General features: G+C 45.3%; 1 protein-coding gene and 1 pseudogene across 3 annotated transcripts; both read right to left on the bottom strand.

Annotated features, from left to right (window-relative positions):
• Positions 1-9956: 9956 nt before the first annotated feature.
• LOC138284895 (uncharacterized) lies at positions 9957-74748 on the bottom strand. Of its 3 annotated transcripts, none has more exons than XM_069224147.1 (4): positions 74296-74748; positions 43295-43473; positions 41816-41964; positions 9957-12315 (listed from the first exon to the last, which is right to left on the bottom strand). In XM_069224147.1, the coding sequence occupies exons 2-4, from the start codon at positions 43456-43458 to the stop codon at positions 10238-10240; spliced, it is 2391 nt and encodes a 796-aa protein (XP_069080248.1). In that variant the 5' UTR covers positions 43459-43473; positions 74296-74748; the 3' UTR covers positions 9957-10237. The 3 variants fall into 3 exon arrangements, with proteins under 3 accessions (XP_069080248.1, XP_069080247.1, XP_069080249.1); XM_069224146.1 differs by having other exon boundaries at positions 43295-43476; XM_069224148.1 differs by lacking the exons at positions 41816-41964; positions 43295-43473; positions 74296-74748 and adding an exon at positions 27273-27407.
• Positions 74749-88591: 13843 nt separating this feature from the next.
• LOC138285931 (required for excision 1-B domain-containing protein pseudogene) lies at positions 88592-89142 on the bottom strand (annotated as a pseudogene).
• Between the last annotated feature and the right edge of the window lie 21105 nt (positions 89143-110247).

The raw sequence follows: 110247 nt of genomic DNA on the forward strand, positions 1-110247 counted from the left end.
TTGTGGTGTTGGTTCTGGAGTCGGTGCGGGAGTCGTCGGGACCTTGAAGTCACACGCGCTGCAGATCGAACTCCGGGCTGATGAAGTCAGGAGCGCTGGCGTGGATGGCGTCAGGGCTGCGGTGCGAAGTGGGACGATGCGACGTGCGGTGCCCACAGGCAGCGGCTCGTGACGGTGTCCAGAGGCGTCGGTGAGACCAGGGCTGCAGTGTGAAGCAGGGCGGAGTGACGTGCGGTGTCACCAGGTCATGGTGCAGGCAGCGACGTTGTTGTTGCTGAAGTGCTGTCATCGGGAGGCCCAAGTCAGCGGTGCGGGACGAGACAGTGCTTCGTGACCCTCACAAGGGGTGTCCACAGGCCAGGGTGCAGGCAGGGATGCCTGGTGACAACACTGGAGTCGATGGTGCTGGTGTCAGTGTACCGGGGCTGTGGTGTGGGACGGGATGGCGCTTCATGTACCTCACGAGCGGGGTCCACTCGCCACGGTATAGGGAGCGGTGCCGGTGTCAGCAGGAGCTGCGTCGTCAGGGATGCCCAGGCTGTGGTGTGAGCAGGTCATGCCAGAGTGCGGGGCTCACAGGTAGCTGTGCGAGCAGCGGCTTGGAGAAGTCATCTGATGACTGCGTCGTGGAGACCAGGGTACCAGTGCAAAGCGAGGCAGTGCAGCTCCGTGTGGCATTGGAAGGTCACGGTGCAGGCCAGTGGCGTCGTTGACAGCCTCACAGTGAGGAAACTGAGGTCTTTGATATCCCTGAGACTTCCAACAGGAGGCAAGCTCTACTCCAAACCCTTGGAGAACTTTCTCAATCAGGACACACAGCAAATTTCACCTTTGCACTCTTTCCAGGCAGAAGCAGCAACTGCAGGCCAGTCCAGCAAAGCAACACAGCAAAGGGACAGTACTCCTCCTTCAGTTCTTTAGCTCTTCTCCTGGGCAAAGGTTCCTCTTGGTTCCAGAAAGATTCTAAAAGTCCAGGGTTTTGGGTCTTCTTTTTATACCCAGTTCTGCCTTTGAAGTTGGCAAACTTCAAAGCAAAGTCTCAAGTGTTTGCAAGATCCTTCCTTGTCCAGGCCAGGCCCCAGATGCACACCAGGGGGTCGGAGACTGCATTGTGTGAGGGCAGGCACAGTCCTTTCAGGTGTGAACGACAACTCCTCCCTCCTCTCTAGCTCAGATGGCTCATCAGGATATGCAGGCTACACCCCCACCTCCTTTTGTGTCACTGTCTAGAGAGGTGCAAAACAGCCCAACTGTCAAACTGACCCAGACAGACAATCCACAAACAGGCAGTCACAGAATGGTATCAGCAAGAAAATGCCTACTTTCTAAAAGTGGTATTTTCAAACAGACAATTCAAAAACCAACTTCACTAAAATTCGTATTTTTAAATTGTGAGTTCAGAGACCCTAAACTCCATATTTTTATCTGCTCTCAAACGGAACCTTCCCTTTAAGGATATTCAAAGGCAGCCCCCATGTTAACCTATGAGAGAGATTGGCCTTGCAACGGTGAAAACAGAGTTTGGCAGTACTTCACTGTTAGGACATATAAAATGCAATAGTATATGTCCTACCTTAAACATACACTGCACCCTGCCCATGGGGCTATCTAGGGCCTACCTTAGGGGTGCCTTACATGAAGTAAAAGGGAAGGCTTAGGCCTGGCAAGTGGGTACACTTGCCAAGTCGAATTGGCAGTTTAAAACTGCACACACAGACACTGCAGTGGCAGATCTGAGCCATGGTTACAGGGCTACTAATGTGGGTGGCACAACCAGTGCTGCAGGCCCACTCGTGGTATTTGATTTACAGGCCCTGGGCACCTCTAGTGCACTTTACTAGGGAGTTATTAGTAAATCAAATATGCCAATCATGGATAAACCAATCCACAATACAATTTATATGGGGAGCACTTGCACTTTAGCAGTGGTAAAGTGCGCAGAGACAATAAACTAGCAAAAACAGACCTGAAAAAATGGGAGGAAGCGGGCGACAAGTTTGGGGATAACCCTGAAAAAAGGGCCATTTCCAACATTACACAATACTCCACTCTGAATCTCTACTTCATTAAGCTGTACCCCACTCTGACACTCTACTCCACTCCACTTTACAAAACTCTATTCCACTCTGTACAGCTCCATGCCACTTTACTCCACTCTATTCAACAGCACGCTTCTCCACTTCACTATTCCACTCTACGCCACTCACCTCCATGCCACTGTACTACATTACTCCACCCTTAGCTGCTCTACTCTACAACACTCCACTCTATGCCACTCCCCACGACAAACTATTCCGCTCTACGCTACTCTACTCCATAACTGTTTACTCCACTCTATTCAACATCCCTCTACACCACTCCACTCTATGCCACTCCACAACTCAACACTCTAGTCCACTCAGCTCTACGACAATATTCCACTATATGTCCTTCAACTCTGAAACTCAAAACTCCCTCTACGACACTCCACAACACTATACGTCACAACTCCCTGCACCTCTGTATAACACTCCACTCCCCTTCATAACACTAAGCTTCAGCCATGCTGAATAGCAGTCACACTGGTGTACAACATGGCTAAAACATATTGGCAAAGCAAATAGTTCTAGCGTAGGAGACATCTACTGGCTTTGCCAATGCTTGTTAACTTTACAAGAGATAAACAAGCTTCCTAATTTATACTGAGATTTACACTTTTAGTGCTGCAGCGTATTCCTTCCACGTAAATAAATGCTGGGTCACTCATAGGCATTTCTACATAGCTTATTCTAACAGTATGCAGGGCAGAGCAAAGAACATGTTGCATAGCTACTATTCAATCCTACTCCTTTTTTCCCCATGAGGTCAATTAAAAGTAGGCTACAATTTGGTTGGGTAATTTTTCCCCCATCCAAGGATTACTGCATGGTTAGGAGTTGGGCACAGAGGGTCATCTTATGTATGGAGGTGTTACTGGACAAGTGGAAATACCATACCTAACTCCCCCAGTAATTCTTGATTTCTCCCAGGAGGTTTAACTAAGGAGTCTTTCTCCTTTATGTAGGATATATCTCTAGTAAACAGCACAGATTCACGGATTTACAGTGGACACCTTTGAAAGGCTAAAAGAAGCATTCCTTATGTGATCGCATATGACCTAGGAGGATGAAGGTGTCCTTTCTTTGATTAGGCCAGTAGAACCTAAGCCAGATCCTGAGCCCTTTACTATTCCTGACGACTGGACAGATGATGGTTTGTCCCAACCGTAGGTCTTGGAAGCGCACTTCTGACCCCTAACGTACCAAGCGTGATTGTCAGGGCCAGCTTGACCCATCGGGTGTTCTGGACCTGCTGCATTTTTTCCATACAGTCTTCACAATGTACCCCAGCAGACAAAGTGGTGCAGTATGTGACTGGGCAGCTACAAAAACCACAAAAGAGATAAGAAACCACCTAAGAGTGGAACGCCCAAGGCTTACTTTGAAGGGTAAGGTGGCAGTCACCCCAGAAATAGACAGAAGAATGGCTACTTTCCTCAGCAAGTTTATCAAGGACCACCAGAAGGGGATAGCCAGATTCTGGCACACTTGTCAATTTAAACTGCTTAGCATCACAAGTCCCCTCACAAAGATTTTATTAATGGCAGAGAAGGCCAGAGAGTCAGGATATCTTATACACCAGGATATCTTGTTTGATGGGCCTAAAGGGAAATTAGTTTCCTAGGAAATTAGAACCGTACGAGTTCCACTGACATGCCGATCCTTATTAATCAAAGTGGATCCAAAACTAAGAGACTTGGCCTCTTCGGAGGGGGATTCTGTCATCTAAGGAGATCTCAAGACAAGGCCCAGGCATCAATTACGAAAATATTTGGGCTGAAGAGTTTTGGAGCAGCCTGGATGGGAGGAGGATGCTTGTCCGGTTCTTTGACAATCAAGGTCTTCTTCATGGCCAGGGATACTGGAGGGATCAAAGACAGAAGTACAACAAATTTGGTTGCTTCTTTCCCTCGCAAAGGTCCAATCTGGAGCCGAAGTTCCAGAGGCTTATTCAGAGACTCCAGCAACAACTCCTCAGGAGGTCTCTCTAGTAAGTCTAATAACCCCTTCTTAGGCACGGATCTGGGGGAGAAAAGTAGAATTGTTCTGTAACATATATATCCAGCTGGATATACAGCGATGCCTAGATCCTCCAAACAGTCAGGGGTTTTCAGATTGAATTCTACAAATTTGCCAAGAAATGGCAGAAACTGATGTTGTTCACTATTTCAGTCAGCAATACAGATCTTGCAGATCAGAATATAAGTACACTGCTCTCAAAGGCAGTTATTTCCCCACGCAACTATATCAAGGGGATGATTTCTAAGCAATATCTTCTTGTACAGAAAAAAGATGAAAGCCATTGCCTGGTAATAAACCTCCAGGAGATCAATAAGTGGTAAGTCTACTGCCACTTCAATAAGGAGGGGATCTATATTCCCAGAGATGTTTTCAGGCTCAAGGATTGGACAGTAAGGGTGAAGGACGCATATCTGACAATCCTGATGTTTCCATCCCATCACAGGTTCCCACACTTTGCCTGGTGACAAGTTTCTGAATTTACAGGTCCACCCCTCTGCCTGTTGTCAGCCTAGTGCCTCACCAAGTTGGTACGTCCAGTTGTGGAGTTCCGCAGAGCAAGGAGACTGTGTCTCATACTATATCTCAATGATTTTCTTATCATGGATGACTCGACAGACAGGCCCAAATAACATCTTTCGCTCTTGTTATCTTTACTACAAGATGTAGAGTTTCATATCAACAAGAACACATGGGATTTGAAGCCCCTTCAGCAAACCGACTTCTGCTCCATAATTAACTCGAATGAAGGGGTACCAAAGCTACCAAACAAGATGATGGCCAATATCAGAAGGCAACTCTCTCTGACAACTGGCTGCCTGGTGGCTTCGTCGCAGTCAAATGCTGAATGAGAGACAAAGTGAACTGTTGTGTTCTACTGAAGAAAGCTGCTCAAGGGGGGTGCTATATCAAACACCCAGGAGGCTCAAAGTTGACTGTGCCTGCGGAATTAGCTAAAGCTTTTTGGCATGTCTGTCTTCAGAATTAGATTGTGGTCACTAACACAGTATCTGTCAGGGACACAGAACACAGCCAGATATTTGCAGGCCCAGCATTTTCAGGTTTCCAGAGGACAGAATTAGTTGCTTGTGATAGCACTGAAAAAAGATTGCATAGAATACCATTAGCGAGGAACCATTTCACCTAAACTGTTTAATGGAAATGTTTAGAATGAATGAAATTTACCATTTCATAGAAACCAATTCATAGAATGCCTTTTAGTTCAAAATTGCCTTTTGCATGCTTATTTTTTAAGGTGTAAATACAATGGTGGCAGGTCTTTCTTCTAGATTTGCCTGAGGTATTTGTTTCAATGCTTTACTTCAGGGAGGCATTATTTCAGATTTACATCTTTTACACTTTAAACAAATTATTTTGGAAGCATTTAATTCCCTAACCCTTCACCACCCCTAAACACCATTCATCAATGACCCCTCACAACACTTTAACATCAATCCCCTACCTTCTAAAAAACCCTCAATGCACCTAAACGACACCGATCTCTGAACCATAAAATCCCTTTCTACCCATATACTCCACCTAGCCCTGAACAGTAAAACCACTCTCAACCCCTACACTCCACCCATTCTTGACCCCTTAAAACCGCTCACCACATCCTAACTCCACCCAGCCCTAACAAACACCCTAATCCCCCCTTAAGCACCATCCTCGACCCTAACTCCATTCATCCATGATCCCTAGAAAAAACCCTCACCACTCAAATTTCTACATATCCGAGTCCTAAAAACCCCTCTCTACATGTAAACTCCATCCATCACTGAATCCTTTAAAACCCTCATCACTCAAAACTCTACCCAGCCCTGAATCCTGAAAACCTTTCACCACTCCTATCCTATACCTGTCACTGAACCCTAAAAAACCCTCAAAACCCTTACAATCTACCCAAACCTGAACCTTAAAAAAATACTTCACCACACTAAGGTTCATGTACTTGTGAACCCTAAAAAAACTCACCTCCCTAAAACTCCTATTCCTTACACCTAAAAAAACCCTCACACCCCTAAACTCAACCCATCCCTGAACTCTAAAACCCCTTACTGTGCATGAACTCCACCCATTCCAGACTCCCAAAACCAACATTACCCTTCCCTCAATCCAAAAACCTCTCACTATTTCTAAACTTAATGTAATTTTGGATTTTGTCTTAAAACTGTCTTTCCTTTAAATGTTTCAGTTAATTTATTTGTAGTTCCTTAAAGTCATCTTTCCTTAAATTTGGTATTTCATCATTTGTTTTCCACCAATGCGTTTTTTCTCCAATTTGTTTTTTTTCAGTTTTGGTTTTTCCATTAATTCACACACATCAGATAGAAATTGCTACCAGAAGTCTTCCAAACCATAGTGAAAAGATGGGGCCCATGTAACACGGATCTGTTTGCAACGAGACTGGATCACCAACTTCCACTGTATTTTAATTGGAGTCCAAAGGCAGCAGAGCCAGATGCCTTCTTTACCGATTAGGGATCAGAGGTCAACTATGCATTTCCTCAATTCACCATGATCACCAGGTTGGAGCCTAAAATGAAAATCAGGTTCCATTACCGCGATCTGGATATCACAAGTGTGGATTCCAGTTCTCAAGAAACTTTCTTGGATTTTATGATCCGTCTCCCCCTCCTTTGAAATATTCTCACAGTCAACAAGGGCATCATCATCCACTCATGGAAGAGGGCTAACTGAGGCTCATGGCAAGGTGGATTACCTTCAACGATGGGCAATACCAGGACTTTCTAGAGAGGCTCAAGCTCTCACTAACCGAGCATGGTCAAAGAGCACCCTTAAAGACACAGATCGGCCTGGTCAAGATTGTCCTCTTGGTGTGTGAAATGGATGCTCGAACCAGTGAGGGACAAACCTGTCCATGTACTAAACTTTCTATCAGAAATTGCTGGTAATTGCATGGTAAATTCTCTCAGATCAGCCAAATCAGCTCATCATCTTTTGGTGGATGTTGTACTGGTGGGGGCATCCTCTTGTATCTAAACGTTTAAGGGGAGTTAGACTCTCAACTCCATTTGTGCCAAAGTATTCTGGAACGTGAGATGTCAATAGGGTCTTGAATGTGTTCCTTTCTTGGAAATAAAACCAGTTCTTTTCAAGGAAGGAGCTATTGGATATTTTGGCCAGGCTCCCATACTTTGTGTGTGGCAAAAGGGTCTCGGACATCAGAGTACTGGACCTAAAACTATGTGTAGCACAATTTCTTAAAGACATAACTAGTGAGTTTCGATTACCAGGGCTCTCCTAACTGCCCGGAGAAAGCTTCATTCTGCTGTCTCCTCTCCTAACATCGGATGGTGGCAGGAATAGATGTGTCCAGTTTTGGGGCTCTCGCAACCAGAGGAACTCATCTGGAGGATACTATGAAAGCAGTTGAATGTTCCTAAACTTTTATATACTTTTACTTCACACCAATGGAAAATATGACATGACTGATTATGAGTAAGCTTTGCACTACTAGCATAATCTGAGCTTCTGGTCCAGACAGAGAATAAAACAATTCTTAGCTACTATGAATTCAAGTTTCAATTCCATTAAAGACACAGAGGCCAGGCTTATACCACCCTGGATTGTCAATAGTCTGAATGGACACTGCAATTAGCCACCCAGTAATTAAAAGGGAGTATCTACTTTAAAGAAGGAATTTAATCATGTGTTTCTTGATTTTATTTAATGAATTTAGGTCTACTGAAATGCGGACATCATGTTATTTTGCAGAATTACCTTTATAGACTGGGTTATCAGATTATCTAGAGTTTATTTCTCTTGGGATTAGAACAGAAACCGAAATAGTGGTTGAATTCATGAGGACCAGGTATCATTGAAGAAAGAAAGCAGTGGAGATTTGATTGCAGCATTGTGTTATGACTTTGTTAAAATATGATTCAACAGTGTGTAGTACTACATTTTCCCCAAAGGTTCTTGGGATGAGTAATGTGTTAAGGGTATTACTGTGAAGCGCAGCTGCTGGAATAAAAGCAGTCAAATTCATAATCATCACCTGGGAGTCAAAAATGCAAAATGTAATGGGAAAAAGACAACAGAAGTTTGTGAGGTCTTTTATATGGGTCAGGAAGAGTAGGTGCTTACCTGGCAGTATCTGTGTTGGATACCAATGATTACCATTGGAGTTTCAGGGCTTAGGACTATTTCACTTAATTGTGATAACATAATTGATATTTTTCGTGAACTTGTCTCTCAAATATAACGCGCTCCAGGCTTTCTCGAAAAGGTGGTAAAAGTTTTGTGACTCAAATACATTCCGATTGGTAATCAATCGTTATTAGCTCAAAATGTGGCTCAGTTATATCTTTTAAGATGGCCTAATTTAGATGGATAGGATATAGAATGAAATCCCCAAAATACTCTACAGTACTCACAGTCTACAAGCTTTGCAAAGTTTCACGTGATCTGTTTATGGAAAGTTGGCTACCTTATGAGGAACCCCTACTATGTACTTGTTTGTTGTATCATCGGCTTGAATTATCATAGACTAGCAACACTTCCCATCCCCTTGCATAAACATGGACATGAGCACAACCTAACAAAATGGTTTATTACCCTCTTCATACCTATTCATCACAATTGAAATCCCAGTCTACAACATGTACATGTTAGTGCCCATTCAATGTTACATAAACACACACAAATTTTGATCTGTTTCTATGGACACCTGAATACTCCATTTATCTACACGTACCAAGCAGCCCCAGACCCACCCCGCACAAACATGGACACAAACTCCTATCCCTCTCCACTACACTCAGTCTACCCCCCAAACTTATCTAAACCATTACAAACCTACCCATTCTATCAACAGCTCTGACACCTTGCCTGTATACTCCAACTCACAACTACATTTCCTACCTACAAACCCAATCCCACTTAATTTATGCAAGTACACACAGATATGCAAGTCCTGAAGCATCTGCTGTCGATTCTTGCATTTTACAGCCTGCAACAAACAATCTCAAAGTTACCACAAGGCTACGTGTCCTCACACCAGAGGATTTTTCAACATCTACGATTTGTGTATTTCACAATTAAACGTACTGCTATGTAATACACTTGTTAAGGTGGTTTGGTAGAGTTACTCTAAGAATCTGCACTACATATAAGGTGGAATAACATAGTGAGCGATTACATTTCAGTAACATATTGTGGGCCCGGCTGTGCAGCTTTCTCTAGCTGACAACTGACTATATCAGAACAGAGGATATTTCACCATCTGCGAGAAATTCTAAGACTTCATAGTTTTCTGAAGGCTTAAGAGGTTGTCTCAATTTCCACAGCGATGTACAAAGAAAAAACCCTGCTTGCCTGCAACTGTAAAATACATTTTGGAGTCCTTGAGGGATTTTCCCACAACAGACCACAGGATCTTGGCTTTAAGCAATTTTAGTACATTGCCATGAAATATCGTATTTAATAAAAAATACATTTCAAAGATATATATTTTTTAACAAACCTCAGGTAGAAGCTACACATTTCAGAAATTACTTTAAGGTGTTTATATATACACGAATATAAATATTTTATTAAAGTACATTATAATCTAAGTTGTTGTCAGGTGGTGGCATTCAGGTGTCAGTTAAGGACCCTCAGAACAAGAATAGTAATCAGCAATAATAAATGTTAAGGGTAAATTTAAAGATCAATTAAAAAAATACATTGACTGTGTCTCTGAGCCTCATATCATCGCCTGCATTATTCTGGGTGCTATAGTGTAACAACTGTGCAACTTCAAGACGCTTTAGACCTTTTCCTTACAGTTGCCTCAATGAGGAAAAGTTTCCTAATTTCAAACAAAGCAAAAACACAACGCAAACACACAAAACATTCTGATAGACAAGGGTTGGATTGTTTATTAACTTGTTTTTATATATTTGTATATTCAGCTATGCATATGACACTTGATGTTAGGCTCAATTCTAATGTCTGGCTCAGGCTTTTTATTTATTTATTTTTTTAAGAAGCAAGCTAAAGGCGAATTAGGACTTTTAGGAAGGGGTTAATAGGACTATTGAGGTCTCTACAATCAAATGTGTATCTAAATCAAGCAAGCATCTGATGAATTATCACTTGACTCCATTAATGGTTTCAATAGGCCTAATGATAGGTTAAACTATCAAAGTTTCACACTCTTGCTCCTCTTTGAGGTATTGGATATCAGACAAACCCCTATCCTGGTTATGGATGGACTCTGCTGCAGAATGCTCCAGCTTCTTCCCTTCGTGTGTGATGCTGTATCGGCTAGGTTCGCTACGTGGCCTGTGTGTTTGGAATATCAGCATAGACATTGAGGTCTTATCGTCACATGTAACCGAATGGGACTTAGTTTTATTGTTCATTATACTTGAGAACACACGTTCCTCGTCAGCATTACTGTGTGGTAAAGTAAAGAGAAGTCTTGCAATTTTAGAAAGTAGAAAAAACTTGCTCCTGTGTGTGCTTCGAAAGATGAAATCCCGCTCAAGATGAAACCAGATAACATCTATTCTATACACAGCATCATCCCCACTAGCGCAGTTCACCTGAATGGCAGCATCTTCCCAGGTTTTTGCAGGAACATCTGCAAATTCAATAACTTGGTAAGTGACAAACTCTTGTTCAAGGCAGGCCAGATCTTTTTTGGTGAATTTTAGATAGGTGTTAAATCGCTCCACCATAAAGAGCACACTTTCAAAACCATATTTATGTTTTTCAAAAAAGTTGAAGACTCTAGCATGTTTGAGCACCTCGTCATGAACTGGGAGAACTTCCAATGCAAACTTTACTGCTGCCTGGTGAAAAGAACGAACAGCTTCAAAGAAATTAGATTGTGTTTGTGGCTCAATAATCTCCATTTCAAGCATGTTCTTCAGCTTTCCACGTACACCGATGCCTACATAGAGACTAGAATCTGTGATCTGGCTGTCACAGGAGCTCAGATCTGGAAGGCTGGCTTCTGGGTTTTTCATGAATGAGTGAACAACCTGACTCACATAAGCTCTACTTAATAGCAAAGCCAGAAGATCCACAATGGCATCATACAGCAGATGGATGACTGGGTCTTCTCTCTGCAGCAGGAGGTTGAAATTCACAAATGCTGGTAAAGACGATTGAAGAAACAGACAATAGATCTCAGTCATAGGGTTCTTAAAGCAGCAAACCAGCCTTTTTAGTCTGCTCCCGCTAGCTCCAGCAATATCAGGTGTGGACAAAAAATAAGAACGGAGCGAGTCAAAGTGAAGAATCAGTTGATCCAAACAGGTAAGCATTCCAAGCCAACGGACAGAAATTTCCTTCAGTACCTGACGATAATCTGAGTCTGCAAACTTACAAAATGGATCACATAAGTCTGTCATTTTTGATGCATATTCAAACCAGAAGTATAAATCAACAAGTAGATCGTCTGCATCAAAATCTTTTAAGAAGCTACAGAAAGCAGATGAAGCTTGCAAGGCACAGTTGTCTGCCACTTGACATGGGCATGCCATGAAATATATGTTTTCATTATAATTGTGTGCAATAGTTTTTATAGGGCTTAGGTTCCCCATATTAACAGAGGTGTTATCAAGCCCAAACCCAACACAATTTTCCAAAGGAATGGAATGTTTATACACAGCATTGCAAACAGCTGCAAATAGTCCTTCGGCTGTGTCAAACTTCCTTATGCACATGTCCAAAAATTTGCAGCATATTCTGCCCTGCCTAGAGTCAAAAATCCGTACAGTTAAGGGACATGCTTTTTGTTCAGGGTCTTTATAACTGCTACCATCAATACAAAGGCTGAACACAGATGACCTCATGTCATCTGTTAAATTAGATAACAACTCTGGTACAATTGCTTCGTTCAATATGCTGGCTGCTCGTGTCCGGTCACAAGTGAAGGACTGGGCAAACTTAGAATCAGGAAAACTTTGCCATATAAGACGGACCAAGCGATCAGCTGTAGCAAAAGGGATTGCGTGCTCCGCAAAAAACTTAGTGAAATTCCATTCAGCTTGTCTCACAAGCCACTCTTCAGTTGACTCTTGCTCTGCTAAAGCCCCAGCAATTGCCTTGTTCCTTAACTTCTTCTCCTCCAAAGCCCTGTGAGCTTTACCTGAAACATGGCGTTTCACATCAAATATACCTTGATGAGAGCAGGATACATTCTTTTCACAAATCAAACAACGGAAGAAGCTGGAGTCATTCTTAACGGGCACAATGACACCTAGAAAATAAAAAGAATTTACAAAATTAGGAACTTGTTTGCATTTGGCAAGCTGTAATCAAAGTGGCAGCAGTTTTTAATAATTATGGGATTGTTGTTTCAGATCTCTACTTTCATATCAAATATATAAAAGCACTCAGTAACATTAGAAAAGTGTTGGCAATACCAATTGGTCTGGTTTAAAACAATGGCACTGATTAGTATAGGCACCCAGTGCTATCACACATGCATGCACTGTCACTCATCCTTGCACCATCCATTCATTTACCAATTCATTTGTTCATTCACCCACTTACACAACCACAATAAGACGGCCACACAAACTGAACAAGCATATGAAAATTAAAGCAAGGATGAAAGTAGAAGGAAAAAAAAGCAAGCATTGGCAAAGCCAATAGGTTTCACCAAAGCGGGAGCTATTGGCTTTGTTTATGTCTTCTAGCCATGTTGTACAGCAGCGTAGAGAGGAGTAGAGTGGCGTGGAACACAGTAGAGTTGAGTGGGGTAGACTAGAGTGGCATTGAGCAGCAAGGCATTGTGTGGAGTGGGTAGGGGTAACTGTGTGGAGTGGCAGAGTTCAGTGGACTGGCACAGCATTCTATTCTGCACCTCTCTATGCCCCTGCACTTTATGCCATTCTATTCTACACCACTCTACTCTTTGCCCCTGCACTCTACTCCACTCTATGCACCACTCTACTCTGCCAATGCACACTGCGTTACATGCATACAGTGCAGTGGCAGAGAAGAATGGTACAGAGTAGAGTGGTGCAGCAAGCAGTGGCATAGAGTAGAGTTGCGCAGACTACAATGGGGTAGAGTGACGTAAAGTGCAGTGGTGCAAAGTGCTGTAGAGTGCAGCGGTATAGAGTGCCGCAGCGTAGAACAGAGTGGTGCAGTGGCAGAGTAGAGTGGTGCTTAGAGTGATGTAGAGTGCAAGGGCATTGAGTAGAGTGGTGCAGAGTGGCATAAAGTGCAGTGGCACAGAGGGGTGCAGAACAGAGTGGCACAGAGGGGTGCAGAACAGAGTGGCACAGAGGGGTGCAAAGAAGAGCAGAGTGGCGTAGAGTAGAATGGTGCTGGGTAGAGTGCAGTGGCGTGGAATCTGCAGAATAGAGTGACAAAAAGCACAGTGGCCTAGAGTAGAAAGGTTCAGAGTACAGTGCAGTGGCATACAGTATCAGAGTGTAGTGGCGCAAAATACAGTGGTGCAGAATGGCATATAGTAGAGTGTAGTGGGGAAGAGTACAGTAATACAGAGTGCTGTGGCGAAGAGTGGTGTAAAGGGCATAGGTGAAGAGTGGTGCAGAGTAGAGTGATGCAGAGAAGAGCAGAGTGGCACACAGTACAAAGACGTGAAGTGGTGCAGAGTAGAGTGCAGTGTTCGTCACGTCCAAAATAGATTTTAAGATGCGCTTTGTGCTTTAAAAAAAAAAAGAAAACGAGCAATGCAAAATGATAAAACAGCATTCTTCAAAATTTCTGCCAAATGAAAATTACACAAATTTCGCACACACCTTAAAAAAGCCAGTTCAAGGCCAAGAGCTGGAAAACAGTTATGTGCTCCCTATCCTGAGATTACTAAATAAATAAATTATGTACCGTTATGGGAAAAAAACACAACATTTCCACATCCAATATTTTTTCTGGGGGCCATTCAGAAACAAAGTTCACCTCTTAAAACAAGGGGGGGAGGGAGGGCCACTTACTGCCTTCAGACCTGCGTCCCTCAAACACCCCAATTTGTTTCATGTCTGGCTTCTCTTATCCACATCTTTTATTACAATAATTTTATGCAAACCACCCGCTCACGATTTTCCTCCTTAAAACATATAGTGGCTGTTACCAATTCCGAGAAAGGCAGCATACACAAAATGTTAATTATTGAAAAAAAATAAAAGAATAAAGAAACCATCATGAGAAAACATCCAACAAAGCAGCCTGTAAGTTTCCCACACCACTTGCTAATGTTCATGCCACAGTAAATCTAACCATTTCTCGGTCCTCAAAAAAAAAAAAAAAAGTAGGGTCGTTGAGTAAAAGATTAATGTCAGCGGTAATACCAGCATTGAAGGGACGTTATGTCTCACATCATGACAACAAGGTATGACATTAAAGAGTGATAAAAGCACCACAAAATTAATACACACAGTTTTAAAATGTTTTTAAAAATACAGCGCTAAATGTTTAGGGAGTACCGTACATAGAAATTTCCCGAGGGCGAACATAAAAAAATCGCATGGAAGAGGGCCAACTCTAAGTCTCATAATCAGCGTGTCCCTAGTGAGAAGTGTGAAAATATTGATTAAACAAGTAAAGCTGATAGGTGCAGCTTGCATTTGAAATCCCCACTAAAAACACTGAAAAGCCTGGTAAAGTGAAATATGTATATAGACGTTTGTTATGATGTGTAGACTCGAGCTCGCTCACACACCGAGCTCTCGACGGCTCCTACGTTCTGTTGAAATGGAGCTTCTCCGGCGCTGCAGTTACGCGGAGCCGGCGAGGGAGGCGGTTGAATCTTTTCCTACTACGGAAATAAACACGCATTTACATTAAAGATTGGTGTGAAAATGATTTCTCCAATCACAACAATTTTGGCGACGAGTTGCCGGCTACTGTGGTAGTGGGGCAAGGTTCAGCACTATCTGACCGCGCGTGTCCTGGCACTTTGCTGAAGATAATGAAATATGGAAGAGATATACTGGCCTTTTAGTTAGCGCACGGCTAAATATACAAGTGAGTGAAGCCTCTTTGCTTCCTTGGTGAAAGGAGACTACAATTAGAGGAATGGCCCTGGTGAAGTACGACTCTTGAAATATAAAGGAAGGATTAACTGGATTGGGAGCATTAGCGGAAAGGCCCTAGTCAGGTACCTTCCTGTGTTTCTCAAGTGAGAATACTGTTGTTTTATTGAATTACAAGTACTTACAGTTTTAATTCCTCATAATCTTACCAGGAGCTGCATTTAGGGATGGATATGCCAACAATGGCACCTTCTCCTCCCTTTTTGTCATTGCCTGGTCAGCCAGCAATGGAATGGGAGGAGTGGCTAGATATTTTTGATAGTTATTTAGAGGCATTGGATGGTCAAAGATTTCGTCCCAGCAGGAAGAAAGCCATTTTATTAAATGCATTAGGCAAAGAGGGCCAACACATATATAAGTATCTTCCAGACTTGCCAGTTCAGGGTGACGAAGTGGATACAGATGCATACACAGACACAAGGAAGAAATTAGATCTAAGATTTGCAAAAACTCAAAACACAAATTCTATACACAACCTCAAAGAGATGGTGAATCTCTCGATGATTTTGTCTCAAGGTTAAGAGAACTGGCAGTCAAGTGTCACTTTGGACAGATCGAAGACGAAATGATTTGTGATCAGTTAATTGTTCAGTGTAAAAGCAGGAAGATGCAAGAGAGGTTGTGGGCAGCAAGGAATCCCACGTTGAAAGACGCCATTGAAATAGCAAAAGTTGTGGAAGAATCTGAATATTGCATGAAAGCAATGGAGAAGAAGGAGGCAAAAGATGAAGTAGCAGCCATAGACAAAAGGCGGGACACTTTTCCTACCAAAGTTAAGAATTGTATCTATAAATCAGTAAAAGAGACGGAGAATAGGAGATGCAACAAATGTTGAAGTCTCATTCACAAGTCAGACGCAAGATTTTGTTTTGCTATAGGAAAGGAGTGTAGGAAGTGTGGCCTGAAAGGACATTTTGCTAGAATGTGCCGTAGTTTAAGCAAAAGGAATGTGGCAACACTCTTGGAAAAGGATGGAGATGACAACTTGTGCGAGACAAGTTTGAGCACAGACAGAGTACTGGCCATAGAAGATAGAGGAATACGTAGACCAAAGGAACAAAGACCCAATGCACAGTTTGTTATTCAAGGGAAATCTGTTGAATTGATGGTTGATTCTGGGTCTTTATATACCATAATACCAAGAAAGCTGTTCACTTCTGAATGACCTCAAGTACATTTGTTACCAAAAGACTTAAGTCCTGGTGGATATCAAGGCAAAAAAAATAGACCTCATTGGATATATGGTGGCTGACATTCAATTTGGAGGAAGAAGTATTAAAGGAAAAGTGTATGTTGCTGAATCAGGTCTGCCAATCTTAGGATGGATTCATCAAAGTGAAAAGTGATTGCCTGTCCCTGGGAGATATTGTGCCACTATCTGAATGTGGTGATGAATTGCCCATTTCTATATTGTTTTTGGAAGATGGGATAGTTGATGGGATTGTGCCCCCTCCCCTATTTTTGAAGACAGTGCATGGCAATTATGTTGTCTGTACGTATCAACACTACACCTTGTGTTGCAATTGTTGAAGGAACAACTTAATTGCTAGGAAGACTGCCTAATAGTTGTATAACCGTTCTTACTGTGTATGCTTGGTTCTCTGTTAATGTAGCAATCATTGTTTGAAAGGCTTGAACTCCATCTGAGCTAGAAAACGCTAGTCCTAATTGTGTGTTGAGAATCGCTCCTAGATAGGGCTGCAACTGGAGAGGGTGAAGATTTGATTTGAGGTAATTGATAGTGAACCCTAGAGAGTGTAGGAGGCAAATTGTGAGTTGGGTGTGGCGTTGACACTGTGTGAATGAATTGGCTTTGATGAGCCAATCGTCTTAAGTAAGGGAAGACATCAATTTGTTGTTTTCGGAGATGAGCTGTGACTACCGCGAGACATTTGGTAAATACTTTGGGAGTGGTTGTGAATGGTAATACCTTGAATTGGTAATGTATTCCTGCAACTAAGAATCTTAGATATTTGTGTGTGCTGCGTGTGCTGGATGAATGGGAATGTGAAAGTAATCGTCCTTTAGGTTTAACGCTGTCATGAAATCGCCTTGTTGTAGTAGGGGAAAAACATCCTGGAGAGTGACCATATGGAAATAATCTGATAGGATGTAGTGGTTTAAGGGTCTAAGATCTAATATTGGTCTGAGAAACCCATCTTTCTTTGGGTATTAGGAAATACAGGGAGTAAACTCCCGTACCCTGGTGTTGTAATGGTACTGGTTCTATAGACCCTTTGAGAAGAAGAGAACATACTTCCTCTTTGATAAGAGTGAGATGATCTTGTGATAGTCTGGAAGTACAAGGGGGTACTTGGAACTGAAGATAAAGTATGGAAGAATACGCGATTGACACAATAACGACGGTGCTAGAAAGACAGAGAGAATACCGTTGTGGACTGCGTCAGGCCGAGTACTCATAGCAATAGTAAAATACGTCCAAACCCGATGGCGGAGAGAAACAATTTAAACAAGGACTTGATGCCCATGCGCAGTATTACCAAGAGGAGTCACCACTCAATCATGTGACTCGAAGAGCTTCTTTGAAGAAAAACAGGTTGTACCACTCCGAACCCAACACAAGATGGCGAGTTTATGCACAGCATATGTATCTACTGCCACACATACCATCAAACTATTCGTTTCTGAGGGGGTTATCTATCACTAGGTTCCAAAGTGCAGGTCATGAAAGGGCTGAAGAAATATGCTGCCATAGTCTGCTGCACAAAATGCAATGCCCAAAATTAGTAGTCGGAAAGCGCAAAAAAAGACACTTAATGATAAGTGCTGGAATAGCATTCTGAAAATTACCGCATATTTGTCATGTGCAAAACCACAGTATTGACTGAAGTCTCCACAGCACCTCCTTACACATTTGTTCTGAGCAGCATTTCAGCAGAGGGGGCAGAGGGTTGGGGTCACATCAAGCTTATTTTCCGTACCCACCAAATAGCCATTCCTAACCAGCACAATGTTTAAGCACTTAGGGCCATATGTACGAAAGCTTTTTCCCATAGACACAGAATGGGTAAAATCCTTTTGTACATCTGGCCCTAAATCCTTTTCACTTATCCCATTAATCACAATCCAACTGTGCGTGATGCGATAGAATCCACACACCGCAAGCAATAGTTAAAGAGTGCCCACCCTGGAACCAACATGCCAGCTCCTAAAAGGTAAAATATATAAGATCTACATACAAATGTTCTTGCTGATCCGCTCTGTGCCTTTAAATTCCGAGAGCTTCAATTACAGTCTGGCACATGTGTAACATTGTTGATGGGGTTGATTTTCTATTCGTTTGGGAAGTTAAGCGAAGGAGAAGGTAAAAGAAAGCACAAACAACAGACAGCAGGAGGCGGGGAACATATAACAGGCAGCTTGGAGAGGGGAGACCATTGGGATGATTAAGGCAATGAAGAGGGGCATATTAAAGGCAACGTGGGTGTGGGTGTGTTACAAAGCACAACTGGAGGGAGCCACAGGGGATGGGTAAATAACAGCCTTCTGAGAGGTCTGCGTTAGTTTAAAAAGCACATGGGGAGGGGGGACTCGCACCCACTACCTGCTGTTAGACTGGCAGCTTTGCTGAGACAGAACCTGAAAAAAAGTAGTAGCAAACTTATGCTTGCCAAAGTGCCAGTCCTGTCTACTGTCATTGCGGTGATGAAATAAAGAAAAAAAAAAAAAAGAAAGGAAAAAATAAATAAAAAAAAAGTACCTTAAGAAGTGTGCCGCCACTACAGCCAGTGAAAAGACACTGAGCACCAGCCAGTGACAGCCAACCGGAAAGGATACTTCGTCCAAGCACCAAAGATCAGCAGCTGAAGCCGGGGAAAGAGAGGAAGTGCAGCCTGATGATGTCAGAAGCGGCTGCTGACCAATGACAAGCAAGAAAAGAAGAGTGACCAGCGAAGACTACTGATGGTAAGTAATGTGTGGCCTGGGGGTAGGCTGCAAGCCTTTTTAAGAATTGTTTTCCTAACAGAAAAGACTTTGCAAGCACAGCGTGCAAGCGCGCATCTTGCAGGCAAAACCAAAAAATATTCTGCTGCTTAAACTTGGCGGCTATATGCTTATGATGCAAAAAATTCATACACTATGCACAATTCTCTTCCAGGATGGTAGTTGATCAAACATTTCACTGGGAGTCAATCCTTGAATGCTAAAAGCATGTAGTGTATCACTGTTGTACTGATCCGAGGTCGCCACCTTACCACGCTAAAACAATGATACACTATAGACAATTTATATGTTACAAGTAAACCTCCCAGTTTTATGGAATTTAATTTTTTGACATTTCTGTCTGTATTTATCCATATTTATTTTAAGCCTGGTGTAAAAAACTGAAGCTGCAATGTTTATATTTCCACATTCATTTAATCAACACAGATTTACTCATAATTGAATGTACAATGCGTTATAACTATTTACAGTACAATAGTCATTTGAAATCATTAGCATTGTAGAATAGCTGAAACCGCTTTATTGCAGCAGTTATTTAGTCATTAAGTTTCTGTTTTATCTTTTAACTCCCCTACCTGTCAGTCTGCAGAGCTATTGACCTAGCACACATGACTGATCGTAGTGGGAATCGCTCAAAAGGCAAACTAGTTTCTGTATTTCTCCATATTTAAAAATAAATACTGATAGGAAAAAAATATTTTCTCTCTATTTATCTGTTAAAATGTAAAATGGAAACCTTTCATTATAAGGCAAAAAATATCAAGTTGCCACATGAAAAGATGTGTCTAAATGGTGATTTATTTTCTGGAGATAATAGGAAAGATGTTGGTTTTAAGATAACAGTTACCTATACTGGGGAGCAGAGCCGGTTGTGGTCACGCAACAAGAGCCCAGAGAGGTAAGGAAAAGCTAGGTGACTACTCCACAGAGCGAGAAGCAGTCAGTATCACTGGTTTTCCACCCCAATGTGAGTTCCAGACTGATACATACCTAAATAATTGGTAGTAATGAGGAGTTACCCGATGATGAAGCATCCCACTGGATGAGGGTAACCAGCCCACTGTATCTTGGGAGGTAACAAAAAGCAACTCTCTCTTGTTCTCATCTCATGATGAGACTGCTTTTCCACATCTTTTCCATGGGCACCCTGATAGGTTTGTTCATACAATGTGCATCTTGGAAGCATGGATCATGTTGTTCCCAATTAAGTTCCTCTATTTCTTCACTTCTTATAGGGCTCACTACAGACATGACCATTCCAAGATGTTTGCACTGTTAAGAAATACTGGCAGCACAGGACAAAACTCACTGTAGATTAAATTAGCAACAAGTAAATCGCCTGGTAGAACTGTATGTAGAAGCTGTAGGATGCACTTGAAAGGAAAAAGCAGAAGGCAAGAAATAAAGGGGATTTTTGAGATGAGTATCTCCCTGCATTGGTATGTAGGCATGTACACCTGTTCTGAGTGCCTGACTGTGCAGCAAGTATCAAACTTGATTACTGGATCTGGGATCACATTAACATAGCAAGTGCTATGAGGCCTAGGTCTCTCCCTAACATGAGTAGGTCCTTGACTTGCCCTGTGACCTCGAGGGACGCACCAAGCATGCCCTGACTGACAGTGGGCTACTGTCCTTGTTGCATGTTTAGCATATAGGGCACTGGTGGCAGTGTACCATGTTTTGCGAGTCCATAGTGTGAGCAAACCTTTTTATCTGTACTACCAGAGTTCCCAGTTCTTAGCGATAACATCCAGAGTATGTGTTATGAGAGTTGATGTGTGTTATCTATGTGGTAAATACACAGTGTGTGAGACAGCCAGATAATGAAGGCCTGCAGGATCCATTTTGGATATCCCCGCAAGGCCTTTGCACAGGATGGGACTGAGGGTTCTTTTCCCAGAAAGAGGAAGTGTAATTCTCACACACTTTCTGAAGGTAGATGGAGGAGACGTAGGCAGTGAAGTAAGTGGAGTGGAAGCAAGGCTCCTTTATGTATTTAATTAATGGGGCCTTTTACCGACCCACTAGCTACTTTTAGTCTTCCTGAACACTACCATATGGTGGCTGGTAGAGGTGAGGAGTGAGACCGCAGACTCTGTTGTGCATGGTGAGGAAACCTTTAGATGATGTCTGCCCTTTAGGTTTTCTCCGATTACTCCTTATGTTTGACCGATGACAGCCAGGTGCAGAAACCTCATATTACTTTATGCATCTGTTGTAGGTGATCCAAATTGGAGACCACTCTACACAAAGGCTGTGGCTGGAAAACAGTCTGGAAAGCACACTTGAACAGCGAACCAACTTAAACAAAGTTTACAGTAACCAACAGTGGATACAGATCTTCTGTCCGGTTTTGGTGTATTAAAGTAGGACCCTCCTACCCATTCGGGGTTCCAGTTCCAAGAGCTTTATGAGGGAAGTGCTCTGCAGAATACTCATTGTAGTGCAATCAGCGCTGATGTCTGCCTGATAGTCTCCCAGAGCTGAGGAGACATCACCTGAAGTCTGAATCTCTTGCTGGAGGAGCTGTATATCTGTACCTAAGTGCTTAGAAGCCTTTCTGAAGTACGCAATCTGCTGGACACCAGCTCCAGCATGCAATAGTCTTTCCAGGCTTGCTCCAACAGGAACAGTGACATGATGACTGAAACTGCTGAGCCCCAGTCAGGGCTGCGATTCTGTCTGAATCGGCCTATGTGTGGGCACAACTACTAAATGTGGCAACAGGCATCCCAGAAGAAATCAGCCTGCACATGGCTGTGACTGCTGGTGAGATCAGCCCATGTGGGGGCTGCAACCACCCACTGTAGAGTAAAAGACCTGGGACTAAACTAACCTAAATCAGTTTAGTATACAATTTTGACCCTGTCGCTGTTTGACCTGTAGTATACTGTTTGACCTGGTCGCTGGGCAATAACCCTATCACAAAAATCAATATAAAGAGGATAGAATAAGCAGTGGGTAATTTTTCACGCACTATCAATGTAGTGAATTTCTTATGTTTAGTGAAATGGTTAAAGTAATAATCTACATTACTACCTTGGTAAGTTATTTCAATGGGATAAATAAGAAAAAGATTTGGCCGTGTTTTAGGGTAGGCAGAACACCTTCAGAGAGTTAAACTACCTCTTGCATTGCAGAAGCACTGCCATTTCGGCCACAAATTGCCATCTTTTCTTCTCAACAAACTATTCTGTGTCTCTACGAGACGCTGGTTCTTTAGTCCATCACCTCCTTGCTCTTTCCCTCCGCTACCTTTTTCATGCCTGCTGGGGTCAAGTGTTTGCCCGCATTGGTGTCCGCTGGTTGAGAAACATGCGCCTCTTTTTGTTTCTGTCGACCTTCGGTCATCAAGTGTTTTGATGCTGAGGTTGTTTTGGTGGATTTAGGGTCTTTTGTTACCTCCTGCCACTTGGCCTTTAAGCATCCATTGTCGCCTTCTTCGCGGTCTCCGCTCTTTCGATGTCGACAATGCTCCCTCCCTCCAAATCTCCTCCTTTTTGTGGCTCGGTTTCTTCAACATTTTCGTCATTACTAAAAAGGCCCAGGTACTTTAGGGATTCTTGTGGTCTTGTGGGTGCCAAATGCTGCACAGGCTTTGCACTCTTCGGCGTTGTGATCCACTGAGAGGCACAAGTTACAGACTTTGTGTGGACCTCTCTGTGCAGATTTGTGGTGGCAGTTGGGCCAGAATTTACAGGGGGTGGAAGAGGGAGGGGGGTTCTCCCTATTCCTTAGCTGCCCCTCTTCTCTGCATTCTCTGGCCATGTGGTACTATACAACGGGATCCCCCATCATGGTTGAGAAGGCTCCACTATGTTCTAGGACCCACGCTTAGTCTCCATTTTACATTTCTGTTTTAGTGTGCCATCTTTTTCTAATGGGGACGTTCTACATATTTTCCACTAACAAGAATGTGCTGCATATGCATTTATTCTTGGTAGGCATTGTCCCCCTTTAGTCTGTACATTTAGTTAGAGGGTCGTACATTCAGAATATGATGTCCTTGTTTTCTTTTTCTGCACTTGTCCGAGACAATCCATTTATTCTCGACAAGCCAAAGAAGTTCTGCATCTCTGTCACAGTGCGATAAGGGCAGTGTTTTATTATATAAACAGCATCCATGCTAGGCTCGGTGACAGGAGCACTTCATGTTGGGATTATCATGGTACCACTGTGACTTGAGATGCAGCCCCACTGAATCTGACCTTTATCCTTTGAAGGTAGATAGCCTGCACAGTTAGACCGGGTTCCTGACACCCAATACCAAGGTATGAGGGGTTAGACTCTCTTAAATAATCTTGCAGAGGGTACTCCCACTATGCCCTCTTAAGTATAGGTGCCAGAGCCAGACAGGAATAAAGTAACATTAGTAGCAATGAACATTGTTGAACTGTGATTATTTTCCACGATTCAAATATGCTAATTACAGTAATATGTCTCAACTGTCTAATAATTGCAGCTCAGGTTTTCTTCACAAGAATACAATTGCAGCTCAGGTTTTGAAAATGCATCTTCGTATCTTTCTTGTGTATATCTTAGGCATGCAAGAATAATAAATGTAAAGGTTAGATCTGTTTCCATTAATTCATTGGTAATCAGAGTGGTCATGTTTGAGGTTACCAATACCATCTATTACCCTGGTGACGTTAGGGGTTTGGGTGTGGTACTGTGAGCTAGCCAAAACTAACCAACATTTACTGATGATATATGTAGATGAAAGGCCCGATTTAGAACTTAGTGGACGGGTTACTCTGTCACAGCTGTAGAAAATACATACCTGTTTTATGCACAGAGGGTTAAACCGTTGTACAATTTAATTTGTCTTGATATTTCCAACCAACACTGGACTACTGAACATACTACTATTCTGGGAACATTACAAACAGACATGCTTGCATCTAAACATTTACATACTCGTGTTAACACTACTAATTTGGTGATCTGCATTATTGAGTGTTCCAGTGGTTACAGGTCATCTATTATGAAAGAGAAACTGTACAGACTGCTTAAAACTCGCATTTATACTTTAGTGCAGAAATGTGTTTTGGATCAACAGAAAAAAATTGACTGCATTTCAAACAGGTGTCCTAAAGGAATTTCTACTGGCTCAGGGAAAACACAAAATGTTGGTGTTTTCCATTCCAGCCTTAGAGGCAGTTACCAAGGCGGCATTCCTAATGCAAAAGTCTTACTTCCAAGATAGATCCAGTGAGCCACTTGCTTAACTGCTACTAATGTAGATTATGTTTTTGACCCTACTCTAATAACACAGGAATTTCTCGAATTGCGAATACCCCATGTCTAAAGAATTGCCTCTAGATTACTATGAATATATAGAATATACTTACGGTATACTTATGGTTCAGCCCAGCTCACGGTTGGTACGAAGGATAAGTACTCAGCACCATGTGTTGCAATAAACAGTATCATGAAAGATGGAGGATTTCAGACACAAAAATCATATGCAGAATTTTTGGGAGATTGTACGGCTCAGCTGGCTGAAATGAAAGATTTGGTTCTGGCACTGCAGAATCCAGAACTTCCTACACTGATAATGTGCGATTCCTGTTACTGTGTCCAGTCCTTTAAGGATAATTTACCTTATTGGCGGATGAATGAATTCAGAGATTCTAAAGGTAATTCTATCAATTATAAGTTGCTTTGGGGAAAGGTGACAGCACTTAAAGATGCTTTGCCACAGGCACGTAATTCACACATTGAGCCATCAACATCTTGGTGCACACGCTGTAGGGAATTTGTTGGCTGATGAAGCTGTCAAAGCGGCTTTCCCGACTGTGTTAGTAGCTGGGATTACTCAGTCACATACGAGAATGGCAGCTCATGTTTTCTTTGTAAAAACAATCATTTCAATAAATGTTTAGACAATGCATTTTCTTGCGTATAGCTGGGGCATGCAAAAATAAACAACAGCGTTAGATCTGTTTCCATGAATTCCTATAGAATCAGAGTAGTCATGTTAGAGGTTACCAATAACATCTATTACCATAGTCAGGATAGGGGTCTGGACGTGGTACTGTGAGTTAGCCAAAACAAACCAACATTTACTGATGACATATGTAGACTAAGGCCCTCATTACGAGTTTGGAGGTCCCACCCTCCATATTATGAGCCACAAATCAGCACGGCGGTCATTGCACGTCGGAAAACCACTGGCGGTGCGAATCGCCACTGTCTAAAAACCACCTCCACCACATTGGACAGTCTGAATACCCCACACCTGACACACACACACACACCTGCTCACTGCACTATACAACACACCCTCACACACCACCACAATCCTTTGCAACCACAACTATTGACAGAGACATCAAGGAGCACACCAACGGAGGACACTGCATGTCGATACCATAGGCATCAACACACTCCCCAAGCATCACATACCACACAACTGCACCAGCAATGCAACAAACATTGCAACTACACACAAACACCAGATACCACCAGCACACACAACCAAACACCCCCACTACACCAACCACCCTACACTACACCTTACACACACAAACCCCCCCCCCCCCAATCCACAACACAACCACCATGTCCCGTCAGAAGCACCCACGTTTGTTATGGAAGATGAAATTGTCAGGGTAGAGCCACAACTGTTTGGAGTCCAGGACCAGCAAACCTCGATAGCCAGGAAAATGGAGTTATGGCAGCGGATTGTTGACAGGGTCAACTCAGTGGGCACCCATCTATGCACAACGGAGGACATCAGGAAGAGGTGGAACGACCTTACGGGGAAGGTGCATTCCATGGCATCACGTCACTAGATTGCCATCAACAAGACAGGCAGTGGACCCCACATCCTCCCTCAGAGTTCACATCGTGGGAGGAGAAGATCTTGGACATCATGCATCCTGAGGGCCTGACTGGCATCATCAGAGAACTCGACTCTGCTAAGTAAACACCACTCCCCAGGCACCAACCACTCCTGTCCAGCATGCGTCCCCACCACCCATCACTCCCTAATCCACCCCATCTCACACATCTGCGCCCCCTCAATTACCCCATGCCCCTCTCCTGCATGCCACCCCACCCGACTGCCACTATCCCCAAGCAGTCCCTCCCTAATGCAAGGATAACAATCACAATGCCAAGCACCACAACTCCCACAATGCATCACTCCCTACACATCAAAAGATCACAGTCCCACTTCACAGTGGAACACCTGCACGTAAAACCATAGCACATGCCACACCAACTGGATGCTTCCACTGCGTTCCAACACATGCCAATGAAAGCAATGCTGTCCATTATCCTCAACCCTCAATGGAAAATGGAAACAATGGCACAATCTGTCAACCGCAAGCAATGTCTGTAGTGCTGCATCTGTCATTGCCATCACTGGGAAGCAAGTCAAGCTACTCCATGCATCACACAATGATACAAGCAAGTACCTCTCCACAGTGTAACTCCCTCCCTTTCCATCCACAGGTCTCGCTGCCACTGCCGCCCGGCAGCAGATGCCAGAGACAGACAGCTCTCCCCGGGATGAAGGCTCAAGTGGATGTTTGGATAATCACAAACTGCCTGGCCCATCTGGGACAACTGGTGAGTCCACCACCACAAGCCCCACCATGGACACATTGGAGTCCCCCACCCATGTGGCTACTACAGCACAGCCAACCCTTCATCCCCAAACCTGTGTCCCAAGGACAGTTCAATCAGCAGTGTACCCCACAGTACAGGAACCAGAGTCAAGGCCACACACCCAAGACGATGAACAGCATGTGTGTACACTGTGCCAGGGGCACAGGCACAAGGGGCCAGGGGCAGTGGGAGGGTACCTGTGACCAAAGGGGTGGGGCACCCACACCAAACGACTGGCCAGCATGCCATCTCCCATGTCCTGGGAGCATACCTCCAATCATAGAACACAATGCGCCAGATCCTCACAACTGTGCAGGAGAACCAGAGGCTGCAGAGGGAATACCATGCAGCAGTGGCAGACCCTCAATGCCACCATGGCCTCCATTGTAGGGGTGTTCAAAGAACAGACCACCATCCTGCGTGAGTCCTCCACCCACCAGTGTGCCCCTTCCACTAGCTACATTCCAATGGAGCCCTCCACTTCTGCAGCAGCTACTGGAATGGAGGCCCTGCCAAAGGACCCAAAGACCACCAGCACCCTTCCCCCTGTAGCTGAGGAACCCACATGCAAGCGAGGACATCCATCCAGACATACTTCAGGACCTGATGCCAAGACCAAGACCACTGCCAGGACATTCTCCCTGGTCTACCACTGAAACACCCTGTTGACTGTCCACTGTCATGTCTCCATTTTCTCATGGCCCCTTGGATACAGGATGATAGTAGAGCAGACATATTCTGGATACATGTGTCAAGCGAGGCAACACCCAAGGCGGGAACCAGAGTTGCACCACACGAATGACCTGAAAATAGACCAAGACAGGTACAAAAATCACAATAGGAGACAATGTTGCCCACTCAACACACATGCAATACAAAGTCGAAATCCCTAGTGTTATTTGGCAGGTGGAATCTCAAACTATACGCACATGTCAGATCCACAGTTCCTAGACATCCATACCCAATGGCCCTTCCCTCACAGCTGACAAAACTCAACTAAAGGCATGTTCTACAGTCAGTACCAGTTAGGTTACACATTTTCCCATTGTGGACTGTGAGACTAAGTGGCACTACTGATGACACCACTATGCGTGGCACTGCAATTAAAAGGCACTGTCATTTGAACATTTGAACAGTAAACCTCCTCTGATGGCCAATATGTTCCCCCCAAACCCACCCAGGGGGAGAGCTCCACTCAACACCTCCACTGATGACAGGCACCAGGAGGAGCTAGGTCACAAGGCAGACAGGAGTACAGGTGACATACAAAACAGTTGAGACAGTTGTTGAACTAACTCTGCTCTAGAGTCAGCTGCATCCTCATCATCTTCCTCCTTATCACTCACTATGTACCCTTCATCAGCCACTGGTCCAGCTGCCACCTCCTCTACATCCAGCAATGGGATGTGACTTCTAAGGGCCAGATTGTGTAGCATGCAGCAGGCAACAACGATTTGGCAGACTTCAAGAGGTTTGTGGAGTAGGGCACGTCTGGAGATGTGTAGAGACCGGAATCTGGCCTCCAGTAGTTCAAAAGTACTCTCGATGACACGCTTAGTTCTGCAGTGGGCCTCATTGAAATGGCTTTCACTATCTGTAGTTGGATATCTCACAGGTGGCAGAGCCAGGGAAGGTTAGGGTAGCCAGAGTCGCCTGTGTGCACAAAGGTTCAATCCATCTCAATACCGCTGGAGACAGGGCAGATTGTCAAGAGAGGTGAGATTACATGGGCACACATACTATTGGATAGATACCGATGAGCCAGACCAGGTCCCTCTGCAGTTGTGCCATCATGTGTGGGACACTGCTGTTCTGCAGAATGAATGAGCCATGCACAGAACCAGGGAACTTGGCTGTACCTGGGAGATGCATTGGTCAGAGAGACACACACCACTTGGACATAAATGGAATAAACGTTTTTTCGGTTCCTGTACATCTGTTCATTTATCTTGGGTGGAACCAAGGCAATGTGGGTGCCATCTGTGGCTCCTATCACGAGGGACACGTGCCAAATTGTAGAAGGCAGCTTTAACAGTGGCCAAATCTGCACACTGGGGGAACCTAATGTAGCAGGGCAGATGTTTGAGCAAAGCACACAGTACATCCTTCAACAAATTACTTAACATCGGCTGTAACATACTTGCTGCCAAGGCCACTGTAATCTGAAATGACCCTGAAGCAAGGAAGTGGAGGACTGACAACACCTGTACTGTAGGAGTGAATGGCATAGGGATGGTGTCAGGCAGGCAACAGATCCAGCTCCAAATGGGTACACAGCTCCATGATGGTCTGATGATTCAGACGATACGTCTGTATGACGTGTCTCTTTCAGGGTAGCAAGGTCGACTAGAGCCCGGTACACAGGGGCATGTTCCATTATCAACATTGCATCGTATCTGGGAACAGGAGAGAGGAGAAATCCAAAGTTGATGTATCCAATGTGTGGACATAGTCATTCTATGCAATAGTCACTATATTTCATCCATGACACACATACAATTCAAATAGTAATCACAGACTATATGTAAAATGGCATCCACCTGTCCAGCATGCACAGGACAAATAGAAGTGACCTCATTCCGCCAGTGTTAGTCATCATGCCGGTAGGCGGTCTCAACCGCTGTGCAACTCCTCATAGGATAACATTGTTGCCTATGGGAGACTGGGGCCAATGGTGATCACTGCTGGCGCTGATGGTCATGTACGCGACGGGCATGACCACCATTTACATTGGCATAGGTCACTTGACTCCTGACACTCGTGCAAGCAAGACCTCCACTGTTTGTGCTGCTGTGTTCTGACTCTGGAAGCCAATATGCCACTTCCTGCAGCGAATGGGGCTCCAGCCTTCACCCAGGAGGAGCTGGAGAAGCTTGTGGACGGGGTGCTACCCCTGTATGAATAGTTGTATAGGGCACCAGAGCAGCTGGTGCTTCTTATGTCACTGTCCTTTCTGATAGTGATGTGTGTGAGGATGAAAGGCGTTGGGACGAGGCAGACGGAGTGAATGCATAGAGATGGGTGAGGAGTCTGTGCGTTAGTGGCATGATGGCACGTGAGTGTGGTCATGAGATATGTCTGATGTGGGATGTCCACTACTGTCTCTATGATGCTACTCTACATGAATTTGTCCTTCTGTCTGTGTCACCCAGGCAGGTCAGCACCCATCAGAAAAAGGGCATTTGGTGTGCCATCACCAAGCAAGTGTGGACCCTGAGGGTCCATAGCCGACGGAGCACCCACTACAGAAAACGGCGGGAGGATCTGAGATGCTAGGCACGTATGACCGGACAGGCCCAGCTGGGGACGTCCTCCCAACGAGGGAGTAGTGCCCGTTGGACTTCGCCCCCCCCCAATGGCCCGCATTTCGGCTGTGGCCTAGCCTGAGGCAGATGGGCGCTTGAGGGCAGCGCAGCAACCACAAGGGGGGAAAGTACACATTCACACCTCGCTAATTTAATGCTTGTATGGCTATAGGTTTACTACTACTGGGAAGATGTATTGTAGGTCATTGGTAGCTGCACATCGACTATGGATATCAGCCTCCCTAGCAGGATTGGTTCATAAGATGTCTGACCGTACCAAGCAGACAGTGACTTATGAGGGCATTTCTCTCCAACTTGGGATTTGTGTGGTCACCCTCAACAAAGTTTAAATGCCCAGCTCCTACTATTAGCATCAGTACACCTGGGGTGTGAGGGCATTGCCATCAATATCAGCCTACCACTGTGTCAGGGGTAATTGGTGAGTCCTCAATCAGCTGCCATGTACCTTATATGAAGGTAGGCACTGTGCTACTCGTCAATGGGTGAGTAGGCATGCTACCTACCCATGCAGGATATTTTTGAGTAAGGGGGTACAGGTTCTGCAGTTGTATGGCCAGCAGGAGCATTGGGAAGACTTCCAGTTCGAGTTTCATGGTGTCTGCGTAAGTGCCTGTGTTCCTGAAGGTGAGTGTCCCCTTTTATGTTTTTTGTTGCCACCAGGCATTTCGTAGAAATCCTGGTGGTGTGTTAACTCGTAATATGGTCAACAGAAATATGCCCCCCGTCGGCTTGGATAGGCTACCGCCGGCCGCTGTGGTCCGTCCGCACTGGCGGTGACTTGGCTGTGTTCCTGTCGAAACACTGCTGTGGTCATAATATGGCTGCCTGTCCCGCCGGCCACCTCCACTGCGTCGGTCCTCGGACCACCGAACTCGTAATGAGGGCCTAAGTCTCTATACTGTGTGACGTTCTTGTTGACATAATACTTAGACATACTAGACTCGTAGGAACAACATAACACCTCCTGGGTCCTTTGATATACCTTCTATTTTTTGCCCTGCAGTTCTTCCAAGGTTCTTCAGAGCTTGTCCAGTGTGCTTCCAGACTCGAAGGAGGAAAAAAGAATCTGAAGATAGCCATGACACACAGGACCTTCCAGGGTGCTGTCCGACGTCACAGAGGGGCTGGACTTAAAACCAAATGGTGGTCGCAAATGCTTACACACAAAAAAAGGGGAAGAGTGGGTGGGGGGAGGATACACCACGATTCCAGACCTAACAACTAGATGACGGATTAGATGCACAACATGTGAATCCAGAAAAAGATTCATGCTGCAAAAACTGTTATGTGCATTTCTACTAGATATATGTCCAGTCCATGTGATGAAAACATATTTATACAACATACTTCGATAAATGAGAAACAATATGTTTAGTGTATGTGTAAATCTGAACAGACATGAAGAAAAAAAGAAGGATGTGCCTGTGTTCGATTGGGGTAAAAAAATGCACGCGAGAACGGAGTTATATGGGTTTCCAGTAGTTGTATGTCAGGTCCTTGTAATTTGTACATATTTATATAAAACATTATGCAATAAACAATACATCTATTTAGTATAGAGTGGTAGGATTTTGTAGAACCACAGGGAGACAATTATCACTGGAAGCATGCTTGAAATCTTCAAGTGACAGTCATCTTTGTGCTATGGCACTGGCCTATTATATTCAGCATAAGCTTTTGTACAAAGTACCCATCAAATATACAATCATAAAATTATAAACATGTATAAAATTAGAATTGATAAAACAATATATAAGCCTTCCCTAGACAGCCTAACTAGAAATCTCAGAAGTGTAAATGTCCTAACCCTGGAGTTTTGTCAAAGAGATAACCAACACTAAAAACCTTTCCTATGATAGTAATCTAGAAGACACTATGCAAGACAATACCCGTTTGAAGTTTTTACAAAGCGTTATAACAATCTACACTTAAAGTGCTAAAGGTTTAAACATTTTTTTCACATTAAATAATGCAGACCTATTGGTTTTGCCATAACTTTTCCCAGTGAACCATTCAGGCCTGTATCGCTGGCATGTCACACAGGCCTACTGTACTGAGCACAAGCGCTGCCCCAAGGAAGTATCACTGCAGTCATAAAATTATAAATATTTACAACATCACTCCTGGCAGAACAACATTCAGCCCCTTTTTAAGTGGCATAAAAGGACTCTCAAATTGAAAATGTACTCCCTGGGATTGTCAAGGCGAGTAACCCACACCAAATAAATGGCCTTCTATGATAATAACTAGGTTTCTATGTAACACAGTACCAGTCTAACTCAGTGTAATGACAATTCACCATTAAAGACTGTTCTTGCGTTAACGTGCTTTAAAAAAATAAAAATAAATAAAAAGCCAGGCCTACTGTCTTTTTCATAATTTTTGATAATATACAGACCAGCTCTATGGCATGCAGATCGGCTCATTATTTTTAAGCTGATCTGCCCCCAGGGGGTTAGAAGCCACGACGACGCCAGGGATGTTGTGTGTTATTTTTTTGTGTGTGCGTGGGGTGGCCCAATAGGCAAGGGTCGTCCCCCCAAAGGGGGGGAAAACACTGATGGGCGGCTCTGCCCCCCTTTGGGGCAGATCAGCCTATTTTTTTAGGCTCAGAATCCTCTAGGCACCAGGGGTTTTGTTGGGGTGTGTATGGAGGCGGTCCCTTGGGCAAGGGTCGCCTCCGTAAGAGGGAATAATGTTTTACACCATTCCTGCCCCCCCTTGGGAGCAGAAGCCACAATGACACCAGGGATGTTTTGCGCTTTTTTGAGTGTGTGTGTGTGTGTCGGGACGGGGCGGGACAGTACTGGTGGCAATTTCTGCCCCCTTAGGGGCAGATCGGCCTAGTTTTTTTCAGGCCCATCTGCCCCCCGAGACCACTAGACATCAGGGAAAATTTCTAAATGTTTGGTGGCGGGGTGTTTGTCAACTGGCAAAATATTTGCCAGTGTGATTTTAACAGTTTATTCCTCTTTTTTGTTCTAGTTCAAAACTTTTGCTTCCTTTGCTGTGGCTTGTTGAGGTTTGCTAGTGGTTGACCTGCGGTTTGCATAGTTGCATGTTGCATGTTTTATGGTAAATAAATTTACCCCAAAGGAGTATTGTTGCCATGCATGAATGACATGTTTGAAGGTGGTGTACTAAATGTAGGATTGTGTGTGAAATTGTGTTGTCTAATTTGCTTTTCTTTTTTTCGTTTTAGTGGGATAACATTGGTGATTGCTATGTCTGTGCAGAGTAGTTGCTGGTGAGTCTAGCCTTTTCAGGCAAGTGAGTGGTATAATTTTTGAGTACATATCTCTTTGTGATAAAGCCACACTTTATTACTTATTTTAGACAGTGCTGGTTCTTGTTGGCGCATTTGTCAAGTTACACTTCTTAGAAAGGATCATGGCTAGCCGCAGAGTGACCGCTCAGAAGGTTGTTGGCATGCTTTCTGACTCATCTTCTGACCATGATTATGAGACGGACTCTGCATCTGAGGCAGAGGAGGAAGAGCGAGATTCTGGCAGTGAGTTTTCTGTCCGAAAGGAGTCTTCGGATGAGGAAGCCACTCAGTGCAGATGAAGAGCCTGTTTTAGAGGAGGACACTGATGTGCCAATGGTGCAGCAGCCGGTGGCTGAAAGGCTTCCAGCTGGAGGACCTGACACCTGGGTTGGCCCTAACATGGAGCAGCCACAGTTGCCTGTCTTTACTAGTCTCCCAGGGGTGTAGAGTAAATACAGAAAACCTTTTGCCTGTCAATTTCTTTGAGATATTTATGGATGATGTATTTTTGGAAGAGATTGTCGAGCAGACTAATTTGTATGCAGAGCAGTATTTGAGGGGCAACGCTGCCAGACTTAGGCCTCAGTCTAGAGCTATCCATTGGATTCCCACACATTTGGAAGAGATGAAAAAGTTCTTAGGTTTGACTTTTTTGATGGGGTTGATAAGAAAGCCATCACTGGCTTCTTATTAGTCTATTACTCCCTTGATGGCAACGGCTATATTTCCTGCAACCATGACTCATAATTGACATTTCTTCGGATGCTGCTTTTTGTTGACAATGCTTTAGCCTTGCCAGAAGATCACCCTGACTGTGACCATCTTTAAAAGACTAGACCTGTCCTTGATCATTTTGTAGATCGGTTTTCAGGGGTCTATGTTCCAGGCAAAGAAATAAGTGTGGACAAGTCTTTGGTCCTGTTCAGGGGTCGTTTGGTTTTTAGGCAGTACATTCCTAGCAAGAGGTATGGAATTAAATTGTGTATGCTGTCTGAAAGTAGTACAGGATATGTTTATAATTTCCGGGTCTACACTGGTGGGGATTCCAGTATTGGCACCCCTGGGTGTCCGCCCACTTTTGGAGTTAGTGAAAAAAATGCGTGGGAACTTAGTAGACAACTGTTTAACAGAAGGTCACCATTTGTATGTAAGTAACTTCTACACTGGAGTTCAGTTGTTCAATGAGTTGTTCAGAGTGGACACTTGGTTGTGGCACAATCCGCTCTAGCCGGAAAGGCTCTCCAAGGGAGCTTGTCTGTAAAAAAAACTTGAGAAGGGACAGTGCAGTGCCTTGCGGAATGAGAGCTGCTAGCTCTGAAATTTTTTGTCAGGAGGTATGTGTACGTGGTAACTACCATCCATGATGAGAGTACTTCACCTGTGGCTGTTTGGGGTCAAGTTGCAGAAGTGTGCAAACCTATGTGCATTTTAGATTACAGTAAGCACAGGGGTGGTGTTGATAGAGTAGATCAGAGGTTGGAACCCTACACTGCTGTTCGTAAGTCTTACGTATGGTATAAAAAGTTGGCTATTTGTTTGTTTAATCTAACAACTTTTAATGCTTTTAGTGTGTTTAGGGATTGTTCCCCCGAGTCAAGGATGACATTTGTTAAATTTCATGAGTCAGTGATAGAGAGCCTTGTTATGGTGGACGATGCAAGAGTTCCTAGAGTAGCAGTTGTGGAGGATGTGGCTAGATTGAAAGATCGCCACTTTCCTGATCCGATTCCTCCCACTCCCAAAAAAGACTTTCCCTCTAAGAAATGTAGAGTCTGTGCCCGAAGAGGTATCCGGAGGGAAAGCCGGATGTACTGCCCGGACTGTCCTTCAAAGCCTGGGCTGCGTGTTACAGGCTGTTTCAGGAGTTAACACACACGGAACAATTACTGGGAACTACCGTGAGCGTAAACTGAAGTTTTTTATTTTCATACGTTCAGTTTCACTGTTGACATTACTGTCGTGAATTCAGTTAGAGCTTTTGTGTTTGTAGTTTTGTACTTATTTACAATTAGTTAGTGGTTTCTTTGTTGTTTAAAAACAAGAAAAAGTGGTGGATGGCATGGAGTGGTGCTTGGCTGGCGGTGTGCATGGGGTGGCGCTTGGCTGGCAGTGTGCATGGGGTGGCGCTTGGTTGGTGGTGTGCATGGGGTGACGCTTGGCTGCCCGGGTGTGTGTGGAGTGGCGCTTGGCTGGCACTGCCAGCCAAACGCCAGTCCGCACACTTCCATCAGCTGGTGTGATTGCTGTATCAGGCATGTGGGCGTATGAAAGTGATGGGCCCTTGAGTGGCGCTGTCTGTCGATGCGAGTGTTGTAATGTGCTGGGCCCGTGGCTGGCAGCATGAATGATCTTGTGCATGTCATGTATGAAAGGTGGGTGAATGGACTGTAAAGCGGTTGGTGCCTTGTCGCGGCTTTATATCTCATGAGCTTTGAGTCATTGGTTCAGTTTTTTGGCCTTTCTGTTATTAACAGTGCATTTCATTTTTGTGAAATCTCTTGTTAATAACATTTTTATCTACTGAACCATCACTCACCCTCGTGCCAAATCCAACCAGTATGTGTGGTAAAAATGACAAAACCTGCTCCGCTGTAATCAAGCATTGCAGCACACCTGTGACACGCGGTGATGATGATGAAGCATGCCCCCAACTTGGTTGGTGGGTGTGGGGTCTTTTTAACATTACCTAAGTGTGTTTCATTTCACAATTTCAGTGTTTGGAACATCACAGAAGTATGTGGACACATCAAAATGATCTATTACAAAACTACCTGTGTCTGGGATGGGGGTGCACCTACATCTTTGGTCCCGGGTGTGGCCTTCATCTAGGTAAACCTACCAAACCCAGACATTTTTTTTTTAAACTAGACACCCCAAGGAGTCCAGGGAGGTGTGGCTTTCGTGGATCCCCCAACATTTTCTTATCCATACTCCTCTGCAAACCTCAAAATTTGCTTAAAAAACATATTTTCCTAATTTTTCTTTGTAGGATGACCGCTCCGGCACACATTTCCTACCACCCAGCGTTCCCCTCAGTCTCTCAAGTAAAATGACACCTCACTTGTGTGGGTCCCTAAGGCAGAGTCAACCTAAAGATGTAGAAAAGAAAAATATGTGCTTATCAACTCGCTGTGATATCCCCTCAATCGTTACAGGTTTTTGGCCTTTTTCTGTTGAAGGCACCTGGGCCACCCACACAAGTGAGGTATCATTTTTATCGGGAGACTTGGGGGAACACTGGGTAGAAGGAAATTTGTGGCTCTTCCAGAACTTTATGTCACTAAAATGTGAGGAAAAGGGTGTTTTGGCCACATTTTAAGGTTTGCAAAGGATTCTGGGTAACAGAACTTGGTGAGAGCCCCACAAGTCACCCCATCTTGGATTCCCCTAGGTCTCTAGTTTTCAGAAATGCACAGGTTTGGTAGGTTTCCCTACGTACCGGCTTAGCTAGAGGCCAAAATCCACAGCTAGGCACTTTGCAATAAACAGCTCTGTTTTCTTTGGGAAAATGTGATGTGTCAACGTTGTGTTTTGGGGCATTTCCTGTCGCGGGAACTAGGTCCACCCACACAAGTGAGGTACCATTTTTGTCAGGCGACTTGGGGGAACGCTGGGTGGAAGGAAATTTGTGGGTCTTCTCAGATTCCAGAACTTTCTGTCACCGAAATGTGAGGAAAAAGTGTTTTGGGCCAAATTTTGAGGTTTGCAAAGGACTCTGGGTAACGGAACCTGGTGTGAGGCCCACAAGTCACCCCATCTTGAATTCCCCTAGGTGTCTAGTTTTTAAAAATGCACAGGTTTGGTAGGTTTCCCTAGATGCTGGCTGAGCTAGATGCCAAAATCCACAGCTAGGCACTTTCCAAAAAACAAATCAGATTTCAATGTAATAACGTGATGTGTTTATGTTGCGTTTCCTGTCGCAGGCATTCCGCCTACCCATTCAGGTGAGGTACCATTTTTATCAGGAGACTTGGGGGAACACAGAATAGCAGAACAAGTGTTATTGCCCCTTGTCTTTCTCTAAAAAAAATTATTTCCAAATGTTAGACAGTGTGTAAAAAAGACATCTATTTGAGAAATGCCCTGTAATTCACATGCTAGTTTGGACACCCCCGAATTCAGAGATGTGCAAATAACCACTGCTTCTTAACACATTATCTTGTGCCCATTTTGAAATACAAAGGTTTCCTTGATACCTAATATTCACTCTTTATATTTCACCAAATGAATTACTGTATACCCAGTATAGAATTAAAACCCATTGTAAGGTTCAGCTCCTTCATTAGCTCTGGGTACCTAGGGAGCTTGATGAAACTACAAGTCCTATATATCCCTGGAACCAGAAGAGTCAAGCAGACGTAACGATATATTGCTTTTGAAAATCTGACATAGCAGGAAAAGTTACAGAGTAACACGTGGGGAGAAATGGCTGTTTTTTTCATCTCAATTTCAATATTTTTTTCTCGTAGCTGTTATTTTCTGTAGGAAAACCTTGTAGGATCTACACAAGTGACCCCTTGCTGTATTCAGATTTTTGTCTACTTTTCAGCTTCTCGGGATCCATCATTTGTTTCATACCCATTTCTGTCACTAACTGGAAGGAGGTTAAAAGCACAAAACATATACAGTAAAAATGGGCTATGTCCCAGTAAAATACCAAAATTGCATTGAAAAATGTGTTTTTCTGATTCAAGTCTGCTTGTTCCTGAAAGCTGGGAAGATGGTGATTTAAGCACCGCAAACCCTTTGTTGATGCCATTTTTGGGAGAAAAAAAAAAACACAAGCCTTCTTCTGCAGCCCTTTTTTACCATTAAAAAAAAACCGCTATATTTTGGCTAATTTCTTGGTCTCCTTCAGGGGAACCCACAAACTCTGGGTACCTCTAGAATCCCTTGGATGTTGGTAAAAAAGGACGCACATTTGGCGTGGGTAGTGTAAGGAAATGCCTCCTTGGCATGGTTGCCCCCTGACTTTTTGCCTTTGCTGATGCTATGTTTACAATTGAAAGTGTGCTGAGGCCTGCTAACCAGGCCCCAGCACCAGTGTTCTTTCCCTAACCTGTACTTTTGTATCCACAATTGGCAGACCCTGGCATCCAGATAAGTCCCTTGTAACTGGTACTTCTAGTACCAAGGGCCCTGATGCCAAGGAAGGTCTCTAAGGGCTGCAGCATGTCTTATGCCACCCTGGAGACCTCTCACTCAGCACAGACACACTGCTTGCCAGCTTGTGTGTGCTAGTGAGGACAAAACGAGTAAGTCGACATGGCACTCCCCTCAGGGTGCCATGCCAGCCTCTCACTGCCTATGCAGTATAGGTAAGACACCCCTCTAGCAGGCCTTACAGCCCTAAGGCAGGGTGCACTATACCATAGGTGAGGGTACCAGTGCATGAGCATGGTACCCCTACAGTGTCTAAACAAAACCTTAGACATTGTAAGTGCAGGGTAGCCATAAGAGTATATGGTCTGGGAGTCTGTCAAACACGAACTCCACAGCACCATAATGGCTACACTGAAAACTGGGAAGTTTGGTATCAAACTTCTCAGCACAATAAATGCACACTGATGCCAGTGTACATTTTATTGCAAAATACACCCCAGAGGGCACCTTAGAGGTGCCCCCTGAAACTTAACCGACTGTCTGTGTAGGCTGACTAGTTCCAGCAGCCTGCCACACCAGAGACATGTTGCTGGCCCCATGGGGAGAGTGCCTTTGTCACTCTGAGGCCAGTAACAAAGCCTGCACTGGGTGGAGATGCTAACACCTCCCCCAGGCAGGAACTGTGACACCTGGCGGTGAGCCTCAAAGGCTCCCCCCTTTGTCACGACCCAGCAGGGCACTCCAGCTTAGTGGAGTTGCCCGCCCCCTCCGGCCACGGCCCCCACTTTTGGCGGCAAGGCTGGAGGGAACAAAGAAAGCCACAAGGAGGAGTCACTGGCCAGTCAGGACAGCCCCTAAGGTGTCCTGAGCTGAGGTGACTCTGACTTTTAGAAATCCTCCATCTTGCAGATGGAGGATTCCCCCAATAGGGTTAGGATTGTGACCCCCTCCCCTTGGGAGGAGGCACAAAGAGGGTGTACCCACCCTCAGGGCTAGTAGCCATTGGCTACTAACCCCCCAGACCTAAACACGCCCTTAAATTTAGTATTTAAGGGCTACCCTGAACCCTAGAAAATTAGATTCCTGCAAACTACAAGAAGAAGGACTGCCTAGCTGAAAACCCCTGCAGAGGAAGACCAGAAGACGACAACTGCCTTGGCTCCAGAAACTCACCGGCCTGTCTCCTGCCTTCCAAAGATCCTGCTCCAGCGACGCCTTCCAAAGGGACCAGCGACCTCGACATCCTCTGAGGACTGCCCCTGCTTCGAAAAGACAAGAAACTCCCGAGGACAGCGGACCTGCTCCAAGAAAGGCTGCAACTTTGTTTCCAGCAGCCTTGAAAGAACCCTGCAAGCTCCCCGCAAGAAGCGTGAGACTTGCAACACTGCACCCGGCGACCCCGACTCGGCTGGTGGAGATCCAACACCTCAGGAGGGACCCCAGGACTACTCTGATACTGTGAGTACCAAAACCTGTCCCCCCTGAGCCCCCACAGCGCCGCCTGCAGAGGGAATCCCGAGGCTTCCCCTGACCGCGACTCTTTGAATCCAAAGTCCCGACGCCTGGGAGAGACCCTGCACCCGCAGCCCCCAGGACCTGAAGGACCGGACTTTCACTGGAGAAGTGACCCCCAGGAGTCCCTCTCCCCTGCCCAAGTGGAGGTTTCCCCGAGGAATCCCCCCCTTGCCTGCCTGCAGCGCTGAAGAGATCCCGAGATCTCTCATAGACTAACATTGCGAACCCGACGCTTGTTTCTACACTGCACCCGGCCGCCCCCGCGCTGCTGAGGGTGAAATTTCTGTGTGGGCTTGTGTCCCCCCCGGTGCCCTACAAAACCCCCCTGGTCTGCCCTCCGAAGACGCGGGTACTTACCTGCAAGCAGACCGGAACCGGGGCACCCCCTTCTCTCCATTCTAGCCTATGTGTTTTGGGCACCACTTTGAACTCTGCACCTGACCGGCCCTGAGCTGCTGGTGTGGTGACTTTGGGGTTGCTCTGAACCCCCAACGGTGGGCTACCTTGGACCAAGAACTGAACCCTGTAAGTGTCTTACTTACCTGGTAAAACTAACAAAAACTTACCTCCCCTAGGAACTGTGAAAATTGCACTGTGTCCACTTTTAAAACAGCTATTTGTCAATAACTTGAAAAGTATACATGCAATTTTTATGATTTAAAGTTCCTAAAGTACTTACCTGCAATACCTTTCGAATGAGATATTACATGTAGAATTTGAACCTGTGGTTCTTAAAATAAACTAAGAAAAGATATTTTTCTATAACAAAACCTATTGGCTGGATTTGTCTCTGAGTGTGTGTACCTCATTTATTGTCTATGTGTATGTACAACAAATGCTTAACACTACTCCTTGGATAAGCCTACTGCTCGACCACACTACCACAAAATAGAGCATTAGTATTATCTATTTTTACCACTATTTTACCTCTAAGGGGAACCCTTGGACTCTGTGCATGCTATTCCTTACTTTGAAATAGCACATACAGAGCCAACTTCCTACAGGTAGCTTATCTGGTTCAAAAAGTTATAAGGGCCTAAGGGTGAAATGCCCCAAATAGCCAAAAAACAGGCCTGACACCTGAGAGGGGAAAAGGCCTGGCAGCGAAGGGGTAAGCTGGCAATCATCAGACACAGACTCATAAGGTTAGAAGTATGTACACAAAATTACAGCCTACTGCACTTTTTGTAAATTTTTCATAGTTAAAAAATGTAACTTATGTCCTCTCACATACAATCTTCTAGTGAACCATTAACACAAGTTTTTCACCATAACCAACTCAGGACATCTGTAGACTCCCTAAACTTTTCAACTACAGAAATAATGTCAAAAAATATCTATTTAAAATGAGTTGGCAAAACAATACACAACCCTTCCTAAAATGGTATGACAAGTATTTTCAAAGTGAAAATGTTCTACACTTTAGAGTTGGTCACTGCGGATAACAAACACCAAAATCACTGCCCACTGTGGTAATCCGCTTGATTCCCTAGAATAAAATACTTCTCAATGAAGCATAACAAAAATGGCTTTTCAGGGGCTTTTCACAATTAATATGTTAGGCTTACTGCCTTTTGTTATAGCGTTGCATAAAAAACGGACCAGGCTTATAACCTTGATCAATGGCGTTTTCACTATAACCAAAGTAGTCCTGCTGTACTGAGCATAAGCTTTCCAGAAGACAAAAAGTGGAATACAAGCACTCTTTTTCAGCAGAAGCAAACAACCTCTGTCCGATGAAAATGTGTACTCTAAGTGATCCAGATTGGACGCTAATAGTAGTGTATCTTGAAGGTCTTTTTCTGTGGATCACATAAATAACCCCTTTAAAGATGGGCAACTACAAGCTATTGTGTTACCAGACAGCAGAGCGTTACACATTGAATCAAGAGTTACCTTTAAATGGACCAGTCTTGATCCAAGCCATGTCAAATTTAGTCTTGTAATATCTTGCTCCGCATTTTTTTGGAAGACAAGGCAACTGTCTCTTCTGTGACGTACTCTCCACGGAACTACAATTGCTTTCATCTGTATCCGAAATTACCCTAGCAAAAAGAAGTTCAAGAGTTGATTGCAGTTAGTTTGTTTGATACTGAAATGTTCAACTACTAAAATTAAAACCTTGATAAATTGCATTTCTTACTATTTTGGCACAGCCTGACAAGGTAATATATGATGAACCTTTCCTCTCGGAACATAATATGCTACATTTCTATAATATCGCTTTATGGTTTTTTTGGGCTAAAAGTGACTGCAGCAAGGTCATTTATGCGTGTTTTTTAAGTTAAGGTTGAGTAAGTTTGAAAAGCACCTTCGAAAAGGTTTTGCTGTGCACACTCCCACTACAAATGGATGAAACAAGGCTGTAAATACAAAGCTGGATATAAAGGAACCCTAAAAGTACCTTCAGAGGTGTCAGAGACAACCCACCACTTAAGCGGTGTACAGGAATTTTACCCTCTATAATCAGACCAATATTCCCCCTATAAAAATGAAGGCAGTACGAGATCCACGGCAGACTGGCCAAGCTTCCACCCTTAGTTACCTGAAGATATATCCCAATCATAAGCTCAAAGACTGATGCACAACTAAAAAGGTGCTTTAGTAATGTTGTCGCCTGACCTTTCTTTTGTGAATTTTGAGTTGCAGCGAAAACAAGGATATAGCTTCCATTTATACCTGTTTATCAATGTTCACATTCCCACAGAATTTAAAATTTTGTTTTTACTTCACAAGAAATTATTTTACTCCCAATATCCAAAAGTAACAAATATCAGGGTTGATACTTTAATCGAGCCTAAAACAGACTGGCACATATGATCTTCAAATGGCTGACAAAATCTACGAAATCACCACTTGTCACATAGAAAATACTACAACATGTGCTTTAAGGGTTGCATACCACAAAAGTGTAGCCAGGTGAACGATCCTATCTAATAAGGAGGAAAGCAGTCAAGCACTTGGACAACAGATAAATAGGTACAGTACAGGAATAGCAAAACCAAAAGAATGCATATCATTAGTGTTGTTTAACTAATACAATTTACAAAAATATGATCTGTCGGAGATAATAATAGAAAATCCACACCTAGTGGATGACATTTTGTTAATGACATTCAGAACATATTTCTGCTAGAAAATATGTTTTTTAACGAGGTTTTGACACACAACCCAAAAAATCATGCACATCACAGCAAGTAGGAATATGCCATTCTGAGAATCAAAGCAACATTTAATTAATATGTATTGCTTCCTATACTTAAAAATGTGTTAACACACGACAGCACATCAATACATACAACACTTTATATTAGCATCAACATGCAAGTAAATTTAAATAAAGCCATAGTCCCGGTAAGGTATGCGATAACTTACCTAGTACAATTGATGGATTCTGGTGGGTATTGTGGCCGATTTTCTTGAGACTGTGATTCTTCCTTTACAGTGAAATAATTTTCAGTTCTCTGTGAACGGTGCAGCTGTTCACCGTCCTGCTTAGTTTCCCACATTTGACAGTCTCTTTCAGTACTGGGCTCCATTCTCACCAGCTCCCTCTGCTAGCACGACAACACCAAAAATGTATTTCAGGCACATTCCTTATAAGGCATAAAGTAGAATTAACAACGGACAGTAAAACATACAAAATCCCTTATCTCTGTTTGGCCTCTAACCTGTGGAGTTCGCGGTCTGAATATACGGGACTCCAAACGTAGGGTGGGATACACAGAAGTAATAGATGGTATGAAATGCGAATTAAAACTAAGTATGCAGCGTTGTGATTACTTTAGTTAATGAGAATGTTGGCTTTATTACTGTCTTCCTGCACTCTAGGTCCCGTGGCAGGGGCGTGGATAAGCATGCGAGGCAGGGTTTGCAATGGAGTCATTTAGTGATCTTAATTAATTACAGATGGCAAACTGTAAGACAGAGCCAGTAACTACATCATCACATGAAAAATATAACAGGCTAGCAGTACTGTTACATAGTACACTAGGGTATTTATTGTATAATTTTCCACGTCATTTTTCACATACTGTTCACTGTGCCACTCGTTGCACTTTTTATGTTTAAAATACACTAAATGTCACAATTTCACCTTTCCCAAATATTATTAGTCATATGATGACTGAGAGTAAGAGAGTTACATTTGACCAAACATTTACATTGCATGGGCCCCTTTTTTAAGGCAAGACTACCAGAAAGCGCAAACAAAACAAGCATTTACAATGCAACGGGTCTCGCGTTTGCTCATGTTAGAGCTGATCGCGTCGTAAACTCCTAACCCGACTTTTCACCTATCGGGCAAAAGTGCATTTGTGTACAAAACCCGAAAAAGTGAAATTACCTATGTAAAGTGCTCGACTTCTGCCAAGCGAGATAGCGCTCGTAAATTAGAGAAGAAGAAGTCCACGAGACCGATGGAAAACAGCGAGCCTCGCATGTTTTCTGTATATGGTCACTGCGCTCGAGGAGGGCTAGCCACTGGAAAAGGCATGACGTATGCTTGCCTTCGACTAATGAAAGCAAGCAGATTTTATTATGCAAGCCCACGAACCAATAAAAAACACTGACGTGAAGTTGACAGGGCTCTGAGCCCTTTTCTAAATACAAAAGCGTCTCGCTGCGATACGCATGCGCGAGCGCATGCAACGCAGGCTCGACCCTAAAAATCTAGAATGGTCCTACCAAGACCTTACAGGAGATTAGAGCCCACTCACTGCTTACCACTGATTGGCTTTGCTGTCACTCTTATTTGCTTTCTTATGTGATGGTTTTTCTTGTCCATCTTGTGTTTGTCTCTGGCCCTGCAGCATAGTATATTCACCATTTTCTTGACTGTCTAACTGTCCTTCCTCTGTCCACTAATAGGGAACTACTTTTTTCTTTTTGGTTAGGCATTCCATCAGAGTGCATATGTTTTCCAGCTCTTTCCTTCTTGCACCCCCCCTTAAAAAAAAAGATACCTGCACTAGGTGTTTGTTCTCTCTTGCTCACTCTCTTGGGGAGTCTTGCTCTTGTACTGGTGTTTTTATCATTTTGAACCAGCTCCCCTGTTTGCTTCTACCCCTGCATCCATATTGCTGTATCCCTTGTGTGCTTCTCCCTTACTCCTGTGTTACTTTCTCCCTCGTGCCCCACCGAGTGCCTAGTGCTTTCCTCGACCCGCTGCCCCTACCCCTCCTGTTCTGCAGCCGGACCTCATATGTTCTTTTTTTTTTTAAAGAGAACATGTGAAAAGTCCCTTCATTCACTGTATGTGTATCTTCTTAGTTCAGCTTGGTGACTCATTTGGAGATCTCTCAAACTTGTATGAGTGATCAGTGTCGTTTGGAGGCTTTCTACCTAGGGTGCTAACCGTGTACAGTACTGGACAGCCTCCAAGGACTGCTGCAGCTTCTGTGTTTACTAGCTATGCCATAATATTTCCAACCACCAGTTTCATTAAGTGCAAATCGATTTTCTGTATATGCCCGTCTGATGCTGCATTATTTAAATTTTAGAAGTAGGTGAGCCACTGAAAGCTCAATCCAGATAACTGGCTCTGGCTCAGCTCGTGGACCTCTTGGACCCTCAAGCTCAAAATAAGCCAAGCTTTCATAAGGCTTCTGCCTGCCACCATGTTTAACCCTGAGGCGTCAGACATTACAGTGGCTAAGTGAGCACAGTACCTCCTTCTGAGCATAGCTGTTGCACTAACAGTGTCACACTGAATTATACAGAAAGTGATGGCTGGCTGTAATCAATTAAAGCATCCCAAACATCACTTTTTTGTATACTTTAGTGCGGCAGGTATGCAAAGACATCAGCCCAGTGCTCATTTTGCTACAGGAACCAAGCTGTACCCAACTGGCAAGCCCCCAACTAGAGTGAACCCACTCTTGGAATATTTGTGATCTGATTTAGAGAGGACCTGGGTTGGCAGTTCGAGCTGGACTGCTCCCGCTGGAGCAGGATTAAAGGTGATTTGCCTATGGATGGGACAAATCTGAGGTGGCACTGTGGGCAAAAAAGGATGGACTGGGATTCTGCCCAGAGTAATTACCAGTTGCTGTGATTAATTCAAGCATCCCACCCATCATTTGTTTGTATTTTATCAGTATAAAATGGCATACTCATATTTTTATTGCACATCTCCATAAAAGTGTCAACTCACGTTGATACACACATGCATACAACATTCATATATAGACTATAGCCACACTTTTACATTTCCTTAAAAAATATATTAATTCAAGTTTTTAGAATTATACAGGTCATGTGGTATATTTTCATGCAGTAGGACATAAGGCTTAAACAGTCAGTCCATAGAAGGCACGCAACATGGATTATCAAGTGACCTAAAAGGAATCAGCTTAGAAAACAATAATGCAACTACAGCATCTTCATGATCCAGCATAGGGAACGGGTAATAATAATAAGAAGAAGAAGGAACAAGTACAGAATACCATTAGATGGTTACATGAATGCAAGGGGGATGCGACTGGGAAAGGAGGTGGGAAGGGCAGCTGGGCAAGAGACCAGGCCCCAGGGACAGGAGGTACTATCCTTAACGCACACAGTCATTTGTCGTCTACTGCTTCAGGGCGCAGGCCGCAACATCACCAGTAGGATTCACACTCAGCTGGAACACCGGAGACAGAGTGTGTGACAGGGTCTGCTGCGCTTGAGCAGTTGTTGCCCCAGACTGGCCATTAATCCCTCCCCCGGGTAAACAGTCTTCCAGGTTTGCATCTCCAACTTCGCCTTAGTCAAGCAATCTAATGATCATACTATTCCAAATCTAGGGATCCCGCTCTGCATTGTTGTCAGTGTGGACTCTCCGGAGTCTACACTCCTCAGCTTTTGCCCATTCACTACACTCTTCTGGTTTAAACAGGAATCCAACACGTCTGCTTTGGTTGTGTAATGATTGGCCAGTTTGACAGAAAAATCTTGACAAATGGGATAGGTTTCTTCTGTGTGTATTTTCGTTTACAAAATTCTTTATTTGCACATTTTGGATTGTGGATTCTCCTTGAATAGTAGCTTTTTTGATTGCTGAATTGTACAGTATTTTGTGTAAAGGGTTATTTGCTTTGAGCCAGGCGTGTTGAAGCTTAGGAATTTGTTGTTTTATTTCTTTTAAATCTGCATTAATCCAAGGGGTGTGTTTTCTTTTGTCATGTTTAGATGTTTTTAGTGGTAGTAAGATATCAAAAGTTTCATGGAGCCATCCACAGAGTTCTTAAGTTGGGTTTACTGCGTCCAGGTCTGTGTTGGAGGTTAAGCTGGGGTGCTAGGTCCTCAAAAATCAGTTTGTTACAAGATCAACATGCAGTAACAAGTAAGGGAAGCTTAACTGGGGTGAGTTGCAGTGCATTATGTTGGATGGCCACCAGGTGGTGGTGTGACCAAGTAACTGGAGTAATCCTTTGGAACGTGACCAGGTCTAAGTTGGTGAAAATAACACCCAAGATATGTCCTGCAATGTGTGTGGGTTTGGCGATGAGCTGATGGAGGTTGAGCATGTCTAAGCCAGTAAGGAACATTCTGGAGTGGGGCAACTTAGGTTTGTTGAACCATATATTCAGGTCATCAAGGATGCATAGGTTTGAATACAGAGTAAAAAGCTTTGAAACTGAATCTATAAAGGAAATGTTCCATTGCTATGTGGTGGTCTGTAAATAACGAAACAGTTACAGGAGAAGGTTGGGTTACAGTTGTATCTGACAAGGAGGGTCTCACAATCTTGTAAGGAAACATTCTCAGCTTTGGCGAGATTTGTTGTTTCCTTAAACAGGGTAGCTATTACGCCACCTCTTTCGCCTATACGATTTTGTTAAAGCAGACACCTTGCCAAGAACAGTAAGAATGGCCTCAACTGTTGCAACACAGTGACAAATGCAGTTGGAAGCGGTTTTACGCTGTGAAATGTCTGACAAATACAATGGAAATAGATTTAACATTCTGAACTGTCTGGTAAATGCAGAAGGAAGTTGTGTTACATTGTGAACTCCAACAAATGCAAGAAAAATAGGTTTTATAACGTGAATTCTGTGCCAAACACCACAGGAAGGGACCTTACATTGTTATCACTAATATACTTTTTTACACAGATGTCTGGCTCTGGAAGGGGGTATGGCTAGAGAGGTCTAGTTATCATTCTATACATTTGTAATTTTATGTTTAGTATTTAGTTGTATGTAATGTAAAGTATCTTTACACCTAAAAATGTAGTAAAGCATGACTATATGACAATGGATTTTATTGTTTTCGAGATAACAGATGAAAGAAGGCAATAATTTCCTAGCATATCTTCCACTAATTGTAAACGTTAACATGCTGTTTGTGTGCTGTTGCTTGTGTTATAGTGCCTTTGTGGACTTCAGTAGCATTAAACACCAATTAAGATATCAGGTCATTAACCGCACCGGTATTATTTGGAAGTATGATGAGCAATATGAGGTAGTAGAACACCTTTAGGAAAGACAATGTTGAACTCACTGTTGAAATTGTTTGAATTTGAAAACACTATTTGTACATTATAATGGGTTTTTATTCATCAGTTAATCTGCGCATAGCCTTCCAAAGTGTTGCATAAAATAGTAACGGTTCTGGAATTGTTTTCGTCATTATCTGTGGCTTCCCTTGCAGCGGTTGGCAAAGTCATGTGTGTCACATTCAAAACTTGCTTACACCAAGAGCATTAAAAGGAAGGAAAGACTGAGGGAGGTCAGAAAACGTCACAAATGCCTTTCAACGCTTTACATATCTACAGGAGGCATTATATGTCACTGTTCAAATACAAACTACAATTCCAGGCCTGGCAGCTCCACAAATGATATAACTGATAAACACATTCATAAATGTCCAGAGAAATATTAGAGTCAAAAATCTAAAGAGTAGCAGCAATCGATTTTGGACTTCTGTAGAGGAATTATGGGAGAAAAAGCATTTCCTTGAATACAGAGTGGAATGCTAAGAGACTAGCTTGTTGCAACATTATCCATATAGTATGGGTCCCAGAGAAGACAAAGGGGCAAGGCTACAAGCCCTAAGGAAAACAGTGGGGGGACGAATTATTATATGCATTTCACACAAAAAGTGAAATGCATATAATAAACATCACTTAAAAGGTGTAGAGCCTATGGACAAAAACAACAAATACACATAATCACAAAGGAGTGTGAAAATAACATTTTTTTGTTCTTACTTTTTACATGTCACACATTTTTTTTCCCCACATCAATTTGTAATTTAGCTCGGAAATGGCTGAAAAGGGATAATACTTTTAAACAGATGTGAAACTTTGAAATTACATTTGTAAACTGGTTTTAGTGACTTGACAAAATTCGCTGGGTGTGTTTTTTAAACATTAAGCTTACTGATATGTGTTTTTTAACATTTGGTGTTCTCAATCAAATAAATTAATCAGTAGATTTGTAGAGGACTTCTTGTCACCTGTGAGGGTATCCAGGCGCTGGAAGGGTCCAGTTGATTAGCTGAATTGCTAGGTCTTCAGGGACTTTCAGAACTCTAGAAGAGATGGGGAGGTCTGGAGGTGAAAGGGTAGCCTGTTCCATGTCTTCCCTGCTAGGTAGGAGAAGGAGCGACCTCTGCATCTGCTACATAGGATGTAGGGGGTGAGGGTTAAAGAAAGGAAAGTGGAGCGAAGGTGTCTGATAAGCTGATGCAAGATCAGAAAGTGGTTCAAGCAGGCCCGCAGTTGTGTAGGACTTTGTATGTGTGGGTCAGGAGCTTGAACTGGCATCTTTTCTCTATAGAGAGCCAGTGAAGTTCCCTAAGGTAGGGGATGATGTGGGTTTGTCTAGTGAGAATCAGGTTTTGTATGGCTACAGTGTTCTGTATGGTCTTTAGTCAGAGAAGGTGAGCTGCGATCCCAAAGTAGAGAGCGTTGATGTAGTCCTGTCAGCTGGAAATGAGGACCTGAGTGATGGTGTCATGAGCTTTGAGACAGTCATTTGAATATCTTATGAAGAATGCGGAGGGTGAAGAAGCAGGAGGAGGAGTTCCTGGGTGGATCGAGTTCATGATGGAGGCAGTGCCCTGTGGGGCGAGCTGGCTCCCTTCGGTAAGTCGGATTTCTGTGGTGGTAGTGGGGACGTTGTGCTGCTTGAAAAAGATAGTGGCCTTGGGCTGGTGTTTGAAGTTTCTTTAGATGTGGACAATCTTGTTGTCGAAGAAGTTTGCAAGGTTGTGGCTGAGTTCCCGTGTTTCTGTGTGAAAGGGTACTGTTTTCTGAAGCCGAGGGTTTGGAGAATTATTTGATGATGTTGAAGAGCTCTTCAATGATGCGTAAGGCTAAGGCCTTTTTATTCAGTTCTCTCAGCTGTCTATGGTAGAGGTTGGGGGCTGTCTTGAAAGCGGTCTTGTCGTTCATGTCCTTCCTGGTGCGCCATCTCCTTTCCAGTCGTTTACAGTGTTATTCAGCCGTTCTGAGGTCTTCAGTGTACCAGCTAGCCAGCTCGGTGGACCTTCCGTAGGTGTTCTTGCCAGTGGGAGCGACGCTGTTGGCGCCTCTGGTGATTCAGTTGTTGAAGTTTCTGACGTTCTGGCCTACGTTGTTGGAGGAGATGGGTGGTGTTGAGGGTGTTGATCCATTTGTCATTTGAGATGCTGTTCCAGCTGCTGTTGGGGGCTTTAGGCAGACTGAGGGCAGGGGTCCGTGACCTGATGATGTTGAAGTGGATGATGGCATGGTCAGTCCAGGTGAGTTCCATGGTGTGGCTGTACCTGTTGCTGGAGGTGAAGACGGGGTCTAGCATGTGGCCTGCGGTGTGCGTGGGCCTTGGACGAGTTGGGTGATGCCAATGTTAGCCATGTTGTTGAGGAGGTTGGTAGTGTTGATATCATTGTGGTCTTCGAGATGGAAGTAAGAGTCGCAGAGGAAAATATAGTTGTTGGAGTCTATGGTAAGAGGGGGATGGGGAGATGAAGTCGGCGATGAAGTTGTAGAAGGTCTGATGTGGTCCTGGAGGACAGTAGGCGAGAGGGTCCCTGATAGTGGTTTTGCTGTCTGTTTAGAGTTGGAAGCTGAGGTGTTCCATGGCTGTGGTGATGTCATTTGTGGTGGTGGATTCCTTAAGTATGATAGCAATCCCTCTGCCAAGCTTGTTGATGCGGTCCCGGTGGGTGATCTTGTATCCTTTGGGAATTGCAGTGGCGATGTCGGGCACAGAAGTACAGGTGTGCCAGGTCTCAGTGACAAAGAGGACATCAGGTGTAAGGGTGGAGATAAGGTCCCAAATCTCAGTGGGGTGTTTGCAGAGTGAGCGTATGTTGAGAAGGACGCGTGAAAGTTGGTGTATTTGTTCAGGTGGTGTTGGTGGCGAGTTCAGGGTTGGGATGGAATGTTGGCTGGTGTGTGTGCTGTGGCAGGTGAAATTGTAGTGGGTGCAGGTGACAGGTCCTACTGTGGAGCATGGTTGGTGTGGTGGCAGTGTTCTTTTGCAGCATGCAGGATCGAGGGTGTAGATCCAGCCTCAAAGCACAAATGTGTTTTGCGTTTGCAGTTCATTGAGCAGCAGGTGGGTTAACGGTGTCTGTTCCTCAGATAAGAGATTAATAATAGCCCCCATTAGGGCCTTTCTTACAAGTCAGGGGAATGAAAGTTCGCAAAACATCCTGAAGCCCAGTTGTAGGAAGTTGGCTCTGTATGTGCTATTTCAAAGTAAGGAATAGCATGCACAGAGTCCAAGGGTTCCCCTTAGAGGTAAAATAGTGGTAAAAATAGATAATACTAATGCTCTATTTTGTGGTAGTGTGGTCGAGCAGTAGGCTTATCCAAGGAGTAGTGTGAAGCATTTGTTGTACATTCACATAGACAATAAATGAGGTACACACACTCAGAGACAAATCCAGCCAATAGGTTTTTGTATAGAAAAATATCTTTTCTTAGTTTATTTTAAGAACCACAGGTTCAAATTCTACATGTAATATCTCATTCGAAAGGTATTGCAGGTAAGTACTTTAGGAACTTCAAATCATCAAAATTGCATGTATACTTTTCAAGTTATTCACAAATAGCTGTTTTAAAAGTGGACACTTAGTGCAATTTTCACAGTTCCTAGGGGAGGTAAGTATTTGTTAGGTTAACCAGGTAAGTAAGACACTTACAGGGCTTAGTTCTTGGTCCAAGGTAGCCCACCGTTGGGGGTTCAGAGCAACCCCAAAGTCACCACACCAGCAGCTCAGGGCCGGTCAGGTGCAGAGTTCAAAGTGGTGCCCAAAACACATAGGCTAGAATGGAGAGAAGGGGGTGCCCCGGTTCCGGTCTGCTTGCAGGTAAGTACCCGCGTCTTCGGAGGGCAGACCAGGGGGGTTTTGTAGGGCACCGGGGGGGGACACAAGCCCACACAGAAATTTCACCCTCAGCGGCGCGGGGGCGGCCGGGTGCAGTGTAGAAACAAGCGTCGGGTTCGCAATGTTAGTCTATGAGAGATCTCGGGATCTCTTCAGCGCTGCAGGCAGGCAAGGGGGGGGTTCCTCGGGGAAACCTCCACTTGGGCAAGGGAGAGGGACTCCTGGGGGTCACTTCTCCAGTGAAAGTCCGGTCCTTCAGGTCCTGGGGGCTGCGGGTGCAGGGTCTCTCCCAGGTGTCGGGACTTTGGATTCAAAGAGTCGCGGTCAGGGGAAGCCTCGGGATTCCCTCTGCAGGCGGCGCTGTGGGGTCTCAGGGGGGACAGGTTTTGGTACTCACAGTATCAGAGTAGTCCTGGGGTCCCTCCTGAGGTGTCGGTTCTCCACCAGCCGAGTCGGGGTCGCCGGGTGCAGTGTTGCAAGTCTCACGCTTCTTGCGGGGAGCTTGCAGGGTTCTTTAAAGCTGCTGGAAACAAAGTTGCAGCTTTTCTTGGAGCAGGTCCGCTGTCCTCGGGAGTTTCTTGTCTTTTCGAAGCAGGGGCAGTCCTCAGAGGATGTCGAGGTCGCTGGTCCCTTTGGAAGGCGTCGCTGGAGCAGGATCTTTGGAAGGCAGGAGACAGGCCGGTGAGTTTCTGGAGCCAAGGCAGTTGTCGTCTTCTGGTCTTCCGCTGCAGGGGTTTTCAGCTGGGCAGTCCTTCTTCTTGTAGTTGCAGGAATCTAATTTTCTAGGGTTCAGGGTAGCCCTTAAATACTAAATTTAAGGGCGTGTTTAGGTCTGGGGGGTTAGTAGCCAATGGCTACTAGCCCTGAGGGTGGGTACACCCTCTTTGTGCCTCCTCCCAAGGGGAGGGGGTCACAATCCTAACCCTATTGGGGGAATCCTCCATCTGCAAGATGGAGGATTTCTAAAAGTTAGAGTCACTTCAGCTCAGGACACCTTAGGGGCTGTCCTGACTGGCCAGTGACTCCTCCTTGTTTTTCTCATTATCTTCTCCGGCCTTGCCGCCAAAAGTGGGGCCTGGCCGGAGGGGGCGGGCAACTCCACTAGCTGGAGTGTCCTGCTGGGTTGGCACAAAGGAGGTGAGCCTTTGAGGCTCACCGCCAGGTGTGACAATTCCTGCCTGGGGGAGGTGTTAGCATCTCCACCCAGTGCAGGCTTTGTTACTGGCCTCAGAGTGACGAAGGCACTCTCCCCATGGGGCCAGCAACATGTCTCGGTTTGTGGCAGGCTGCTAAAACTAGTCAGCCTACACAGATAGTCGGTTAAGTTTCAGGGGGCACCTCTAAGGTGCCCTCTGGGGTGTATTTGGCAATAAAATGTACACTGGCATCAGTGTGCATTTATTGTGCTGAGAAGTTTGATACCAAACTTCCCAGTTTTCAGTGTAGCCATTATGGTGCTGTGGAGTTCGTGTTTGACAAACTCCCAGACCATATACTCTTATGGCTACCCTGCACTTACAACGTCTAAGGTTTTGTTTAGACACTGTAGGGGTACCATGCTCATGCACTGGTACCCTCACCTATGGTATAGTGCACCCTGCCTTAGGGCTGTAAGGCCTGCTAGAGGGGTGTCTTACCTATACTGCATAGGCAGTGAGAGGCTGGCATGGCACCCTGAGGGGAGTGCCATGTCGACTTACTCGTTTTGTCCTCACTAGCACACACAAGCTGGCAAGCAGGGTGTCTGTGCTGAGTGAGAGGTCTCCAGGGTGGCATAAGACATGCTGCAGCCCTTAGAGACCTTCCTTGGCATCAGGGCCCTTGGTACTAGAAGTACCAGTTACAAGGGACTTATCTGGATGCCAGGGTCTGCCAATTGTGGATACAAAAGTACAGGTTAGGGAAAGAACACTGGTGCTGGGGCCTGGTTAGCAGGCCTCAGCACACTTTCAATTGTAAACATAGCATCAGCAAAGGCAAAAAGTCAGGGGGCAACCATGCCAAGGAGGCATTTCCTTACACAACCCCCCCCCCCAAACGAAAGAGGATGAGACTAACCTTTCCCAAGAGAGTCTTCATTTTCTAAGTGGAAGAACCTGGAAAGGCCATCTGCATTGGCATGGGCAGTCCCAGGTCTGTGTTCCACTATAAAGTCCATTCCCTGTAGGGAGATGGACCACCTTAACAGTTTAGGATTTTCACCTTTCATTTGCATCAGCCATTTGAGAGGTCTGTGGTCAGTTTGAACTAGGAAGTGAGTCCCAAAGAGGTATGGTCTCAGCTTCTTCAGGGACCAAACCACAGCAAAGGCCTCCCTCTCAATGGCACTCCAACGCTGCTCCCTGGGGAGTAACCTCCTGCTAATGAAAGCAACAGGCTGGTCAAGGCCATCATCATTTGTTTGGGACAAAACTGCCCCTATCCCATGTTCAGAGGCATCAGTCTGCACAATGAACTGCTTAGAATAATCTGGAGCTTTGAGAACTGGTGCTGAGCACATTGCTTGTTTCAGGCTGTCAAAGGCCTGTTGGCATTCCACAGTCCAGTTCACTTTCTTGGGCATTTTCTTGGAGGTGAGTTCAGTGAGGGCTGTCACAATGGATCCATATCCCTTCACAAACCTCCTGTAATACCCAGTCAAGCCAAGGAATGCCCTGACTTGAGTCTGGGTTTTTGGAGCTACCCAGTCCAGAATAGTCTGGATCTTGGGTTGGAGTGGCTGAACTTGGCCTCCACCTACAAGGTGGCCCAGGTAAACCACAGTTCCCTGCCCTATCTGGCATTTGGATGCCTTGATAGAGAGGCCTGCAGATTGCAGAGCCTTCAAAACCTTCTTCAGGTGGACCAGGTGATCCTGCCAGGTGGAGCTAAAGACAGCAATATCATCAAGATAAGCTGTGCTAAAGGACTCCAAGCCAGCAAGGACTTGATTCACCAACCTTTGGAAGGTGGCAGGGGCATTCTTTAAACCAAAGGGCATAACAGTAAACTGATAATGCCCATCAGGTGTGGAGAATGCTGTTTTCTCTTTTGCTCCAGGTGCCATTTTTATTTGCCAGTACCCTGCTGTCAAGTCAAAGGTACTTAAGAATTTGGCAGCACCTAATTTGTCTATGAGCTCATCAGCTCTTGGAATTGGATGAGCATCTGTCTTGGTGACAGAATTGAGCCCTCTGTAGTCCACACAAAACCTCATCTCTTTCTTTCCATCTTTGGTGTGAGGTTTGGGGACTAAGACCACTGGGCTAGCCCAGGGGCTGTCAGAGCGCTCAATTACTCCCAATTCCAGCATCTTGTGGACTTCCACCTTGATGCTTTCCTTAACATGGTCAGACTGTCTAAAGATTTTGTTCTTGACAGGCATGCTGTCTCCTGTGTCCACATCATGGGTACACAGGTGTGTCTGACCAGGGGTTAAGGAGAAGAGTTCAGGAAACTGTTGTAGGACTCTCCTACAATCAGCTTGCGGTTGGCCAGAGAGGGTGTCTGAGTAGATCACTCCATCTACTGTACCATCTTTTGGGTCTGATGACAGAAGATCAGGGAGAGGTTCACTCTCTGCCTCCTGATCCTCATCTGTTACCATCAACAGATTGACATCAGCCCTGTCGTGGAAGAGCTTAAGGCGGTTTACATGGATCACCCTCTTGGGGCTCCTGCTTGTGCCCAGGTCCACCAAGTAGGTGACCTGACTCTTCCTCTCTAGTACTGGGTAAGGGCCACTCCATTTGTCCTGGAGTGCCCTGGGAGCCACAGGCTCCAGAACCCAGACTTTCTGCCCTGGTTGGAACTCAACCAGTGCAGCCTTTTGGTCATACCAAAACTTCTGGAGCTGTTGGCTGGCCTCAAGGTTTTTGGTTGCCTTTTCCATGTACTCTGCCATTCTAGAGCGAAGGCCAAGTGCATAGTCCACTATGTCCTGTTTAGGCTCATGGAGAGGTCTCTCCCAGCCTTCTTTAACAAGGGCAAGTGGTCCCCTTACAGGATGACCAAACAGAAGTTCAAAGGGTGAGAATCCTACTCCCTTCTGTGGCACCTCTCTGTAAGCGAAAAGCAGGCATGGCAAGAGGACATCCCATCTCCTTTTGAGTTTTTCTGGGAGCCCCATGATCATGCCCTTTAATGTCTTGTTGAATCTCTCAACTAAGCCATTAGTTTGTGGATGGTATGGTGTAGTGAATTTATAAGTCACCCCACACTCATTCCACATGTGCTTTAGGTATGCTGACATGAAGTTGGTACCTCTGTCAGACACCACCTCCTTAGGGAAACCCACTCTGGTAAAGATACCAATGAGGGCCTTGGCTACTGCAGGGGCAGTAGTCGACCTAAGTGGAATAGCTTCAGGATACCTGGTAGCATGATCCACTACTACCAGGATATACATATTTCCTGAGGCTGTGGGAGGTTCTAGTGGACCAACTATGTCCACACCCACTCTTTCAAAGGGAACCCCCACCACTGGAAGTGGAATGAGGGGGGCCTTTGGATGTCCACCTGTCTTACCACTGGCTTGACAGGTGGGGCAGGAGAGGCAAAACTCCTTAACCATGTTGGACATATTGGGCCAATAGAAGTGGTTGACTAACCTCTCCCACGTCTTGGTTTGTCCCAAATGTCCAGAAAGGGGAATGTCATGGGCCAATGTTAGGATGAACTTCCTGAACAGCTGAGGCACTACCACTCTCCTAGTGGCACCAGGTTTGGGGTCTCTGGCCTCAGTGTACAGGAGTCCATCTTCCCAATAGACCCTATGCGTTCCATTTTTCTTGCCTTTGGACTCTTCAGCAGCTTGCTGCCTAAGGCCTTCAAGAGAGGGACAGGTTTCTTGTCCCTTACACAGCTCCTCCCTTGAGGGTCCCCCTGGGCCTAAGAGCTCAACCTGATAAGGTTCAAGCTCCAAAGGCTCAGTTCCCTCAGAGGGCAGAACTTCTTCCTGAGAAGAGAGGTTCCCTTTCTTTTGCTGTGTTGCAGTTGGTTTCCCAACTGACTTTCCTGTTCTCTTGGTAGGCTGGGCCATTCTTCCAGACTCCAGCTCTACTTGTTCACCCTGTGCCTTGCATTGTGCTCTTGTTTTCACACACACCAGTTCAGGGATACCCAGCATTGCTGCATGGGTTTTTAGTTCTACCTCAGCCCATGCTGAGGACTCCAGGTCATTTCCAAGCAGACAGTCCACTGGGATATTTGAGGAGACCACCACCTGTTTCAGGCCATTGACCCCTCCCCATTCTAAAGTAACCATTGCCATGGGATGTACTTTTCTCTGATTGTCAGCGTTGGTGACTGTGTAAGTTTTTCCAGTCAGGTATTGGCCAGGGGAAACCAGTTTCTCTGTCACCATGGTGACACTGGCACCTGTATCCCTCAGGCCCTCTATTCTAGTCCCATTAATTAAGAGTTGCTGTCTGTATTTTTGCATGTTAGGCGGCCAGACAGCTAGTGTGGCTAAATCCACCCCACCCTCAGAAACTAGAATAGCTTCAGTGTGGACCCTGATTTGCTCTGGGCACACTGTTGATCCCACTTGGAGACTAGCCATACCAGTGTTACCTGGATGGGAGTTTGGAGTGGAACCTTTCTTGGGACAGGCCTTGTCCCCAGTTTGGTGTCCATGCTGTTTACAGCTATGACACCAGGCCTTTTTGGGATCAAAGTTTTTACCCTTGTACCCATTGTTTTGTGAAGAGGCTCTGGGCCCACCCTCCTGTGCAGGTTTTTGGGGGCCTGTAGAAGACTCTTTACTATTTTTAGTTTTGGTTGTCTCATCACCCTTCCCCTGGGGAGTCTTTGTGTCCCCTTTCTTTTGGTCACCCCCTGTTGAAGTCTTGGACACCCTTGTCTTGACCCAATGGTCCGCCTTCTTTCCCAATTCTTGGGGAGAAATTGGTCCTAGGTCTACCAGATGCTGATGCAGTTTATCATTGAAACAATTACTTAACAGGTGTTCTTTCACAAATAAATTGTACAGCCCATCATAATTACTTACACCACTGCCTTGAATCCAACCATCTAGTGTTTTCACTGAGTAGTCAACAAAGTCAACCCAGGTCTGGCTCGAGGATTTTTGAGCCCCCCTGAACCTAATCCTGTACTCCTCAGTGGAGAATCCAAAGCCCTCAATCAGGGTACCCTTCATGAGGTCATAAGATTCTGCATCTTTTCCAGAGAGTGTGAGGAGTCTATCCCTACACTTTCCAGTGAACATTTCCCAAAGGAGAGCACCCCAGTGAGATCTGTTCACTTTTCTGGTTACACAAGCCCTCTCAAAAGCTGTGAACCACTTGGTGATGTCATCACCATCTTCAAATTTTGTCACAATCCCTTTGGGGATTTTTAACATGTCAGGAGAATCTCTGACCCTATTTATATTGCTGCCACCATTGATGGGTCCTAGGCCCATCTCTTGTCTTTCCCTTTCTATGGCTAGGAGCTGTCTCTCTAAAGCCAATCTTTTGGCCATCCTGGCTAACAGGAGGTCATCTTCATTGAGAGCATCCTCAGTGATTTCAGAAATGTGGGACCCTCCTGTGAGGGACTCACTATTTCTGACTAACACAGTTGGAGACAGGACTTGAGGGGTCCTGTTCTCCCTATTTAGGACTGGAGGAGGGACATTGGCCTCCAAGTCACTAATTTCTTCCTCTGTGAGGTCATCATCAGAGGGGTTGGCTTTTTCAAACTCTGCCAACAGCTCCTGGAGCTGAATTTTGGTAGGTCTGGAGCCAATGGTTATTTTCTTTATATTACAGAGAGACCTTAGCTCCCTCATCTTAAGATGGAGGTAAGGTGTGGTGTTGAGTTCCACCACATTCATCTCTGTATCAGACATTATTTTGCTAAGAGTTGGAAGACTTTTTAAAGAATCTAAAACTGTTTCTAGAATCTAATTTCAAACTTTTAACAAACTTTTAAACTCTAAAAGACAATGCTAAACAGGGACTTAACACACAAGGCCCTAGCAGGACTTTTAAGAATTTGGAAAAATTTCAAATTGCAAAAATGAATTTCTAATGACAATTTTGGAATTTGTCGTGTGATCAGGTATTGGCTGAGTAGTCCAGCAAATGCAAAGTCTTGTACCCCACCGCTGATCCACCAATGTAGGAAGTTGGCTCTGTATGTGCTATTTCAAAGTAAGGAATAGCATGCACAGAGTCCAAGGGTTCCCCTTAGAGGTAAAATAGTGGTAAAAATAGATAATACTAATGCTCTATTTTGTGGTAGTGTGGTCGAGCAGTAGGCTTATCCAAGGAGTAGTGTTAAGCATTTGTTGTACATACACATAGACAATAAATGAGGTACACACACTCAGAGACAAATCCAGCCAATAGGTTTTTGTATAGAAAAATATCTTTTCTTAGTTTATTTTAAGAACCACAGGTTCAAATTCTACATGTAATATCTAATTCGAAAGGTATTGCAGGTAAGTACTTTAGGAACTTCAAATCATCAAAATTGCATGTATACTTTTCAAGTTATTCACAAATAGCTGTTTTAAAAGTGGACACTTAGTGCAATTTTCACAGTTCCTAGGGGAGGTAAGTATTTGTTAGGTTAACCAGGTAAGTAAGACACTTACAGGGCTTAGTTCTTGGTCCAAGGTAGCCCACCGTTGGGGGTTCAGAGCAACCCCAAAGTCACCACACCAGCAGCTCAGGGCCGGTCAGGTGCAGAGTTCAAAGTGGTGCCCAAAACACATAGGCTAGAATGGAGAGAAGGGGGTGCCCCGGTTCCGGTCTGCTTGCAGGTAAGTACCCGCGTCTTCGGAGGGCAGACCAGGGGGGTTTTGTAGGGCACCGGGGGGGGGGACACAAGCCCACACAGAAATTTCACCCTCAGCGGCGCGGGGGCGGCCGGGTGCAGTGTAGAAACAAGCGTCGGGTTCGCAATGTTAGTCTATGAGAGATCTCGGGATCTCTTCAGCGCTGCAGGCAGGCAAGGGGGGGGTTCCTCGGGGAAACCTCCACTTGGGCAAGGGAGAGGGACTCCTGGGGGTCACTTCTCCAGTGAAAGTCCGGTCCTTCAGGTCCTGGGGGCTGCGGGTGCAGGGTCTCTCCCAGGTGTCGGGACTTTGGATTCAAAGAGTCGCGGTCAGGGGAAGCCTCGGGATTCCCTCTGCAGGCGGCGCTGTGGGGGCTCAGGGGGGACAGGTTTTGGTACTCACAGTATCAGAGTAGTCCTGGGGTCCCTCCTGAGGTGTCGGTTCTCCACCAGCCGAGTCGGGGTCGCCGGGTGCAGTGTTGCAAGTCTCACGCTTCTTGCGGGGAGCTTGCAGGGTTCTTTAAAGCTGCTGGAAACAAAGTTGCAGCTTTTCTTGGAGCAGGTCCGCTGTCCTCAGGAGTTTCTTGTCTTTTCGAAGCAGGGGCAGTCCTCAGAGGATGTCGAGGTCGCTGGTCCCTTTGGAAGGCGTCGCTGGAGCAGGATCTTTGGAAGGCAGGAGACAGGCCGGTGAGTTTCTGGAGCCAAGGCAGTTGTCGTCTTCTGGTCTTCCGCTGCAGGGGTTTTCAGCTGGGCAGTCCTTCTTCTTGTAGTTGCAGGAATCTAATTTTCTAGGGTTCAGGGTAGCCCTTAAATACTAAATTTAAGGGCGTGTTTAGGTCTGGGGGGTTAGTAGCCAATGGCTACTAGCCCTGAGGGTGGGTACACCCTCTTTGTGCCTCCTCCCAAGGGGAGGGGGTCACAATCCTAACCCTATTGGGGGAATCCTCCATCTGCAAGATGGAGGATTTCTAAAAGTTAGAGTCACTTCAGCTCAGGACACCTTAGGGGCTGTCCTGACTGGCCAGTGACTCCTCCTTGTTTTTCTCATTATCTTCTCCGGCCTTGCCGCCAAAAGTGGGGCCTGGCCGGAGGGGGCGGGCAACTCCACTAGCTGGAGTGTCCTGCTGGGTTGGCACAAAGGAGGTGAGCCTTTGAGGCTCACCGCCAGGTGTGACAATTCCTGCCTGGGGGAGGTGTTAGCATCTCCACCCAGTGCAGGCTTTGTTACTGGCCTCAGAGTGACAAAGGCACTCTCCCCATGGGGCCAGCAACATGTCTCGGTTTGTGGCAGGCTGCTAAAACTAGTCAGCCTACACAGATAGTCGGTTAAGTTTCAGGGGGCACCTCTAAGGTGCCCTCTGGGGTGTATTTGGCAATAAAATGTACACTGGCATCAGTGTGCATTTATTGTGCTGAGAAGTTTGATACCAAACTTCCCAGTTTTCAGTGTAGCCATTATGGTGCTGTGGAGTTCGTGTTTGACAAACTCCCAGACCATATACTCTTATGGCTACCCTGCACTTACAACGTCTAAGGTTTTGTTTAGACACTGTAGGGGTACCATGCTCATGCACTGGTACCCTCACCTATGGTATAGTGCACCCTGCCTTAGGGCTGTAAGGCCTGCTAGAGGGGTGTCTTACCTATACTGCATAGGCAGTGAGAGGCTGGCATGGCACCCTGAGGGGAGTGCCATGTCGACTTACTCGTTTTGTCCTCACTAGCACACACAAGCTGGCAAGCAGGGTGTCTGTGCTGAGTGAGAGGTCTCCAGGGTGGCATAAGACATGCTGCAGCCCTTAGAGACCTTCCTTGGCATCAGGGCCCTTGGTACTAGAAGTACCAGTTACAAGGGACTTATCTGGATGCCAGGGTCTGCCAATTGTGGATACAAAAGTACAGGTTAGGGAAAGAACACTGGTGCTGGGGCCTGGTTAGCAGGCCTCAGCACACTTTCAATTGTAAACATAGCATCAGCAAAGGCAAAAAGTCAGGGGGCAACCATGCCAAGGAGGCATTTCCTTACACCAGTTGCATGCAGTTGCAAGAAGCTGTAGTTCTGGGACACAAGGTGACAACTCTAGGCCTTGCACTAAGTAGGACACTGTTCCCTTTTAAACAATTCAATGGGGGGAGGGGGCAACTCCATACACTCGCATCCACCCCAGACTAGTGCCTATTACGGAACTCTTCTTGGAGGACTGGTTAAGCACAGTCATGATCCCATAGTAACTAGGTTTTTCTCAGTGGAGTCAGTTCCTCAGCCCACATGGTGCCACACCCTGAACTATCATATCGTGATCACTAAACTAGAGAATCCTGCAGAAAGCTAGACAATATAGCTCATGAACTACTGAAAACAATTAGATATTTATCTAGCTAAACTACTGATTCAGTGGACCAATAGAAACAAAAAATCATTTCTAGACGGCAAATGGAAAGTGATCCAAATCGTCCTATAAATAAATAAATATATACATATAGTTCAGCTAAACTAAAAGTCACTAGAAAGCGACTCAAAGCACTTATGTAGAAGAAGCCTGGAAAGATAGATGAGGCATAACCTTGTCTGAACACATGACATTGACAGCATGACTATGGACAATAGCAGTGAACCATTAACTGAATCAGATACCGTTTCAGAAAACTCCCATGACTGCTGACCAAATTAAAGGAGTGATGAAAGTGTACAACTTACAAAGCTCATCTTATTGAGCACACTAATTACAATTGCGCTCCAGTGAGCTGGACCAGCTAGTACTCTATTATTCCCCACATGAATACATGCTCTGATATTAAAGCAGACTACAACGCAAGTACAATCAGCAGTGGGCCAAATTCTGTCTACTTCCCTGTTGCCGAGTGGGTAGTGCAAGAAAAAATATAATTGTAGGTTTATGTAGATGGAGGTCTCTCACATGCGTAAGGGACTAGTAGACATGTGCTACTAATAGGGCTCTCCGATCACTCACAGAAAAGACGTCACATATCATTTACAGCATCCTCGCAGACTAGCAGTCGCACTGCCAGAAGCACTCTCACACCTCTGCACAAAAGATCAGCAACACAACTAGGTTTGGCTACCGACTACATCATTACTGATCGGCGAGTCTGAATGAACGATATTACGAGTGAGAGAATGCATTAACAATCAATGAGTGGAAGTACAGATGCATTAGTGTTAGGATGAGCTCCAAGTATATCTATGATGACTGAGTGAAATTACAGATCGATGGAAGTATCAACGCACTTTCAGTCACAAACTAGTCTTAATGTGCAAGTATTGTTTTCTTTTTGCGTGAGACATACTTCCAAGTTTGGGCTTGAGCTCCAGTTGTATTGTTTCAGATGGGTCCGAGGTACTTTTTTTGTAGCTGGTCTTATTGTTCAGTTGTATTTGTGTTTCTTTAAGGATGGCAACGTTCACAACCCCTTCCATGCGTAGGACGGCTGGGAGCTGCCCTCCACCACAATGCTTGTGTGCGTCAGATGGCTCCCAGCAGTCCCCCCACACGAACCAGAAAATCCCTGAAATGAGTCAATCTGGGGGAGTGCGGGGAACTAGGGGAAGCCCACTAGGCACCAGGAACTATTTTTTTTGTTTAGAAAAGGGTGGGTGCTGCTCAGAATGGGCACACCAATGCCCCCCGAAAAATAATAGGCACAGTGTTTCTGCTCCTGGGGGGGGTTCGGTACAGAAAGACGACTAGGCACCAGGGATTTTTTTTTTTTTTAATACGTAGGGATGAGGTGCTGCCCAAAATGGGCATGACTGTGCCCACACCCCCTCCCAAAAAAACAAATGGGCACAGTCTTTCTGCTTCCCCCCCCCCCCCCACGAGGCAGATGGGGATTTTCACCCCTAATCTATCCCCGGGGGTTGGGGCAGAAAGCTCACTAGACACCAGGGAAGAATTTTCTTTTAAAAGAAAGACTTCCTACCTCCCTGCGGGCGGATGGGGTAATTATCCTCAATCTGACCCCCGGGGAGGGAAGAGCACACCAGAAGCAAAGGAATTTAAAAAAATAGAGGGGTCAGAGATGCCCACCACCATGGGCCTCCCTATTGAAGGGAGTAACAGTCTATCTGCACTGCCCTCACAAGCACTCCCCCCTCCCCCACCTCCTGGGGTAAAGCATCTCATCCCAATGGAAAGCAAAAGGACATTTGTCTCTTTTGGGTTTTTATTTTACACAAGGGCCAAGAGAGCTTGGCTAACTCCCAATATCGTCTCATTTCCGATGGTGAGCGGCTGCACTTTTTGGACTTGGGTATGCTGCCACCTGGAAAAATCCACCAGACCTAGACACTTCTGAAAACTAAACATCTGAGGGGGGGGGGGGCTGGTGGTCCAGGATGGTGTGCCTCACATTGACCTCACACCATTTTCTTACCCTCAATGCCCTGCAAACCTCCAATTTTGCCTGAAACCATGCATTTTCTGTACATTTCTGTGATGGAAACTTACGAAATCCACATAAACCACAAGATTCCTACCATCTAGCATTGCCCCATATGAACCAATAAAAATTCTGCCCCACTTGGGTGGGTGCCCAAAGAAGAGTCAGCCTAAAAACATATGAAAAAACAAATTGCCCTTTTCGGCCCTCTTTGGTTCCCCCTCAATTTCTACATGTTTTTGGGCTTTCCGTCGTAGGCACTTGGCCCATCTACACAAGTGAGATATCATTTTTATCAAGAGACGAGGTGAATGCTGGGTGGTAAGAAATTTGTACCGGCACGGTGATCTGACACCGAAATGTGAGGAAAATCTAATTTTTCACCTAAACTTGAGGGTTGTAGGAGCTTCTGGGTAGCAAAAGATGGAGGGAATCCATGCAAGCCACAGCTCCATGGACTCCCTCGGGTGTCTAGTTTTCAGAAAGGTCTGGGTTTGGTAGGTTTCCCAACATGGCCACCAAACCCAAACCCAGACCAAAGACGCAAGTGCCCCCTTGCAAAAACAGGTAATTTTGTGATAGAAAATGTTGATGTCTCCACGATACATTTTCGGCACTTCCCTGTTCCTGTTCCCAGCCACACAAGTGAGGCAACATTTTTATCGGGAGACCTGGTGGAACGCTGGGTGGTAGGAAATTTGTGGCTCTCCTCAGATTCCAGAACTTCCCATCACGGAAATGTGAGGAAAAATGTGTTTTTATACAACTTTTGAGGTTTGCAAGGGATTCTGGGTAAAAGATCCTGGTAAGAGCCACACAAGTCACCCCATCTTGGATTCACCTGGGTGTCTAGTTTTGAAAAATTTACAGTTTTGCTAGGTCTCCCTAGGTGTCGGTTGAGCTAGGGCCCAAAATCCACAGCTAGGCACATTGCAAAAAGAAAAAGGGTCCGTTTTGGGTGGAAAAACGTGATGTGTCCACATTGCGTTTTAGGCTGTTTGTTGTTGAAGGCACTAGGCCAACTCACACAAGTGAGGTACCTTTTTTAATCGGAAGGTTTGGGAGAATGCTGGGTGGTAGGAAGTTTGTGGCTCCCCTCAGATACCTGAACTTTTCATCACATAAATGTGAGGAAAATGTGTGTGTTTTTTTTTTTTAAACAAATGTTAAGGTCTGCATAGGATTCTGGGTAGACAAATGTGCTAAGAGCCACACAAGTCACCCCATCCTGGATTTACATAGGTGCTTAGTTTTAAAAAATATACAGGACTGCTAGTTTTCCCTAGGTGCTCGCTGAGCAAGAGCCCAAAATCCACAGCTAGACACACTGCAAAAATAAGGGGGTCAGTTTTTAAGGAAAATGTGCTTGTCCACATTGTGTTTTTGGCCGTTTCCTGTTGCGGACACTAGGCCTACCCACACAAGTGAGGTACCATTTTTATCAGGAGACTTAGGGGGATACAAAATAGTGGAACAAGTGTTATTACCAATTATCCTTCTCTGCCATTGTGCCTTACAAAGATAAGACGGTGTGTAAGAAAGAAGTAATTTTGAGAAAAGCCCTCTAATTCACATGCTAGTATGGGTACCCCCAAGTTCAGACCAATACAAATAACCACTGCTTCTAAACTCCATATCTCGTGCCCATTTCGGAAATACATTGGTTTCCTTGATAACTATTTTTCACTATTTATATTTTACAAAATAAATTACCATATACCCGGGACACAATGAAAAAAAATGGAAACGTGCAGCTCGGTTATTGGCTCTGGGTACCTCAGGGTCTTTCTTGGTAAACCTACAAGCCCTATATATCCCCGCAACCAGAAGGGTCCAGCATACATAACAGTATATTGCTTTCGAAAATCTGCCGTAGTTAGAAGCTACAGATGAAAACGTAGACACAAATGGCTGTTTTTTTCAACTCAATATCATTTTATTTCAACTGTTACTTTCTATAGGAAAACCTTAAATGATCTATACAAATGACCCCTTCCCCTGCTGAATTCAGAATTTTGTCTACTCTTCAGAAATGTATAGCTTTCCAGGATCCACTATTAGTTTCACACACATTTCTACCACTAACAGGGCAGAGGATGAAAGGCCCAAAAATAGGAAAAATGGTCTATTTCCCAGTGAAGTACCAAAACTGTGTTGAAAATTTGGGTTTTCTGATTCAAGTCTGCCCGTTCCTGAAAGTTGAGAAGATGGTGATGTTAGCACCGCAGACCCTTCGTTGATTGCCATTTTCAGGGGGAAAAAACAGATGGATTCTTCTGCAGCACTTTCTTCCCATTTGTCCCCCAAAAAATTTGTAGCTGTACTTTGGCTAACTTCTCGGTCCCCTCGAGAGGCATCCACAAACTCTGAGTACCTTTGGAATCCCCAGAATATTGGGGAAAAAAGGATGCAAATTTGGCGTGGATATCTTCTGTGGACATAAATTTATGGGGGCCGAAGCGTGAACTACCCCAAATAGCCAAAAGAAGGGCTCAGCACTGAGTAGGGAGTAATGCCTAGCAGCAAAAGGGTTAATATAGGCCTGTTTATATTATGATTTAATTTGTGTTTAGGAAAAGGATTGCTTTTATTCAGATCTTGTTGTGTTCATCTTAAAATACTGTATTTGCGTTTTTATACTTTGCAAGGCTGTCCTTTAATTCCTTAAGTGCTGCTTTGCGGAACAAACTGACGGTGTTGCCCATGAGGAGGATATAAGTGAATACTGATTTGGGTTTGAAGTTGCTCTCCATGGGATACAACATATCAATCATTAATGCCCGAGCTATTTCTTCTACATTAACTGTATTTTGTTCACCGCCTGAAACATTTGAAATGGTTGGGGATGTTCTTAAAGTCTCTAGAAGTCACAGGGATGAGCTATGTTGGTTAGATGTTCATTCTCCGCAGTGGTTAATCCCTAGCTCTTACACGAGTGTGAATCAGCCTGGTGCATACCTGTCTACCAAGTATAACACATCTCAAATGACTTCAATACCAAAAGGACTGCGCCTTCAAAGTGTCCTTAATCACACATTCTTTTTAAGTTGTGTAGTGGCCTGTCAGACCAGTAAGTGTATTTATGCAGCTGAGAAGTTTCCTAAGCTACCATTTCAGACCATGTGCCTTCCTCTTGTGTTTTTTTTCTTTTTTAAGTTTGGCTATTCACAGCTTCAGAATATATACGAGAGAGAGAGAGAGAGTGGACACACACACTGTGGCGGGGTTTGCAGTGTTGATTTGACAGTTACATATTTTGCATTGGGTTTCTGCACTAGAGGAGGTGGGAACTCTGGAATCATACTACGGAGTTTCCTTGACACAAATGCTATTCCCGGAACTCCCAGTGATGTTGGCGTGCATCCACACTAGCAATTACATCTAATGCTACAAAAGGGACTAGACAACAGCTGTCAGTGCAACAGTGACAGCAGCAGCCGTCATCTGCCATATCTGTGGAAGGGACAATGTGGTAAAACCTGTGTCAGTAAGGAAGGGACAACAGCAGTTGCAACCGTTGTAATTGAAGAGACCAAAGGAGTGACTAAAAATGCCAACATTAATGATGAGGCTTAATAAGACCGAAAGCAGTCTGGGGATTACTTGTGGGTCTGGGGATTATTTGTAGACACCCTTTCTGGAGGGGTCCTCACCTGGCAGTTCTAGATGGACTGTTCTCATGAGGAGCAGGGTTAGTACTTGTTTGTTTAAGGTGGACATTTGTCTGCAGTGGCACAGTAGGTAAATAATTATAGGCTGAAATGCTATCCCGAGCAATTGCCAGTGGTTAGGCAATTTGCAAGCATTCCTGCCCTCACCTTTTATGTGCTTGATTATTTGTTTTGTCCAAAACACTTCAATGTGCTTGTCTCATATTACCAGCCTCCAAAACATTTACGTACTTGAAAAATGAAAATAAAGGGCATATTAAACACCCTTCAAAAAAGACAAGGTTTATTTGATCACACAAACAACTTAAGTTAAATGTTAATGGTTCAACAGAGTATAATGAGATTGTGTCTTTAAAAAATGTCTGTAACACGCCATATTAAAAATATGATTTTCTCGGAGTGGCATAAATACAATGTTTACAAACATTTGCAGAATTGTCTCATGTCAGGAGCTGGACTTGGCCCTCTCTGTAGTGTCATTCCCAAACCTTTTCCCTTCACCCTCCCGTTTTCCGAACACGTTTTAGCTGGCTTTTAGGACTCTGCACCCTTTACCACTGCTAACCAGTTGTGATTGTGCTCTGTCCATTAAATATGGTGTAACTGGCTCGCACTCAATTGGCATATTTAAATTCACTTGCAAGTCTCTAGTAAAGCTGAACAAGTACTTTCAACTTTTACATCTCCTGGTAGTGACAAAACTCTTAAATTCTTTTTTCACCTCTGCAAGGACTACCATTCCCAGAAGATAACACTGGGTTATCTTATGCTGGTAGATTTCACCGAGTTTTGGCCACTCTGTGTTAGCATTTCATGAGAGTTCTGGCCAAATTCCACTAACTGCTGTGTGGCAGAGTTTCTTCTTGAGCATGTCTCGCCAACAGTGAGTTGGCGGGACCCAGCGGGAATTGGCATCCTATAGTGCGGTTTTCAGGCACTAGGATGGCACCCGGAAAGTCGCGAATGTTCACGCTGGAAAAGCTGCTGCTTGCATAGAAAATCTACTTGAATGGTAGTAATATCAACTCTAGCAGCAGTACCCTCTTGAGCACTGCGTGGTGCTGTTCACGCTGATTTTGCAGCTTGGAACAAGCTCCTGGCTCTAAAAATCAGGATGACGTACCGATTTCTGCCCATTCACAGAACTCCCCGGAAGCGTGCAGCTTTTTTATGTAACTCAGCGTAATTCCACAGAGTGAAACTCCACGAGTTCCACCCACCCAATTTAATAAGTGGCAACTCTCAATTGGGAGCAAGCAGGAATGCCGAGCCCGGGTATCTAAGGACTTGCAATTTGAAACCCTCTTCACTGGTAACGTTGGATTTTAAGTCACAATTATCAAAATTACACTTTTACGAAGTCAGCATGTTCTTGTCCCATCCATTTTTTTTTAACACAAACTTTAATGAGGCATGACCACACTTTGCTGTGAACACTGGCAGGTTTACATGTCTGCAATATATGATAAAAACGTGATTGTTCACTCCTGACGAAGTTACAGAAGGTAATCATTTAAAAATAAAATTAGTTAACAGTGGACTTCAGTCCCTTCTACCCACCTTAGCCCAACTGCGACATCTATGTGTGTGTAGTGATACAGGGGGGGGCGGGGACTAGGAGGGTGGTATTTTATGTGAGAGGATGTGTGGGAGACGGTGATCCCGCACATCCCCTGTGTGTGGCGGGGAAGGACGTGATGGAAGTCTTATCGCCTATTCAACTTCAAGATTTTATTGTATAAAATTTTGAATTGACCAATTATGTTGGGGGCTATCAAAACACTTCACCCTTCTCAGGAGGATTACATGGGACACAGTAAAGGTTACTAATCTGGTGCTACTTCCTGTGCTTGAGACCCTTCTAAAAGAGCATCACACTCCAGGGAGATGGCTTTCCACAAGACCAGTGTGTCACTTTGTCCCTCCATGTTTGTAACTTTGGTACTGTCGTTTATTTCCACTGTCGTGTGATAAGCCGCTTTGCTAACAATAAAAATAAATTGCCAAAGCGCTGTATTACCTTGGAACGTTTCAGTCAGGGATGAAGACCAAGTAGACTCTGTACAGGTGTGTTCCATTGATCCAACCCTGTAACCTTGGATAATGCCCGCGCTATACCTGTCCAATACTGGGAGAGTCGAGGGACAAGTCCATAACACGTGTAAGAGATTGGTCTCTGGAGCCCTGCAAGGGGGCAATAGAAAGAGGAAGTGGGGAATATTTGTGCACGTGTACGTAGAGTTAGGTACGCACTGTGTAGAATAGAGAACTGGATAAGTTTAAATTTGAAATTACAGGAGACCTGTTTAGGATATTCCAGTATTTGTCCCCATTCTTTGTAAGTATGCAGAGTAGTCACTCTGGGGCACAACAATCTGTGTAGAAGACCCCTAACATTCTGTTATTGTGAGTGTCATATTTCTGTTAAATCCTGGCCTGCTAGCCAATACGCCAGCCATTGTAACTGAACCACTAAGCAGTATGCCTTAAAGTCTAGGGCCCCCAACCCACTGTCCCAACCATTTAGTGCCTCCAGTCTGTAGCATGGTTGTTAGTATTTGTGCATTACTCCCAGACAGTGAGACAAAGGGGAAATAGGTGTTGGTAGGATGGGCCATTTCTGATTTGATAGGGAAGGAGGAGCTGTCCCCTACCATACTTGCACAGAACAAAGACTCTGCCTCAGCACAATCATAAAGTTGTTCACACCAGTCTATTGTGGCCACCAGACATGCTGGGGCCAGGGCAAGGAGGCAGGAAATTCCAGACACCTTTGGGGGCAGAATCTTTTTTAAATGTCTCTTACGTCAAAGCTGGCACTAAGGATTAACAGTGGAGCTCAGACCAAAATCTTCAGTACACTCCTGGACCTGCAGACACAACAGAAGAAGGATGCCCTGCTGCTTGAGGCCTGTCCTGCTTGCTGAGAAGGAAAACTGGACCTGCATCCTCCATCCCAGGCTGAAGTGACTCCAATGGCCAGCTTACAGGACACCTCATCTGAGCATAAGACCCAGAGACTTCCCTGAATCTGCCTAGCTGACCTGTTGCCTGGACCTGCAACTAGAATCGCCCGAGCCCTGCTGGAGTGAGTGTCTAATCCCCAAGAGGTGCCCCTCCGGTCCTGGACCCTTGGTGTAGCATCAATTGAGCTCCACCTCCAAGAAAAGGAGAAATTGAGACGTTTTGGGCTCCTCATGACCTTGAACAATTCCTTTCCTGCAAGATCTTGCCACCTGTGCCGACCGCCAATGTGAATCTATGGTGAACCCGATGCTTCATGATACAGCGACTAACGCTCTGCAGGATCCACACTCAAGCATCGACGGCCCACGGAGACCACTAATGCAAAACCTGAGCAACAACCTTCCACAACACCCGACGGGATCTTTGTGCTACAGCTACGACTGTCTGCAACACCCGGCCTGCTCTTCACTCTACACTGATGACCATCCACAACGTTCTCACTGTTCCTTGCAACCTCCTTCACCGCGGACTGGATTCTTCGCACTAGACTTTAGAAACCAATTCTTTCAGCTGGACTAACCTGATCTCTCTATCCGGCTGCTGTTCCATCATGGCTGGCCTGAACTTGTGACTTTCACCCGTTCTCACATGACCAGATAACCACAAATGGCATTTTGTTCTATTAGGCGCTATTCTTAGCTTAAGTCTTTGAAATTGCATAACTTCGGTTTTACAGATTCGATTTTTGTCATTTTGGGTTCAAATAATTTATTAAATATTACTCTACTTTTCTAAATTGGTGTGGGTTTTTTGTGTTGTGTTTTCACTTTATTACTGTTTGTGTGCTGCATAAATACTTTACACATTGCCTCTAAGTGAAGCCTGACAGATCTGTGCCAACTACCAGAGACAGAAGTACATGTTAACTTGGAGTTTGCTTGTGTTTCATCCTGACAAATTGTGCTAGAGTATGGTTTCGCCCCCCCATGCCCCTCCCAACAGTAACCCAATCTCCTCTATCAGGTATTATTACATCACAAACTCCTGTACTTTGTTCTGAAACTAGCATTTCTGCATTACTAACCAGTGAAAAGCAAAACTCCTAGCTAACACAGTACAAGAAATAAATGGCAGGATCAACACACGCACACCAATACAGGTGCCCAAATGAAAACAGGACAACTCACATGAAGATTAAGCACTGCGTCGCTTTTCATGTGTAATTGCTTGTGATTTAGTATGAAACAGGAAGCTTGGAAACACAGGCACATACAAACAAGCAACTGCAATGCAATAGGTCTCGTATATTTAGAAAAAGTTAATGGTCATCTTTTGACGACAGGACCCACAAGCAAAAACAAAATAAAACATGCAAGGAAACTGAGAAAAGACGACTTGGCAAAATAAAAAAGGTAGCTTAAAAAAATAAGACTTTACAATTTTGTTTGTTCTGCTGGGCACATTTTTGTCAGTCAGAAGCCTTCTGTTTGCGGGACTCTAGAAGTTAATACAAAGGACAAACGGTACGTTGATCACATCGGGAGCAGCAAATGGGCACTAATTAAGTTTCATCAATTAGTGCTTGATCCCTGCTCCACACAGAGAAACGGAAATGATGCTAGGAGTGCCTTGATGAATTACGAGGCTGTAAAGAAGAGTGCAACGCAAACCGAACAAATGGTGAGTGACAGACAGGCTCCAAGCCCTTTACTGAACACAGCAGTCTCTCGCAAACGAGACGCGTGTGCTAGTGCATGCGCTCACAGGCTCAATCCTAAAAATTACTTTCACTATAGGTTAATAAAAAGAACAGATAGTACTGTGATCACATTCGGAGCAGCGGACGGGCACTAATTAAGTTTGATCAATGAGTACTTGATCCTTGCTCCACACAGAGTAACGGAAATGATGCCAGGAGTGCCTTGATGAATTACGGGGCTGTGAAGAAGAGTGCCACGCAAACCAACAAATGGTGAGCGACAGGCGAGCTCCAAGCCCTTTACTGAACACAGCAGAGTCTTGCTAGTGAACACACTCGCAGGCTTGACCCTAAAAATGACTTTCATGTTTAAAGTGTGACAGCTATGCAAGAAGCTTAGTAAACACAGTGCATCAATAGATATCTCAGCTCATCAGTAGCTGACTGTATCAATATCAATTTATGTCAGTATAAGTAGGTCAGTGGAGGTTCGACCCGTATGTCCTCCAGTCTGTGAGAGTATCAGATATGTTGGCAGTTGTCTGCCTTAGTGTTAGTCTAGTGGAAGCTATGGGTGTCAGAAGCAATCCGTACCGGACACACAAATCAATGCCAGTCGGTTGGAAGCATGCCACAGAAGTATCAAGTCTCTCAAAAGATGTGTATTCCAGTCAGTCAGCAAAATCAGTATCAGAATCTGTCAGCAGCAGTCTTTGTGAGTATCAGCATGTCATCCACTGTCTCGCTGTAAGCAAAAGTTATCGTGGCTAGCAAAAGTATGTCCTTGTCTTCACACCAGTCAATCAACTCCACTCAGTGTTAATACGAGTCTGCCAGCACAAGCCTATGTCTATCTCTCCAAAGCAGTCTGTCGGAAACAGTTTATGCCTGTTAAGAGCAGTAATCCACCAGCAGTAATCAATGTCTATCAGAAGCATAAGCCTTCTTCATAGCAGGCCTGTCTACAATGGTCCAAGCCTAGAAACAGGTGTCTGTATCAGGTTGTAAGCAGCAGGCTATACTTGAATTTCTGCTCAATGCAGCATTCTCCCGACAGTAGTCTATGCCTTTCCTCAGCATCTGTTTGAGGACGTCTGTTAACAGTAGTCTATGCCTATCTGTCAGAAGCAAGATGTGCCTCACTGTCAATAACAGAATATGCTTGCGTATACGCACTAGTCGGTCATTCTGTCTCTAATCGTCTGTGCATCCCTGCAAGCATCCTCTGTAAAATGTCAGATGTGTGATTCTCTGCAAGGACACGCCGTGTTCAGCCGACTTTAAGGCCTTCACAAAGTATTTGTGTTGCACAACTGTAGATCTGAGCCTTCTGTTTCAAATTAATCTCAAATAAATGCTATTAAAAATAACGTTGGCACTACTTGTATAGACAGTCATGTAAAAAAGCATCATTGTATTATGAAAATCTCCTGGAGTTGTGCAATGCAATACTGCTTAACTGGCATGACAAAATCTGCTAGTCAGATTCTCCATTCCTTGAAAGGAGAATCGTTATTTCGTCAGCGCTTCTCTGTTATTTATTTCAAAGAGAGCAAGAAAGAAATACTCACAGACCAGTCTAGGCGGTGAGTCGCGCAGCCAAGACACTGCAGTGAACAGAAGCAGCAGGGTGCAGCGCCCGAGGCACTGAAAGCACCCTCAGAGCAGCAGTCCTCCGTTGAGACCCCCTAGGTGCAGAGCATTACTTCTCCCAGTGCCTAGAGCCCTCGGTGCAGCCCGTCACCTGCGCAGACCCCCAGTGCAACGCCCCTTTTGAGAATATCCTCCCCCGTTGACAGACTCTCAGTGCGCGGCTCGTGTTGCCGGTTCCTCAGCGTGGCGGGGCCCACCCCCGGGTGGGCAGGGGCCAGCCATACAGCTATTGCGCCTGGTAGGGCGGCTGAAAAATAACCCTGTTACTATTCAGTTTGCCGGAGGCCGCCGCAGAGCCCTCGGAACGAGCACGCGCACTGAGGGCAAACAGGAAGTACCCCCGCCACCGGAAGCGTCACCCTCACGCTCAATCAGTGAGACAAGAAGAGCTCCTCCCCTCCGGCGGACTGAAGGGCTCCGACACTAACGGAGAAGGACCACATACTTTAATTTACACGGACTGTCCGTAATTTTCCTAGCTCCCTTCCCGCGCTCAGTTTAAGTCGGTTCCCTCCTTCTCTTTTTCAGTATCTTCCCTTGCCCAACGCTGTATCCCTCTTTCTCCACCACCAGTCTAGTTCTTTCAAGTTATGATTGCTTTAGTAGCTTTTATATCGCGGAAACCCCTGTGGGCATTCGAGCGCCTTACATGAGCACCAGATTTCTTTACCTATCCTTCGTTTCTTTAGCCTTTACTTCACCTCAACTTGATAAAGCCACTGTCCCTTTGTCCCACCCATTTGTCTCTCACTGCCTCCTCTTCACTCACATGGCTCCCTTCATTACCCTTGCACTTCTTTTGGACTCTTAACTTCTGCTTAAACTATACACCTCACGAATTGATTAAGGGAAATTGTTTTTATGCTTCCTAAATGTCCACACAGATATTTGGCTAAGTGTACACTCTACTAGGGCGCTATGTTCTTGTTCAAAGCACTTGGGTGAAATGTGTGTCCTGATTAGTGCTCATGAGAGGAGGTGAATGGAGGCAAGTCCCAGAAATCTAAATCCACCTTAACGGTTGAGCTTCCTTATCCACTGCACTTTAAAGTAATTATATTACATCTTGTAACTGCCCTCTTTGTTGATGGTTGTACGAAGATGAGCGGCCGTGCATGAACTGTATTGATACCACTGGAGTGTTTTATGGTATCACCGTCTCCCTAAATTTCAGGTGGTCTGTAGTGGTTTTAACTGCTCCAGTAAAGAGTTGAATAATTTTTCTTCCCATATGTATCCCTTCAGGTTATTTGCCATGTCTTTGCAGCCAATTGGAGAGAGTCATAACTTGTGACCTGCCTAATCAATATTCATTAGGTGTGTCGTTTCTCGCCCCTTTCAAATTTTTATTTTACTAACCAACCTATTACTACGTAGGTCAGTTTGCAAAATAACTTTGTATTTGCAAATAGTACGTAATTTGAGACCACAGTTTTTTACAAACAAGTTTTATTTGCATTTTAAACAATACATCAGTGTACACCCCACTCTCTGCCCGCCACCCTCAACTCTGCAGTAATACAAAAACATCTATATAGTGACCTGTATTAGCCCGTCAGATTCTGCATTGCTTCTCAGTGCATAAAAGTCGCACCACTTGCCCCACGCCCTGTAGATGGTCTCTTCCAACTTGGAGTACCAGTCTATTGCCCTTCACCATTCAGAGATCGCAGGTCGAGGGGGTCAGGTATGTCATGTGGCGATAGTTTAATTTAATAAGGCGCAGCCTGGATGGAATAATAGTTTTTCTGGAGTCCGCAAGTGCCTCATCAAGTTTTCAGACCCAGCCCGCCTATTTCTGCTTCAGGGACCCAAGCGTATCCAAGGCATTTTGAAAAAAAGGGACTGGTATATCTTGGATACACCTCCACAGCAAATGCTGTGCCAACAAGCATGCTCAACATTAACTCACCTAATGCTATGAGGGGTTTCTCAGTTGGGTATAAAGACGGCATGAACAAAGTGGGAAAGCACCCACAGAAGCCTGTTCACCAGGAGTTTGGCAAAAATGTTAAGTTCTGCGTCGGTCAACAAGAAGGGCCGTTACGAGGTGCAGGTGTCAGCCAACTGTCGCATCTTGGGGAGGACCACTAAGGTGGCCACATCCAGCTCCGGGGGGGGGGGGGGGGGGGGGGAAGGAGTACTGGTGTTCTGATTCAGAGTAATGATTCGCAGTGTGAAGGCACCAATAGTACTCAATAGGGAACCCAGGGAGACCACAGTTTTAGTACATATCGCCCATTGTTTTCTATACTGAAATCTGTGTCTGTCATGTGACTTTTGATCTCAAGTGCCCCTACAAAGAAGGGCACCTTCCTTTTGATTAGTTTTGTATCTATCTGAAACTCCATAAGCATAGCCACATTCATGTGGGTTTTAGTCTCCTACTTTCCTGGGGCACCCTGGTGCTTTATTATCTGGGCAAGTTTGCATGTCCCACTTTCTCTTTTACTACAATTTTATTGGTCAGTTGTCACAGTGGGGGTGCATGAGGATATCTTGCCAAACTGCACCAGCCATTGAAACCTGCTCTCTCACGTTTTACTACTATAGCCACCATGTTTCTCAGGTACCTTCCCCACAACCTGATTTTCTCCAAAAATCCCATGTTCCTCTTGATTCTTCAGTGGGTCCCCTGCACTATGCGCTTAGGTGCACCCATACCTCTGATAATCAGTGCAACACACACAGTGCCACCATACTGGCAGTCAGGAAGCCATGGAATCATGGGGAAAATGTGGCAATCCATCGAGTCCAATCACCCTTGGAGTTCAGAACAGGGTTGTCATTTTCCCTGTGAACCCCTGATTGCCAGTTTCTAGGCTACTGCTTGACCTAAACAATGAAACGAGGCTCCAAGTATAACACCATGTCAAAGGACCATAAAAAATAGACATCATGTGGCCTGTAAGCTTCACCCAAATACTATTCTATCTCACAGGAGGGTGTGGTAGGTCAAAGGTAGCAGGTACAAGATGAAGTCTGCTCATCCTAATCTTCAGGTTATCGCAGATGGACAACAGGATGTATTTTCAGTCCTTACTATTTTGGAACCTTATCTGATGGATCCCACAATAGGCATTTTCCTCCAGGATATCTGAATCAACGTTTTCCTATTAACAGACCATTTGAGATCTGCTCATAACTTCCAAAGTCTTCTCCACTAAGGTGTTTTTTATTATTGTTATAATTTATGCGTTATAGATTTGTTCAAACATATTGCAACTTTAATGAAGATAAAGAAGACAATGCAAACAAAATGTTGCATCTTAAAAAGGGGGAGGGGAGACAAGGACAGAGGAAAATATAATCAGTAATTGGTGGAGGATTCCAAAATAGCCTCCCACATTTTATGAAATACATCTGTGCTCTAAATGCATTTATCATACAAAAGGATTTCTGTGGAAGCCATGGACAAGAGATTTTGTAACCATGAACGGGCATCTATTTTTTGCCTTGATTTACAATATCAAAGTCTTGTTTTTAGCCACCCTTAATGCCCTTAAAATGTATTCATTTTGTAATTTAGAGATTCCTTCACTTATTGGTAACTAAATGAATAGAATGTCTCTCTTCCTTCGTTTCAATTTCATTATCAGTACCTTACTAACCCTCTTACAAACCTAGCAAACCACAGAGCATGAAACAAATGCAATACACTGCATTGTTGTACCTCACATTTCCAACAACTGTCTATTGTTTTTTTTTTTCAAATATATGTTTATTAACTATTCGCTGTCTTACATATGCAAGTCCATTTGCGGCAACATCTTGTTTTTATCATATATATCAGTCAAACAATCCGTGTTACTGTTATACTTTACAGATACTTTGTTACATAACTCCTTAGTCATTTTGATTGCCATTTAGTATTCGTTAATCACTAATTCTAATATACTAACATTTCTACTTTAAGTGGTAATTTACTTCGTGATTCTTTGTTACCATTTTGAATTATGTGACCTCATAACAGACTTAACTCAACTTCAAACTATATATAAACTTAATGGCTTATGTGGGTGGGCCTTCACATCTTTAAAGGGAAGACTCTGCCGGGGCACTTCAATGAGTGGGGATGGCCAGCCATCCGTTCTCCCCCCCCTTCCAGTAGTTATGTAGCTATTTGTGTCCAGTCCATCTCTACCCTTTGTCATTGGGTGCGGCCTATTGGTGTGTCCGTCATTGCCCCAGTTCTAGTTCCAGGGACCTTCCCCAAGGGCCAAGTCTGTTGGACGTATTGGTCATCTCATCCTACCGCCTCGGGAGCTATCTGTCTCTTCATCGGGTCGTCCCAGCTTGTCACTAAGTCCTCCCACTCCAGAGCAATGGGGGTCTGTCGAACTCCCTTGGCCTCCTCGGCCTTTAAGACCTGCAGTTCAGCCCTGGTCCATCTCGTAACATCGATTTTCCATTCAGTCAGCGAGGGGTGTCTGGAGGCCTTCCAGCCCCTCGTGATCAGTCTTTTATAAAGGGCCAGAGTCAGGTCCAGGAAGTGACCCCTAATTTTCCCCCGTGGGGCACCGGCCTTGAGGCCCAGTAAGCACATAGCAGGCGTTGGCTGCAGTTCCGCCTCAAATAGTTCTGACAGGACCGCCATCATCGCCCCCCAACCAGCCTGAAGTACCGGGCATCCCCACACCATGTGATCAAAGTCAGCCTCCCCATCACTACATCTGGGGCATGTCCTAGGGGTCCCTCCCTATATACGGAACAGTCGGTGGGGAGTGAGGTACGTCCTATGTAGGTAGTTGTATTGGATGTATCTTAATCTCGTGTTGCGTGAGATCGTCCGGGGACAAGTCAGTGCTCTGTTCCATTCTGCCTCGGACATGTCCCGCCCAATAGTGCTCGCCCACCTTTCTCTCAGAGAATGCAGATGGTCTAATGCAGCCTCAATCTGGGCTCGGTATATTTTAGCAACCAAATGAGGTTCCTCTCCTGAGGTCATCAGGAGATGTAACACCCCGTGGACAGTGGGCTCTGCATTAACCGTATCCCAATGGTCCTTCAGGGTATGCACTAACTCCCTGTGGAGTAAAAACTGTCCCTGAGGAACTCCCCCCGATAGGTCAGTGAAGCTCCTCAGCACCCCCTCGTTGAACAGCCCCCCCACTGTCACTACTCCTGCTCTTGTCCACGGTCCCAACCCCAGCCCCCCCTGTCCTTTTCCTCCCGGGTCCAGGGCAAGGACCGATAGCGGCAAGGCCGGGGAGTATGGTGGGCCCACTCCAACCCTTCTCGTGCACTGTTTCCAACATTTCATTGCAACACTATTCATTATGTTGTTCCCTAAGGGGGGAATCTTCCTGCCTGCCATACATGCTACAATCCGAGCTGTGTCTATCTCACCGTGGGCGGTACACAAATCGAGATGTCCCCTGCCAACCAGACACCCATTGTAGTTGAGATGCTAGATAATATGCCTCGAAGTCAGGGGCACCCAGTCCACCCATATGAGTCGGTCTGCAAGTGGTCTTCAGTGCCGTGCGTCTACGACCATCATCCCATATTAACTTCCTGAGCAAAGCGTTCAACTCGCGAGGAGACCAGTAGTGGTAAGTTAGCGAAGTAGTAGAGTAGGCGAGGAAGCATAATCATTTTAGATAGCACTACTCTGGCCATTATTGTTAACTTCAGTGAGCGCCAGAACCCAACCGAGGACCGCAGGGATCGGAGTGCCCTGCCAAGATTACCATCCCGGAGATCACTTAGTTTGTGGAACATTTGAATGCCCAGATATTTGAAGGTCTGCGGGGCCCAGTTCATGTCCATCGGGCATGCTCCAGGGCGTGCACCGCCTGGCCGTATGGGAAACACAAATGTCTTTCCTCGGTTAAGGCGAAGCCCAGACAATGCCCCGAAGTCCTCCAGGATCTTCAAAACCCATGGAAGTCCACTGGCCCCATCCCTCAGGTAAACAAGTATATCGTCAGCGTACAGAGAGACAATATGTTCAGTTGGTCCCCATTCAATTCCCTTACCTTCACCTTCCCGCCGCAGTCGGGACGCCAGGGGTTCAATTGCCAGGGCAAATAATAATGGGGACAGGGGGCATCCCTGTCTGGTTCCCCGAAATACTGGGTATGCACTAGATATTGTTCTGCCCGTCTTCACTCTTGCTAGTGGGGACGAATACAACAGGTCCACCCATTTTACCCAACCCTCCCCGAGTCCCATTTTCAGCATCACGGCTCTTAGGAAGTCCCATCTGATCGAGTCGAAGGCCTTCTTGAAGTCTACAGCGAGCAAGACCCCCGCTGCCGGCTTCAACTCGTTAGGCATGTGCAGAACAGCGAAGATCCGCCTCAGGTTCAGGGAGGTATTACGACCAGGAACAAAGCCGTTCTGGTCCGCATGCACGAGTGTGGTCATGAGAGGGAGCAACCGGCCAGCCATGATCTTACTAGGGATCTTAAAGTCGCTGTTTAGCATCGATAAAGGGCGAAAGTCCGTCACCGATGCTTCCCTGGCGTTTGTCTTGGGGAGTGGCACCACCAAGGCCTCACGTAGTGTGCGTGGCAACTCCCCGCAGTTTAATGCCTCCGTGTACATTTCCACCAGTTGGGGAGCCAATAGAGATTTATATTTTTTATAAAAATCCATGGGGAGACCGTCTGTACCAGGGGTCTTCCCGGGGGCTAATTGCGATATGGCCTCGCTTATCTCCTCCGCTGTCACAGGTACCCCCAGGCTATCTCTCTCTCTTCTGAATTCAGTGTTGGCAGTGGGATTTGCTGTAGAAAATTATCAAAGGCCTCCGTTCCCAGGTCGCTAGGTCTCCCATATAGTTGTGTGTAGTATTCCCTAAATGCGTCATTTATGGGACCTGGCCTGAGTCTGCAGAGTCCCCCCCCATCTAGTACACTAGTGATGGGCTCGTTATACCCGCCTGGACACACCAGCCACGCCAGCAGTCTCCCCGCTCTGCCCTCCTCCGATTGTAGGGATGCCAAATATTTTTGCCTGCTGTGGCACCTAAGCTGCTCCTCAATCCGGGAGTGTTCTCTGCGGACACGGTTATATTCCTCATTCTCCAGAGCTGCAAGGCCCTGTCTCAATTCCCCCTCATTCATTTCCTTCTCCAGGGTAGCCAATTCCCTTTCAAGTGTACGTTTCACCCCCACCGACTGCCCCAGGCAGAAGCCCCTCGTCACCACCTTGAGTGTTTCCCATTCCGTGGCCCTAGAAGGGGTGGACCCACCATTTATCTCGATATATTCTGCCAGGTGGCAGCGCAGGGCCTCTCTGTATGCCTGATCTTAGAGTGCTGCGGGGGTTAATCTCCACAACGGTATGGGGGGTCTACTCCGATGCCCTCAACGTCAGCAACAGGGGATTATGGTCAGATAAGGTGCGGGCAAGGTATTCAGAGCGTGTCATGTTACTCATAAGATCCGCTGTGCAAACCACTCTATCAATTCTGGTGTGCACCCGGTGGAGGCCCGAGTAATACGAGTAGTCACTAACATTTGGGTGTTGGTCTCGCCAGACATCCACCAGCCCCCAAGTGCCCAGCCATTCGCACAGTCTTTTGGCTGTTTTAGTTGCCACTGCCACTTGTAGTGGCGGGGTTGACCTATCCACGTTTATGTCTAGTACTGCGTTGAAGTCCCCCCCCAATTAATAATTCTCCAGTGCATTGACGGGTAAGGTGGCTCGATAAACCTGTCATGAAGGAGACCTGGTCCTGGTTAGGGGCGTAAATGCAACTCAGGACTATCGGGGTACCATGTAGCCTCCCCTCCAGTATCACAAATCTGCCCTCCCGGTCTATGTTGGAAGAGTCTATTGTTAGAGGGACCCCTGCTCTGATCCATATCAGTACACCCCTTGCATAAGCCTAATACTCTGTGGCAAACATCTGTCCCCTCCATCTACGCCTCAGTTTTTCTCCCTCCCCCGATGCCAGATGAGTCTCCTGCAGCATTGCCACCAGTACCCCCCTTCTCTTTAGGTAGGAGAGAATTCTATGTCTCTTAGCCGGTGTGCCCATCCCCCTAACGTTCCATGTTAAGAGATTGTAGTCTGCCGTCATTGTATATCAGTCTGGTAAAAGTGTCTCCGGCTCTCCCGGGCCTCGGATTTGCCCCTTCGCGTATTCAGACTTTTGCTATAGTCGGACTTCACCACCCACTTTGCCATTTTAACTTGTAACTGTGTTCCCCGACTCCCAAACCCCAGGGCGCCTCCCAAACTGTAGGTTGCCCAGTAAACTGTGCAACAGTGCAACTTGTTCAAACGCATGTTTGGCAGGCGAGGTTCTGGTCAGGGGGGTGGCCAGGTCCGGAGGGGCTACTTGTTCTCACGTTGTGCCATAGATCCGGGGCCTTTTGCGATTTTGGATTAACCAAGTTCGTCAGCCGTTTGCGGGGTCACCTTCGGGGCACGAGACGAGCACCCCAACTCTCCGGCAGAGGACACCAATGTGTCGTCTGACTCCTCCTCGGAGCCCTCTTGGGGAGACATCTCTCCACCCACGCGGGCCGTCACCTCCAGGGCCGCTTTCCTGCCCTTTTCTTTCTGTGTTTGCGTTGGCGTTAGTCGCGAGCGGTCTCTGGGTCTCTGTCCCCTCGGGGCACAGCGAGGCCCGCCCCCAGTCGGGCCCCCCCCTGCCGATCGCCCCCGTTTGGGACCCATGTGACTCTAGCCATTCCCATGCCTCCTCAGGGGACTGGAGGAACGTGGTCCTCCCTTCCAACATCGCTCTTAATCTGGCTGGATAGAACAGCGAATACTGGATCCCTTCCTCTCTTAGGGCCCTCTTGACTGCCAGAAACAAAGCACGCTTGTTCTGAACCTCCAGTGTAAAGTCCGGAAATAGTGTCACCTCCCCGTTTGCTACTTTAAACGGGCCAGACTCTCTGGCCTTCTGCAAGAGGATGTCCCTGTCTCTATAATGTAATAGTTTGGCAATCACAGCACGGGGAGGTCCACCAATGGCAAGAGGCCTCGACGGCACCCGATGCGGCCGCTCCAGCGTGTAGAAGAAAGTCAGGCACCCAGGTGCAACTGTCGTGTTGAACCACTTCTCCAGAAATTCCATCATGTTCGTCCCCTCGAACCCCTCAGGGAGGCCCACCACGCGTACGTTGTTCCTCCTGTTCCTCCCTTCCGCGTCCTCAGCTCTCTTTTCAAGTCGTGTCACTCTGTCAGCAAGGTAAGTCACTTCAGCCGCCAGGTCTTTCTGCTTCGGTACGATGACCACCAAAGTGGATTCCGTTTCTTTGACTCTGTCTACCAGTTTATGGTGGTCCGCTCTCAGTAGACCCACCTCAACCGCGACTTGGTTGATGTCCCGTTGTAATGTTGTCTTTGTGTCTGCTATCGCCCCAAGTATTTTATCTAAGGTGTCCTGTACTTTAACTTGTGCATGGTCCTGTGTGTCCGCTTCTTTGTGCCCCGGCGGCGCCACGGGGTCCATGGTTCTGTTCTTGTGACGGCTCTTGGGGGGCATCGGAAGAGTAAGGGCTCGCACCCCAGGGGCCCAGGCAGTGGGCCAAACGTTACCGTGAGTTCTTCTCCGTCCTTGCCACCGCGCCCTGGTCTCAGTAGGCCGGTCCGCAGCCCCTAAGCGGTCCCAAGCAGGTCCCAGTCACCCCGCCGGTCGCCTCTAATTTCCGGTTGCAGAGCTGGGGGCTCCACGTTGTCGGTCCGTGGCAAACTGCCACTCTTTTCAGCTCCGGTGGTCCCGACCGCTCCGCCGCGCGCTGCATGTCTAGGGCTACGCCCCTCCGCTCGGGCCCTTACTGCGTCGTGGTCTCGGTCCGGTCGCCCTTCCTCGTGGTATGTTTACCACTTCTTCACTGTTCCCCCTGCGGTGCCAGCGTCACGACCAGGCACATTCACTCACCCCTCGAGCTCCAACTTTTCCAGGCGCTCCATCCACAGTGCTACTCACGTAGGGGTCGTTGGTGCTCCAGGGTACTCGGGCGGTCTGCGGGCTTCACCCGCCAGATAATCTGCCCTCTGCTTCTTTTGCAGGGTTTGCCTCCTCACTAGGCGTCTTCGCTGAGCTTTTCTCTCCCTCGCTGGCTAAGTCCTGCCAGGGGGTCGGCCACACTTCGCCCCCAGTCAAGCCCGAGGGACCACAGCCCAGTATGTTCACCGGTCGGCTCCTGCCCCAGGCTGGGGCGCTCCCCCACCTGCCTCACCAGCCTTCAATGGTTCTGCAGGGGCCCCCAGAGGCCCGCCGGTGTCCCCCGTCAGCCGGGCCCCCCGCCGCTCTCTCCGTACTCGGGGCTCTAGCCCCCTGCCGCAGATGTGGCAGCCGGTCCCGGCTCAGCTTCGAGGCCACGCCGCCTCCTCCGTGCCTCCGTGCCCCGCCTGGGCCAGGCGTCATATTCGCGGGCCGGCCCCAGCGCACACAGGGGCCACACCCGCATCCAGCAGCAGCGCTGCTCTACTGCTCCTCAGGGCAGGCCCCCCAGGGCCCCTGGGCCCCCGCTGGCTGCCCCAACACTTCCGAGGCAGCGGGGAGACCCGGCTGGGGTCCCAGCCGCTCCCGGGCCATCCACCCCTGCCCCGCGGCAGCCCGCTGCACAACTCGAGGCCACGGCTCCAACCGCGGAGATACGCCGCCGGTCCCCTCTCCGGCCGGCTGGTCCGGGTCCGCCCAAAAACACTCTCCGGAGCCGCGGCAAGAGCCCAGCAGCTCTTAGGGCCAGTCCCCAGCTCAGCGCTCTCGCTCGGGCTCGTATCGGCCCGGAGATGGCACGCTTCTTCTCGACTTTTAAGTCGGCCCCTCCGGAGCGAGGGATTTAGGTGTGCGCCATCTCTGGACCCTTGGCCACGCCCCCCAACAGCTGTCTATTGTTGACTGTAATTTGAACGTCTTATGGGGGCACCAATGACTGCTAAATAAAACCTTCCGCTGAACAAGTGTATAAAGAGCCTAGATTTCTTATATTTTAACCGGGGTGATTTCGATACAGATATTTCCTCTCCAGATAGTGACCCAGTTCAATATGGTTGGTTCTATGACGGTTTTCAACATAGCATTAAACATTTTTGTACGTATCTTAGGCTCTTTTCTTCTTCCTTTAAGCAGCTATTTCAAGAGAGTATCCGCTTTCATTAGGGCACCTATTGGGCTCATATATTTAGTAAAACTTTTGTTTACCTGTTTCTACAAATCTAACTCTAAGGAACAAAACTGTAATCTGGTCTGAAACCTTCAAAGAGACTCTTTTTACCATATTTTCATGTACGTTTGTTTTTTACGGGAATTCCAGCTTTGTACCAGCTTTTCTATCATTTTTTACAATGTATTTTATTTGGTTTCAGAAGCTTTTTTAACCATAATACTGAATAAGGTATTTGGTTACAATATAAAAATAATCAAATAGACCATCTCTAATAATTAGATTAAATCACCCATAATTTCAAACACATATTACTGGTTTGCAGTATTACACACACCTAGAAAATAGCCTCAGATCCAACATCATAATCAAAATAACTGCAGGTAACAGTAGCATTTTATATTATATGTAATGAATGAAAAGAAAGAGAGAAATAAAAAAGGTAAGGGTGTCAAATACCAGTGCTGTAACATACCTATATAAAATAACTTTAAAACATTATTAAATATAAATTGCCTTGTTTATAAGTTATAAATATAAATTATCATGTTTTAACTATAAAACACTGCTTATTAACAACAGCAAATCTCGTGTCTCAGAAAGATGGTTGGTTACCCCACAGGGATGCTACCGATTGCAAGTCTGGCACTAAATTTCTAATCCTTAATTGCTTTCTAATAAACTGTCTTGAAGATTTATCTATTTTGTAATTTATTTTCGTATTCACTTTATAAACATTGACGAACATCAAGTCAGCAATGACGCCCACACTAGAGAGTTCCCAGTACAAATCAACAATCAGGTGACGACCCCCACGTGTCTGACCAGTCATCAGCAGCATCCTGCCATATCAACTGCAGACTCGTAATCCGCTCAGAGGCAGCTCAGAAAGGTAAGCGACCCAAAGGGGGACACTTCACTCCGAGACAACACCAAAGACGGGTCTTGTTCCTTCTTTAATAATGTATCCGCCATTACACACCAATACTGTATGTCGACAGAAGCCCTTTCATTAGTAAGTACCATGGTAAGCTGCACTCTACTTCACCCAACAGCCATTTCCGAGCATCCCTGTACCAGCTATTCCTTAAGGGACCTCCAGACTGGGTCCAGTGGATCATTATTCTACACTTCACTAACAGCAATAACATTGACGCAAACAGATAGTGGATTTTTCCTTTTTTAAATGTAGAGTATATGTCCAACCTACAGTGCCTCTGGGAGCAACCAGCATTCTGAGATGGTAATTCAGACAAGCTTTCAGTCACCAATTTCCAATAGTCTTTAACAATCAGACATGGCCATAACATTAAGGTAGTTAACTACAGGCTGTTTACATCTGGGACATTACCCTGTCCGCATCGGGTACATTTTACTAAGGATACAAGGGGTTAGATAGTGATGAATGAGAATCTTGAACTGTACTTGATAGAACCTGACACTACTAGACAACTTTTTGTAGTACCCCAGTACTCTGTCCCTCTCTGAGTCTGTAAATAAGTCATCACTGTCACGCTCCCACTTAGTTCGTATTGTCAACGGAGGGTTTGTCCTATTTTGCACCATCGCCTGATAAATCAAGGATACACATCTGACCCCACGTAATTCTGATATGGCATTATGTGTGTGATTCTGGAGGTCGGCCTACAAAACCATCCAACACCTACGCATCGCTGCAACCACTTTAGCAAAAGGTCAAAGTTGGCCCAGTCCAATCTTACATTTTTGTCTGGCTTCCTCATGTGTTCTGAACATTTCCCCCTTGTACGGAGCCCATCTCCCAACAGCAGGTTGTAGCCAACCAATCCTCTGGGCTATGCATTTAAGATTCTGAAAAGCCTGGGATGTACAGCTCTCTATGTCAGACATGAAAGAAGTGCCTCCGTAATAAACCTACAGAAACGGTCCCAACCCTGTGACATCAGCGCCACAAGACATGGAAGCATCCGATACTCCCACTGTAGTCAGTTCTGTCACACGCAACTCTCCAATGGGGTAGTTGAAATAGAGAAATAAAAAAAAGGTATGGGTGTCAAAGACTAGCATCTGACTGCCACAGCAGAAGGTGCCGGAGCTGCGAGGCCATATCGTAATATTCAAAGTCCAAAAGTGACAGCCCACCCTCATCAAATGTAGGTTTAATTTTTCTCAGTTTAATCCAGGGATGTGCGCCATCCTAAAGCAATAAAGTAAACATTGTGTTGATCCAAGTCTTAAAAATGTAAAAGTTCAAAATTGAAAAAAAAAACTTACATTCTTTACAGTTATCAGAAATATTATAGCAACAGTTTTTACCCCATATATCTTATCTTTTCAAATAGACTTTGTTGGGCTTCTCTTTTTTTCCAGCAAGCCTAAGCTACTCATGATATGTTGTGGCGTAAGAGGACCTCAATAGTTTGATAGTTCTTAATGACAGGAAAGAAACAGCCTCCTTTTCTAGTGCTAATTTGTGACTTTTGTTTGAGAAGTTTACCTTTTCTTCCGACATCAAAAATTAAATTAAAATAATAGCGTGCTTATATGTTCCAGTCTCAAAGCAGGACACTGCAATGGGATATTTTGAAAGACACTGACATGTTTAAGCAGTGCTTCATTTGTAAAATAATAAGTGCCATGGCCCAAGATATTTCTCAGGAGACCAAAGCAACTTTCATCACTTATGGTCCATGCTAGCACTGCAGATACCAAAACCAACAAGACATACTTCCCGTTACAGCCCTATAAAAGTGACCGTTAGAACTACACTAGCTGACCCTAAGGCATAAAAATGCCATGAGCACCTTCGTATTATTAGTTTTAACCACATAATACTTTTTTTTTTGACAAAGGAAATATTTTATTTTGTCCAAGACGGAATGCTCATAATTGCAATGTAATCATAAACATTTCCGATCCCAATGTTCTTCCATTCCACAAAGGGTGGCAAAGTTGTAGAAAGTTCCTCTCGTCAACAGTTCTTGTTGTCAACATAGTCATCATCATCTGTTCCAGAAATCTGCACGATGTTGTGTATATTCATGAGATGCAGAAGGCATGACAAGAAAATGCGCTTACTACATCAAGGGGCAGTAAACCGGCCACAAGAAGACCACATATAAAAATGGTTCCACGAAAAGCAGCTTCCCCGAACAAAGGTTTGCTTCTAGCCCACTTTAAGCCATCTGCAAGTTCCGCGATATGATAGTCACTTCGCCTCCTCCGAATCGTACTTCAAGTCCTGCAGCACTTCGCTGATTGCTGCAATGATTTTAATTATCTTGTGTTTTAGTTCCTGAAATTCTTCCTGATATGTCTCTGTCCCTGGGTGATCCAGCACGTTCTGTTTGGCAATCTGCAGTCTGGCAGTCAGTTTCAATTTCTCTTTCTCGTGCTCTTGCATTCTTTCAATGTACTGAGCCAGGTCCGAGTGGCCTTACACCTCTCAGAAGTGGTCTTTAATCTGTATCATCTCTTTGGAAATGCCACCAAAAGCCAGGGTGATTTCATGGACCAGCTGCCTATACTGCACAAACTCATAGTGCGGGCTGGTCCTCAGTTAGGCCTGATGTCCCTCCTCAAAGAGGCGGTAGGCCTCCACACGCTCATTTTGCAAGGTGTAGAATCTCTGCACCAGGGCTTTGAATTCACCATCACTCATTCCAAGAGATGTAAATGAACGGAGTACAGAATCAAGAAACCACTGAGATGCAGCTGTGGTATTTTCCTTTATTTTTTTTCTTTGAATATTTTTTTATTCAGAAAGGGAAAGAAAATTCATTACAACAACAATACAGAGCGAAGAAATTCATCCAGCAGAAAACAAAAACAGATAATCATGTTCAATATTCATATTAATTCAAATCTGCCTCCCATAACAAACATTTCCCCCATTATAACCTATTAGCGTGTCCGTACCCACTCCCCAAATCACCCCCAGATCGCCTGACCTTTCTTCCTCGTGCCTCTTCCCTTCCGCTTCAGGGCAGCCTCCAAATGATAAACAGATAATAATTTACCCAACCACTGCTGACACGTAGGGGTCCATGGGTCCAGCCATGCCGATGATATACATAATCGATATACCGCCACTGCCATAAATATAAACACTCTGTGCATTCCCACCCTTCTCTCTGAGATCCCTAGAACCACCATATCAGAGGTAAGGTCTACCTCATATCCTGTTACCCCACTTAGCACCTATTGGACCCCTTCTTTCAACAATGTCAGTTTCCCACAAGTAGCAAACATATGTATAATATCTGCGCCAAATACACCACATCTCGGGAAGTGTATTCCCTCCAACCTTCCCCATTTGGCTATTTGAGCTGGGGTATAGTATAGATCATGCAATGTTTTATAATGCTGTGCCTGTAATGCTGAAGACAACAGCATGGTGTGCCCGAGCTCCAGAGATTCATAAAACTTAGTATCTCCCTTATTAAATTTACTAGCCCACTTCTTACTATGTTTCTCAAGATCGTTAGATTGTTCAGACATGAGTATTGAATATATCGATCTTATTGAAATACTAGTCCTTTCGATTATGTTCTCCAATAAAGGATTCTTTGCAAACCCCTTTACCCCCCCCAGCTTTTTTCTCAAAAAATCTCTAATCTGCAAGTACTTAAAAAAAATCTCTCTGCTCCAATCCAAACTACTCCAGAAGGTCCTCAAATGACTTGACCCCAGACCCATCGTAAAGATCGCCTAACCTTCGCATCCTCAGGAGGGCCCAATTGGTGAAATAACAATCTTTAAATATCCCGGGTAAGGAGGGGTTATTATCTATTAATGTATAGTAATTAAACCGTCCAAGTCCCACCATTTTCCGCCATGGTCGCCAACATTTAAAGGTGGCTTCTAAAACCTTAAATCGTACTTTCTTATAATACCCAAGTTCCGTAAGAGCTAACAAACCCCCATTAGCTAGTGGATCAATCAGCAACTCATAGATATTTGGGCAGTAATCTGCCTCTGTCTCACCATATTTCCTCCTCAGCAATGGGCACATATATTAGAAAGCCGCTGCCATCTGATACAGTTTCAGGTTTGGGAGAGCCACCCCCCCTTTTCTCTAGAAAATGCATACATTTGCTCGCCCTTCTACACTTACCATATGCCCATACGAACCTCATAATGAGCCGATCTATCTCCTAAAGCCATGATTTTTCGAAGACCAGTGGGATTGCCCGAAAGAGATACAGCAGCTTGGGGAGAAAAATAATGTTAACCATGTTGCATCTCCCCATTATAGACATATGTAAATTATTCCACCTATTAAAATCCTGCTTAGGTTTACCTAATATTGGGTCCAAGTTTATGCTAACTATCTCTTCTACCATCAAGGCAATATCAATGCCTAGATACACAGCATGGTCCACCCTGCGAATATCCTGTGTAATCACATGTCTATTAGCCAATAACTGTTTTTTCCCTTTATTTAGTGAGTACCCAGCAAACTTCTCAAACTTACATGTCTCTTCCTCTATTTCTCTTAATGCTACATCTGGGTTGGGGGTTATAATTGCTATATCGTCAGCGTACGCCAATACTTTCGTGTCCCATCTCCATCTCTGAACTGGCGAGATAGTAGAATTCCCTTCTAGCCATCTGAGCATGGAATCTATATATATTGCAAACAGCAATTAAGAACACGGGCATCCCTGCCTGGTACCACGCCCTATTTGGATGTCATCCGTTTGCCCTCCCATTAACTGTATCCGAGCACCAGGAGGTTTATAAAGGGCTTTAATTGCCAAAATAAAATTTCCCCCAAGGCCATAGATCTCCATTATTCGTCACAAATAATCCCAATTCACCCTGTTAAAAGCTTTCTCAGCAACCAGCAATATGACAGTCACAGGTTCTTCCGCCACCTCTGTTGCGTCTAAGAGCGTAATAACCCTCCTGATATGATCCGTGGTATCTTTCCCTGGTATAAACCCATGATGCTTTGATACTACCAGCTTTCCAATAAATCTAGAGAGCCGAGCTGCAAGATTTTTTAAATAAATTTTACCATTGCTATTTATTAATGTGATTGGTCGATATGAGCCCGGATTCTGTGGAATCTTCCCCTTCTTCAAGAATACTACTATATCAGCTAAAGCCCAAGATGGGGGGGTTTTACCACCATTCTGCACCCGGGTAAATAATTCCACCATCAACTGTAGCAATTACTCTTTAAAGCATTTATAAAACTCTAAAGGGATTGCGTCAGGACCAGTAGCTTTACCCATGGAAAGTCTCCCAATTACCTCTTCTGTCTCTACACTACTAATACACTCCTCTAAAGCCCATTGTTCCTTTTACGGGAGTTTGCTAACCTTAATGGTACTTAAAAATCTGAGCATTGCTTCTTCTGTAAAGTAGGAGGACGACTTACAGAGCTCGGCATAGTATTTCCAAAACACCTCCCTGATCCCATCCATATCCAACACGATTCGTCCTTGCTGGTCCTTAATTTCCCTAATGACCCCAGCTGCTGCCTTATGGCATGCCAGTACAGCTAGCAGGCGACCAGACCTTTCACTATATTCATAGCTTTCGGAGCACTTGGCAAGATATTTTTCCACAATTTTTTTCATCGAGATTTCGTTGATTGCTGCCTTTGCAATAGTAATCTCTTCCAGAGCAGTGTTCGTGCCCCCCTCCTCTCGATAACTGAAGTCAGGTGTTTTTTTTCTGCTAAGCTAAGCTTTATATATGCCTCTTTAATCAAGGCTTAAGCATATCTCTGTCTCCTGAGGCTAAAGCTCAGAGTTTCCCCCCGTATCCCAGCCTTCAGGGTGTCCCAAACCATCTCCAGCGGGACAGTTCCCTGATTTAATTAAAAAAATTCCTTTATCCACTTTTTCATATGACTATAATATTCAGAGTCATTAAGAAGCCCTCTCTCAAAAGTCCACTGCATCATCCTATGTTCAAAACCATCCAATTCGACTTCTAATACTAATGGATCATGATCTGCCATAAACCGTGGATATAATTCCATGCCCGCCCCAGCCATTAATTCAGGAGATATTAAGAAATAGTCCAGTCGAGCCAGCTTCACATGGGGAGCAGAAAAATTTGTATACCCAGGATCCGGTGCACGAAGCTTCACCCAAGTGTCCACCAGCCCAAGCTCTTTCTGTAAACCACACAGAGCCTTAAATACCCGGGGTTTGTGACCACAATACCTCTTAGGGGTAGTATTAAGCAGATCCCTTAATCCATCCCAAGACCCATTAAAATTCAAATCCCCACAAAGAATATAAGGAAAGGGCCATTCTGCTAGTTCCACAGACAGAAAATCGATCTATAACTACCACATATATAGAACAAAGGGTAAAACATCCCTTACTATAGTGGCACTCTGCAGCCACCCATCTTCCATTTCTGTCTGCCGCCCTCCTTGTAAACTTCAACCTACTACTCCCATTGAAAATTGCCACCCCTCTTGTCTTGGAATTTTGCTGAGTGTAGCCTACCGCCTTCATACCTAATGAGTCCAGCAATCCTCTATTCCCATATTCAACATGTGTCTCCTGTAGACAATATATATCTGCCCTAAGAGTCTCCAGGTCTACAGCCACTTTTTGCCTTTTACGGGGATCATTCAAACCACTGACATTGACTGATGCAATTCGAAATCTGGTCATTTATCCCTTAAACATATTTCCAGGAAATACACCTATATTTCTTTTTAATTGATTTCATCCTTGTATCTTATATTATGTTTCAAACACAAGCCCTATGCCTTTTTACATCTTGAACATCTCTTTTCTCTCCTTCCACTCCCCCAACATCGAGCGAACCGTCTTCTCTTTCCTTTCCTTTTTTCTTTATACCCCCTCCTGACCCTCCCTCTCCCACCCTACCCTCGCCGCTTCCACCCCCCCATGCCCAAACCCTACTCTCTCCCTCCACCCCCACTCCTCCCAACCTTGACCTACCCAACCTCCCCCACTCCCCCCACCAAATGAGCAATCAGACCACCACTGGCCTGCATGATGGAAACCCTTGATACCGGTCAGAGACCCCCCTACCAAGCAGCCACGCTTCGTATAATCATCCAGCTTTACCCCTGTTTTGCTTTCCTTATCTTATGACTGAGCTGACAAAACTTCTCTGGAATGCACTTCTTAGTTTAAAGAAGACATTTATTATTATTACTTCACCACGAGGCTCCTGAGAGACGAGATTAGTAGGTTGGAAGCACACGTTTAAAAGTAGTCGTAGCAATGAAAGCAAAATATATCAAAGTACTTCTCAATTGCAATGTACACAGCAAATACATGTGATTATATTATAGCATAACTTCAAAGCAAAGAATAAAAGTCAAAATTTCATCACCGTAGGTCCTATCACTGCTCGTCATCCTTCTCATGCCTGAAAGTTGATGACTCCTGTTCAACTGCGAGAAACAGATTTTCCACCCAAATGGGAGGCCAGGCAGCTGACGTCCGCTCCTGACTGAAGTCCTGGAAAATTTCCTCCTCGCTGCTGCCCAGGGCCACTGTAAAAAGCCTGCTAACAGGCCCCTCAGTCTAAACATGCTGGCTCAGTGGGGGGAACTGAACAAGTGTGGCGAGTGGCCAAGTCTCCAAACTTCACTCGTTCCCAGGCTGCATTGAGAGGTAAACACAAAATATACGCTCTCTTATCACGTTAAACACAGCTTGGTCTATCATGTGGAAAAACACAGCTCATCTGCAATGTCTAACTCCACGTTAAAGCCAATAGGCAGCTAACCTAAATACCAAATGTAATGTCTAATGCATGTTAAAGCCAATAGGCAGCTAAACTGAATACAGAATGTAATGTCTAATGCCACGTTAAAGCCATTAGGCAGCTAAACTGAATACAGAATGTAATGTGCTCCTGATGAACATTGAACAACTAATATGCGCAGTGGTGAAACACAAAGTCATTGGTCAAACCCAATTAATGGCATAACAACCCCCCTAGCCAAGATCCAAAAATAAGAGTATAAGTGGGGGGGGACCATTTAATTCACTGAGCGTTAGCCTTCAATTCCATCAGATATTAGTTTGCTTGAGTTTCAGATGTAAACACCCTAACTTTCCCATTAATCACCGTTTTCAACCTAGCAGGAGCCAGCAAAAAAGCCTTCCCTTCCCTGTCCTGAAAAGGTTTAAGCATCTGCTGCAGCCGCCACCTACGCTCAACTGTGACATGACAGTAATCTGGTTGTACAAAAAAAGGTTATATTCTCCGCACAGCGGGGGGAATCAGGGAGAGCTTTCTCAAAGATAGCTTGCCTTAGCAGGAAATTACCAAAAAAAAAACAGGATGGCCCTGGGATGTTTAGTCAGTTGACCGCCTTGAGTCTCCACATGTTCTTTCAGAATCACCACCTCTCCCTCAACCACCGAAGTGCGGCTCTCAACACTGTTTAGCTTCTCTTCTATCTCAGCGCAAGATTTAGCTATCTTATGAACCGCAACCTGTAGCTGTTTATTGGCCATTCTGGCTCTTCAACTCCCCACCCATGTCTACGTTTGCAGCTCTCTTACAGTGTCATATATCAGATGTAGCAGTTTTGTATCTGCACTAGCCATGTTATTTGTCTGCCTATCTGTGATGTTCATGCCCTTGGTAGAGTTGGGAATAAGAGACGTATCTTTAGGGACTTTGGAATCTTTCCCGGGTTGCGATAGTCTAATTCCTGAATACTCCCATTTAAGCGTATCAGCACATTCTCCCGAGAGAATCTCCAATGACACCTGCACCTATTCTAGAGTTTATACGCTTGAGCTGCCGCCGCTGTGGCCTCACCATAGGTCCTACCGCTGAGGATAAGCTCTCAGCCGTCGATGAAGCATTCCTATCCTCCTCACTCAGATCGCATCCACTGCTCACAGCTACGGATTCCTCCGTTAGTGAGTAAAATTGATCTCCTCCATCTTTAGACCAATCAGTGTTCTTCCCGTCATTCTCCACCTTTCTGGTCTCAAATGTCCAATCTTTGGCCATATCCTCTCCCACAGTGTTCCTTTCTTTCTCCCACTCTATCCCCTTTTCCTGTCGAATTTTAGGGCATTCTTTAATCAGATTACGGGTGTCTTTTATCCGTTCTTCTTGTTCTTGTATGATATGGAGAGTGGCAGAGATCACCTGTTGTTCCAGGTTCTTTATTCCATCTCCTCGCCCCTCCACACAGTCCTGTGATTTGTCCAAGACCAGCTTGCTCTCAGTCAGCCCCTTGCCAGCGTCTGAGCCTTTCTCATCATGGTGTACCCCACCCCGGGCCTCCGCCACAATGTTTGGGACATCCTTAGAGAAGGGGGATAGAGCCCGCTGCAGCATTCCCCTGATCCCCATAAGTCAAGAAATCAGTTATAATTGGCTGTGTTTTATTCTGACTTCTATATCTTGTCTTATTGTCAGACTGGGCTCCTCTAAGCTGGTCCCTACCATCTTTAACCGCTCCGGCCCCAGCTCCACTGCTGGTCTTGCAGGTTATCTTACTTGATCCTCCTGTGAGCCGTTTGTCGGCCAAACGACCATCACTGCCTTCTTTTCCCAAACGCCCTTGGCGTGTAACCTCTGGTTTGTCTGCCAGATTTCTTACATTCTTTGGCACCATCTCTGCCTCCATAAAACAAGGCCGGGTCACAATTAATTTACCGATCCTATGAATCATCTCTTGAAAAAGTCCAACTTCCCTTTTTAACAATTTGAAAGCGCCCTTTAGCCCACCACTTAGAATGCATGCAGGGCTTAACCTTACCCCATCGGGCGTCCCTTTAACAGCAATCCGCATTCGGATGTCTTTACCTTCCTGGTCCGACCCACCGCTATAAAAGGTTGTCAGATGTACCGCTGATCACATATGCGTCTCTGCGCGCTCTAATTGTCCCAGGATCACAAAATCAACCGAAGTCCATCCAACACCGGCAGCAGCAAAGGGGGGGGGGGCGCGGCGGTGAGGCTCTAGGAAACATGGGGCACATCTTAGCTTAGCGCGAACGCCATCTCCATGTTTGCGGTACTCCGAAGTCCGTCCTTCCGAACGGTATCCAGGGGGAGGGGCCAGCAGCAGTCTATCCGGTATCCATCTTGCTCCCGTTGCCCACATATTACATTTTAAACACTTTGCTCAGGTGCATTTTTAAAAATAGACTAGTACCAGCAAACACCAGGCACAATTGAAGCACTGCATTTAAGATAGAATTCTAATGCTTACAATAAATAATTTACACTAAATAAATAAGTAAAAAATGCCCACATTTTTAAAAAGTGCCTGGCAGTCTTGTTCATTAGAGAGCACAAGTTCAAAGTACTTACCTTTTGTAAGTTCGGCAGAATTACAATTCCTAAATAGTTCACAAAATCTGCTTTCCTGAAGAGAAAAGAAATGTGTGTATTGATTTCTGAATGTATTGCTGATAAGGGATGGTATCCTCTATTTGCCCCTAATTGTCTTAATTATAGCTAACAATTTCTCTAAATTGAGCGGTCTTTAAAATTGTCTGTCATGTCAACTGCATAAATACAAACTTAATTTCTAGATGACCGATTTTAATTCAAGAAAAAACAATTTGCAACCTGCTGGCAATCACTGACAGTTGAAATGCAAATAACAGACAACAAAGCAGACAGCACTGTTTTGCCCCTTTTATAATTGTAATCCATTCTGAGAAAGATCATTTGGGGAAACTGTCACTGAGAGCCCCACTTTGTATTAAGAAGCGTGCAAGGTGTCACTGCTTCTGGTGATCTTGACAGTATCTAGAATTTGCCTTAAATGTTCCTGAATCTGTTTACACTGAATCCTTATTGCTACTTGTGAAGTTCTTTATATTGCGTCTTTCACTCTAACTGTGCAGATTTTAATTACAATGTTGTAATCCATGTTTATTAGGGACATAGACTTGTTGGTAGCATATTTCTGTGGATCTCTTCTTTCACAATTAAAACCGTTGTGTTATATTTAAAGTTATCTGAAAATTGACTTCTTCCAGTACTCCAGCTATACAGTATCTTTAGTATATTAGTGAAAGCTTGCTTAAAGGTTTTATGAAAGATACTGGAGACACAATCATATTCTGGCGGCTGTACAGGAGCTGAAAAATGTATGGAAGCAATTACATCTTCAGCTTGTATTGCATTGTCCATTAGGACTGTTGTTTTTTTCCAGACAACTTGGGAATGTCAAACCTCTGATGAACACCTCAGCTTTTGACTGGTCAAAAGGCACACCACTGCACACTGATTTATAGAAATTAGTAACAGATTTGTTTATGCTTACTTTGCTAGTCACCAACGTGCTATAAGTATTTTTCACATCTTATATTAGCTTCTGATGTTCACGCTAGTGCGGCCTCAGCTTAGCAGTTTTATTTACCCTCAATATAACATTTTTATCTGATTTTGAAGAGATTACTTTGTGTCACCTCTTCCTAAAAGTTATATCTTAGCTTTCTGAGGTTCTTGGCCTTCCTGTCTGAAAGCAGATAGGCATGTCAGCTTTCCTATCACAAGTACCTTTAACTCTTTCCACACCATAATGATAGCTTTCACAGTGTTAACTTTGCCTTTCCAGATGATGTGGTATAATTCTTTTTTCTCTATTGAACAACAGTCGTCTTTCAGAATGAAAGGATACATTTTTCTATTGCTTATTTGTGCATGGGGTTGTTTGTTGTTAGTAGCCAACTCTGTTTTCACATAAACAAGTAGTGATATATATTACATAGATGTGTTCTCTCCAAAAATATCCTGACCTTGGAAAATTAGTTTTCTTCTCAATGAGCAGTAAGATGCAATAAAACTTATTAACAGAGCATTAGGTCCAGTTGTTGGCAACAATTCTTGCAGATGCAGACGTGTTTGAAAGCAGGATGTCCTTGAAGGGTTGAGCAGGACAGTGGGTAAGATAGTGTGCTGATGGGTTGGTTTGCTTGACCAGTTTCTTGGATTGGGAGAAGGAGAGTTGATTTAAAAAAAAAGGCCATGATCTGAGGTCTACCAAGAGCTTGCCTTTTGAAGTAATGTGGCAGCGATGACATTTCAGGAAGCTTGGAAGAGTCTTATCTTTGTAATGGTGCTTTCCTTGTTGTATAATGCTCCTATGTAGTTTTTTGGCAGGACATATCTGATGGAGATCCACTAGAATATTAGAATCTTTTTGCTGATTTGATGGAAGATTTTTAGATCCTTCTGAGGTGATGGCCTGTTTAGTCACACTGGTTGTTAGATTGTTTCCCTTGCCATTGTGGTGCAGGGATTTCAGTCTCATGTTCTTTATCTCTTTAATGACCCAATGTTGAAGACTTTGGAACACAGGTTCTGGAGTTACTCCACTTATGTTAATTCAGTGGGTTTAGAGATGGTGGAAAGATCAATGTATGGTTGCGTTTGCTCAACTATCTTTGTCTTATTGAAAACAGCGAGGTACAATTTGCTGATGTTTTAACTTGGGTAATTTTACCTTTGACCTAATTATATTTTAAAATCTGCTAAGCTCGTGTACTTTATTAATACTTTTGCACAGCTAAGACATTTTTTATGTTAAACCTATAGAGCGATTATTTTGCTTTTTATGGCACTGGGATTTCAGCGCGAGAAGGTAATTCATTTGACTTGCAGTTGAGGACAGGGCAGTAAGAAGACCCAGTATACGCTTCTATACTTGGGTGAAATGAGATGCTGGCCATGTTCAATGCCTTACACGGAGACAGGGAATTTTTGGGGAGCCATTTTGGTCAGCGTGCTAGGTGTTCTTGACCCGGCCCCACTTTTTAATAGGCACTGGTGTACAGACGCAATAAACAGCAAGGTACAAGTTGCTGATGTTTTAACTTGAGTGATTTTAACTTTGACCTGATTATATTTTAAAATCTGCTAAACTCATGCACTTTATTAAAACATTTGCACAGCTAAGAGGTTTTTAATGTTAAACCTGTTGAACAACTATTTTGCTTTTCACTGCATGGGTATTACAGTATGAGAGGGTATTTCATTTGACTTGCGATTGAGAACAGTGCAGTAAGAAGACCCAGTGAACGCGTCTATACTGGGGTGGAATCAGGTGCTGGCTGTGTTCAGGGCCTTACCTAGAGACAGGGATTTTTGGGTGCCATTTTAGTCAGCCTGCTAGTTGTTCTTGAACCGACCCTGCTATTCGATGGACATCGGTGCGCCGACGCGCAGCAGATGCACACAGCAAGCGCGACAGGCAAAGGCAAACCCACCTGCGCCCAGCCAGGACCAGGAGCCAGGACTCCTGCCAATTTGGAACATACAAGAATCTGCTATTCTGCAGAAAACTTATGTTCTTTTAACACCCCCTGGAAATGGGATGTAAGCATACCATCAACTCGGGTTGGGGAGTGTAAAACGAGCCTGCATGAACAGGGGTTAAAATTACCGAACGTTAAATCTAAAGTAGAAGGGGGTAAAAGGCAGTGATGACAGCCATATCTACCTGAATTATAGATCACTTTCCAAGCACAGCAGAAATCTGCTTACATTTCTGGAAGAAGAGAAACAGTTGGCCGTGTTTATTACTGAAACGTGGCTCCGGGAGGACTCTATGCCAGATACCACAAAGATGTTATCTCAGGGATATGTATTGTCAGACATGACGGGGGTGAGAAGAGGAGGTGTATTAGCTATTATTCACCAGAAAGAACTAAAAATGAAATCTGAGCAGATGAGTCTTCCCAAATGTGAATGTGCATAATTTGCCTTAGTACTCACATCAACATGTACTCTCTTAAGTCTTGTAATATATCGTCCCCCTGACCTGGCTACACAGTTACTACAGGCTTTGTCTGATGTTGCAGCCAAAAATCCTCTTCACTCAGCAAATTTCACAGTGTTGGGTGATTTTAATATTTAGAAAAGCAAACTGAGAAGTATCTAAGAATTTTACATTATATATCTTGCAGCCATTCAATTAGAGCTAATGGTTAAAGCTCCCACCCATAAGCAGGGGCATCTACTGAACCCTTTACTCTCCAATCTAGCAGAGCTCATAGTAGATGACTTGTTAAAAATTATATGGTCTGATCATAAACAATTACCTTTTCAGGTACAAAGTACAGCAGAGGACAGGTTCCCTGTTACTCCAAACTAAAACGAAATCGGTCCAAATTGGATAGAGAGGCATGGGAGAATTTGCTAGCTAAATCAGTCCAGAAAGTACTGAGAATATAGACAACAGGTACAACTATTTTGAAGAGGGGTAGCTCAAGGCTGTCAATATTCCATTGGTCGCAACAAGGATATGCAGTTCCTTTTATAGAAAAGATGAAGGAAGCAGCTTCCAAGGAAGCATAGCTGGGGTAGGTTTGACCTCTGGGTGCCACATCGTGTTCCTCAGGCTAATTAGTGTTTACTCTGCATTCACTGGAGGATAACTACAGATACCCAAATAGTGTCAGTTTTCATACTGATGAGGTATCAAACTTCACCATCTTGTAGTGTGATTGGTAATCTTTAAAAACACATACATTAAGATTCCAATCACTGTGTAGATTAGAAAAAAATGGTCCTGAACAATTGCCATACATCAGTAGTGACTGTCAAGAAACATGTTGACCCACTGAGCTATTAAAGATCATTGTTTGTCCTGAGAGCCACCATCCTTTTAATTAGACATGTAGACATGTTCATGATAAACCTCCCCGAGGACCACTTAGTCTATTTTAACCTGCACTTTACTCCATATTCACAATCTGTTTACACCGATCTACACCATTAGCCTCACACCCACTTCACATACGGCATTCTGTATAAAAGATCTCCAGTAAAGAGCCTCATTGTGGGTGCCCGTCTGGCATTGCAGCGCCGGCCCAACAAGGAGCATGCCCTATGATGAAGCAAGACAACCTTCTGGGTGTGTGAGGGCTCTTGCTCCTGAGGTATCAGACCCTTCCTTGTACCTCAAACCTTGTTGCGACATTTCTATTTAGGAGCACATATGCTAGACATATAACTGCTCCTGCCCCCCCCCCCTTTGTAGATTGTAAATATTCTATCCCCATTAAGACAGCCGAAAAGCAATCATTTAGGAGGGAGTGCTCCATGGTTCCCACAGGAGCTCACTGAGCTGAAGAAAAAACCTAGGAAACAGGAAAGGGTATGGAGGAAAGATTATGACACTACAAAAAAGGAGAGGTATAAAAGAGCTATCACTACGCCATTAGGAAGGCTAGAGTTAACCCTTTTTGCAACCAAGATCGATAATGTGATGAATTCCTCTAAAGAACTATTTAATGTAGTCTCTAGCCTTATAAAGCTAACAAATAACAGAAATGACCCCACTCCATCTGAAATGCACTGCAATATGCTCACCAAATTTCCATGGAAAAAGTAAATAGCGCACTCCTTACGCTAGGTAACAGGAAAGAAGAGGCTAATTCTCCTCAGATACTGAGGGGATTTTTTTTTAAAACTCTTAAGTCGGGCTTCCCACAAGATCCTGTTCCCCCTGATATTTTACGAAAGGGTGGGAAATGTGTAAGCAGCATGTTGACAGAGATGTTCAGTTGTTCCCTAAACACAGGGACATTCCTGGAAAAATAGAAACACGCCATTGTTAGACCATTGCTAAAGAAATCGTTAGCTGATCCATATAAATGTGAAAATACACAGACCAATTTCCCTTCCCCCGGACCAAGTAAAATATTGGAAAAATTCATCAATAAAAAATCTTTCAATATATCTAGAAACAAATGATACACTGCACCCCTCCCATATGGGTTTCAGGTAAGGTAGTAGTATGGAAACCATGTTGATTGCAGCGATACAGGATCTTACAGCCATCCTAGACCAAGGTGGGTCAGCAGCCTTGATTCTATTGGATATGAGCTCTGCATTTGATACAGATTTTTACCCGGTTTGGTCAGAAGACTGAAGGAGGACCCTCTTCACCGCAAGGCCGGCGGGTGGAAACACTGCTTCCGCCCTGCGGTGAACTTGGACTAGGGCCTGCGGTGTCCTGGCGGCACCAGTGGTCAGGTGGCGGGTTGAGTTTGGCGGGCCGCCTCCGCCACCCGCCAAACTCAGAATTACCCCCTCAGTTTTGGCAAGGTCCTTGAAACGTTTGGTCAGTAAGGAGTCATTGAAAATGACTGCTAGTTCCCTAGTCTTTCTCCTGTGATTCTGGATACAGGTTTCATATAGAAGAAGAATTTCTGCAAAAGCGATTAGGGATTTTCCATCACCTAAGCAGGTGTCAGTGAGAAACTGTTGGCCTGGGTTTAAGTCAGAGATTGGGTTGTATCCGTTTTGTCAGTTCTTAATCATCAATTCTGCATGATAAAGATGCAACTTAACCACGTGGATAGTAAAACCTAGCCTTGGGATTGGGGGTGGGAAAGGTATAAGAGTGTTAGTGATGGTTAGCTGAGGAAGAGGAATGTTGGATTGGAAAAGTGATTGACAGAGGAGAAATGGTAAATGCACTGGGGCTGGAAAGCACATCTTCATTCTCCAAAGTGTGAAGTAGGATTTTTTTTTTTTTTTTTAAATGTGTTTTTATTATTTATTATCACACAACAAAATTACACAAGTGAAAGCTGTCAATAAGAATAACATTTGCAACAGGTTCGTTCATCACATCACCCTAGACGGCTTATGTACCATGACTGGGCTATGTTGTACTTCGCCCACTTCCGCGCCACTGCCAGAGAGAACGTGTTGCCACGGGCTGGAGCAGGGGGGGGAATAGTCCTGACTGGGCATCATATTAAAGCATCCTGTTGCATTGGAAAGAAAGAAAAAAAAAAAAAAAAAACAGAAAAGAGAAAAGAAAGAAAGAGAAAGAGGGGAAATACTGTGGGGGGGGATAAAGGCCGGGGGGGGCCCCCAAGACGGAGGAAGCGGGGGCAGAGGAGGAAAGGAAGGCACGCGCGCGAGCATTGGGTCATGCGTCCCTTTGTGTGCTGGTGTTATTGCTAGTTGGTTACCGCCTGTTAGGTTATACAATTTCATGTTGTCTCTCCCAGCTCCTGTCCGCCTTCCTCTATTTGACATTCTGATTCGAGCCTGATGAAGGGTGGTTGCGCGCTATCACTGGGGGGTTACAGCTATTTAGGACTATAAAATGCAGATTTTAATGTTCGTTGGGGGGATCGTTCAGGGCGGGCGTTCGTCATCTTTTCTTTCTATTATTGCTACGAAAGAGTTCCAGGTGTCAAGACCTTTGACCAGAACACCCTTTGTTGATAGGAGCTGAAGCGTGTCGGCTTCGGCCCTGGCCCAACGCCGCAGCTCCGATCGCCATTGTTCAATGCTCGGCGCGGCTGGTGCCTTCCAGTGCATGGCTATGAGGCGTCTGTACAACACCAGTGCCAGCGCTATGCATCTTAGGGTTTGTTTCCGTCTTTTAAGGCTTGGACCTACACCCAGCAAACACAGCTCCGGGGTGGGGGACATTTCAACAGCTGTCCAATCAACAAGCAGTACTATTATGTCTTCCCATACTTTCCGGATTGGGGGGCATTCCCAGGTCATGTGGTAAAAGGTGGCTTCGGGAGTGGCGCATCTAGGGCATGTTTGCTTTGAGTGGGGGAAAATACGGGTTATTCGATGAGGTGATAAATATGTTTGATGTAAATAATTAAACTGGGTATAACGAAAACGCGGGTTGCGTGATACTTCTTTTGTCATTGTCAACGCCTGATTCCAAGCGGGTTGTGGTAGAGGCTCTGCTAGCACTGCATCCCACTTGTTCTTTGATTGTACTTGTTTATCTTCAGCGCAAGAAGTTAAGATTATGTATGCTCTTGACACATTTATTGAATCTTCTATGCTACCTAGCAACTCATGCAATCTAGGGGAGATATTTGGTTCTGAGTTTTCATTGCCCCAGCAAAACCTTAGTGTCTGGCGTACAGCTCCATATGCTATAAAGCTTCCGCGCCCCAGTTCATATTTATCAATTAGTGTATTGAAAGTTAGGAGGCGTCCTTCACTATAGATGTCACCGATGGTGCGTATTCCCTTTTCTGACCAACTGTTCAGGCCAACTCTAGCTGCTATGTTGGCTATTTTCGAGATGGCCAAAAATGGAAGCCTGGGGGAATATTGTGGTGTTTTATTGTTCATGATCACATGGTGGCCCCATATCCAGTGCGCAATTTTCAGTAGTATGTTGCGTGGGTGTTTGGGGGATTCGCGATTCATCAAGTATTGTATTAAGCCCCTGTTCCCCAAAGACGAGTGGATCATCTGTGATTCAGCTCCGTCTGGACGGCTTAGCCAGGATGAGATCCATTGTAACTGGGAAGCTGCGTAGTACATTTCGAATCTAGGCGCTCCCATTCCACCCATTGTTAGTGGGTGGTATAATTTTGTTAGTGCCACTCGGCGTCTGCCGTTGCCCCATATGAGATTTATTAATAGGCTATTCAGAGGTTTAAAGAAAGAGGCTGGGAGAGTCAGTGGGAGGGCCATGAAGAAGTACAACAATCGGGGCAGGATCACCATCTTCGCTATGGCTACTCTGCCCAATGGTGATAGAGGGAGTGAGCACCAGAAGGGCAGGGAGCCTCTAATGGATCGAATCGCCTGCCCCAAGTTGCCGTCCCTGAGATCTCGTGCGTCGTGATATATGTTTACACCCAAGTATTTGAAAGTGGTGTAACACCATTTCAGTTCGCCAGGGTTGGAGGATAATCTGTGTGCTTCAGGGACAGGACACATAGGGAATATGCACGACTTAGACCAATTTACCTTGAGTCCGGCCAACGTGCCAAACCTGTGCAGTAACTTCAGCACTTCAGGTAGGGATTTTTGGTGATCTCGTAAGAAAATAAGTGCATCGTCTGCATATAGCGACACTATACGGTGTGTGTGGTCGTCTCGGATGCCCCATGCAGGGGCTACCGCTCGTAGGTGAGCTGCTAAGGGTTCGATTGCGAGGGCGAATAAAAGCGGGGATAATGGGCAGCCCTGCCTGGTTCCTCTCTCTATTTTAAACGGTTGCGAAATCGTGTCGCCCGTTTTGACTCTTGCAGAAGGGTTAGTGTAGAGTACCTCTATCCATCTGATGAATGTTCGACCGAAGCCCATACGGCGCAACGTCTCCATCAAGAAGGGCCAACCCAGCGTGTCAAATGCTTTTTCTATGTCCAGTGATACTGCCACTTGAGCATAGTCATCCGTTCGTGAGTTCGCCATAAGGCGCAATAAGTTTCGGATATTGCTAAATGTGCTCCGGCCAGGTATAAATCCAGCCTGGTCGTGATGTATCAGGTCCGGCATACATGGGAGCAAACGGTTGGCTAGCAGTTTACCGAGTAGCTTACAGTCTGTGTTCAGTAGTGATAGTGGTCTATATGAACGTACATCCAATGGGTCTCTCCCCGGCTTAGGTAGCACTGCTATCAGCGCTTCACGGCATGTGTCTGGTAATTGTCCACGCTCTAGCGCCTCCGTCAGCATCTCTAGATATGGGGTTTGTGTTTGAGTCGGGAACATGCTATAGTATTCAATAGGCAGTCCATCGTTGCCTGGTGCTTTGCCATGCGGCAATTGTTTTAGGGCCTGCTGTATCTCATTGATATCAATTGGTCTTTCCAGGTCTGCAACCTGAGCGGTCGTTAGTTGTTTCAGCTCGATAACAGTAAAAAACTCGCTCAGTGATGTTTCGGGTGGGGGGACGGGAGCTTTGTATAGTGTGCTGTAATACTCCTTAAAGGCTAGGTTAATATCGGCCTGTGCATTTACTATTAGTCCTGTTTCTAATCGGATGGCTCCTATGGGGGATTTCCGGCCACCATTGTGTATGAGCCATGACAGTAATTTACCCGATCTGTCACCCTCTGCGTGGTTACGAGCTATGTAGTGTCGATGGTCAAACAGACCTAGTCGTCTATCAGCTTCGTACCATTGTGCGCGCTTTCCAGCTAGTTCTGTGTGTGTAATCTCGCCCCTGGCGAAGTCTTTCTCAAAAGAATGTACTTCCTTTTCTAAGTTACTAAGCTCACGTGCTAGTGTTTGACGCGCGCCGACTGTTGCTGAGATGCATGTTCCTCGTATGACTGCCTTATGTGCGTCCCATTCTGTTGATCTAGAGCCCGTTGTCCCCTTGTTTTGGATGAAGTAAGAGGATATGTGTATGGCTAATTCATCTCGGAAAGGGGGGTCTTGTAACAATCGGGTCTGGAGGCGCCAAGTTGGGATGCATGCGCGCGGGCTGCCCCATCTGAAATGAGCGATGAGAGGGGAGTGATCTGAGATTACCCTAGCGGTGTAATCAGCGCTAGTGATCTTGTGGGTGATGTCTTGGGAGATGAGGATAAGGTCTATGCGAGTGTGGAGGAGGTGTACTGGGGAGTAGTATGAGTATTCGCGATCATGGGGGTGTATATGCCTCCAGGTATCTATGAGACGGTGGTCTACCATCCATTGACGCAGCATCTGCGAATTTTTGATTGCTTGGGAGGCTGCTATGGGGGGGTGTGATCTATCCGTATCTATATGTGGAACGCAGTTCATATCCCCGCCCCAGATACATGTAGAGGATAGGTCGTTTGAGAAGTGTGAGATTGTTTTGTGTAGGAATTCACTTTGTCCGACGTTCGGGACGTACAGTCCGTTCAGTGTTACTGGTTCCCCATCTAAGTGGCCTGTTAAATGTATGTATCTGCCCTCTATGTCAAAAACGCCGCGCCGCACAGTGTACGGGACCCCCGGGGCTATCCATATCAAAACCCCTCTTGCGTATGATGAATTTCCCGACCCGTGGACCTGCCCGCCCCACTTTCTTTCCAACCAGGGAATATCTACAGGGGTAATGTGCGTTTCTTGGAGAATGGCTATATGAATATTGTGACGCTTTAGGTGCGCGTGTATCCTATTGCGCTTTCTTATGCCCGCCATACCCTTAACATTCCACGTCATTATATTATATGTTGGTTCCTTTTTTGTCATGTTAAGTTAGGTTGTTGCACACCTATTTTTTTGTACAGTTGGGTCGATCCCGTGACGCGTCCAGAGACTGCTGTTAGTCTAGTGCGCGCCGCCCACCCACGTCTCCCCTCCGCCACCAGCGCCCGCCCGCCAGCCCCCCCAGTCCTACAAAACAACATTATCAAAAGAGAATAATAAAAATGAGAGCAAAAGAAATAATAGGCAAAAGGATATTTCGGGTAAAGCCCGGAGATAAACATAATGGCACAACTGGTGCCTAAACTGCAAACTGCGAAGTTAAGTTCCATTCGGGAGTGACTTGGTTGTCGGAGAGCGTGGTTTTGGTATAGCCGGGCGGGAACCGACCCGTCTCCAGGATAATTTTGTCCCTGCTCGGTCCAAATTGTAAGTACAACCGCTTTGGTTACCCTGTTAGTCCCAGTCAAGGAAGCTAGCGGCCAGATCCCATCCCAAAGAAACCACCAAGCACCGCTCTAGGCCGCATAAGGGCGGGAGGTCGCGTGTCCCAACGCCGGACTCATGTCTGTGGCGCAGTTCATATTCCCTCACGAGGTCTAGAGATCATCCGCAACGCGCGGTGTAAGGTCAGGGCCGGCCAGTAGGAAGGAGGAGGATGCACTTGATTCCCCTCCTGGGGATCCGCTGTCTGTAGCATCTGTGTCACTTCGGGTTTTGGATTGTGGTCGAGTGAAGGAGCTAGTTTCCCTTAATATTTGAGCTTGCTCTGATTCCATTTGCGATTTCGTTGGGCGCAATGTGGTCTTGCTTTGTTTTTTTTTCCTCCTGGAGCTGGGTGTTATCCAGTCCTCAGTTGTTGTCTTTTCCGTTGGCGGGCTGATCAAACCTTTGGCGTGAATCCAAGTCCATGCATCCTCTGGGGTAGGGAATATGAGCGTTTTCTCATCTATGGTGATACGCAGGCGGGCTGGGAACATGAGAGAATAAGTTATATTATTTTGTCGCAAGATTTGTTTGATCTTTACAAAGGTTGCTCTTCTACGTTGTACTTCCAGCGTATAGTCCGGGTATGCAGATATGTTATTATTTTCCAAGCTGATTTGACTGGAAGATCTAAAGTGTTGAAGAACAGAATCTCTGTCTCTGTGGTTAAGAAATCTAGCTATCATGGGTCGGGGTGGCGCTCCAGGCCGAGGGGGTCTGCCCGGTATTCTGTGGGCTCTTTCTATCATTGGTGATTTTGTGGCATCCTGAGTTTTCATTATTTCTTTCAGCCAGTTTTCTAAGAAATCCTCGGCTTTGGGTAGTTCCAATCGTTCTGGGATGCCAATGAATCTGATATTGTTACGTCTTGAGCGCCCCTCTGCTTCTTCAGCTCGGCGTTGTAGCTGTGCCAACTCAGTTTCCATCTGTTTGAATTTGCTTTTCATGTCTTTCATTTCCGGGTGAACCGTTTCTAGCGACAGTTCAGCATTATGCACTCTGTCAGACAGTTTGCGGTGGTCAGCTCGGAGTAGGGAGACCTCCAGCACTGCGGCATCAATTTTCCCTTCTAGCGAAGTTTTGGTTTCCATAATTGCCTGCATAATTTTATCAAATTGCTGGGAGTGTGCGCGTAGCGTCTCGCTCAGTTGAAGTTGCGTTGCCTTTTGCATGTCCAGTTGGCCCATGGAGGGGGGGGTTTCTCCCTCCGCAGAAGTCCCTGTTTTGGAATGCTTAGGCTTGACCATTGTGACCACTATGCGACCGGGGAGAATTATGCCGTATGAAATCAGCTATGTGTACTGGTGGGGCGAAGCAGAGCCATGCACGTCAAAGTGGGTGATTTTAGCGTTATCAGTGGTCCAGGCGTGGTTGCTTATTTTCAGGGATATTAGGAGTTAGTATGTTAATTTGTTGACTGAGGCCCTCCTCGTTGCAAGGCAGAGAGCTGAATGCCACTGGCCTGGTACAGGTGCGTTGGGTTTTTCACTTATTTGCTTGTGGCTTGATACTTTGGTGACCCAACGTGGTTGTTTTATGTGCGTTTAATTTATTCTGTGCCAGCGCTTTTTCATTCTTTTTTTTTTTTTTTTTTCTCTTTTTTATTTCTTTTTTTCCTTTATTCTGATTTTATTGGCTCCTCCTCTCTTTTTTATTTATGTATTTTTATTTTATTTTTTGTAAATTTTTTCCTTCTTCCTTTCTTTCCCACTCCTCCGCCTCTGCTTCCCACTGTTTTATCTTCTGTGCTGGGTGCTGGTGCTTGAGGGTCGTTGTCGCTGGCCCAGTGCCCTGCACGGGAGGAGAGGCCGAAGGTCCCCTCAGCCGGTCCGGTACACTCCACCAAAGGCACGCCGGGGCCCCCACTCCACCCGAGCACGCGTCCGCCGGCCGCCTCCACAGATCAAGGGCGGAGTGCCAGGGTGAGCCAGACGCCCGTTCCTGGCGCCGACACGTCCAAGGCCCGACCCCGCAAGGAAACACCGCCCAGTGCTCTCGCCGCAGCGTCACCGCACGACGCTGCTACCAGTTCTTGGTAGGGGGGCCACGTGGAGCTGTAGGGATGCTAAGCCATATCAGGGGGGGCTCGCTCACTGCCGCGCGCCCCCGTGTTTCTTGTTGCTCCGATGGAGCGCGGCCGAACCGGAAGCCGCGGCGTCCCCCAGGCCGCGCCCCAGCCAGCAGGCCCGCTCCCAGGGCCCACCGCAGTCCAGGCCCAACAGCCCTCGACCCCCCCGGCGATCCCACGGGGAAGCCGAACGGGGCGACCCGACCGCCGTGCCCACGTCTCGCCGGCCGCGGGAGGGCCGCCTCACCTCCCGATCCACAGCACCAGGCGCGTCTTGCTTCCTCGAATCCAGCAGTTGATCACGGGGCCATCCGCAGCTACTTCTGTGTCCTTGAGGGCTGCCCCCGGCACTGGGGGGGTAGCCTCAGCATTTTATGGCCGACCGGGAACCAGGGACCAGG

The sequence above is a fragment of the Pleurodeles waltl genome, chromosome 3_1 (assembly GCF_031143425.1).
Source record: "Pleurodeles waltl isolate 20211129_DDA chromosome 3_1, aPleWal1.hap1.20221129, whole genome shotgun sequence".
NCBI lineage: Eukaryota > Metazoa > Chordata > Amphibia > Caudata > Salamandridae > Pleurodeles > Pleurodeles waltl.

Bases quoted from the DNA above. Each gene is read 5' to 3' on its own strand.
- LOC138284895 (XM_069224147.1), bottom strand. From the start codon at position 43,458: ATGGAGCCCAGTACTGAAAGAGACTGTCAAATGTGGGAAACTAAGCAG. The intron at 41,965-43,294 runs GTAAGTTATCGC...TCTTTTTGCTAG, and splicing joins GAATCCATCAATTGTACTAG to GGTAATTTCGGATACAGATG. The intron at 12,316-41,815 runs GTAACTCTTGAT...TTTATTTTCTAG, and splicing joins CAAGACTGGTCCATTTAAAG to GTGTCATTGTGCCCGTTAAG.